The 144179-nt window shown below is 38.9% G+C and overlaps 1 protein-coding gene across 1 annotated transcript; it reads right to left on the bottom strand.

The window, feature by feature from the left end:
- Positions 1-38887: 38887 nt before the first annotated feature.
- Positions 38888-134459, bottom strand: hectd2 (HECT domain containing 2). Its single transcript, XM_051959947.1, has 22 exons — positions 133504-134459; positions 124770-124902; positions 115163-115301; positions 114945-115047; positions 114760-114849; positions 110725-110789; positions 109547-109592; positions 105349-105458; positions 102136-102284; positions 100604-100727; positions 96406-96502; positions 96184-96291; positions 94357-94489; positions 84238-84326; positions 75146-75210; positions 74864-74957; positions 71088-71162; positions 63245-63332; positions 60369-60475; positions 48951-49066; positions 45206-45349; positions 38888-42301 (listed from the first exon to the last, which is right to left on the bottom strand). The coding sequence occupies exons 1-22, from the start codon at positions 133585-133587 to the stop codon at positions 42181-42183; spliced, it is 2280 nt and encodes a 759-aa protein (XP_051815907.1). The 5' UTR covers positions 133588-134459; the 3' UTR covers positions 38888-42180.
- Between the last annotated feature and the right edge of the window lie 9720 nt (positions 134460-144179).

Here is a 144179-nt window from a genome sequence, read left to right as displayed (position 1 = left end):
TGGAGGACATTTGGGCTTCAAAATGGTTGAAAAATAAACCTTCTCTTTTACAGTGATTGACACAGTAGCTCAATAAGGAGCAGAGGCTCAATAATAATAAACTATCAAAGGCTTGATTGGTTCAGCTTACACATCAATGGTAGCATTTTATTCCATGTTTTCTGTGTTGTTTGCTAACCCTGCTCTAATCACAGGCTGTGTCTGAAATGGCATACTAACGTACTACATACTACATACTCAATGAGTATGTACTGTATACTACGCACTATAAGTATGATTAGAATGCCGACCGTTCACACTGTAGTATACTACTACGTTTCCCATAATGCATTTCAAACCTCCAACGACAAAAACCGGAAGTACGGCTATCAAATATCTCGGCTGAATGCCAGCTTCAAGTCGATTTTACGCTAACAAACAGTCACATAATTAATGTGACAATTTCAAGCCGGTACTCCTCATGCAGTTATTAGCCAGATTATGAGAATTGTTTCAATTGTAGCTGCAGGCTACTGGAGGTAGCTGCTACTTGTTCTGTATGCTAAGCGAGCTGCTGCAACTAGCTGCTAGCATTCAGTAGCACGTTGTGAGGCGTCTGACAAATTTAAAACGTTGGTCAGAAAACGCCTATTTCTCAAATCTGTGGGGTGATTAGGATGACTACTTAACCACATAAAATAAAATAAAAATCACCCCAGTCCGGCCACAGATCCCGCGGAGGCTTCAATTTCGGTGGGTAGCTCGCAAAGCATTATGGGGCGGTTGAGTATGACTAGTGTGGTCACCGCGCATACTTAAAAATTTTCCGGATATAGTATACATCCGGGTATTTCTCGCGTACTCAATCTTTTCATACTATCTAATGTGAACGCACTACATACTTATTTTGACGTCACACTTGGTATGAGTAGTACGTTAGTATGCGATTTCGGACACAGCCACAGTAACAGGGTTGCTAATCCATGCTAATGTGATCTTTTTCTCAGCAGTAGAAGCTAGATATTTAGCTAGCTGTTAATGCTGACCAAGAGGACAAACTGACTGATGGAAAACATTAAGAAAAAAGTCAAAAGAATTTGTCTTATCCAGACAATATGCAAAACAGGGTTGGGTGCATGTTGTGGGGTACACATTCCACCTACAATAATTATTATTTAAAATATTATGTTGGTTCAAAAGATGTTAACACAATTAAAAGAGACGTCAATTAAAAAAACGGAGATTTAAATTTCATTTTAACTGTTTTATTTGAGATTCAGTTTGGTCATCAGGGGGGTGGGACAAGAGAAAAATGGTATTTTAGAGGGAACTTCAGACTTATTTGGTATTTTAAAAATATTTTCAAACACTCTCTTCTCCTAGTTTTTTTTTTTTTTTAGATTTGTTCTCAGGACAAGAACATTTACACAACAACTGCATGTTTTAGTGTTTTTTATTTGTATTTCTGGAATGACTCTTAAAGTTATTTAAAAATGGGCATTTTCTGCAGTTTCAACCACTCAAGTTTTTGTTATAAATATTATTCCTCATCACAAAGCGCTGATGAGAATGTAAGTACCACACTGGGATCAAAAACTGCCAGAAATGAAGCCATTACTATACAGAAACCACCAGTCGTATCTGTGGGAGTTTTTTTTAGTTGTGTTGCTAACAGACAGACATACAAATGTACGCCGATCATAACATAAGTATGAGTAACTACCCCTACTTTACTTCAGAAATTACAAACCCTCCTGCACCTTTAACACTTCTGTTACTGTCACAGCATCCTGTTTCCCCTGTAAATACCAGCATCAGGGTAGAAAGGAGAAACTTCTGATGAATTGTGACGCATCAAACTCGTCCGACTGAACTGATTCACATCAGTTTATTAGGACAAGACGCGGCCTGCTGTGATGCATTCAGCCCCTCCCTGGTTTCATAACACAAACACTCACACATTCCCAGCTGGCCACTCAGGGTGAGGAACTATGAGAGTGATTCCTCTTGACTCAAATCACAGTGACCTGATGATGAAACAGTCAGTTGCAGAGGATTAGTGGAGGAATAAAAACCCGCTACAGCAGTCAGCACACTGACCTACTTCCAGCCATCCCTGTGCTTTTAATTGACCAGCATGTAAATACTTTAATGCATCGTCTGTTTTCATTAAGTTCAAGGGAAAAGACTGAAACCTGAATCACACCTCCATGTCTCTTTGCTCGTGAGTGTCACTAAACCAGGGGTGTCAAACGTGACTCGTCGGCCAAAACCGGCCCTCCAGAGGATCCGATCCGGCCCATGGGATGACTTTGGAAAGTGTAAAAATTACAGAGAAGACATTAAATGCAAATTGTAAATTAGTAAAACTATAAATTTAAAATCATTTCTAGACCATGACAAGTTGTTTTGATCAAAGTAAAATACTAGATTGTTCATTGTTGTTTTGTGTCTCATTTTTGGAATATTATGTCTGACTTGTTTTTCTCATGTTTTGGTCCTTTTGTTTCTCATTTATGTTATTTTTGTTTCATTTGTTGTTTTGTGTGTCATTTGTGTTTTGTTTTTGTCTTGCTTGTTTTGTTTGTCTACTTTTTTGTAGCTTTGTTTCCCGCTTTTGTCATTTTTGGTTTCATCCGTGTCATTTTTTCTCTGTTTGCTTTGTGTAGTTTGTCTCATTTTTGTAATTTTGTCTTGCTTTGTCTTTTGTCTGATTTGTCATTTATCTCATGTCTGTCAGTTTGTGTCAAGTTTTTGTCATTTTGTGTTTCCTTTTTTGTCTTGCTTGTGTTTGTCTTATTTTTGTAATTTTGTATATTCGTTGTTCTGTGTATCATCTGTGTCATTTTGTGTTTGTTTTTTACTCACTTGTGTTTGTCTGTTTCTTTGTTGTTTTGTTTTTCATTTCTGTCATTTTTGGTAAGCTGAGCCAGTCAAGCATTTGATAGTTTATTGCCTATTACTGATGAAAATGTAGCAGATAATTATATAAAAAAAGATCTATATAAAAAATTTTGAATCCCAAATGTCCTCTAATTCTGGAATGACCCACACGTTTCCATCTAACATGAGGCTCATAACTCTTGAAAATTCCAAGAACAACCTCAAGTGTGGAATTATCAATTCTGCAGTTGCATTTAACCTTTAAATACAATACTGTGCATGAAAATATGTTGAGGTAAACAGTTACTCTTTTATCTGTCTCAATGGAGAAACAAACTTTAGAAAGGAAACAACAATTTACAGTATAATTAAAAAGCAGTATTAAAGAGTAAAATTAAAATGTGATATGTGTCCATAGGGGCCTCAGGATGAGTTTACTTGCATGGAACATTTCCAACCAAGAAAACTAAAATGTTGAAATCAACACATCACATCAGTGTGTGTTTCCTACAAATAGAGACACTTGAAACTATCTCAAAGTGAACAAATTTGACTGAACTGATAGTTAAGAAACTGTATTGAGCACTAAACCCTAAAATGGTGTAAAACTAGTGTAAGAACATTGTTCAAGAAAAAGATCCTGGAACAAAAAAAATCATCTACAGTGCTGTGAGAATGTATGTGCCCCCCTCCCTTTTAGAATTCTTAAAAATATATATATATATATATATATATATATATATATATATATATATATATATATATATATATATATATATTTGACAGTTGAACAGTTGACAAATAAGCAATGGAATTGGGTTACAAAGTCATTTCTAAAGCTTTAGGATTCCAGAAAACTACGTGAGAGACATTATTCACAAATGGAGAAAAAAAAATGGAACAGTGGTGAACCGTCCCAGGAGTGGACCAACAACCAAGAGCAGGACTACGATCCAAAACACACCAGTAAGTCAACTTCTGAATCGCTTAAATAAAAACAAATGAAGGTTTTGGAAGGGCCTAGTCAAAGTCTGGACTTGAGTCCGATTGAAATGCTGTGGCATGACCTTAAAAAGGTTGTTCATGCTTGAAAACCCTCTAGTGTTGCTGAATTAAAACAATTCTGCAAAGAGGAGTGGACCAAAATATCTCCACAGAGATGTCAAAGACTCATGGTGAGTTCTAGAAAATGCTTGATTTCAGTTGTTGCTGCTGAGGATGACCCAACCAGTTACTAGGTTTAGGGGGCAATTACTTTTTCACACAGGGCCAAGTAGCTTTGAATAGTTTTTTCCCTTTAATAAATCAGTCATTTTACTTGGGTTAACTTTGTCTGATGATCTCAAACACTGAAAGTGGGGAAAATATGCAAAAAAAAGAAGAATTTGAGAGGGGGCAAATATTTTTTCATGCCATTGTAGTTGTGGTCAGATCTGATCATTACTTGAGTAATAACAGCAAACCTAATGAGAACCTAATTGGTAACGAATTCTGTTATGTTCTTAGATTTGTAGCATCAGTATGTTAAAGTAGCAGCAAGAAATGACGGCCAATTCTTGCACACATCCTGCTATTAAACTGCATTTTAATACCAGGATAGAGTAAAGAGACAGTAGTACCGTCAGCTGTTTCTCTGGTGTTGTGGAGGTTGTTGTGTCAATGTTTTCCTTTTGTCTCACCTGATCCATCCAGTCACGTCCTGTTTTTGTATAAAGCATAAGTTACACAAGTCTGCATGTTGCAACGGTGCACTGTTGGTGAGAAGTGGGTGGTGACACCAGGTGTTGCACACATCAGAAGGGCACGTACACAGTTTGTGTGGGTTTTTTTGATTTTGCAATTACAAAGTAGACTTTGTATTGGTGAAATTCAAGATGCAACCAAAAGAGGAAACAAAACCACGGTAACCATCAGTGAAGTAATGTCAAGGTTAATGGTTGTCTTTTGCTTGTGTGGTGACTGTGACAAAATAACAAAATGACTACAAACAACTCAAGTGTGATAGATTTGCAGAATAAGACAGACCTCGAGTTTGTGACTTTAAACACACCATGACTTTCACCTGCTGCATCATCACATCCATTGCTCAAAACTCAAACGACCTCAAATCTTCTCCCAGCTAAGACTGAAAACTGGTGAAACAGGAAAAGATGCATCTACTTTTGTGGTAAAATTTGCTTTTATTTTACACATTTGTAGGTCAGGGTCAGAAGTTTGTTCAAGTGGTCTAATCTGTAGGCTGTTACAGTGCATCACCAAAAAGCAGTACTTGGGGTATGAATCCAAAAACGGAATGGATTGCACATTACTTTTTCAAAAAGTAATTCAACATTTTTCTCATTTACTTTCTTGAGAAAGTAATTTGTTACAACCTTTGCATTACTGCACATCGTCACTTTTATGAGTCAGAATGTCACGTGACATTGCTCTATTACCAGCAGAACCTGTGTTACACATGCTTTGTGATCACTGGTAGGCTTACCAGGAGTATCTATTGGAGAGTATAACATAAATATCATATGTTATGCAGATGACACAGTGCTGATAGCCAACAGTGAAGAAAAAGTGCAAACTATACCCTCTACAAATAATACAGAGAGGCAAAAACTTGGTCTGTCTTTAAACAAAAAGAAAACAGAAATAATGGTACTTTCAAAGAAAAATATCATTCCAAACTGTAACATAGAATTAGACCAAGAAGTACTGAAGCAGGTTCATGCTTTGAAATATCTTGGTTCATGGATGTCATCAGATGGGAGGTTTGAAACAGCTATCAGATGTAGAGTAGTGTAGTATCTGATCTGAGACATGCATTACTTAATAAGTTAGTAAAATGGAATCTGTTTTGCCTGTTCTAGTATCTGAAATTACTAGCTTATCATATTTGGTACCTGAAGACGTGTAACTCTTTTCAGTTACTCATTTCATTGGAATGTGTTTTGCAGCTTCAGAAACCCAATGCAATGTTTCGATAGGGGCTCCCACTCCAGGAGCTTCATGGATAGGAGTCTTGGTAGGCTGGTTGAAGATGGGCCCTGCTTCCTTATATGGTATGGCACAAAGTCAAGGAGTTTGAACATCCAGGTTGGGGGTCTTTGAGATCCACAGAGCCTGTGGGCTGATCGAAGGGGGTATCCTGCTTTCCACCAAAGTCTAACAGGAACCAGATGTAGTGACCTTAGACGTCACTGAAGGGTATAAATATGACCCGACTTCTTTGTTCTGTGTCAGATTCGTATTGGCTTTTGACTCCTCCATCATGGTGCCTATTCAGACAATGTCTTTTTATATAGTAAAATATCATAAAAAGCAACAGTGTCACCAGACGTTTTATTCAATATCTGCACAACCTTGAGGTCTAAGAGAAATCACGACAGTAGCACTGAATGCAAGAACAGCATCTATGAAAATAAAAATATACTGACAAATAGGAAAATAGCGATTAGCATCCATCCAGCCAACATTTTTTGGACACATAAGGAAAGAGACGCTGGAATATATTGTCACAAGTGGAAAAATGAATGGAAAGAGAGGACGAGGCAGACAGAGAATGAAAACGATGGACGGACTGACATCATGGCTGCACATGGAACAGGCAACAGTCAATTCAGAAAGCAAAAGATCGGATTAGATGGAGAGAAATGATCACCTACACTGAACAGCATGCAGCTTGATTGACTGATTGGTAGGTGCACATTTGTTATTTCTCCATGGATCTCAAACTGGTCAGTCAGCTGGTCTCCAGTTACCATCCAGAGAAGAAACAGCAGCTTCCAAAACCTGACAATGCAGCAACTATGTTTCTTGGCCACAATAAGAAAATCGCCGTCTCCACTCGCCCTACGCTTCAGGTTTGGCTGACACTACAATTGCAGCAGTGTGTATTTCAAGCAACTGAGTTCAAACACAGAATATGTAGATGTCAAATTACTGCACACATATTGAACCCTTTAAAGACTTCAAGTGAGCTCCAAAATGGAACAACTACTGCAGCTTCGCATGTGCACATCTACAAGTGAGTATAAACCAAGACAGAAATGAAGAATTACCCCAAAACCAATAGCAAAGCTGGTGAAAGGCGACACAAAGAGCACTTCACAGAATCAGAGTGGCAATAGTAGCGGGCTAGATGAACTGTAGCTGTGTGTAATGTGAAGCCCGAATGAACGAACAGAAGTTTGTTACCTCCAACACTGCTATTAAGTGGTAAATGTCAGTCACAGGGTCGTATTTCAGGGCAACTGCTTCAGCGCAAGGACTGAGAAGCAAAAGAGTTGAGGACCAGAGAGGTAAAGACGCTGGTTTACAAGTCTTTCATAAACCAGCTGAGCTGCTTTGATCTCCACCTTTTCAGTATCTTCAAACACAAATGTCTACTTCTGTCATTAAGATTTTCATAGAATGCTTGTTTTCCAGTGGTTGTCGTCAGCAATCGTCAACGTTGTGACCTAATTACAGTAAAGACCAACCATATAAACACTGCAACTAATTAAATAACATTAAACATCACTTTTAAATCCATAGATTATCCATATAGATTATGGATACTTATGATTACGGTGATCAGCTGGCACAAAATCCCCCCATCCTCCTCCATGCATGTCACCACCACAAATCACATCTAACATGCTCCTAATCACAAACATGTTCTGTTACCGTAATTAGAGACCGTATACATTCGATGCCATGGGTATGTGAGAGTACGGCGGGTTATTTTAGCATGTCTCAGAAGCGGTCTAAAAAAGGCAGAGGTCGTCAGATCAGGAGACCGATCGATATTGGCTGTCATGGAGCGGCGTGACTTGATAAGTTTTGGTAGCCAATATTGGTTTGTGGAGCATTTTGAAGCCTCGAGTTTGGAATTTTGTCGTACACATCTTGGTCTTCTAATAGCAGATGAAAGGAGTGAAGGTGGATCTGACATATTACTTGTCAGTCACAAAGTAGCCACTGTAGTGTGTTGAAACTCTGACTAAACATCGAGTTAAACTGAAGCAAATGAAGACAGAATCGTAAGATTAACCATTTACCCTCACATTTCCTCATTAACATGTCGGTGAAACTACAAATAAAACAATATAAATTGTCAGTATCCATGTTTTAACTTAATATTGCGCTAAGTTCGTGACTTCAAACATGAAACTCCATCACTTTATGCACTTTGGATAACAGTCACACTGGCCACTAATGTGTTTTTACAGTTTGTAAGTTAATGTCAACAAACTCCATTTCTAAACATCTTATCCAATATCATTTTTAACAAAGTATCACTATTTATATTTTTCTCTTTCTCAACATCACATATGAACTCATGGGATTGCCACTATGAAGAGTTTTAGCAGATGGCAGCAGATTACATTCAGAACATGCTCAATATGTTTGCCTTGCATTCTGAAGAGCCAGGAAGAGAAAGTTAACAGGAAGTGATCCAACAGGATGTGATGTCATCAGATGAACCAGTATCAAAAGAAAAATTTCTTTAACAAACTATTTTAACTTTTAGCAGCTATTAACACATTCTTTAACTGAAATTAGTAACAGTTAATTTAAAGGACATAGTCTATGAAAAATTAAACAACGCCTTAGTGGTAGCACAGCCACGCCATACTGCTTTATTGCTCATTTTTCTCCGAATCGGACAAAGCAAACAACATACTGTATTTAACGAGACTGTAAAGTAGTGATTGTAACTATGAACTCATTAGAAAAATCCTACCAGTAAAATAGTTAAGACTATTTGCTAACTAGTAAATTAGTGAAGAAGTTGGGCCATTTCCTCATAGACTTCTATATGATCTGACTTCTTTTACAATCAGAGGAGTCAGCCCCTGCTGGTTCTTAGAAGGAAAGGCAGTCTAAAGCACTTCTGCAATGCCTTTAAAGCCTGGAGGCCACTCCCATCTTTAACATACAGTTTCATACACATGGCTAAGTCTCAAGTAATTAATAACACAGCATCCAGGCATTTAAAGGTGGCAGGAGCAAACACAACCACAAACCAGTGTTGACAGTATAGTGGACTGTACAATGTTTCTATCTGCTTCCTAAGAAGCAAGACGCTCTGTTGTGGTATTAGACTTCAATCTTTAATTTTTGAGAAGGATGCTGTACGTGGAGGACAATTTGCTGTCTACTTAAATTCCCAGGTATTGAGGCATAAAGCATGACCGTGTAAATAGGAGCACTAAATAGAGGGCTTATAGGGAGCATAATACATTAAGGCAGTGTGATGGATGCAAGCTGCCTTTTGCCCCATTTCAGCGTCCCCTACACAATAAAGTAAATAGAGCAAATGCATTCAGGGACAATTAGTCTCTTTGGAATTTAGCCGAAATAAGCCTTGAACTAACCAGATTGGTGTGTAATTGAAAGTAACAAATACGGGAAACACCCGCTTGGTACAGTTTCTGCATGCCATCATTACAAGACATCTCAGGAAATGGAGAGAATGTGCAATGTTTTGTTTCTCTGAAGTGACATGGGAAAGTCTAGCAAAAGGAAGTGACGCAACTTTAAAGGGTTGTGGCGTGTCTGTAAACATTGTAGCACCAGCTCAAAGCAAAAGATAAGAAATAACTCATTCTTGATGACTGCTGCTTCACCCATCAGACAGGGAAGTTACTGGTAGTTTGAGTTCTCCTGTCAGACTGATGATTGTTCCATGGTTACATATGTGCATAATAATGTGCTTTAAAAGAGTCATTACATACATAAACAAGTGCCAAAGAGCCTTGTAGACCTTCACTGTGCCCTGCTATTTAACATTTAACACTTTATTCAGTTGAAAGTAAAAATAAACACAAGCGTTCCAGTGATGAACACAGCGTGCCTGTGGAGGAACACCAAGTTTCTGTTTGATCTGTTCGAAGCGACCGACCCTGTAAAAGTACACCAGTTACAGAGTGGAAGCTGCTTTTTAAAGGGGTCGTTGATTGGATTTATGACTTTGTTGTTTTTCTCTCCCCCGATCGCAACATACGGTGACATAATTTGAAGTGCCAACCTAATTCTGTCATACTTGGGTTGACACCGATCTCCTTCTACCCAGGAACATCCCACGGTTTTCTTTCTACTGATGTCACAGCCCAGTCCTTTTTTAAATCTAAAATTCAGGTGATAACTTTTTCTTATCTATGTGTCATTCATGGAGGAAATTACATCAGTGGGCAAGAAAACATGATTAGCTTTAGCAGCGATAGTGCCACCATGTGGAACTCTATAGTTGCACCAAAAATGAAAGTAGAAATTTGCCAAACAGCTAATTTTCACCTTGTACTCCAATGTTATTCTACATCACAAAATCATGTCTGCAACTTTAAAGGCTTACTAATACTGCATCATATTGTCAATATCCAAAATGTGGATGCTTTCCAACTCATTTTGACCTATATGTATACACACTACCATTCAAAAGTTTATGCTCACTTACAAATGTCCTTATTTTTTTTAAAGAAAAGCATTTTTTTCAATGAAGATAGCATTAAATGAATCAGAAATGCAGTCTAGTCATTGTTAATGTGGTAAATGACTATTCTAGCTGTAAACAACTGATTTTTAATGGAATATCTCCATAGGGGTACAGAGGAACATTTCCAGCAACCATCACTCCTGTGTTCTAATGCTACATTTTGTTAGCTAATGGTGTTGAAAGGCTCATGGATGATTAGAAAACCCTTGTGCAGTTATGTTAGCACATGAATAAAAGTGTGATTTTCATGGATAACATGAAAATGTTTGGGTGATCCCAAACTTTTGAACAGTAGTCTATATGTATATGCACCATATTTCCCCACCTAGTTGCAGAAAAGATCAAGTCAACCAAACTTTTCAAACCAAACTGTCGACCTTTAGGCTTACAGGAGTTGTCTGCCTGCCACTGTTGAATTGGACGGATGAAGATGGTTACTTTTAAAACCTTTATTCGCCATTTTCAACATCAATGTGCATCCCCAATTTACGTTGAATCACTTTGACAAATAGAGTTCCTACATGAGAAATATTTCAATGTTAGGACCAAGAGAAAAATGAAAACAAAAAGAACTTATTGCTTCATAGAGTCCTCCAAATAAAATGAACAAATATTTACAGCATAAGGCTTGATAAGTCTTCATGCTAAGTTCAGACATGCCTGTAATAATGCTCTTAATACATTTACAGTTTAATATTGTCATGTCAGTTGTCCATATGAGCTGTTTGTGCACAGCTATCCATATCTATGTTTGACCTGAGGATCCCTTCTTGGGTTTCTTCCATTTTTTTGAGGGGGAGTTTTTCCTCTTCTGAGTTGTGGGTCTAAGGATAGAAGATGTTGTATACTGTATAGATCTCACATTGAAATTTGCAATATTAAACTGTGCACATAAAATTTACTTACTGACAAGAGAGCGTTGTAAATACAGGAGAAGCTGTTAGACTGAAGATATTTGAGGTGTAAAGCTGAAAGACTACCTTTAGCACAACACATTGAGTTTCATGATATGCAAGAAAAATTACACTTCTTCTTGTTTCTGTGCTCATAACATACTCAAATCACAAAACTTCTTTTAGAAAGTGTAACAGTAGGCGCTGAAAACAAACCTCTTGAGTCATGTTTCCTTTCTAAACAGATGAAGGAAATACTAAATGAGTGATTACATGAGCATAGAGGACAGAAACAATGCCAATGACCTTTATTCTGCCTTCAGAGATCCTTGTTTCCGTTATTTTCAGTGGACGCCCCTGCAGATCAAGTTATGTCTACTGTTGGATGTCTGCCATATTCCCCATGTTGTTTACATGGAGGGAAGGGGGTCAGATGACTTTCCTGTGGTATGACACATTGAAAATACTGGATTTCCACTTGAGGACAGAGAGCAGGATCAGAAATTTCTGGAATTTGACCAACAATTTTGTGAAACCATGGATGTCATTTCAAACAGGCCGTTATTTCTTTGTGAAGCAAAAATTTTTTTAATGGCACTGACAAAGAGAAAGTGGGTCAGCAGAGATTCATAAAGGAAGACTGACGACTGGAGTCATTTCTAGCATGAGTTATGAGCTGGACAAGGTTTTGCTGCTACCTGTCAGGCTTTCTCAGGTTTTGTGTCTTTTTTAGAGCTGCTACATGCGTCATGCTCATAAATCACTGCTTGAATCATGTGACTAATACTGAGAGTGACGGCGGTAAAAATGTGGAGCTGGGTCAGACTTTCGAGGTAAAGAGAGACGATGCCGATGGACAAAATCCATGTTTATCTTGTTAAAGATGATGAGAGAATGCAAAAGGGCTACAACGACATTGAACAGTCAATATAATGCAACACATACAGTTTGTGTAAAGCAGGGCTAACTGGGATTTTGGTTGTTCCAGAATTACTAGCTTGCTGAGCTTGCTTCTTACAGGTTTGAGAAATATAAAGAGGCATTGTCCAGGCTCAAACTGGCAGTGAAGACACTAAGTGGAGATATAGGGACAAAGTGGAATTGCAGTTCCAACAGCGTGATCCCTGGAGCTTGTGGCAAGGACTGCAGACCATCACCAACTTCAGGGGAAGATCCAGAGCGGCGGTGGGGCTGCCGCTCTGGCTGACGACCTGAACGTCTTTTGACTGTAACAGTGTCTTTACAAGTCTGACTGCAAAGCCCATACAACAATCACAACTGATCCAGAACGCTGCTGCTGCAGTCCTCACCAAGACTAAAAAAGTGAATCACATCACTCCAGTTTTGAGGTCTTTGTGCTGGCTTCCAGTTTCTCAGAGGATAGACTTGTAAATACTTTTTTTTTAGTTTATAAAGCTCTGAATGGTTTAGAAGCCAAGTTTATCAGTGACCTCCCTTTACTATATGAACCATCCAGATTGCTCAGGTCCTCTATAGGACTGGACCCAAATATCTGAATTTTGGGCTGTTGTGGGGTATCCAATTCTTCATTTTGTGATCCGAATACTCGGATCTCAAAATGTCCCCCCACCCTTGGGCTGCTGGTTGTTGTTTCCCTGTCATGAAGCATTGGTATAGCTCAGTCTTTTAGACTGCAGTGACATCTGGGTCAGCATTACTTTTGATTGGACAGTTGGCTGGCTGTATCACACGAACCTACCAACTCTGACGTCACGCTTCACTTCGCCCGTGTTTGTAAACAAAAAACAAAATGCTGAAGACGGAGATATCCATGCTAATGCTAATGCTGTCAGACTGTGATGAACACCCTGAGGAGTCAGATCAAACTGCCAAGTCAGAGATAAAGCAGCATTTAATGGACTCCACTAGAATCCAGTCTGGACCGTTTGGATGGTGGAAACAAAACTGTGACCGCTATCCTAAACTGGCATTATCAGCCAAATACTGCCCGTGTACCACTTACACCCTGTTAAAGCGCATTTTCTAGAATGCTGGCTATATTGAACAAAACCAGGAGTTCACTCATGCCTGAAAATGTAGAGATGCTCATCTTCCTGGCACATAACATGAATAGGATGTAGTGTACTGAGATGTCCGTTCTTCTAAATATATGCCACTGTTTTGCATTGTCTGTCTGTCTGTCCATATATGAATATTGTTACTATAATTCATTAACATTATTATGACGACTTTTTACTCTGGAGCAGTGGAGGCTGTACTGGCTGGAAACATCACCCACTGGTACGAAACGGCACTGTCCTGCAGTCCTGCAGAGGGTGCTGAGGTCAGTAGAGGTACAACTCTCCCCTCCCTTCAGGATATCCATACCAGGAGGAGCGTGGCCAGGGCCAACAGGATCATGAAGGATCCTCAACACCCTCACAACAAACTGTTTGAGTGGCTGTGCTCCACCTTCACCTCATCAAGGCGACAACGGAGTGTCCAGCAAGCACCTCACAAACAAGGACTGCAAACACATAACTAAATATTGAAACTTTGCACATCACAGACTGTACATTCTCCGTGTGAATGCACATCCTCACTTTTGCACATCCGCTACATTTTGCACTATGTACATTCCATAAATGTCAGTTTTGCCAGTTTGTATTTCTTGTACAGGGTGGGCCATTAGTTTTCATACACAGGAAAATGTATAATGTATATATTTTTTGTTTCAGATACCCTAGAAGATGCATTTGATGCCATCTTTGGGGGCACTTGAAGGCCATGGTGTATCAGGTGAAGATACGAGACAAATCATCTTAAGGAACGTATCACCAATGCTATTACAGACATAACTTCAACTGTGCCAAAGCAAATTCATCAGCAGTGGAAAACACGTATAAATATGTGTTTTTGAAACAATGGTAATCATCTAGAGCACGTTATATAAATAAAAACAGTTTACCAACATAAAACATTTATTTTTCCTATGTATATAAACTTATGGCCCACCCTGTATCTTATAGTTTTACTTGTATATATTATTTGTATTTCAGATTTTTACCTATTTAAACATTTTGTATCTATAAAGCCTGGTGGACAGTCACTGCATTTCACTTTATGTGGATGTGACAAATAAGAAAAATGTAATCAAAACATTTGCTTTATCTCGAGTTCCTGCAGTGAAAAGGCACCTTATGAGACACATGAAGGACTTTCACTGTGCCATACAAGTCCTAACAAATGTCAAAATGCCAATGTCAGGAACCGATGAGGCTCAACCCAGCGTGTAAAGGTGTTCTGTAGAGGCAAAACATACATAATTACTTTATTTGGCACCTCTGCACGCTGTAGTCTTTTGGAAACCATTGTTTTCCCACTCCAAACTAAGAGATGTGGTTATGGAAAAGTGGAGAACGCTGCAGGTTTTTGCAGGACTCTCCCCTTCAGTGTGCAGAGGAGGCCGAGACAAAGCTAAATAGCTGCTTGTATAACTGTTCTCACTCTCTGCCAAGGCTTGTTTTCCCTCCACCAGAGTGGTAATGTCTGTAAAATCTGTCGAGTCAAAGCCTGAAACTCCTCCAAACCGCGGATGGGTCGAGACTTTGCTGCACATAGAGGGAGTTTCTGCAATCTGGAGCAGAGACGAGACCTTGTAGGGTTTGTGGGCGTGTTTGATTTGATGTGAGGGAGGGAAAAGGATTGTGGGAACAAACACAGAGGAATTTTTTTTGAGGTGTGACATTCCTGTTTGTAAAATAGAAGAAAAATGTGAAGGAAACATCACATCAAGGCCAAAACTGCTCTTAGCATTGTGGAAAAGTAGCTGGATTTAAAGCTTTATGAATAAGAAATGACAACATTGCATTTCATAGATTCAAAAAGCTTGATTAATAGTTTATCCTCCAACTATGACGGAGTTTAACAATGCATAAACACACAATGAGGCTCATTTTTTGACATTTTTCTTTTACTTTGTATTGATTAAAATATATTTTCTTCCAAACAATCTCAGTCTTTTAAAAAATAACATCAGGTTTTAATCTTGATATTCAAGTCTTTTTCCATATGAATATTTCAACTTTTCCTCCTACTTGTCCATTTTTTGTATACTCTTCCAATCAGCAATTTAAATAAGCTCTCAAATTGTGTGGTTTTGAGCATTTACAATTATAATACATGTGCACAGTTTGTATGTGCATGCTTAATTGAATTTTTGCATAGTAAATGTCAGTTTAAGTGTCTGCAGATGGCTGACAGTCTGTATTCAGGCACCTATTTATGAAGCCAAGGCTTAGGATAGCAACGTCAGAGGTCAGCTGAGGTCAGCAGTCAGGAGGAGGATTTAACCACAGAGAATTCACAGTCGCATCAGAGAGGATCAGCAGCATGTGTTGATGAATTTGGCCTCAGGTATTAGCAGCGCTTCATTTTCAGATCAACTGACTCAACTTTCTGCAAACCCACAGCTTTTGTGTGATGCTGATGTATGATATCTTCAATTTGAAGGATATCGACAGAAGAATGGGAAAGCTATTTATATGCAGTACTAACACTAAAGTCCCAATTAAGATAACCTGGTCGCTGATAATCAGTGGAGAAGTCATGACCAAAAATAAAACCGTGGCATATGCATGGGCTTTCCTGAGTCAGAAAAAGTTTGAAGATCTCAATTCTGTCATTTGGCTTAGAAAAGGCTTAAATTCAACCGTCTGTGTGCAAAAACATTGAGCTGTTCAACCAGGGAGGAATTCTAAACCACTGAGTTAAATAGCAAGCTGGTCAGGTGTGGCTTTAAAGGACAATGATGAGAAAGTGGAACCAGACCAGACACTGCTGTGACCCGTAACTACAAAAGGCCACCTTAACATCTCAGCAGCGTCAGTAGAAACCAGCTGGACTTCTTTTAGGTTCTTGAAGATGTTTCACCTTTTATGCAAGAGGCTTCTTCAGTTCTGTCTGATGGTTGTGAAACCAGGTGGACCAACAGCAGCAGAATCCCAAGAGCGTGCAAAGCAGTAATCAAAGCAAAGGGTGGCTATTTTGAAGAATCTAAAATACAAAACATGTTGGGACTTATTTCACACTTGTGTTTACTACATAATTCCATATTTACCAAATGAAATGAATAGGATAGCAGATTTAAAAACTTCTGCAGCAAAAGTTAAGTACTGGCTGAAAGAAAAACAAGAATGTACCCACCTATGACATGTATAAGGTCCGACTGACTGTGGATTGTGTGTGTTTGTGAGTGTGTTTATTGGTGTTGTTGGTCCTCTGACTACTTTTACCAAAAAGCCCAACCACGGATGGGAGTTGAAAATTAACTTAATACTATTGCACTATATGTAGTACGTCAGATGTGTTCTATTCTAAGTGCATGGTGGTCCCTGATCAAATAAATAAATAATTAAATAAATAAGTGCTCATTCATCGTTTTGATGCCTTCAGTGAGAATCCACAATGTAAACAAAATGAGAAGGTGTGTCCAAGCTTTTGACTGCTAGTGTATCTGAACTATCTTGGAGTTGTTCCCTTCAAATAGCTCAGTGTTCAGTTTTCCACTTTCCCTCATGTAGAGGTTGGTAACAATGGTGATGGTCCATTGTGCTTCTGTTTGTATAAACATACCTGAAGTACGTGGTGTTGGTCAGAATCTGTACATGTTATCATAAGTGAAAAACTGGTAAAGGAAGTTAAAACCAGCTGGCTGCAGTCTGAAAACTCAAACATTTATTATGCTTTGTCCTGATGTTCTGTCTTGTCCTGGTGGTATTGCAGCTAATAGAACAGAGATCAGAAAATGTATCGTTCTGTTGGTAATTATCACAGACACTATTTAATCAGTAACATTTTCATGTCGATTTTGCACGGAACTAGTGATTTCCAAGTCTCCTTCATTATGGGACAGTGTCAGACCTAATTCACTTGTTTAGTATCATGTATTATGAAGCTTTTTAAAAAAAAAAATATATATATATATAATGGTGTTTTCATCTGCTGTTTTGTTGTCTTTGTGAAGCACTTTGAATCGCCTTGTTGTTGAAGTGTACTATATAAATAAATGTGCCTTGCATTAAGAGTTCTTATGTGCAGAAGTGAGTGGGAAGACATGTTAACTTACAAGATGAGACGCTTTCTATCAGCATTCCTCTCTTGCGTCATTTGCAGTAGCAGCATTTTTAGCTGCATTATGTTTGCATACTCTTCACAACTCTCCATAATCTGTTCCTGACTGAGGTAGACGACACACCTTCAATTGTCCACTTTTAACTGAGCACATTCAGATTCTGAAGAAGAAAACTTGGATAGCAAAGTCACTGGATAACCACTGTAGTGACATGCTTCATCTCTGACTGAGGTTTTAGGTTTTATTGAGCTGGCTAACACAATGGAAGGCTAAAAATGTCCAAACATGTCCTTTGCAGTACAAACATAAGGAGAGCAGTCATGAAGTGTTTCCACGTCCGTCTGTAGATTTAACACTTCTCCTCATTCAGGCTCACATTAGCTTCACAGGAACCAATGAATCACTGAATATCTGAGATTCTTTGACCGTAGAGTTTCAGACTGAATCACATCTGTGACAGGAAATTCAACAACGTAGTATTTGAGTCATCAGTTGTCCGTCCACCTGCCCTGCCTGGTTTAAACACCTGACTGAGGAATCGTTTCTGCTTTATTTGGTTTGGCTGTGTGTCAGGTATGAGGTGTGCTGTACAGGTTAATAACAGGTGTTGCCAGGAGCTCCAACAATAAGACTTATAAACGCCAGCCTTCCTGTTTGGTTTGAATGCTGCCAATCAAGACAAAACATTCAGAAAAAGAGCTACATGAAGTTGGTGTTTGCAGACCGAAAACTGTGCCAGTGTTCTGAATTAAACATCAGGAAACAAGTCAGTCTGAATGTTAGCCTTGATCTAGTTTGTTATGTAACACCAAAAGTAGACATTGCCAAAAAGTACCAGATTCTTTGTGTTAAAAAATGAAAAGCCTTAGACTTTTACTTCTTACTGTAACCAAATCTATAAAAAGGTCAACAACAAATATCACAAAATAGTATAAATAATCAGTCCAAACCAACTGGCCTTCTTTTAGGTTCTCTCCCACTTTAGAGCCATTTCTAAACTCCTTTTGTATCTCTCTAAGTCTTGGTGAGAGCTGTTTTTTTTAAACCAATTGCTAACATTTTTACATGATTTTAGTATCTATGAAAAGTTTCCGTCTGGTTTTAAGCCCCATCACACGACTGAAACAGCTCCTTCAAGAGTTTTTGAATGATTTTCTCTTACTGTTGATTCAGGACCTTCAGCTGTTTAAATGCTTTAGATTGGACTGCTGCCTTTGATACAGTTAACCACCCTGTTCTGCTATCCCGTCTTGAACAGTGTGTGGGCGTTAAGGACATAGCTCTCAAGTGGATCAAGTCGTATCTGACAGACAAGCTTTTCCATTCAGCTTGGTGGTTACTCCTCAAAACCCCCTCTTTCCTGTGTGGTCCCTCAGGGGTCTATTTTAGGCCCTTTACTATTTTCTTTGTGCATGCTACCCCTGGGGTCCATTTTTAAGAAACTTAACGTTTCCTTTCACTGTTTGCAGATGATATCCAGATTTATTTACCAATGTAGACACAAAACTGCAAATTCATTGCAGCCGTTCCTAAACTGCCGAGAGGATCTAAAATAATGATTGAACATTCATTTGCTTTGTCTCAATGAAACCAGAACAGAGATGATTTTTACCAGTCCAGATAAATTAGTTGAATAGAAATGTATAATCGACCCTCTTCAAAAAAAATTTGGGTGCAATTTTTGACAGTATTTCTAAATTTGACAACAAATCAGTTCTGTTGTCAATACCGGATTCTTTCAGTTGAGGATGTTGGCCAAAGTAAAGCCCCACCTCTCCCACAACTTTGAGAGAATCATACATGCCTTTATGACATCTAAGCTAGACTATTGTAACTCTCTGTATGTGGGTCTTGATTAGATGTCTTGTCGGCTCCTGCTGGATGCTGCTGTCTGGCTTCGAATGGAACAAAAACGGGAGCACATCTCTTGTTTTGAAAGGTGTTAAATGGGTTGGCACCTTGTTATTTATCTGAGCTTTTACATGTCCATGCTTCAGTTTTATTGTTGAGATTGGCCAACCGGATGGTCCTGAAAGTTCCCAGATCCACACTCAGAAACAGACGCAACCGGGCCTTTTCTGTGGCTGCACCCAGTCTGTGGAACCACTTGCCTGTTGAAATTAGAACCACTCGGTGTCTTGATACCTTGAAGACACATATGTACCTTCTGGCTTTTAATTGTAGTTAAGCATTGACATAAATAAAGTTGGCTTGACTTGAAGATGTCTCCTTTTTAATCCAAGAGGCTTCTTCACTTCTAACTGACTGATGGAGATGCTTAGTTGTGAATGGTTGTGAAACCAGGTGGTCCAACAGCAACAACATTAATAATTGTTGTAAAGCTGCTAGTTTACACAAAAGATGTGAATCTGATATGTCGGCTTAAATGCTGCTGATCGGTGCAGAACATTCAGAAAATTTACATAAAGCTTGCTGTTTGCAGACCGAACACTGTGCCAGTGTTCCGAAAAAGACGTCAGGAAACAAGTCGATCCGAATGTTGAATCTTGACACACTTTATTATGTAACACGAAAAGACATTGCCAAAAAGTACCACATTCTCTGTGTTAAAAAAAAAAACAAGAAAAAAATAGTTTACTTCATACTGACTGTAACCAAATCTATAAAAAAGATTAAAATAATAAATATTAAATTGTATAAATAATGCTAATTTAAATAAATGATACATTTAACAATTTAATCTGATGCAACTGGTTATATAATTTCATCAGCTGAGCTGGAGACAAACCAAAGCTAATAATCCATGAACTTTATCACACTCACATTCTGAATGTTTGCCCAGAGGGATGGTGGGAGACTTTGGGTTTATTAGTGGACTGGATTTGTTATTAAAAGATTTTAAATGAGGTCAAAGATGAAAAAAAACAAACAAATCTAAACATCACAACATAAACTGACGTCACAGATTCAAACTGATTTTTCCACCAAAGATGACCTTTTATAGTTGAACTGAGGCTGCTGTTTGTCTATGTAGAGTTTAAACCTGCTGCATCCAATGAAAACAGGTTTTAAACAAGATTTTTAGAGCAGTAAAATCTGTATTTTTTTTACTAACTGATGGCACAAAATAATGAGAATATACTCAGAAGTTGGTCTTGGTGGATCTGTGGGTGCTTCAGTTGATAGGTTTGGCATCAATGAGTCTATTTCTAGGATTTTTCATCACCACTCTTGAATTTGCTCTTTTATGTATAAAAGGCACAACTTGAAGTTTAACTGTTTTATCATTTTTCAAGTTACAGGCAGCTTAAAGAGCATTTACTCTTTGTCACACATGGACTGATGATTCAGCTGTTGGGAATCAGTTGTCATTAAATCTGAAGCAGATTTTTTTGTGTGACGTCAAACTAGTAAAGAGAATCACTCAGTTTGTTTGCCAGTTTTTCATTTGATTGTGATTTTTGCTCATGTTTAGGCCTGTAGTGAATCTCTGTACCCAGGATCAGGAGAAAACCTGTCACCACATGAACAGCTTCGCCTCTCTGTAGATTTCAGTTCAAAATTCAATCTCACTTGATTGTGATTTTTTCTCATGTTGAGACCTGTACTTTGGTTTCTGGGCACCTACAGCACCAAGATCATGCTGTCTGCAACATGTCAACTGACAGGTTGGTGGAAATGAAAGGAGAATCTGGAGAAGCCAGTCTTTAAAACCTGCAGGCTGCAGCCAATCAGAAATCCTGAACGCAAATTCACAGTCAAACCAGCTCACCTGAGGCTGATCTTGCAGATTCATACTGGATTCACAGAGATTTAAACAACATATGAACCAAATCACTGCAGCTACAATCAAATTCTTACTTTATTTTAGTCGGCAAAATGTGCTTGATTAAGTTCCAAACTGCACATTTTTTTGTTTTCTTTCAGTACTGCTGACCTCAAAAGTACATGTTTTTTCAAGCAGTATGTACACTACCATACAAAAGTTTGGGGTCACTTATTTTTGAAAGAAAAGCAGTTTTTTTTCTTCAAATGAAGATAACATTAGATGAATCTGAAATCCAGTCTAGACATTGTTAATATGGTAAATGACTATTCTAGCAGCAAACGGCTGATTTTTAATGGAATATCTCCATAGGGGTACAGAGGAACATTTCCAGCAACCATCACTCCTGTGTTCTAATGCTACATTGTGTTAGCTAATGGTGTTGAAAGTCTCATTGATGATTAGAAAACCCTTGTGCAGTTCTGTTAGCACATGGATAAAAGTGTGAGTTTTCATGGAAAGCATGAAATTGTCTTGGTGACCCCAAACTTTTGAACTGTAGTGTATGTAAAAAGGCAGAATGCCAGAAATACCAGGATGTTGTACTGTATTCAGTTGGATTTTGCAGAATTCAAGCCAGCATGTTTTACTGGTCATTCTGATCCACAGTCCTCTGCAGTCACAGTGTGTCCCATGAGAACAAACAAACTTGAATAGACAGATCGTTTCACACAACAAACTGTGACAGTTAAAGTTTAAGGTGTAACACTATTAAAAAGTAATATATCTCAATTATATGCATACTGCATGAAAGAACATGCACTTTCATGTATTATATAAAGGGCAGATGTAGTACGTACTGAACGTAAAAAGAAAAATATGCAATTTGGAACTCAGTCATCACATTTTGCCAATTAAAGACACGGAAGCTGTCAAACACACCTGACACTGCAGCAGGTTGTTCGAACCAATGCTGCAGGAAAACCACAAGTGGAAGTGATTTGGTTCAATTAGTCAACCAGCACGTGTCATAGCAGGACCCCACCTAGAAGTCTAACTTAATGTTATCAATTAAACCTGAGCTTTTAATGGTGCGACATTTCTTGAAGAGCACAAATGTAATTGTGCAAAACACTTTGAACTTGTCTTGTTACAGCTTGGCTCAAACCTACAACAAACAGGGAGACAATGCCCATGTGGAGACTCCAAATAGGTTTATTTTAACACAAAACAACCAGAGCATCAGCAACCCCAAACAGAAACCCAAAAACCATGCTGCTGGTGCTCCTGGAGGAAGCAGCTTCTGTCAGAGAGAGACGAGAAGCGAGGGAGGTTTTGTGCCATTGAACTTCGAGGTCCCGGGTGTGTCTCAATCAGCTGATCATCCTCACTCACCTCTGAAAGGAAATGACAGGTGGAGGGTCGTCACAGTCCTCCAAAGATTAATGTACAGGATTTCACCTTGAAGCACCATCTTCAATAAAAACAACCTCGTACTGAATACTTGAAGTGAAAGCTGAAGTTCACCAATAAGCACCAATTTAGTCACTTCCAGGACAAAAGCGTCCATATTTTTGAGTGGTCAGAGTTTTTAATCAAACTCACAGAGGTTTGCTTTCTTCACAGGAGATGGACAACAAAGTAGAGATTCTTTAAAGGAAACATTCTGACTGTAGCTGCAGTGCTTTGGTTCATATGTTGTTTAAATCTCTGTGAATCCTGCATGAATCTGCAAAACCAGCCTCAAATGAGCTGGTTTGATTGTGAATTAGTGTTCAGGTTTTCTGATTGGCTGCAGCCTGCAGTCACAGGTTTTAAAGGCTGGCTTTTCCAGTTTCTCCTTTCATTTCCACCAACCTGTTAGTTGACATGTTGTAGATAATAGCTTGGGGTACATGTGGGATTGTGCAGAGATGCAGGTTGGAGCCACTTAGTTTTAGCTTACTCTGTCCTCTGTTCTGGAGTTTAAAAAAAATTGTACAGATTTGCAACTTAAATTTTCAGTGAGTGGGAGCAGGTTTCCCTTTTTCTTGCTGCAGGTGCTCAGAAGCCAAAGTGTCCCTTCTATGAAAAGAAACCAAGACTAAATTCTTGAACTGGAATCTACAGAGAGGTGAATCTCTTCATATGGTGTCAGGTTTTCAGCTTGTTCTGGGTAAAGAGAACTAATACAGGCCTAAACATGAGCAAAAATCACAATCAAATGAAAAACTGGCAAACAAACTGAGTGATTCTCTTCACTAGTTTGATGTCAAACAAAAACCTGCTTCAGATTTAATGACAACTGATTCCCAGCAGCTGAATGATCAGTTCATAGTGAGACATTCAAACCGAACACAGGCTCTTCCAACACGACAAACAGTAAATGCTCTTTAAGCCGTTTATAATTTGAAAAGTCCTCTTTTAATATAATGGTTAAACTTCAAGTTGTGCGATTTTTTTTTTTATTTATTTATTTTTTTTTTAAAGGTTCAAATTCAAGAGTGGTGATGAAAAATCAGAAATAGACTCATTGATGCCAAACCTATCAACTGAAGCACCCACAGATCCACCAAGACCAACTTCTGAGTATATTCTCATTATTTTGTGCCATCAGTTAGTAAAAAATACAGATTTTACTGCTCTAAAAGCCTTGTTTAAAACCTGTTTTCATTGAATGCAGCAGGTTTATACTCTACATAGACAAACAGCAGCCTCAGTTCAACGATAAAAGGTCATCTTTGGTGGAAAAATCAGTTTGAATCTGTGACGTCAGTTTATGTTGTGATGTTTAGATTTGGGTTTTTTTTCATCTTTGACCTCATTTAAAATCTTTTAATAACAAATCCAGTCCACTAATAAACCCAAAGTCTCCCACCATCCCTCTGGGCAAACATTCAGAATGTGAGTGTGATAAAGTTCATGGATTATTAGCTTTGGTTTGTCTCCAGCTCAGCTGATGGAATTATATAACCAGTTGCATCAGATTCCATTGTCTTATGTATAGTTTATTCAAATCAGCATTTTTATACTATTTTGTGACATTCTTTTTTTTATAGATTTGACCACAGTCAATACAAAGTAAATGTAAAAGGTGGTGTTCATTTATTTTATTTTAGCACAAATATGGTACTATTTGACAAATTATCCACTTCACTCCCACTCTGTTTTAGAGCATGTGGGTCTAATTAAAGCTCATTGCACAAGTGCATCTTTCTGATACTATCATAATCTCAATAGATTTTATATTTGTAAGCCAAGTGAAAGTTAGAAATAATATAAAAGTCTGTCTTGTAAGTGTAGAAACCTGAGCTAGTCCATGAGCCAGATAGGTTGGTCGGTACCACTCAGGGGGGCAAATTGCCACCTATACCATTTTATTGTGCTACCCATGCATATGTTAATTTGGTATGATAGACCTCTCAAAATGGCAGCTTAATGTATTTTATGCAAGTCGCAAGTTTTCGCTGACTGTGTCCCATTAGAACTAAAGGGCTAGCCATTTACCAGCCTATCCCTTACTGTAGTTTGGGAAGAATGTCTTGAACATCTCCACAAATGCTCCAGAGTACATTTTGGAATGGCCCTTTGTGTTCAAAACAGAACTTGATGCTATCTAAACTTAAAAAAAATTACATAATTCTAATATTTTTATTGTTTTCATGCGCCTGTAATAAGCTGTTTTCCCTAATGCATGAACTGGCTGAGTATATACTGTTGCTATGACTGTGGGCACGCTGTGTGCTTTCCTAGGTGCTAACATTACAAATAGACCAGACAGATACTGGTACCATCTCAGGTGACCAAACCTTAAACATTAAGATGGGACAGCTTTTCCACACTGACAGCTTTATCACTTATTTATGATTTTTCGCCATAACTGTGGTTTTGCTCATACCCTTTAACCTTCTGAGGCCCACAGTTGGAAAACTGCAACATTTTTAAGGCCATCTAGCTGTACCTCTTTCTTCCTGAATGCAGACAAACACTACATATCCCAGCACCCCACACTCTGAACTGCAAAACCGCAACATGTCTGGCAGGAAAATATTAATACTGTAAGATATACCACATTCCAAGTTCAAACAACGTCTTCCACTGACCCCTCAGCTCTCTCTTTTGGAACAATTTCAACAATTTTCCAAGTAAGTATTTGGACATGTGGTATTTTCTTTTCTTCATCCTAAAGATGTTTACTGATGGACAACTCAAATATTTTTTTTAAAGTACAATACATGTGATTTTTAAGGATTTCTTTCAATGGTTCAAAAATGCAACATTGGGTCCAAATGGGTGCTACTTGTTTACACAGAAAGCCCCATCACAGGTCATGAGTAAATTCATCAATTGTGCCATCTATACAGTGTCTATACTGTATACATACAGTCATGGAACAAATAATCAGACCACCCTTTTTTTCTTCAATTTTCTTCTGGCTCAATCTACCAGAAGGATAATGACAAAAATAGTGTTAAACGCTCTGCTTTAATTTAAAATTCTCAGTTCAAATTTGTAGATAAAAACATTCCTTTAAGTTCTTTGTGTCACAGCATATCAATAAGAAACTCATTATAGTTTTCAATGATTCTGAATGTCTTTTATGAGTATAGTTAGTATTTAAGTCAATGTATATGCTTGCATTTACCATATCGGAGACTAGAAAATTGTATTGACGTACCTATTAAAAACCCATGGATATCTCACATAAAGCTGCCACTTGTGCATGTCTATCATACAGGAATAATTACTCGGGATATTGCCCTTTACAAAAATGCATATGAGAATTTGCCCCCCAAAGTGGTCCCGATGACCCCAATTTTAGCCACTTGGCTCATGGACGAAGCCTCTTTGTTCACACCCAAAGACATGAGATTCCTTGTCACAACTCTAAGGTCCTCAAGAATTAAACGATAAAACTCAAAAAGCACCAAAAAAAATGTCTAAAACCACAGCAGATGATGTTTAACAGTGAGCTGCTGTCCTTCAGCTGCTGAGAACTATTGTCTGTTTGTGATGCAGAACTATCAGAATTTACAACTAGATTCTCCATTATTCAAGTCAGCCTGCTTTAGTGGTCGCACAAGAACAACAAGCTTAGGCAGACGGATTGTTTCACACAACACACTGCGACAGTAAAGTTTCAGGTGTAATGACAGCAGTATGTCCCAGTTATATACACTACTGTTCAAAAGTTTGGGTTTTCATGAAAATATGAAATTTTCTGTGAAAACTCACACTTTTATCCATGTGCTAACATAACTGCACAAGGGTTTTCTAATCATCAATGAGCCTTTCAACAAATTAGCTAACACAATGTAGCATTAGAACACAGGAGTGATGGTTGCTGGAAATGTTCTGTACCTTTATGGAGATATTCCATTAAAAATCAGCTGTTTCCAGCTAGAATAGTCATTTACCACATTAACAATGTCCAGACTGGACTTATGATTCCTTTAATGTTATCTTCATTGAAGAAATGGTTTTCTTTTAAAAATAAGAACATTTCTAAGTGACCTCATATTTTTGAATGGTCGTGTACATGAATTAGTTCCTCTACATTAGCTAAAGTTGCTCTAAAATGAGTTAAAGCTGCTCTACATTACAGTTGCTCTATGTTTAAAGTTGCTTTATAACTTAGGTTACTCTCCCTGGTGTAGTTTTTCCTTTTTTTCATCATTACAAGAAAACCAAACCTTCTTGCTTGAAGTTTCAGCACTTAAAAGGCAGACTTTTCCATTTCTCGCTTTCTTGCAGCTTTCACTTGGTTTTCAGACATTTAATATGTTGAGATGTAATCTTATCAGGAAGGTTCACTTGAGCAATGAGCTGTGGTTGGATCCACATTCTAGATTATTGTACAACTGAGTGGGTCACTGGCCGAGAGATTACAAATGCAGGTCAGGGTTTTTTGGAGTAAGGTGGATGATTTTCACTTTCCCCTGATTTTGTGCGTGTGATTGGATGATGAAGAGGTTGTCTGTGTTGTATTCGCTTTGTTAGCTGTGTGGCAAAGTTTCAGGGATCAAAACGTTTGATGTGCCAAAGGTAAAAAACCTCAGTGATGATCCTGAAGGTCCTCGTGCAGCCAAGTTTCGCTTTAAAGGCTGTTTTAGTGGCATCACCGTGACTCTGTCTGTCTAAATAGCTGATGCTAAAGTTATTCTGTACATAAACAATAAGTGAGGATCTGCTACTAGACTGGAATCCTCCTTCCTCCTGTTTTTGAGAGCAATTTTGTTACTTTGTTTTCTTTGTTTCTGGTTGCTTGAGAGCAGGTTTTCCTCTTTTGGCTATAGGTACCCAGAAACAAAAGTGTCAAAGATTAAAAAGGTAAATTGAAATCTGTAGAGAGGAGAATAGAGTTAGGGTTAGGTTAGGGGACCTAAGCATGTCTCAGACATACTGTTTAAATGGCACAAGTCTTCACCGTGTAACTTTAGGGTTAGGGTGTTTTGGGTTGGGAGTATGGAAAGGGACGGGGAAGTTAGGGTTAGGAAACAAAAGTGGGTGAGGGGTTGGCGTTGGGGTTAGTGGTTCAGGTTTGAAGTTAATTAGCACTGTCCTACTGGAATGCGGAGAGACCAAGGTGAAGTCCCGAGGCAGAGGTTGTTGGTTATAGTCAAACATCATTAAGACCTTCCGACGTGGTGGTCTCGAGTCTACGAGACTACCACGCCTTCCTCCTCTGTTCCAGAGACCAATGGTCATTATGTTCCAGGCCTGTAATTGAGGTGGGTGTTGGGAGATGTGAGCGGAAACGTGAGACCAGTGGGCTACAAAGACGAACTTCCCCGATGTTCTACAGGTGTTGTGATAAACGGGCGTGTATGGAGTGTTTGGTCTCTCCTATGCAGTGCATCTGGCAGAGTGTACAAATGATGATATAGATGGCATTTGTGGTGGTGGTGGAGAAAGAGGCTAGAGGTTTAACTGCTCCAAATAGGTAACTGTGAAAGATCTGATAAATACATTTGAGTTCTTTTGTTCAGACATAAGGTGAAGAGATAGATGTTAATTTCATAGAGCTTTCACCGAGACTGTCAAGAAAGGTAATTAACATTCTATCTCTTCACCTTATGTCTGCACGAAAGAACTCAAAACTAATGTATTAACAAGAAGACACGATGAACGTTTTTGATCTAGATCTGAGAAATCCAGAAAAATACCCCTGTTGACATAATGCCATGAAGAGGATTCTAGTTGCTGCCTCTACATCCTCCTTGATGGTGCAAATTCTATGAAATCTAATTAATTGCGATTTGATTAAGAGTTTAAAGGTGTGCCTGGGATGATAGCATGTCTTATACAGCAAAGCACGCCTATCTGTGTCCTTGAAGTACAGTTTTGTTGCCAGACTCTTAATATCCTCAGAAAAGCTGGAGAAACACATGCACGTAACCAAAAATTTGACCAGAGGGGTTTGTAAATTCGCTTTTGAATGAATCGTTGAATGATGACTATTTAAGGTACTTAAAAAATAATTGAAATTCTTCCCAGTATGGGACCATAAGCCAAAGATGTCATCTAGATATCTCAAGTACAGGGTTGGTTTTTTGGGACATTTCCTCAAAATAGGATTCCCAATCGACCAGGTAAATATCTGTATATGCAGGGGAGTACTTGCATCCTGTTACACAACCAGAGATTTATAAGTAGTACTTATTACATTGAAAGTCATTTTTTGGTGAGTGTGATCTCCAACAGATCCAAGATAATCTGGTCTAGCTGCTTGTTATCCGGATGTTTCAAGAATGCTCTCCTCACAGCCTGAAGGCCCAGGTCAGTGTCTATGTTCATATATAATGATTCTACATCGATAGAGAACAGGAAGGTATTGCTTGCAACACGTGTCTTTTCATTCTTTTTTTTTTACAAAATCACAGGTGTCTTTGATGTAGCTACTACGTTTGTTTGATATTGAATTAAGGAAGTAGTCTATAAATTCTGCCTCCTGATAGGACTCCGATCCACAGTCACTAATAATGGGATGACCACTGGGTAGTTTATGAGGAACTGGACAGGATGCCGGTGCCTTATGAATTTTAGGGAGCAAATAAGAGCCTGGCACGAGGAGAATCCGAACCTAACAGGTGAGTTAATTGTTTTTTATCTATGTTTTTCTGTTCATACAGTTCATTTGCTCTTTGTCTAATGATTATCTGTGTCTCAGTCTGTAAAGGAAAGGGTAAAGTCTTTGTTGACAAAGACTTAAATGGCAATCTTTCATGTTTGTTTGTTTAAATTTAGTTTCCGATTAGGTCCAAGTTTGATTTGATGGAAAACCAGGACATCTTGCTCCATAAGTGTTTTTTGTTTGGTTTGTTTTTTTGTGGGAGTGGAGGTGAAATCAATATTAGGTTCCCACTGGGATGAGCCAATGAAACGAATGTGTTCTCGTTTTTTATTATAAGCAGAGTATTCTAAAAGTTTAAGATGACGATGATAGAAATGAATGCTGTGTCTCAGGTCAGTTCTATCCGGTTGTTTAGGAAGGTTTTTATTGCATCTAAAGGAGGTAATCATTTTGCAGTTTTTCTAGTTCTGGAACTTGGTCCTGTGCTTGGAAATTATTTTTAAGAGTTGAAAGGTAAAAGCTGAGATGAATAGGTGATGTAAGAACTGTGAATCGTGTACTGGTGGCCATTTCAATATTCTGTTTAAAAGTGCAGATTCTATGAAAGCATGTACGTTGGGCTTTTATTATTCCTTTAAAAGTATGATGGGGATGATAGCTTGATTTGTGCAATAATGTGTGTCTATCAGTCTTCTTAAAGTAAACCCTGGTGGCAAGTTTTTTGGAAATTCTGTTGACATTGAAAAGGAAAACCTGTTTATCTAGAAACTCAACTTAAAGTGGCTGCAGGTTTGGTTTTAAGTGGATTTTAGGATTATTGAGCGTGTGGACGAATTGCTGAAAATCTTTTTCTGAATGAGGCTGAATATATCATCTAGGTACCTGAAGTAGAAAGATGTTTTTTTTTTTTTGGGGGGGGGGGGGTTGACATGTTAAGAGTGGGGCTGCTCAGTGGAGTAGTGGTTAGCACTTTCACCTTGCAGCAAGAAGATCCCCGGTTCAAATTCTGGCCTGGGATCTTTCTGCATGGAGTTTGCATGTTCTCCCTGTGCAGCCCGATCTCACGAGGATTCGTGAAACTGTCACGTAAATTTTTGTTTCGGTTTCGTGCGCACCAACACGATTTCGTCATGTTTTTCGTGCCGCTCACCACGAAATGCACACCAATGTATTTTAAACGGCGGACTTTTCGTGCCACTCAGAACGTATTTCAAAAGAATGTGTATATTATATTTTTAAAGTAAAACCGCGGCGAATCCAACGCTATATTTTGCATGACATCGTCCCTAAACATAACCCTAACCATAACCTAACCATAACCTAACCATAAGCCGGTGGTACACTTACCAATTTGCATAGGAATTTCAAGAATGTCCGGCGGCCGGCAGCCGCAAACGCGATCACACAAGCAGTATACGCCGATGGACAGCTTAGATCGTCATGAATCCGCCGGTATAAACCACTTTCAGATGTGATTACCACAGCGAAAAACATTTCGTGGTGAGCGGCACGAAAAACATGACGAAATTGTGTTGGTGCGCACGAAACCGAAACTAAAACTTACGTGACAGTTTCACGAATCCCCGTGAGACTGGGTTGGGACAGGTCACCAGTCTGTCACAGGGCTACATATACAGACAAACAATCACATTCACATTCACACCTACGGGCAATTTAGAGTAACCAATTAACCTCAGTATATTTTTGGACTGTAGGAGGAAGCCGGAGTACCCGGAGAAAACCCACGCATGCACAGGCCGCCGGACATTCTTGAAATTCCTATGCAAATTGGTAAGTGTACCACCGGCTTATGGTTAGGTTATGGTTAGGTTATGGTTAGGATTATGGTTAGGGTTATGTTTAGGGACGATGTCATGCAAAATATAGCGTTGGATTCGCCGCGGTTTTACTTTAAAAATATAATATACACATTCTTTTGAAATACGTTCTGAGTGGCACGAAAAGTCCGCCGTTTAAAATACATTGGTGCGCATTTCGTGGTGAGCGGCACGAAAAACATGACGAAATCGTGTTGGTGCGCACGAAGCCGAAACAAAAATTTACGTGACAGTTTCACGAATCCTCGTGAGATCGGGCTGCCTGTCCAGGGTGTCCCCTGCCTTCACCCGAGTCATCTGGGATAGACTCCAGCACCCCCCACAACCCTAGTGAGGATAAAGAGATGGATGGATGGATGGATGGATGGATGGATGGATGGATGTTAAGAGTGTGGAGACTTCCTAGTCAGCTAAGTGAATCTCTAAATCCCAAAGATGTCATTTAAAAACCAGAGGTAGGTTGATGGTTTGAGTGGACATTTGTCTAAGGCTTCTCGCTCCCACTCATGTATACAGCCATGGCCATAAGTTTGGACACAGCATGACTTACTATGTCTGTTTTGATGTCTATTACAGAACATAACTAATATTTTTTGACAGCACCAGTTTAATAAGTCAACAAATCAACAAGGGATATAATATTATCAATAAATTCCAACAATTGGAACAACTTTGTTCCCAAAACATAATATCAGAAGAAAATAACAAAAAAATGCAGTACTTTCACAACCGAATTTGGTAAGAATAACAAAATGACACCAAACTCTTTTGATGTTTTTTTTAAACATGAAACTTAATATAGTTCTCAGGAGTTGTGTACTGTATTGTAAGTGACAATTTTGTGGTATTTTCTAAGATTCACAAGCGTCACGGTACTTGTGTCCAAACTTATGGCCGTGGCTGTAGATTGGTATAGGAAGGGGCAAATCTTTGACCCATGGCTGTCCCGTGGAGATAGATTTGGTTATTGAAGAAGCAAAGTTCAGTTAATTGCAGGAGGTGTTGGTGAGGTCTGCTAGGGTCCAGATTTCAATGGAATATGGATTACAATACTTGTAGGCCTAGCGGAGTGCTGATGTTTGTGTGTAGGCTGTCTATATCTATTGTAAAAACAAACAAACAAACAAAAAAACAATGTGCATGGTTGGGGACAGCCATGGGGTCTGAGGTCCATGAAAGGTTGTGATGTTGGGTGAAGAGGGGGCCCAGGAAGTGGTCGATGTCCTATAAAATGTGGTGGCACTGCTGCGCTCTGAAACGATGGGTCTTCCAGGAGGAACTTCAATAGGGTTGTTTTTTTCAAAAAAATAAACCAAAAACAAAAACTAAAGATGTTTTCCAAAAATAGGAAAGGATAAACTATAAAATAGACCTGTTTTGGCAAATAAAATTAAAGTATCAGTAAATATAATGAACCACTAAAACGATGTTTCAGCCTGTTGTAGATCCTCTGAGGTTGAGGCACATTGAACAACTAGCTTTACTAGCTATCCTGGCTGGCTGTCCTAAAATGCTCTCTTTGATGGTCAGCTGCAGAATGAGTCGCCTTCTGCTAGTTTTCCATTCATTTTTTTCCGGTTGTTTTTCTAAATTCGTTTTTTTACCATTTGCCTTTTATGTATAAATTAGAGTCCAACTTCATTTTAATTCTATGTAACTCATTTTATATGAATTTCTGCTTTATTTTAACCCTATGTAACCCATTTTAAACAGATTTGTCCACGTACTATGAATTAGTAAATTTAGGTATCTGTGTCATTTTTTAACCCCACCCATAGCCATTTAAATTAGAATTAGAGTTTCTTGGAAATAGAGTTTAAGGGGGGTGGGGTTAAGGTTAGGGCTGTGGGTTAGGTTTGGGGACTAAAATGTGTCTTTAAGAGAGATGCTACAGCTGGTTCAGGTCCCTGTTATTTTGTTTTGCTTAGGTTTTTTTTTTTTGGTGTGTTAGAGAGAACTGCTAACATAAAGGACAGAAAACAGTGACAACAGAAAAGCAAGGCGAAAATATTAATTAAAAAAAATTCAAATACAAAATGTTTATAATGAATGAACAGGTTATAACTGAGTAACCACTCCTGTACAGATTATGCTGTAAGTGTTTAAAGCATATTAGGGTTACTATTGTATTGTAAAAACCTGCTTTAATCTCCTTTTCAGAAACATTTTGTCATGATTCTTGCTCCAGCCCCTGTTCTTCTCCTTCCTTCTGACTCTTCTTCCTTCTTTTACCCTCCTTATCCCTCTTCATGTGTCTCTTTTGGTCTGATTGCAGTGATGTGCATCAGCTGCAGTAATTACTTCACTCAACGGCACTTATTTGCATCATACTGGTCACTTTGCTCCATATTTCATTATTATAATTATTATTATTTAACTATTTTTAATTTAAAGTATCTATTATTTTTGAGACGGTTATTTTCCATTATACAGTCATCTTTATGGCTGCTACGCTTTCTTTAAACAAACAAATTTATGAAAAATCACAGAACCAACACATTTTTCTTTAGCTGTCACCAATTACAGTTCAAATGAGTTAAAAGCTGCAGATCAGAAACAAATGTCCCGTACAGAGGACAGAAATGAATGGGTCGGGTCTCAGGAGGATATCGATGGAAGCTAACTGGAGGAAACAACCAGAGATCCTCCCTTTGTGGAAAATTCCAAAACAAAAACAGAAAAGAGGCACTGACTTTAAAAACGAGTTTGTGTCAATAAGAAGCCACCAATGGGTGCAGCTCCACCCGTCTCCTCCCATCTGGAGGTAGATGTACAGCAACAGATCAATACGAGGACGAATGCTTCAGGTTTAATGGAGCGACTGTGAAGGCTGCTGTGTAGAACCGAACTGCAAAAACAGCAGCAACAATTAAAGAAGGACCGACTTCAGGTCATGGTCCGAACACTTGGCAGCTATTGTGTTATTATTTTAGTAAATGAATGGAGTGAAATGTGCAGACTCAGTCAGTCTGGACTCCTAATAAAGAGGAGAATGGCGGCCTGTTGGCGGGTTACTGAGGGACAGCGCTGCCGGCCATGGCCTACATACTTCTGTTTGTCTAATAAATGATAAGAGGAGTCGGTCCCGGCATTAAAGTAGGGCACGGCGCCACAACACACAGGCAGAGGAGTAGGCATGTGGAAAAGCATTGTTGAGCTTTAATTGGTGTATAAAAGTAAATTTGTGTTTGACAGTCGTGAAGCTCAAGTTCAACAGTTCACCGCTTACCTGTTTGTCTCTTTTTATAAAAGTTTACTGAACTCACAACGGCAAATAAATCATTCCTGCTGTCACGGTAATCCAACAGCTCTATTTTTGGTAGATTTTCATGGATATTTATACTCAGTTGTGTCACATAAAGGTCAAGGTGTAACATTTACATTAGCATAGGCCCCATATCTCTGCAACATTAAACAGAATCAGAACCAGTATAAACTTTATTCATCCCTGAGGGGCTATTAGGAGGACAAAGGGCTGTTGAAAGCAGCAGATGATGGCCTGCTGCCAGCAACAGTATGAGTGGTTGCTGCAGAGGTAGTAAAGGCAGTAGTTTCCATTTAAGTGTCAGAGTGAGGAGATCACAGAGGTCACTGTTCATCTGGACTTGCTAGGTTCTGTCCAAGATCCAGAGTATGAGCTGACTGCAACCAGACGTCCTCGCAGAGAGGCTCCACCAGAACTTCAACATGTGCAAAGTGTTGAAGGTGGAGGAGAAGTCTGCAAACAGGAGCCTGGCAGATGTATTGGGAAGCTCCAGGTGTTTATGGATGGTGTTGGCATCATCGACACCTCATCGCCAGTCTGTCACAGGGCCACATCAAAGGTTCTTTATCAAAAGGTCAAATGTGAAAGGCGACAGTGCTAACCACCACTCCACTGCACAGCCCTCCCCACATATCCTCCAAGCTTAAGGTTAGGTGAAAAACATCCATTTTTTTGAGTGGTTTATGCGTTATAGATTCTCTGAAAAAGCTGGAAAACAAAGCAGGCGTCCTTTAAAGGAAGCATTTTGACTGCAGTCGTAGTGATTTGGTTCATTTATTGTTTAAATCTCCATGAATGTAGCATGAATCTGTAAAACTGGCTTCAGGTGAGCAGCTTTGATTGACAGCAAATGAGTGTTCAGGTTTAGTTTGATGCTCCCTTTCCCCCTAATTTTGAGTTTAAAGCATTTTTCATTTTGTTACCTTCATTTTTGATTCAGTGAGAGCAGGTTTCAATTTTTTTTCTGTGTTTGCCCAGAATCCAAAATGTCCCTTCAATAAAAGAAACTTTAAATCATTTAAAGACTGACATCCACAGAGAGTAGAAACTTGTGATGAAATCTTTCAGCTGCTGCACCCACAGATCTAATAAAACCAACTATTCTGATTATTTTGTCCCCTAAAACAGTTAAAACACAGATTTTACCACTAAGATGTTTTCAAACAGGTTTTCATTAAAAAAAAAGCAGCAGAAATTAGCTGACATAAAAGGAGTAATCAGGTTTGGCAATATTGAAATACCACTAAAAATGTAACTGGAATAAAATGCCGTCATCGGAAAGCAAGTTAGCATGAAAGCAGTTAACGCACATTTAATGTCTATTAAATTAGAGCCAGTTAGAGGGAAACAAGCTGTTCTTTGATAGACTGACTTATTGCTTATCACAAGAACCAAATCAGAAAATCCTTTCTGCTCAGAGCAATAATTCTTTAGAACTTTGCACCCGTTTCTGAGAAAACTGTTGTAGTTTTATTTTTGAACCCATCTCTGCTCTTTATTATATTTATTTTGTTATTCATCATGTGCAGCTGTCTAATTTTGTATACTGAGCTAGTTTGTGAGCCATGTTAAGGAATAATCTGGTGTATGTTGTGTTTTATTATAAACTTGAACTCATTTGAATTTTCTCCTTAATATTTGCTTCAAATTCTGGCAATTCAAAATCTGTAAAGATCACATTATATGCTAAAGCTGCCATCCAAACCGCACTCCGTTATCCAAATTTATATTGAAAAAAAATCTGTTTTTTCTTAAATTTGCTCATGCATGACTTCTATTTGCAGAACACAGCCTCAAACTGAAACTCTTGAAGAAATCTATTCAGTGTCTGGGTCATCCCAGAATTAGAGGACATTTGGGCTTCAACATTTTTGAAAGATAAACCTTCACTTTTACAGTTTTCTGCTCCATATTCATCAATAATAGGCAATAAACTATCTAAGGCTTGATCAGCTCAGCTTACACATCAATGGTTTTATTCCCTGTTTTATGTGTTGTTGCTAACCCTACTCTAATCCATGCTAATGTGATCTTTTTCTCAGCAGTAGAAGCTAGATATTTAGCTAGCTGTTACTGCTGACCAAGAGGACAAACTGACTGATGGAAAACAGTCCAAAGAATGAGTCTGATCCTGGTAATATGAGGTAGAGAGAGACATTCAATCAAGGCTGACAATGTGATGAAAAGATGGAAAATAGAAGAGAGAACATAGCTTTGCTCCACCCATTCTTTTACAAAACTGATGGATGATGTAAACAACAGAAACAAGACACAAAATAACAAAATGAAGACACAAAAATGACAGAAACGAGACTGAAAATGACAAAAACAAAACACAAAATGACAAAAACAAGACACAAAATACATGACAACAGGGTTGGGTGCAGGTTGTGTCACATACATTCCATTCATTACAATTATTATTAAAAATATTATGCGTATTAGAAAATGTTCTCACAATTACAAGAGACATCAATGAAGAACATACACACGTGGACAAAATTGTTGGTACCCCTCAGTTAAAGAAGGAAAAACCCACAATTCTCACTGAAATCACTTGAAACTCACAAAAGTAACAATAAATAAAAATTTATTGAAAATTAAATAATCAAAAACAGCCATTACTTTTGAATTGTTGATTAACATAATTATTTAAAAAAACAAACTAATGAAACAGGCCTGGACAAAAATGATGGTACCTCTATAAAAGATTGAAAACTATTTGACCAGAGTGACATGATTAACTCAGGTGTGTCATTTAATTGACATCACAGGTGTTTCCAAACTCATAATCAGTCAGTCTGCCTATTTAAAGGGAGACAAGTAGTCACCCTGCTGTTTGGTGAAAAGGTGTGTACCACACTGAACATGGACAACAGAAAGCGAAGGAGAGAATTGTCCCAGGACATCCGAAAAAAAATTATAGACAAACATCTTAAAGGTAAAGGCTATAAGACCATCTCTAAACAGCTTGAAGTTCCTGTGACAACAGTGGCTCATATTATTCAGAAGTTCAAGACCCACGGGACAGTAGCCAACCTCCCTGGACGTGGCCGCAAGAGGAAAATTGATGACAAATTGAAGAGACGGATCGTTGAAATTGTATCCAAAGAGCCCAGAGCAACCTCCAAAGAAATTAAAGGTGAACTCCAAGGCCAAGGTACATCAGTGTCAGATCGCACCATTCGTCGTTGTTTGAGCCAAAGTGGACTTCATGGGAGACGACCAAGGAGGACACCACTGCTGAAAAAAACTCATAAAAAAGCCAGACTGGAATTTGCAAAAATGCATGTTGACAAGCCACAAAGCTTCTGGGAGAATGTCCTTTGGACAGATGAGACCAAACTGGAGCTTTTTGGTAAGGCACATCAACTCTATGTTCATAGACTCAAAAACCAAGCATACGAAGAAAAGAACACTGTCCCTACGGTGAAACATGGAGGAGGCTCAGTAATGTTTTGGGGCTGCTTTGCTGCATCTGGCACAGGGTGTCTTGAAAGTGTGCAAGGTACGATGAAATCTGAAGACTATCAAGGCATTCTGGAGAGAAATGTGCTGCCTAGTGTCAGAAAGCTTGGTCTCAGTCGCAGGTCATGGGTCTTCCAACAGGACAACGATCCAAAACACACAGCCAAAAACACCCAAGAATGGCTGAGAGAAAAGCGTTGGACTATTCTAAAGTGGCCTTCTATGAGCCCAGATCTGAATCCCATTGAACATATGTGGAAGGAGCTGAAACATGCCATTTGGAGAAGACACCCATCAAACCTGAGACAACTGGAGCTGTTTGCTCATGAGGAGTGGGCCAAAATACCTGTTGACAGCTGCAGAACGCTCATTGACAAATACAGAAATCGTTTAATTGCAGTGATTGCCTCAAAAGGTTGTGCAACAAAATATTAAGTTAAGGGTACCATCATATTTGTCCAGCCCTATTTCATTAGTTTGTTTTTTTTAAATAATTATGTTAATCAACAATTCAGAAGTGATGGCTGATTTTGATTATTTAATTTTCAATAAATTTTTATTTATTGTTACTTTTGTGAGTTTCAAGTGATTTCAGTGAGAATTGTGGGTTTTTCCTTCTTTAACTGAGGGGTACCAACAATTTTGTCCACGTGTGTAATACCAAAAAAGGAGATTTAAATTTTATTTTAACTGTTTTACTTGAGATTCAATGTGATTATTAGGGGGGTGGGACGAGGAAAAAAGCATTTTAGATAGAACTGCAGACTTACTTGGAATTTTCAAACATCCTTTTTTTTTTTTTTTTAGATTTGGCCTCAGGACAAGAACATTTACACAACTGCACGTTTTAGCATTTTGTACATGGATTATTTGAAATTTGATGAACGGGATGCAAAATGTCCTCAGTTCTAGAACGACTTGTGCCAAAACTGCCTTCTAAACTGCACTCAGCTGTCAAAACGTACAGAAAACATAATGTGCATCAGGTCTATCTTCTTCAGTTTGCTCATGCAGAACAGCCTCTAACTAAAACTACTGAATGACATTTACTTTTTTAAGCATTAAGTGTGTTCATTGTGCTTGATTCTGCGTTTCTGTGCTGGTTTGATGTGCGGGGCCTTTACGAACAGCTTCACCCCAGTTAAAATCCACATTCTTGTGTGTTGATGTGTATGTATTCAAAACAAAGTGTATTTATAAAGAAAACAGAGTCAGCAGATATTTCTCTGGAGGGGATTGACCCCTCGTCATTGTTTACTGTAGATACTTGTGGAATCACCGCGGCACACACAGCACATTATATAAGACTCGGACAGGCTTGGAAAGTGGGTCATTTATGATCAACTCACTGATGAACCTGAAACTGTTAAACATTTAAAAAAAACATGAGAAATACATGACTTTTCTCTTCAGTTAATCCAAACCCCTGGAAATAATTACATCTCGACAAATCCTCTGAGTCCGTTTGAACTATTTTCAAACAGAAGGTCTTTGCTCTACCGTCCCACTGTATAACCTGACACAGTTTGGTCCTACTCACGTCCGAAAAACACTTTCCTGACATTACATAATCCTAATAACAATCACCCAAACATGTTTCTTATTTCTACTCCATCACATGTAAAATGTGGCCTTTTGTTTTGGATTTTCGGACATTTTTCTCCCAGTAAGCAGCCTGGTTTCCTACACGAACACCAACGTGATGAGAATGTGGCCTTCATCAAACAGAAAAACAACAGCTTCTGGCTCCTACTGCTGATCCTGGCTGGTCATAAAGTGACAGAAAAGCTCCTTTGTTGTGTAAGAGTGTTATTTCAGACCATATAGACGAGACCGAGTGAATGAGTGACCCAGATTACACCAAGCCAAGTTTGTAGGCCGCAGCCATTCAAGTTGCTGGACGGTTGCTTGGTTACTTGGGTCTGTCATTAGGATTTCAGACATTCTGCCAAAGCAGCCTTACATAAGCCGAGGGTTTAATCGGCAGCACTCAGATGTGGACTGGCCAAAACAGTTACTGAACGTTACGACAGAGGCGTTAAGTTTGGATGCAACCACATTTGTTTAAATAATGGCTGACTGATGCTTGGTAATCACCTTCTAAACCTTCTAGAACCCTAAAAAAAAAAAAAAAATCATTTTTCACTTCTTCCCTGACAGTTCAGCAAAATACACTTCCAAAATCAGTTCAGTGGTTTGATGGAAAACTGGTTATATTGGATTTATCTGAATAACATGGACACTTAAACCCATGAAAATGCAATTAGTAAAAGCTAGAATCTCCCATTTCTGCTCATAAAATCACAAAGTAACTACATCTTGAAAGAGAGCACTCACGTCAAGCAAGAGAACTTTTCTTTTGAAGGCATTTGGTATAAAAGCTATTGCACAAAGTCTTTGTCACTTGTTAGAGTTCTGCTTTGCTATCCCTGGTTGCCAGATGTCACATTTTTACAAAATTATCAAAGCTGTTTTCCCTTTTATTACTATTGAGTTATATTATGATTGGCGTTGATTTGTCTGTCTGCAAGAGTTTTCTAACCATCAATGAGCCTTTCAACACCATTAGCTAACACAATGTAGCATTAGAACACAGGAGTGATGGTTGCTGGAAATGTTCCTCTTTACCCCTATGGAGATATTCCGTTTGCAGCTAGAATAGTCATTTACCACATTAACAATGTCTACATTGAATTTATGACTCATTTCATGTTATCTTTGTTATTGAAAAATAAATGCCTTTCTTTCAAAAATAAGGACATTTCTAAGTGACCCCAAACTTTTGACTGGTAGTGTATTTCTAGCCCTGGATGCAATGATTGTGCCAAAGCAAAATGGTGGTGGTGGGGGTGGGAGTAACTGGTTCTGGATGAGCGCTATCATCAAAACAACCAAGCATATTCGCATTATTGCATGATCCAAACCCTTAAAACTTGCAATTCTCAGCATGCAGATTGGTCTTCTGAGGTTTCTGTAGCGAATGTGATTTTGATCTACATCTGAAGTCTACATTCGGTGAGTCAGACTAAGCTTTTATTAATGCTAGGAGATGGATTTAAAATAAACACTTCAAAAATATAGTTTCATTTAGACTTCTAACCTCCAGAGCATCAAAGCAGAACTCTAGTTGCTAAATAAGGAAGAAATTTTAGGTTTCAAGATTGGTCAAATGAGAAAATCGGAGCGTTTGCAGGCCAGACGTCGGTGTTGAACTCAAGTTTGCCTCCAGGTTAAAAAAAAAAAAAGAAAGAAAGATGTAATCTGTATTCAAGGCACAATTCTCAAACATGTCAATATTCAACTATCCACTCTGACTAGTTAGCATCAAAACATCCTGCACCACCTTCCGTTTGGCTAACCGCTAACATCGACTTCTAGAACCAAAATCAACGACGGCTCTGGTTTGACTGTCGTAACATCCCAACATTTAAAACAAAACATTTCTGCTGCAGCCTTCGTTCAATAAAAAACAGGCGGCAATGTCAAAAAAACAAACAAACACAAAACTATTCATGAAACAATCTACATCTCACGGTACACAAGAGCATCGTTCTCCCAGCAAAGCTTAACATCCTGACAGTGTGCTGCAAACAAAGCAAAATAAAACACATTTCATCGTTAAAATATGTTCAAAAAGTGACTGAAGTCAGGATTGAAAAAATGGAAATATTAACGTCATACATCTCAAAACTTGCGCACCATTTAGAACTTTATATTTCACCGACATTTACCTTCACTTTCTATTTAAGTTTCACACAGACTGAATTCTGAAGGATGTAATGCTGATTATTCAATCTTTTCTGTTCAACTCTGTGGACCAAACAACAGGATCATAGAAGAAGTAAATGGGTAAACACCTGGTCATGTGTTCCAACAAGAGGAATATTGATTATCATAATTACCTGAGTAAACCAGTAACCGTTTATGGCGACTTAAAGAACCCACATGATTGGTTTTTAACTGTACAAGAACAGAAATATTTGAAATTTGATTGATGAAACCAGGATATCTTCAGAGTTGTCTTGTTTCGGTGACGTCTACAGTACTGTGCAAAAGTTTTATGCACTAAAAGCAAAGTGAGGAGACTTTAGGAAAGACTGCTGCAAGTATTTTTGTCGGAAAAACCAGTTCTTCAGAAATGAGACGGACTCCATTCGGCTGAGATCAGGACTCCTCGTTCTTCTACTGAGGGTCTTTAGGATTCTGGCTAAATATTTATGCTTTGTTTCATGTGGCACAATAAACTTCAGCTCAAACCTTCCTCATTGCAATGGAGAAGAATCTAAACCTCTAAAGTGCTTGAAACCTTTGCACAGTACCAAACTTCTAAACGAGAACTTCTTCATTAACACCAGTTCATGTGCAAACAAAAAGGATTCCTAGAGATTCTCCAAAGCGCCCGACTTTTCTGCTGCAGATTTGAAAAGCAGGAACTCATTTTCTCGAGATCTGTAAAGCGTGTTAGCATACAGGTAGCTAATGTCGCTAACAGTCATTGTGTGAGCAGACGGGTCACTCCAGGCCAAAGCCCTCGGCGTTGGAGATGGCGATGGTCAGCTTGTGTTTCAGCTCCTTCCTGGTTCGATATGGAGGCAAACAGATCTGGTTGAAGCAGGTGTGAGAGATCGGCAACCTGCAGAGGAAAGAGCAGACGCAAACAGAAGGAAATAAATAAGCTTTTAGGATAACAACCACTAGGATGTTACAACTAGCACACTGAAACAAATTACTGTTGAAAAATAACAGACTAACTGATTTGGATCAAATTTTCAAGGAACCTGTGCAACCTGTTGAACTACTCAGGTGTACTGCACAAGGGTTTTCTAACCATCAATGAGCCTTTCAACACCATTAGCTAACACAATGTAGCATTAGAACACAGGAGTGACGGTTGCTGGAAATGTTCCTCTGTACCCCTATGGAGATATTCCATTAAAAATCAGCTGTTTCCAGCTAGAATAGTCATTTACCACATTAACGATGTGTAGACTAAATTTAAGATTCATTTAATGCTATCTTCACTGAAAAAAAAATGCTTTTCTTTCAAAAATAAGGACATTTCGAAGTGACCCCAAACTTTTGAATGGTAGTTATAACATCAATTTTTTTGTAATGTAAATGATTTATTGGATGAAGATGATAAATCAAACGTATTCAGGAATTTGTGGAAGAAATTGAAATTCTTTGGTTTTAACTTACAATCACTTATGTAGTATTACTGAGCTTGTATAAAATATGTTGGTAGTTGGGGAGTTGGGGGAAAAAAAAGAATCCTCACGAGAGTTCAGGGAGTTCAGAGGAGCGATTCTTATTTACGTACTGACACTGATTTGGTCGAAGTCCAACCGAGTGCTGGGGCCCCTCATCTGGCCCCTCATTCTCTTTTCAAACACACTTGAATAGAAAACTGTTTATCAACAGGAAGCTTCCTCTTGAGCTTTAATCCTTCAGGGTTGTTCGGGACACATTTTTATTAATTCTCGGCAGGTTGTGAGTCATTTTTGACACATGTTCAGTGATTGTGGACAATTTTGTGTCACGTTGTACAAATTCTGGGTCACTTTCAACAATTTTTGAGGAGTTTTGGTCAAACTCTCGAGATTCAGATATTTTCTCTCCCATTCACAAATGTGTTTGAAAAGAGATTGAAGGGCCCCAGCACTCGGTTGTACGTCAGCCAAATTAATGTCATTATGGAAATGAGAATCACTCCCCTAAACTCCCTGAACTCTAATGAGAATTCTTTTCCCACCCTCCTACAAACGTATTTTATACAAGGGTTTTCACAAGGTATTTATCTTGTTGGCTTCAATATCTCCTCCCTCCAATATATTGTTATTAGGGCTGGCATTTAACGCATTAATTTCAAATAATTAATTACAGAAAAAATAACATGCAAAAAAAAATTTCACTTAGTCACCGCTTTCTCAGTTCCCTAATTTCTGGCCCACCGGTAACACTGATGCATATGCCAGCCCAGTAGGTGGCAGTAATGAACCTAAAGTCTGTTTTCCAGCCATGAAGAAGATACACAGACATGACGTCAGCGCACAAGAAAGTTTGGTGAACAGTGAAAGAAGACAAGACCGCTTTGAGCTTGTTGGGCGAAAGTATTCTTTTATTCTTCCTGATAGCAGTTTGGATAAAAGCCTGGTTGTGTACAAATTATTCAGCAGAGTTTTGTTATCACCTCAATGTAAAACATGCTACTGCTAGCACCAGAGCTAACGTTAGCTACGACAGTCCTGGTGCCGGCTAACGGTGGAGCCATCCCATAATAGACCGCTTTTCAAGACAGTGCTTGAGTTTACAAAAAGTCTTAAAATGTTGAATATAATCACTGTAACTGCACTTTGAGTTTGCAGTAATCTGTGCATGTAGTAAACAGGTGAAAAATGCAGATAAATAGAAATGAAACAAACATTTTTAAGTTTTTATTCTGCCAAGGAGTTGGAGCCTCGGCAGAGTTATGTGACGATCGGTGTTGGTTTGTCTGTCTTTTTATAATTGAATTATGAACTTTTAGTTTCTAAAAAAAACGATTCTTTCTCAAAAATAAACAAAATCCAAATGAAAGAACCATTAAATCATCATGACACCATTTATCAGAGCCAGAAACTACAAAAACAGAATGACTCTGGATTTTAAACTTTTGGAAGGGCCTTGAACTACTGATGTTCATGTTGTGTGCTGCATAGTGGAAAAACCAGTCTAAATTCAGGCTCTAAATCATCAAAGTCACCTGTTTTTTTATGTCACATTTTAGAATTTTATAAATTTTAAATTATAAACATGTATATGTCTATTCACTGATTCATCTGTCAACCAAAATCCATTTGAATTGAAAAACTTCACTTATTGTGTCAAATATTGCTATTTGGAAAAAAGATGTGATTAATCGTGATTAATTAATCACAAAACCTATTATTAATTAGATTAATTTTAACCCTTCAATGCACAAAATGGATCAAAAGTGACCAAAATCTAATGGAAAAGTGGTATCTCCTGACCCCCGCTGCACATCAAAGGGTTACATCGCGTCCCACCTCTAGTTGTAATCTTTTATTTAGAGAAAAAAAAAGGAGAAAAAGGAAAAAACTTCAAGCCTGACAAATTAAAAAAGTGTTCACAAAATGGATTCTGTGTGAGACTGTGTGGGAGACCAGCAGTGGGGCGTCTGCTCTGTTTGTTCTCTGACCCACATTCAGGGGTTGTTGAAGTTCAACAGCGCTGCTTATCCAAACACTGAAATCTGTGAATCCAGTGGTTTCAGTGTTAATACTTCATCTATTAGTCAGCAAACTCAGACATTCAAATCAGGAAAGAAGGAAACAGCTGATGGTGGTGTGATGACTCTCAGCCAGTGGATGCGAGTCTCGGTGAAATGTTGTCAACTGTTGCAAGAACTTTGCAAAATATGAAACTTCCCCGTGGATATTTTAATTATCTGAGGCAAAAGCGTTCCATTTAATACACTTTAACACCGTCACTGGCAACCCAGAGTTCTGATCTTCCTTTGATTATTTTTTAAACCTACCAGTCAGTTGGAACTTCTATCTTTGAGATTTTGAAGTTGAGATCGGCCATTCCTCCGACTGGAACTCGGTCACTTCCTGTGGCAAAGTGGAGAAGCTTCTTCTGTAGCTCCAGAGGAAACGCCAACACCACGTCCCAGAAACACCTGTTAACAGATCACCAATCAGAAGGTCGGGAGTGGGTCTAGTGACAGGAAACATTAATTAAAAAAAACCTCCTTAAACACTTAAAGGTATCCTGAACAGTTTAACACTCAACCCCAAAGCCTGCAGGCAGGTTTGAAAGGCATGTCTATGGAAATACACACCACCGTTCAAAAGTTTAGTGGTTGTGTACATGAATTAAATGTGCTCTGAATTAGCTAAAGCTGCTCTATATAACTTAAAGTTGCTCTATATTAACAAAAGTTGCACTATATTGGCTAAAGTTGATGTTATAAGTTAAAGTTGATCAAAAATGAGTTAAAGGTGCTCTAAGTGAGACAGAGTTAGTCTATGTTATTTAACGTTGCTCTAAAGGAGTTAAAGTTGCTGGATAATGAGTTAAAGGTGCTCTATTTTAGTCCTATATTGACCCCAAACTGTTGAACGGTAGTGTATATACACATATCACCAAAACTGCACCACTTATTAGAGCAAGAAATTGTAGAAATTGTTGGATTTATCAAAGATGTGTCACTCTTTAACAAACACAGCCAAAGCTGGGCTTAAAGTGGTCATATTTCATCCAAGTCGCTTTATTCTAAGTGTTGTATCTTAAAACTTTTTCACAAATAAACCACTTGGTGCAGATTCTGTGAAAACAAACAAACAAACAAACAAACAAACAAACAAAAAACCCAACTAAACATTCTATGCTTCTTGACTCAATCAGGAAACAATCAGAGGGCTATTTAAAAAAAATGTTTTCACTCTTTTCTCCTACTTTTTTTTTTAATATTTGGTCTCAGGACAAGTACATTTACACAACTAGTGCATGTTTTAGTATTTTGTACGTGGATTATTTAACATTTGATGGGTGGGACGTAAAATGTCCTCCAGTTATGGAATGATCTATAGAGTGGTCGATGAACACACAGAGGTCCACAGCTCGACCACACTACAGGCCACCAACTCCACAAGCACTTGATTTTATCTCCTCATAACATGGAACATAAAGTTCTACTTTAAATGGCCTCTGGAGTCTTTATTAAACACAGTGAAGACAGATGGAGATGTGGGCAGGAGAGCAGACGAGTGACATGCAGTAAAGTTCTGAGCCAGCTGAGACTGAACCAGAGGCTTCTTTATGATCATGTTCACTCCTCGGCTAATGGGTCGGCCCAGCTGAGATCTTCTATTTTTGTCTTTAGTCCACACTAATGAGCCTTTTTAAACACAGCTGGTAGACTGGATGAAAGTCAAAGTGTTGTGAAAACGACAGGTCGAGCTGAGAGGCCGACAGACGGTTCTGAAGTTGTGTAACAGGCCTGCAGCTGCTTGTTGTCAGCTGTCCGCAACATGCTGAGAGGCATTATCCGTGATGACAAGCGTCGGCTCGTTTTCCTGTCTGCTAACAAAAGGAAGGACTGTGAGAGAGTTTGTGTGAGAGAGAAAGTGATTTCCGCCCTGTTTAAATAAAGAAAAGCCCTTTCAGACTTATTTCTGTTAATCTGATGGCAATTCAACGGGTATGAGTTTCTGTAAATGCTGCAGCAGTGATCATACAAGGTCAGTCCTACTGACGCTTCTCTGTTACTTTCAACACAGCAGAAGCCTGAATTGCATCCAGTCACATTAAGCAGAAATACTTGAAAATCTGTGAAGCCTTTTTCCACATTTTAGCACCAATATTTGTCTGAAAGTACTACAGAGAGTCTTTCATCTGAGTTTATTAAAAACCATCAGCAGGTTCCACATGGAGCAACACTGATAATAATTTAATTAATTACGTATAATATCAGAGACATGGAGACATTATCAGCCTGTCAGGATCTATCAGCATCCCACTGTGTGCTTTAGTTGCTTCCTGCTGTTTGTCAAAGTGTTTCTTTGGAGTTTATTAAATGGATCATTCCAGAACTGAAGGACATTTTAAATCTCACCCATCAAATTTCAAATATTTCATGTACAAAATACTAAAGCATGCAGTTGTTGTGTAAATGTACTAGTCCTGAGACCAAATCCCAAAAAAAACTAGGAGAAAAGAATGTTTGAAAGCATTTTTAAAATAATAAATAAATCTGTATTTGCCCCTGAAATGCCATGTTCTCTTGTCCCACCACCTGATGATCAAATGGAAGCTAAAGCAAACATTGAAAATTAAATTAAAATCTATTTTTTTTTGGTATTATTTTTTCATTGTCTTTTGTAATTGTGGGAAAAATATTTTTGATCAACATGATACTTTAAATAATTATTATTATGCATGGAACGTGTGTCCCACGACGTGTCAGCACAACCTGTTAACGACGTTTTTTTCTTTTGTGTCTCGCTTTTGTCATTTTTTTGTCTTGTTTGTGTCGTTTTGTGTCTTCTTTTTGTCATTTATATCATCAAACAGTTCTCCAAAAGAATGCGTAGAGCAAAGCTATGTTCTCTCTTCTATTTTTCATCTTTTCATCACATTGTCAGCCTTGACTGAATGTCTCTCTCTACCTCATATTACCATGATCAGACTCATTCTTTGGACTGTTTTCCATCAGTCAGTTTGTCCTCTTGGTCAGCAGTAACAGCTAGCTAAATATCTAGCTTCTATTGCTGAGAAAAAGATCACATTAGCATGGATTAGCAACCCTGTTACTGTGATTAGAGTAGGGTTAGCATACAACACAAAAAACAGGGAATAAAAATCCTACCATTGATGTGTAAGTTGAGCCAATCAAGCCTTTGATAGTTTATTACTTATTATTGATCGATATGGAGCAGAAAATTGTAAAACAGACACTATATTTTTCAAAAATATTGAAGGCCAAATGTCCTCCATTTCTGGAATGACCTTTAATTTGCTGCTTCCAGCTGCTTTTAGGAGTTTTTCCTCTGAGTTTATTAAATACTTGCAACATCAGACAACACTAGGATACATGTTAGCATCTCCAAAGCAATAGTTGTGTGTATGTATGCACAGAGCAACAACAGTAACTTCAATATTTTGTAGAATTATTAGGTCACACAGCTGTTTTACTTGTAAAGTCGATTATCATCACACAGAGTTTTCAGTGTTACACAAATCATGACTAAAGTAGTCTGCTAGCTATTTGGACACTTTGACAAACTGCTTTTGGTTTAGTTTTAGTCTATTGTTTCTTGGTGCATTATTATGCTTCTATATCATTTGGTATATCGTCTAATCTCTCAAAAACTACAAAATATTGTGAGGATACCACAAACCTCCTTGAATGAAGCTGTGAGGAAACCAGCAATGTTAAATATCATGTCTGAAAAGGGCTAAAGTAAAAATTGTGCAAGAATTTTTAGCTTAACCATGCTGACCAGAGAGGAGATAGTTGGGTCATAATTGTGTTTTACAGTCTGAAGCAACAATATTCATCTTCATAGGAATGTTAATTAGCATACAGGCCATCTGTTCCAAAATCTAAAACACCTTGGATTTAACTTCTACCACGCAATGGGTCAAGAAACAGCAGATAAAAGTTGCATGGAGTCAGACTATTAGAAGGAAAGCAGTTCAGTGTGTTAGCGGTGGGTTGGCAGTGTGTGTGGACTTCCTGTTTGGGTTTCAGTCAACAGGAAGTGGAGGCGTCTTACCGTACGGTGCTGTCTGTTTTGCTGTATCCTTCGTACTGAGCAGCTTTCTGCAGAGCGCTCATGTCGAGCTCTGGACTCCCGCAAACCAACATCTCCACCTCCTCTGGTCGCAGCAGCTGGTAAAACAGTCACATGTTAGGTGTAGGGGAAAAAAAACAAACAGGGTCAGCTGTCATGTTTTTGCACATGTTCACATATTTCTATACATCAAAGCAACAAAGAGCAGCTCTACTGTACACTGAATCACATGAGAAAATGGCAAAGACTGATCGATTTGATAAAAGATTATTCAAACCGAGGGGAAAAATGTTGAAATTCGCTGTTTTCAGCTTCTTAAGTTGAGTATTCTCTGGTTCATTTCCTCCTCTTTAACACTAAAATGAACGTTTGCATCGAGCACGAAACAAGATATATGAAGACGCCATCTTGGATGCTGATGACATTTTCAACCACTTGCTGACATTTGATATACAGTGAACCCTCGCTAAAACGCGGTTCACCTTTCGCGGCTTCGCTGTTTGACGGATTTTTTTAGTGCAGTTTTTTATGCTTTTTTTAAACAGTTCATTGTGTTCTGCATCCTGATTGGCTAAGGGACTGACCAACGTGAACAGTCTGCGCCTCGTCTCCTCTGCCATACAGGCCAGCGCTGCCTGCTGTGGAGCGCTGGATCATTTCTCTCCTTGGTCTCCATGTTGCGAGACACCCTGAAAGACGGAGCCGACGGAGCAGCCTTATTCTTATTCTTATTCAACCGGACAGTGGACGTGGTCCCCAGCCATCTCTGGCCACCGCAGCCGCGCTCCCCAGGAGAAGAGCGCAGGCGCGAGCCTTCCCCACCCCCAACTGCTCCAATTGATTCAGCCGGCCCGCTATCTGAGGCAAGAGTACCGCCGCGGCGTCCACCTGGCTGCAGCTGCAGCGCTCCCCAAGTGCAGTATTGTATAATAACTGTAAAAAATAAAGCTGACTACTTCACGGATTTCGCCTATCGCGGGTTCTTTTTGGAACGTAACCCCCGCGATAAACGAGGGTTCACTGTACACAACAACTATCTGTTTAATCAAGAAAACAACTGGCAATAGAAAAATATCGTTAGTAATTACTAATATAAAGCAATGCATCGTGTCCTGTTTCCTGTCACTGTCAAGAAGCATTTTCTGAAGGTCACCAGTAGTCGACAGCTGATAACAGAAAATGTGTCAAAATGATCAAAACAGTCCTGACTTTTCACTGGATTTAAATTTAAAAAAAGAAAGAAATATGCCAAAAAACCTGAAATTCACTGACTGTAAAAATAAGAAACTTTTCCCTGTATCTGAATAATATAAAAGGAAATCTGCAAAAAATAAATTGAAATTCACTGACTGTAAAAACAAGCAATGTTTCACTGCATTTAAATAAAAAGGGGAAAAAATGTGAAATTCACTGTAAAAATAAACTTCTCTCCGCATGTAAATAATAAAAAAGAAAAAAGTGAAATTCCTCGTTTGACTAAAAACAAACAACTTTTCACTGTATTTAAATTATATTTAAAAAATCTGCAAAAAATCCTGTAAAATGAATTGTTTGACTGTAAAAATAAGCAACTTCTCATTGTATTTAAATAATAAAGTAAAAAATGTGAAATTCACAGTTTGACTAAAAATATACAATTTATCACTGTATTTAAATTATAAAAAAGAAATCTGCAAAAAACCTGAAATTCACAGTAGCATAAAACAGCACAAAGCAGCGTCTCTTTAAAAACATTAAACAATATGACCAACAAAACTTCAAAATTATGATTCTGCATAATTTTCTGTAAACCCTTTTTGTGTAGGGAGGCAGTTTGAGCCCAGTGGAAGAAAACTGGCCAATCTGGCTAACCATGAGTGGCCTTTAAGGGGACTACTCTCTTGTAAATCTGAATAACTTCAACCTTAAACCAGATGCGTTTTATTAGCAGGAACTGGAGCTGTAACCCAGTAACAGTCACCATTAAAAAGCATTTTCTGTAACAGCTGGATGGATGTAATATCAGTCTTTCTGGAGAATTTTGGCTAATTTCCGCTGCTTCAGATGACGCAGTCCAACCACAACCAGCAAATGAGGAGAAATGGGGAAGTCCTGATTCACTGGAGGTGACAGCTGATAACACACAATGTGTCACACTGTCAACTTCACGGTGGACATATCTCATTTAAAATCACAAAGAAATGCAGTTGCACATAATTTACAGCCTCGTTTCCAAGAGTCTGTCAGGTGCACTGAGGTCAAACTTATCATCTAAACAGAGTGAGACTGAAACCACAGCAGTCACAGGCCTCATCACATCCTCACACGTCAGAGCTGGCGTACGTGACTGAAGGTACGACAGCAAACGGAAGAGACTGAATCATGCAGACTAAAAACAGAAAGCGATGCAAATCCACCAGCAGAAGTGTGTCAAACGCGCCGAACTCTAACCTGACCTACAGCAACAGGAGGTTAAAATTTATGAGAAATGATCTTAAATGGTTGTGCTCCTGCTTTTCCTGCTTCATTACTGGGAATAAATAAGTTAAAAGTAATACTTTAAACTTTTTCTTATTATTTTACAGACTTTTACTGTTTGGTTAAATCACAGATAACATCAAGAACAACAACAAGAAATTATTAATTAATGTGGTATATTAGAATTATTTTTATAAACTGTAACTGCAGTAGTTCTGTAACACTGACTGACTAAAAATACACAATTTTTCACTGCATCTAAATCATAAAAAAAGAAAAAAAATATGAAATTCATTGTTTCACTTTAAAAATAAACAACCACTTACTGTATATAAATTACAAAAAAATAAATCTGCCAAAAATATGAAATCCACATTTTAACTGTAAAAATAAACAACTTTTCACTGTGTCCAAAAAAAATTTGCAACAAAAAAATAAATGTGAAATTCACTGTCTCACTTCATCACTTTAGTTTTTTCCAAATAAAAGTGAAATTAGTTTTCTGTGATAAACACCACTAGACTGGTGAGTTTTCTAACCTGGGTTCTATTAGCTGCAGCACCAGCAGTGTAAGAAAGACTGAGCAGCAAATCAGGACCAAACGAAAAACATTTCTGCATTTCCTGCTCGGTGTCATTATGAAATTTTCATTTAGAGGAATCACTAACGTGCAGCTCAGCAGGTTAACTTCAGATGGGAGTCTTTTGAAGAGATCATGATCAGGAGAAGAATTGGTCAAAGGGAGATGCTTCTTATGATTGAAATCCCACATTGTGAACAGAACCTCCTCCACTCTAGCAGTTAAAAGAAAACTACAACATTCTTGCGAACACAAGAGAAAGTTTTCAGCTCCTCCAAACATGAGATACATCTTTGCAGAGGATGCCACACTCTGACGACAAATAATCAGATTTCCTGCAGCACCACCCACAGGCTAAATGTCCAGATTCTGTACACAACATTTAGACAGAAAGACATCACTTAATTCAGCATGTTTCAAGGCTTCTACCTTTTTCTCCTCATTTTAAAAACCAATACTTCTTCAGATTCAAATGTCTAGATATTTTAAATCCAAGCCCACTAAACATATGAATGTTTATGTAAAAAAAAAAAAAAACATCCAACCGTTAACATGGACGTCACGTTATATTATTCCATCTGGACTTTATTTCACGTCTGTTAACTAGACGCATACATATATACTACCAGTCAAAAGGCTGGTCACCTTCTCATTCAATGGTTTTTCTGTATTTTAACTACTTCCTACATTGTAGATTAACACTGAAGACATCAAAACTATGAATGAACACATATGGAATTATGTAGAAAACAAATAATTGTGAAATACCTCTAAACATGTTTTATATTTTAGATTCTTCAAAGTAGCCACCCTTTGCTTTGATTACTGCTTTGAACACTCTTGGCATTCTCTCCATGAGCTTCATGAGGTAGAACCTGAAATGGTTTTTACTCCATAGGTGTTCCTTTTCAAGGTTCATTTGTGGAAGTTCTTTCTTTCTTAATGGGGTTGGGACCATCAGTTGTGTTGTGCAGAAGTCAGGTTGGTCCTCAGTTGGCAGCCCTATTTGACAACTGTTAGAATCCATATTATGGCAAGAACCAATCAGCTGAGTAAAGAGAAACGACAGTCCATCATTACTTTAAGAACTGAAGGTCATCAGTCTGGAAAATTGCAAAAACTCTGAATGTATCCCCAAATGCAGTCACAGAAACCATCAAGCGCTACGACCAAACTGTCTCCATGAGGACCGCCCAGGAAAGGAAGACCGAGAGTCTCCTCTGCTGCTGAGAAGTTCATCAGAGTCTCCAGCCTCAGAAATGGAAAGTTAACAGCAGCTCAGATCAGAGTCCAGATAAATGCCACACAGAGTTCTAGTAGCAGACACATCTCTACATCAACTGTTCAGAGGAGACTGAACCAATCAGGACTTTATGGTCCAACAGCTGCTAAGAAACCACTACTGAGGAAAAACAACAAGCAGAAGAGATTAGTTTGGACCAAGAAACACCAGAAATGGACATTAGACCAGTGGAGATCTGTGCTTTGGTCTGATCAGTCCAAATCTTACATCTTTGGTTCCACCATGTCTTTGTGAGACCAGAAAAGGTGATGGATGGTCTCTACATGCATGGTTCCACCGTGAAGCATGGAGGAGGAGGTGTGATGGTGTGGGGGTGCTTTGCTGGTGACACTGTTGGAGATTTATTCCAAACTAAAGACACACTGAACCAGCATGGCTACCAGCATCCTGCAGTGACATGACATCCCATCAGGTTCAGTTGGAGCATCATTTATTCTTCAACAGCACAATGACCCCAAACACACCTCCAGGCTGTGGAAGGACTATCTGACCAAGAAGGAGATGATGGAGATGACCTGGCCTCCACAGTCACCTGACCTAAACCCAATCCAGATGGTTTGGGATGAGATGGACCGCAGAGTGAAGACAAAAGGACCAACAAGTGCTCAGCATCTCTGGGAACTCCTTCAAGACTGTTGGAAACCATTTCAGGTTCTACCTCATGAAGCTCATCCAGAGAGTCTGTGAAGCAGTAATCAAAGCAAAGGGTGGCTACTTTGAATTCCATCTGTGTTCATTCATAGTTTTGATGTCTTCAATGAGAATCTACAATGTAAACAGTCATATAAAAAAAGATTAAATAGGAAGGTGTGTCCAAATTCTTGGCTGGTTTGAAGGTTGTGACTCTTCTCGACCGATAAACTTCAATAAACATTTCTTCAAGTCACAACAAAGAACATTCCTATCTCTTCCCAAACAGTCCCTGTGACTAATATTATTTCCTATTGACATATTGAATAAATGATTTTTATAAAAGTAATTGAATTTTCGTGATGTTGTGCAGCCTTCTTTATGGACTGCATCCATGGAAACAATGCTTCTCGTACGGAGAAAAGACGATCTGCTGACATGTTTGCTAATCTGTGACATTTAATTGCATTTTGAGTTCTCTTTTTTTTTCCAGCTAATTTGGTGACACATGGCAGGACTTGTTGCACAACTGCAAGCAGCACTACAATGTGCTACAGTGTAAATGATAATGATGATAATAATAATAATGAAAAATCTGTAATAAATCAGTGGAAAACCTGCAGAAAAGGTACCAGAAAAAACATGTTGGAAAAATGGAATACTCAGACACTAAAAATGATGAAAATAATGGCAAATATCTGTGAAATGATTCTATTTTTAGTGAATTTCAATACAAGAAAACTGTAATTTTATAGTCGGGCATTGTACAAGAACAATTCGTCAAAATGCAGATTTCTGTTTCTATGCAGACATTATCTAGTTGTTCTTTTTTTTTCCATTTTTAACAGTGTATTTGTATTTGTATTTATTCTGAACTCCATTAGCTGCAACATTTGCAACTACTCTTCCTGGAGTCAGTAGTGAACTTATGAAATTTATGAAATTATAGTAGTGAAATTATTCTGTATGATTTTACAACATATCAAAATAAAAAATGAACAAAACAAGAAAAATCTATATATTAAAAAGAAAAATAAATGACCTATCATTTTACCTAATATACATAATTTAAAAAAAACATAAATATCTGTAACCTAATTGTTTTGTTGTTGCTTTTTGCTGATTTTAATAGAGTAAAAAAAGGGAACTTGTACAATAAAACACTTTAAAACTGAGTTATCATTTGTAATTTTTCTTTTTAAGTCTCGGTCTGCTTTTTTAGGGCAGTAAATTTATATTATTTTCAGGGATTTTACAGGAGGACATCTGTAAAACAACAAATTGTTACAAAAAATGAAATTGAATAACACACATTTATTTTCTTAATTGAATCTTTTCCATTCGCTCTTATATTTTTTCCATAATTTTCTAGACCTGGAAATGACTTCACCATAGCACACAAACTTTTTTGGGTTGGTTTTGATTTTAAGGCTCCAAGATCAGATAAACGGGTTTGTAAATGTTTTGTTGAATTAATCTACTTCTAGACAATTCAGTCCACTGGGAAAGTTAATTTAATATAAGGTTGATTTTTAGAATTTTCAGATTTGGAGGTGCGTTGGATGTCAGATTTGAAACTCAAAGCTGATTAGGAATCAGAGGCCAGAGGAGATGAACCCGTCCTGATGTTTCTTTCTCGTTGTGTCCTCTGGCTGACCCACATTCAGGCTCCCAGCTGATAAACCTTCTCATCTCCAGACAGAGTTTCCAGCTCTCTATGAAGCAGACATGCTTAAAAAAAACTAAGAGAGCTCCTACAACAAAACTACATCTTCACTTTCTCTCTTATTAGCCGTGACAGTGAAGGAGGTTTTTAACATCTTCTTCTATTAAAACATGTTCAGTTTCATGATATGCCATTTTTATAATTAGATAGCATTCATTTTAACCCTGTAAAACCTGACCCATCAAAAACAGACAGAAAATTCTAACAAAATCCCTCCCTCACCCCCCGACCCAAAAAAGTCGATATATTTTTTTGCATCAAATTTGATCCATCGGGCGTTTCTGGGAACTTTTTGCTCACAACAATCTGAAGTAAAACTCCATTTGCTCCAGTCTACTAATGAGCATTGACTGAGCTCACACACTCTAGAACAAAAAAAACCAAAAACAATAAATACAATTTTAAAAAGAACCAAACAACAAACTGCAGGGAGCTACAGTCGGCTCTCACACTGAACATCTGGACTGATCCCTCTAAACCTGCTCTTTCTCCTCCTCCTCCTCATCTTCTGCTCACTGTGAGACCATCCAGCATCTCGCTGATGACGTTTTCAGTGTCATTTCTTTTTATCACTTCCTCTAGTTTTTTTGACATCTAAAAATTGGCCCATATAGTACAGCTATTATGATTTCAGAGGAACCGTTATTTTAACATTAAACTATTGAAAATGCGTTTGAAGATGGCATTTCATTCATCAATTAAGGTAATTCATCTAAATAGTGTAGTAATGTAGTAATGAAAAAAGCAGGTTAAAATCCTGGAGTACAAATTTGACAGACATTTAAACATGAGCTCACTGAAATAAACAATTCCTGAGGAAATGTGCATTCTTTCAATGTAGAAAATACTTATTTTTATGTTATTTTTACCGTTACTTCTTGAAAATTAGCCGATTTTCCTGAAAAAAAGCGTGTGGATGATTTAATGAGAGTAGCCAATTTGAAAAGGAGCAAAATACGACTTCAGCTGCAGCAGAATGATGATCCACAAGGGTTTATGATACAAACGGTTTTATAGGGTTAAAGTGAAACACACGGAATTTATGTGTTATTCTAAGATACTGTGAGCAGAAGAAGCCATCTCTGCTGTGTTCCAGCTCCTCCTCCTCTTCTTCAGAGTTCCTGAAGTTCAACAAACAACAACACGATCAGATCTGAGTCAGCAGCTCTTTATCAGCGAGAGCTAACATTTGACTTCAAACAGAATCGACTGCTTGAGGCCCAGTGTTGGCAAAAAAAAAGAAAAATCTCCCTCAGTGGTTCAGAAGAAGAAGATTTGAGAGTTCAGTCTCCAAATGGATTCAACACAATCTGTGGAGGTTTTCAGTCCACTTATGCTGCACAGAAACTGATAAATTCGACGCTATTTCCATTCAGTTTATGCTGAAACAACCTCAATCAGCCTCTTAAAGCTGGGCTGAACTCGACTGAATTCCTTCAGCAGCTGTGTTTTATTTCAGTGCAGAAAAAGCTGCAAATATCTGGTCAGTTGATTCTGATTTCCTATTTTTTTTCTTCCAAAACACGCTTGTGATGACGCACATGTTCATCTTCAAAAGTCTCCTTATCAAACAGAATCACAGATCAATAATTAAATTTTCTATGACATTTTAATACCAAATGATGACACTGAGGTGTTTTTTGATGTCTTTTTGTTATTGAATTAGCTCTTTAACTCCATTTAAGTCTTTAGTGGATGCGACATTTTGCAACATGATGCATTTCATTGGCTAAGTAGCTTAAAAGAACATTGAAAAAATTGGATTAAACTGAAAAACCCGCATCTGAGTGATGTTTTTGTGCTCTTGTCTTATTTTCACTGACTGTGGGTTAATTTTTCACTGCAGCATAAACTCCTGCAGCTCTATGGAAACAGAACAAGCACGAAGGAGGAGAATTTCTTTGATTATTTTACAAAAATTATCAACATTTTTCCAAGTGTCCACAGGTGTTACTGTTTGAGCACCTCCATATGTAATTTCTTCTTATACTTGTGTCCTCAATATTCTATGGGGATGGCTAGTGTGACGTCACGGACCACTTCCGTGTCCAAGCCGCGGCGTACCGAATGAAAACACAATGGCAGTAGCGAAAGAACCGGTCACCTTTTTCACTGTGACATCTTATTTTGCGGATTTTCCGAAGTCGGTAAAGCGAGGTCTTAACTCTTACAACTCAAACAGAGTTGTAAGAGTTAGTGTGCTGGCAGGTGGTTTTAAAGGGAAAGTGCAGGCGTCAATGAAAAGGAAAACGTACAGTGTTGAGGTGAGTAGCTAAGTAGTGTAAGCTAACAAATACAGGATGTCAGAAATAAAGCTAGCTTTATCATCTGTGTGAGGTTAAATGTCGTTTACTTGGCTTTGTTAGAGTTGTTATGTTAGATTTGAAAAGTATACTCTAAAGATTCCCAGCAGCACACTCCAGCGCTAACTTCTGCCGGGAGCACATGGCTAATTTGCATATGTAAATAACTACGCATCTCTTTACACTAATCATGAATCCATAACAGTTAAAACAATCTTAGTCAAACATTTTTAGCAAGTCAGTCCAAGTATTGGACTCAATTAAATCCAAGTCACATAGACCCATATCCTAGTCAAGTCGAGTATTTTGGGCAGATTGGTCAAGCAAGTCCAAGTCTCCAAAACTGGGACAAAAGTCTCCCTCGGCAGACTTTATTCTTATAAATTAAAAGTATAAACTTATTATCAGAGACTTTAATCTCGACCACTTTTAGTTTCTTTTGTAATGTGGCCCAAACACTCCTCATAACACAAAAAGATAACATGATTCAAGCGGCTAATACTAGCTAGCGCACGTTAGCTCCCGGCGCTAAATGTATTTTCTAAGATTAGAAATCCGACTTACCTTATCAGTGTCAGCCATCTTCTCTTCTCCTTTTCGTCCAGAGGAAAGTGGTTGAAAGATATCGTTTTATTTACATCATTTCTATTGTTGCAACACAGGACACAACACAGCACCATTATATCGTTGGTTTGGTAGGACACGGAAGTGACGTTTTTGGACACGATGACGTAGTTACTAGCCATCCCCATAAAAACCCGCCTGCAGTTCAGCTGAAAAATACCTGAAATTTTTTAACATTGGTTACAGCCGAGTCACTTAAGCAGGGGTGTCGAACACGCGGCCTGTGGGCCAGAACCCTCCAGAGGCTCCAATCCGGCCCACGGGACGACTTTGTAAAGAGCTAAAATTACAGAGCAGACATTAACTGTAGATTGTAAATTAGTAAAACTATAAATTTAAAATAAATTCCAGATCATGACAAGTTGTTTTGATCATAAAGTAAAATACGAGATTGCTCTTTGTTCTTTTGTCATTTTGTGTCTTGTTTTCGTGCTTTTTGTCTGACTTTTGTCATTTGTCTAACGTTTTTGTCGTTTAGTTTGTTTGTTTCGTTTTGTGTGTTTTTTGACCCTCTTGTGACTTTTTTGTCATTTTGTTTCTCGCTTTTGTCATTTTTGGTCTCATTGGTGTCATTTGTGTAAGATCTTTTGTCTCGTATTTGTCGTTTGTTCATTTTTTTGTTGCTTTGTAACTTTTTGGCTCTTTTTTTGTTGTTTTGTTTCGTGTCATTTGTCTCACTTTTTGTCATTTTGCGTCTCATTTTGTGTCATATTTTGTCTTCTTTTTGTTGTTTTTTGTCCTTTTTTTGTCTGATTTTTGTTGTTTGGATCAAAGTAAAAAACTATGTTTTGTGCCTTAGCAGAAATTCTGTGATCTGGAAGTTGTAATGTGTAAATGATAAACTGAGGCATAATATTGTTGAAATTGAACTTTAGAGGGACAACAGCTTAAACTGTGGGGTTGAGTTTCATGGATTTTCTTTTCTTATAATAATGTTGAATTGTCTTCACTTTAACTTGTAATTGGCCTAAAGTTTGGGTCCATGTTTAAACAAAAATGAACTCGGGGCAGCTACAGTCGGTCATCGTGTGGAGAAAAAATAAAAGGCAAAGGAAAAAACAGAAAACATATAACATAAAAATATAAAAATTATAGGTAATTCTCAGATGATGGTTACTGAGGCTCAACTATTCAGACACTCAGAGCCGCTGATGATCGATACTGAACCTGTGTGGAAACACCAGCCGCAAAACAAACAGTCCAGCAGCTCACACCGGTTAAATATTTAATCCTGTAGCCTTCACTATGGAGGTGCAATTAACACTTTGAGGATAAAGACACAATCATGTCTTTTAACGCATATATTTGTGATGTTTTTGAAGCATCTTCTGCAAGTAGAAGTAAATTTCAAAGGTATAAAATGCAGCACAGAGTTTGCAGTAGAATATGAGCAGATCAGTCTGAGCTGCTCTTATTACCCCCGTCCTGCCCTGGTTCTGCCACGTTACTGTGAGATGTCCTGGACTGAGGACGCTGCTGAAGTGAAGCCACTGAATTTGCTTAATGGATATGACACAAAGGCAGCGAGTGCAAACCGCTGACAAGTATTCAGCCTCTAAACTTGCAAAAGGCTCGAGGCTGCAGGCACAAAACTCAAAATAAAGGAAATTATTCAATTTAAACTAGTTATTTTTAAAACCTGAACACATTTTATCACACAGAAATGGATGCAACCTTTAGTGCAATTAGTCTGGAAAGTCCCAGTAATGTAGTTTTTGCAGAAATCCAAAGCATTGGGGCTGATTTAATGAAACATGTTGTGACACAGTGGACTCACCATGAGAGCATCAGAGGCACACACGCTGTGGAAGCCGTGGTAGAAGGCAGCAAACTGCTTGTAAATGGATTTATTCAGCAGAAAGTCGATGTAGAGCTGGACGTACTCTGTGGAAACAACAGCAGTGTGATTCTCATTACTCCATTATTAAGTTCTGTCCAGTCGAACGCGCTGACGTGGAAAACTGGACCGAGATGCAACAACAGCAGCAGCTGGATGGAAGATTAGGTTTAACAGGAGAAACAAAGCCGATGCTCTCAGCTGGACGTCATCATCTGAGGATAAAGAAAGAAGCTGTTGAGCTCAGCCAGGTTTCTGCATCACTGCTTACATGTCATCAAACAGCAGAAGGAGCTTCTGAAGGTGGACTAATCCAATACGCTTCATATTAAACTCAATGAACATCTCCTCAGGAAAAAACAGGCCAGCAGGAGCAACAGGGATGCTCCATCTGATCACAAGTCAAAAGTTTAGAACACATTTTGGTTTCAGAACTGATTTATTTAAAACTCCATCTATTTGTTCTAGGTTTTCATTTTAGAGTACAGATGTCCGAGTTCTGTTCCTACAGACACACGTCAGTCGATTTTTTTCAGAACTCAGGCAAAAATGTAAACAAAGCCGTTACGTGCATCACGATATCTATCAGTTCTTCGGTAAAGCCATGAATATCAACGACTTTAATCATTTTATAAGAAGATAACACAATATTGTAAGACCTAATGATCTCAATGTTTACTGTTCAGTTTCAGATTTACCTAATGTCAGTGAACGTGTCATGTATAGTTAGCTCACCTCTGTTTGGCTCAGAGTCAGCAGTACTCTCTGTGTGTGTGTGTGTGTGTGTGTGTGTGTGTGTGTGTGTGTGTGTGTGTGTGTGTGTGTGTGTGTGTGTGTGTGTGTGTCGAGCTAGAGAGAGCTCTGAACACCGGCTAATTCTGGAGATAAGCTATGAGGTTTTTGTAGTTATTCTGGCATTGGCTATGGCCCACAGTGAAGACCCACCTCTTTTCTTTTATATATGAATCTTAAATTGTTTGTTTAACTGATGTCTTTTTTATTGTTCCATTTTTATTTCTGTCTGTTTCTATCTGTTTTTATTATTTCTGTGTACAGCCCCTTGGTCAGAAAGCGCTTTATAAATAAATTTATTATTATTATTATTATTATTATTATAGTGCTGCGTGACGATGTATTCATCCGCTCTGCTCGGCAACTAGTTCCATGTAACCCATTCTGGCGTAACGATGAAACGTTGTAGGTTGAGGACGTTGTAATCTGAGGACCCCCTGCACAATGAGAGATTAACATGCATAATTTCAAATAAACAACTGGGAAAATTGTCGGGTTGTTTTAAAACTTTCGATCGGTAGCTGGCAGTCATCCTCAGAGCTTCTTTAAAAAGCTACTGGACTTAACTTTAAGGTGGAGAAACAAAGAAGCCTCATAGATGACGATGAAACGTCTTGAAGAACTTTTCACTGAAGCTCCTATGACTAAAATGCACAATACTGCAATATAATGTACAATACTGCTACTTATTATACTATTCTAGTCTTATTTTAGCTTACTCAGTTTTATTTTTACTCTGCCAAGGAACATGGCAGAGTTATGTGATGATCGGCATACGTTTGTCTGTCTGACTGTCTGTTAGCAACATTACTTAAAAAGGGGCTATCGGATTTGGGCGAAATTTTCAGGGAAGGTCAGAAATGACACAAGGACCAAGTGATTAGATTTTGACAGTGAACTGGCTTATAGTCTGGATCCATGGATGTGTTAAAGATTTCTGTGTCATTGCCAGATAGCGGCACGGCGTCACTGTAACCATGACAACAAGTGAACACTACATCAGCTGCCTGCTGACGATCACATGATTGTGATCCTACTACAAATCCACCGCAGAGGACTTATCAGGACTTATCAGGACTTATTCATTGGAAATGACACAAGGAACAATTTTGAGTCCAATCAATTCCCGCCACCTGCTACATATTTAGGTCGCATGATTTGGTATCCGTACATAACGTACACATACATAACACGCCTGTGAAGTCTTTTTGTTTGTGAGTATGAAATGGCCACATGCTGTGTTGCCGTGATTTCTAATCATCAAGAACAAATAAACAGATGCTGCATTTATATAAAAAATACTGCATTTCTGATGATGCCAGATGGAGGAAAGCCTTGGTGAGTGAGTACTGTGCTCTCTGATTGCTTTTCTAGTTACTTCTGTCGTGCACCATACCTGTATTTTGCTGCTTTCCTATTAGGAACTCCATTTATTCTCCTGCTTCTTTTCTGAACAATATCTGGCACAAGAATTTTCTTCTGGATAATAAAAGTTCTATTGTATCTTGATGCGCTGCATTAAAAGTCAGTGAATCTTTTAAAAGTGTCTGCAGAGTTTCACAGTAATCCAAAACTCTGCACCTATCCAGGGAGGCATTAGGTGTAAACTGGCTGCACTGGTGCAAAGCCTGGCAGCAGAATAAATGACTTCCAGATGTTGTGCCGAAACAGTTTGCTGTGTGACCACGGCAACGAGAGAAAACCACAATGAAAAATCCGGTAAGAGGTGATTTGTACACCTCATCAGCACCAGTGGATAAACACACTGCATCATTTAATCTGCACTGGTTAGTGTTTATTAACCTGGCTCGGCTGTGATGTAAGAGGCGGATGGCAGCGACTTGGAGGATATGGTAGAGTCTGCTGGTGGGAGTCTGTGTTGTTGTGCTTTATACCTTGAATGAGCAGTTTCTGAGCAGTTTATACTCTGGTAGAGTCTGATCACACAGCAGAGAGCAGGTTTGCAGAGCATTTCTTAGACTCTGAAGCTGTTTTCTATAAGGAAGCTCCCACTGTGGACTCACCCTTCCTGTTCTGCTTGGTGACGGGGATCTTGTCTCCTCCGGGCTTCAGGTTGTACGATCTGACCACGCCCATCTCCTCCTGAAACACCTGAACACACAAAAAGAACATGCATCTGTACATCTGACCCGATCTGAACATCTAAACCTTTTATTTGAACAAAAAAAACTATGCAACACTTAATTTATATAGTTCCAAAACCCTCTATGAATGCTGGTGCTTCTTATCGTTCAGATCAAATCTGTTTTACACGATGAAATAAGTTGGATTCCATCAGCACAACCCCAGAGTCGCATCCCACTCACCAGTTGGTTCTCTAAGCCTTTTTTCCCCTTCCTTTACACTGTCTTTAATTTCTTTCAATCTAGTCTAATCTAATCTTTAACTCTGTGTTGGCTTTATAAACCTTATTGTGCTTTAATCTGCCTTTGAAATTCTGAAGACTTTATGACTCGTCTGCTTTGTTTTGCTGCTCAGTGAAGCACTTTTTAACCTGGTTTCTATTCTATTTAAATTGAATTTGATATGTCGCTGTTTAATGTGCTTCACAGATGATACTTTACATCAGGGGTGTCAAACATACGGCTCGGGACGACTTTGTAAAGTGTAAAAATGATAGTGAAGACATGAACTGCAAATTGTTAATTTGTAAAACTATAAATTTAAATTCATTTCTGGACCATGACAAGTTGTTCTGATCAAAAAGTAAAATACTAGATTGTTCATTTGTCATTTTGTGTCTCATTCTCGTAATATTTTGTCGTTTATTGTCTTTTTTGACTGACTTGTCGTTTTTCTCATGTTTTTGTCATTTTGTTTCTACTTTTTGTCGTTTTGTGTTTCCTTTTTGTCTCGCTTGTGTTTTCTGTCTTATTTTTGTCATTTTGTGTTTAGTTTTTTCATTGTTTTGTGTATTGTTTTTGTCATTTTGCATTTTTTGTCTCGCTTGTGTTGTCCTTTTTTGTTATTTTGTTTCTCGCTTTGGCCATTTTTTGTCTCATTTGTGTAATTTTTCGTCTCGTTTTTGTCGTCTGGTGTCTTTTTTTGTCACTTTGTAACTTTTTTGTCTCTTCTTTTTGTCTTGTTTTGTGTCGTTTGTTTAATTTTGCTTCTCCTTTTTATAATTTTGCATCTCATTTTGTGAAGTTTTGTCATGTTTTTGTTGTTGTTTTGATCATAGAGTAAAATACTGTATCTGTCAGTTCCAGATAGCTGTGACTAAATGTTGTGTTCCGTTGTAGAAACTCTGTGGTCTGGAAGTTGTAATGTGTAAATGATAAACTGAGGCTGAATGTTGTTGAACTTGAACTTATATTTTTTTTTAAATTTCAGGTTGTTCATGTTTTGTAAAAAAAAAAAAAATTACTTAAATGTGCTCTGCGGGTTTAAAAATGTCTACACCCGTAACTCCACCACGTCCAAAGAAGCAAAAACGTTTGAGTGGGAAGACTGGAACCCCTGACAATGGGTACAAGAAAAACTGTGTTTTCTGTTGCTCATGGACTGGCTGAAGTAAGGCAGCATCAGGAGACCAACATGTAAGAAACATGAGAACAGAGAGAACCCGACCAGCAGGTCACAGTTTATCATCATCTAATCATCTCCTGAAGTCCATATGGTTAGGGACATCATGATGAGATCAGCTGGATTTCCTGCAGTATATGTTTTGTTAATTTACCAGATTATGCTATAATCATGCTGATGTGGCCGTAGACTCTACAGTATTTTAGTGACTCAATAAACTCCTAAGTTTTATTTAAATGCTTTTTAGTTTTCAATAAGCATTTATTTAATAGCCTATATGTAATCAATAAATGGTCTTTGCCTATCTAAAGAAAAACTCACTCAGAACTCTGATATGTTAACGGTACGAAATACAGAAATAAATAAATACGTGCATACACACATAAATGAGTTAATACTTTAACTGTGTTAAGATAAGATTTAGATATAGATGAAAAAACATCTGTAGATAATTTCTTTGTCCAGTATTCTGCATTCAGTTGTTTATGTTTTTGCAGAATCCAGTATTGCACACTGGTTGGTCATTACATTTTATTAGTTTGGTTTCACTGTTTAAAATGATGCCACTTCTTTTCAGACATAAACTGTTATAAACAATACAAAATTCTTAGTTTTGTGTTAATAAAGCACTTAAAGCTTTAAGTATGACTAAATGCTTTTTGCAAAAATTAAATAAACCACTCCTTGGGTTGTTGTGGCCCCACGTTTGGTAAAGTTGGAAAGATACTCACAGATTCAGACTTCCAGCATCAATAACTCATTAGATATAGGTTATCAAAAACATAAACGATGCCTCTTTCCCATCGCTGTAAGGCACACAATGTGCTACAAACCCAGTTTTATCAAACGTAGCTGTCTTTCAAGCTGCAGAAATAACACTGGTGTCTATGGAGTGAACAGGGACCGTCTGCAACAGCAAAGAGACAAAAATATTTAATAACTTTACTCTTATACATTGTAGTGTCACCAAAATCACTGCAGCCTTCAACTGGCTCCTGCTGACAACGTGTTTTAACAGAAATGTAAATGCTGTAATTTGGTTCTTTTAACAGACCGTGTAACTTGGACGGATGCGATGCTGGCATGACCACAGTGCACACGTCTGATGTTGTTCACAGGGGTCCAAGGGACCGCTCAGGGAGTTTGTGTGTTTGCTCAGACTCATGAAAAATTAGAGGGAACATTGCTTACAAGGCCATGTTTCTGGAGAAGTACATATACCAAAACATATACTAAAACCACCTAATCCATAAAAATATCGATCAAGTCTTGCGAGGTCACATTGTCGTAGACGTTCGCCATACTGTATTTCGGCCGGTACGCGGCCCCGATAAGAGCTTCGTAATTGTGGCTTTGTTATAACGGCTCATACGGCGTTATTTGAAATAAGCAAATTTGGGGCCAATGTTTATATCTTACCAAACAGACGGGTGTGTGCACGTTTTATGTTAACTAGCGATCATAAACAGGTCACACGTGTTGAGCCCAGAATGTTCAGTTTCAGCTGTGTGTACGAGTAAGCGTGAACCGAGTAAACTCAGTCCCGGCATTTAAAGAGTTAAATGCAGTCAGAGGGATGCATAGAAACATATAGCAGTGAGTCAGAGGCCCAGTGTCAGCGGGTTCATCTGCTCCATGGTGGTGTGACTGAGGCCGGCCTATAGCCCACAGCCAGCTCACACTGTGGGTTAAAACAACACCTCCACTCAGACCTTCACATAATCTCCTTTCCCACATACGTCCCAGCTTCATATATAACTACACGGTGAATTTTCCATTGTATCTGTTTACTAGTCACGGGAGCTTGACCCGCCGGTCAGAAACGTGCTGATGTGACGGAAAACTTAGCATGAACAACCTGCTCGTGTTTTTGATCATTACTGCACATGAGGCAGTATTTTAGACCTGCAATGCAATATTTATTTAGTCTTTAAGGTGAAATTCTTCACAATTATTTGCTAAAATATTAACTTCTGTGCATTCAACACCCAGATAAAAAGATTCTTCATTTATTTTATTCTTTTTAGTGTCATTTTATTCTATTTCTCAATTATATATTTTGTCTTTTCATCCCTTTTCAATCTCATTTTTGTTCTATCATCTCACCAGTCATCTGTGAAGCACTTCAAAAGGTGTCACATAAATAAAGCTTGATTGATTAAAATGTTATCTTCTGCATCTGTGAACAGTGTTAGTACCACATGATAAGCAGTGCAGATATCTAACCAGGAAGGTCATCGTTTCTGAGGGACTTTTTCCTGCAGCACTTCTTTACAGGAAATGCATCATTTCCATCAAGCAAAATTTAGTTTAAGATTCAGCTTATGTAAAAGAATAAGGACGATTTAACTCAATTTATTACACACCTGCAACAGGAGAAGGAAGGTGTCCTTTCCAAGAAGGCCTGAATAATCATTATTTAAAGGATTTAATTTAAAGCACACTATTGTATCGACATGTTAAACAAACTTTGCTCGAAAGTTGAAGGAAAAATGCAGGAAATGTGAACATTTTTAATTTTTTTTCATTTAGCAGAAGAAGCTAGAGATACCAAATGTTAAATGTTGTCTCGGCTCAAACAGCTAAAGAAAGTCTGATCTACTACAAAGTGAATTAATCTGACTTTAGCTTTCAGTATTTGATCTGAAACAAAAGTCTGGAATCCTTTCAAATTTCCCTTAAATTTAGCTGGTGAATTAAACAGTTTTTGAAATGGGCTGACACTGGTTTTCAACTGATTTTAGGCTGGTTTTGGGCCAGTTTTGGACTAGTTTCAAGCCATTTTTAGACTGGCTCTAAACTGCTTTTAGACTTTTTTTTTTAACTTTTTTTTTCTCCCCTCTGGTTTGAAGGGGGTTTTAAACAGTTTTTTTTTTTTTTAAACTAAGTCTAAGCTGGCTTGACACTGCTGTTACACTGTTTATTCTTATCTGGTTTTAGACTGGTTTTGGACTAGTTTCAGACCTTTTTTGGACTCATTCTAAGCTGATTTTAGTCTGGTACGGGACGGGTTTTTGACTGGTTTTAGACCATTTTTACCTGACTTTTTTTAGGCTGGTTTTAGACAGTTTTTTTAAAAAATTAAGTCTAAGTTGGTTGTAGGCTGGTCTTTGTTTTTTCTTATCCACTGGTATCAGTGGACAAGAAAAAGAAAAGTGGTGGTTTTTGTGCTACTTCTTAACCCGCTACAGGTGGGTCTTGGACTGAGTTTTGAGCTGGATGTTAGACTTGTTTCAAGCGTTTTGTTGGACTCGTCTCACACTGGTTTTTGGGCTCGTCTTTGTTTGGTTGATTTAAATATTTGTTTACACATTTGAAGAATCTGCTGTACAGTGTGATACCAGTGGATGTGATCCAGCTCACCCGGTGTTCTGATATTAACTTCATTGAAATCACACAGTGGTGACAGCACTCACAGCCGTCTGTCAGCGCAGTCACTCTCTAGCTGGGTTTCCATTACAGTTTTTCGCAAAATAAAAGCAATATTTCTAAAATTTCGACAAAGTATATTTGCGCTTTGAACGTGTTTCCATTGAAGGTTGTTCTGGGCAGAAGCATCGTAACTCTCGTAAAATACCATCCCGCGAGATTTCAATGTCGAACCCTTTCTCCCTCATTTCCGCTTCTATCTCCTTATCCCTTTAAGCTGCAGTCAATTCCAGCCATTTTCAGTACAAAAAAATCGCTAATATTCTATTTGTAAATAAAAATATGACGAGAAATACAGTGAATATTGGACGCGCATCGTGAGGTGCATTTCCTTGAAAACGACCGATTCGTGGATTTTATACCGACTTCAAGACATGTTTTGGACAAAATAGTTTACTGGCTTGTTTCGTCTGGATGTAAAAGGTTGGATTATGGCCGTTTTTGTGGAATATTTTCATCTGTGTGTAATAATGAACCCGGAAATGTGAGTCGCGCTGTGTGCGTTAAAGCCGTGTATAGAGAACGGATGGATGGATATTCGTTGTTTGTCGGACAAATGTGTTTATATTACCCGCTGTGGTAATCACATCTGAAAGTGGTTTATACCGGCGGATTCATGAGAATCTAAGCTTTCCATCGGCGTATAGTGTTTGTATAATCATGTTTGCAGTTTCAGACATTTAGCAAATTGCTTATGCAGATCTCAAAGTGTACCGCGGGCGGAACACTGAAGCGCAACTGAAGCGCAACGGGTTAAAACACTCTGCATTCCTCTGCTGTTTGCTGTCTAGTATGGCAGTGATGTTTTTCTCAAGAATAATGGCAAGAAAAGTCTCGGTCTCCTCTTCTGTCCACACGTACCGCGCCATGTTTACTCCGAGAGAACTGGTAATGTGACCAGGTACGTCACATCCAATGACGTATAACTGCGGAAAAAGTGTTTCCATTGCGCTTTTGCGATATTTTTCAATATCAAAACATCTGAAAAACCACCTCATGAGAGCGTAAAAACTTTTTAGCGATATTTTAGTCCTTTTTCGAAATTCAGATGTTTCCATTACTAGTTTTTTATCGCGCTATTTACATTTTGCGCATAGCTTAGGGTAATGGAAATGCAGCTTCTGACCACGACGCCTGCAGTGTGACACATGTCTAACATTAGCTGTCTGCACAGTTTTACATACATTCAGGTTTTCTCACATCATTAACAACCGTGATCAATGAACTCTGGACAAGCCAGAAATGATCTCCAGTTAACAGCGGAAGTGAATCTATCAAGAGATGAGACTAAAGAAAATTCCTGATTAGCTTCTGTATATTAGCTTGAAATGTTCACACTTTAAAAACAGAAGTGAAAATGTGTGCCGGGTTTCTGCAGGTTTCAACAAGACTTTTAAAGAGAATTTTATGTTCATCGTCTGCAAAGAAACACACAAAAAATAGATTTATTGTTTCCTACATTGTTTGACAAGTGCAAAGAGCTTATTATCTTCACTGCTTCTGACTTTTGAGAAATACTGGATGAGTCTAATTTGTTTTTACTGACTTCCAATGCAACTCTAATGCTTTTATACCCAGAGTTTCTCATTTTCTTGCACAAGGTACATCAGGCTTCACATTTGTTGTTTTGAACAGGTTTCATTCCAGCACGTGACGCACCGTTCCTGAACCAGACCAGGTTGAACTTGTACTTTGGCATAATAAGTGAATGTAATGTTCACAGATGCTATTTTAATTTCCAGAAGCAGCTACTTTTAATTAATACCTGCACACCACATTTTGCCACACTAGCTGTCCAGTTTGCATGGTCAGCTATTGGTTCCATGCTGGTTTTTGTTCTGTAGCTTTCTTGCAGCGTAATTAATACGTTTTCCCAAAAACACCAAGTGAGACTGAAGTTAATGCAACTTTAGAATTTTTAGTCTGTGTCAAAGTTGTACTGAGAAATTTTATGAAAACTAAGTTCTAAAACTAAGTTTTTTGTATTTTAAACTTTTTTAAAGATAATTTCTTTTGCTTTTATTGAGGAGAGAGTATGAAATATGGGAACAGAACAGTAAATTGTGAGGTTTTTAATGGGTTGCCACCACCTTATTTATCAGAACGCTGATATTTTTCAACCCCAGAGCACTGAGGTCGATGCTCTTGGATGTTCCAACTTTTATTTTTCTCTGGCATTCAGTCCCAGCAGAGTTTGATACATTGACTTCATCTTTCATGATGTTGTGTTTGTTTATTTAGCTTTATTCTATTGTGTTTTCTTTCAGATTTGTCTTTAGGGACTGTGCTTACGTCTTATGTGGTTGGCAATTCTAATTTTACAGCATTTTGGGCCAACTTCTCTGGTGCGTTATGAATAAATCTGACTCGACTTAGCTAAAGGACCGAGCCAGTCGAGATATGAGCAGGGGAGTTACTGCAGGAAGCATCTGAGCCCCCAGATTTTAGGCTTTTTAAAGGAATCAAGTCCCCAGTTAAAATGAACCTCCTATATTCTATAATTCTACAGTTTCATTTAGCAGATGCTTTTATCGAAAGAGACGTAGATTTGAGACTAGATACAACACAAGCAAGGATCTAGTTAGGACAAAATAAGCTGGATAAGAACCAGAAAACAAGTTCAAGTACACTACTGTTGGGGGTCACCCAGGCAATTCCATGTTTCCATGAAAACTCACACTTTTATTCATGTGCTAAGATAACAGCACAAGGGTTTTCTAATCATCAGTGAGCCTTTCAACACCATTAGCTAACACAATGTAGCATTAGAACACAGGAGTGATGGTTGCTGGAAATGTTCCTCTGTACCCCTATGGAGATATTCCATTAAAAACTTTCCAGCTAGAATAGTCATTTAGCACATTAATATGAACCTTAATGGACTGTAGTTACCTGGAAGGTGAGGTAGAAGTCCTCTTCCACGTTCCCCTCGTAGCTCAGCAGCTCTCCGAAACCATGAGCCAGCTCCTGCAGATACAAGAGATCACAATCAGGAAAAACAAGACATTACAGTGAACGAAATGTTCCACTTAGGGGTATCTTTCATCGCTTTACATTCATTCACGGGTGGGAAACTCCATGACTTCAGGTTGGGATGACACAGCTTTTCTATCACCTTCCCTCGAGACAGAACACCAAACAAAGACGATAAGTGACAAAATGTGCAGCTTCACCTGAGGTCTGAGCTCCAATGAGTTATGTCAGAAAACCCTCTAGCAGCCTGCCCTTAGCTGAAGGCCCCAGGTCTGGAGTGAAGCTGTGAATGTGAGAACACGGCTGAAGTGGCCTGGAAGCTCATGTTCTCCAAATAAGCAACACATTGTGGGATGTTTGGACGAATCAAAAAACAGATCAAGCTGGTTCAGACAAGTGAACCAGTGTTTGTTCTATATTTGCTGAATAAAGTCGGTTCGTGCCGAGTCACCAGACTCTTTTTTTTTTTTTTTTTTCCCACCAGACTCACGGTGCTGACAGCGACTGCAGTAAGGATGTCTTATATTCTGCTGGCATGTAACCACAGGGCTGGTTATAGCTCCCATAGTGGGTCTGTGTGAGTAGGTTTGTGTGTTTCTGTGTCTGTGTGTTCAGAAAGGAGCAGAGTTTATGACCTTCTGATGAAGGTTTTGGATGTGGAGGATCAAGTGACTCTAAATGAGCTCAGGATCTTTCTCTCAGATCTGTCACAGTGAGGCACCAGAGACTTTACTTAAAAAGGTGGCTGTAATGTTTAGTATGTGTGGTATCTATTCAGTGATTTACTCGTCATGTGTTGAATCAATGAATTGTATAAAAGGAAACCAGGAACAGCTTCAGATGGAGGCGTGATGGTTGAAAACATTTGTGGATTAAAGCTGCCAGCAGCTGTGTGAGTTTATTTTTGACTGAGCAGCTGCATCCACAACACTGCTGTCTGTCATGAAAGGTCATCACTCAGGCCTTTGCACATTTGGCAGCTTTGTCCTGCTGCAGATTGAAAGAAAACCTCCAGTTGCTTCGGTTGACTTTCCTTTTTTCTGTACTGCAATTATAGGATTTTTAAAGAGGATATTATCATGTTCATATCATGCAGAAAGTTGTTCACCTGGTAAGAACTGCTTTGCTGTCAGATCACTGTTAGCTCCCTCCCAGAGATCAGTGGAGGACGTGATGTGAGAAGAGCATGTACAGCTGGGGATGTATACATTGGCAAGTGTAACAGAAAGCATGTGTACATGTGCACGAGCCCAGAATTCCAAGTGGGTGTGAGTCAGACAGAGGCAGAGAGAGAAGCTGCAGAGGCAGAATGAGCTGCACATCTGGAAACACTCAACAATAGAAACCGGAGTTTTCTGACTGTTTGTTGCATCAACAGTGTGTTTTATGCAAATTTTACCAAAACAAACACTTTGTGGATCAAAATCTAACACTTTTATGACGAGTTTAGCTCAATTTTGGCAGCTAGCATGCTCAGAGGGAATGTAAAAACTGAGAATATGAGCATGCAAGGCTGAAGGGAAGTGCATTCATCGTCAAATCATTTTTTTAAAAAAACATAGTTTGCATATGATGTCCTGTGCATAGATGAATATTTGTATAACAATGCAATTAACCCAATAAGTGGTAAAGGTTGCAGCAGATGCATGCAAGGCGTTTTGATCAAAGCTACCAAAGCTGAGTCAGTTATCTGGTGGAAAACTTCTCTTCAGTCTGACAGCAGCACATGAGGGTAAATTTAGACTCTTCAAGGAGGAGGATTAGAGGAATTTAGAGGCTGAAAGTGAACAGAAGGAGTTTAAAAGTTAGACTCTGGCATCCTCTCCTGGCAAACTTGAGAACTGCAAGTGTGAAAATGACCTTGGAAGATTTTCAGTTTAGCAGCAGAGATGGAACATGTTGCTGCAGAAACTAATCATTTACTGTGGAAAGTTGAAGCTCCAAACAGTTTTCTCTAAATTTGGGGTTTCTTTTCCTCCATTGCTATTTGGATCCATCCATACATACATACAGACTAGATTAGCATTTGATGGTCTCAGATGTTATAATTTTGTCCTTATTCCAGCCTGTAATATGGATATTCCTCTTGAATTGGCCCATGATGGCTGATTTTTCGTTTTCTTGTTCAGCTTTTTCTTTTAGTGTTCCTGTGAGTCGTCCTGCTGTCTCTTTGTCACGTTCTGTCTGGTGTTCCTTTTGTCTTGTACTGAATGATCTTCCTGTTTCTCCTATGACTGTTTTCTGGCATCATCTACACGATATTTCCTATATGGCGTTGCACTGGTTGGTCTTTGGGGTGTACTAGTAGCTGTCAGAGTTTGGTGTGTGGTTTCACTGCTGTGTTGATGCGTTTTTCATTGTCCACTGCATGGGTTCTGTTATCTCTCAGATGTATGGAATGGTGATTGCGTATCGTCTGGTTTTTGTGTGTGTTTTGTTTTCCTTTCTTTTTCTTGCTTCTCTTTGTTCCTGACTTCTTGTTTTAATTTGGCAGCAAGGTAAAAAATTCACCCTTACTAACTTGTCAGCAAATAAAAGAAATGCTAATCTAATGTAAGAAAACGACAAAATGAACATCTATCCATTATCCATACACCATTTAATCCTCATTAGGGTCGTGGGGTGCTGGAGCCTATCCCAGCTGACTCGGGTGAAGGCAGGAGACACCCTGGACAGGTCACCAGTCTGTCACAGGGCTACATATACAGACACACAATCACACTCACATTCACACCTGCACCATGCATAGGGAAAACATGCAAACTCCATGCAGAGAGATTCTGGGAAGGTCAGGATGCAAACTGTGCATCTTCCAGCTCCAAAGCCAAAGTGCTAACCACCAAGCCACTGTGCATGCCCTATTTGCATCCTATCAAGCAAAATCCTCTGAACCCAATATGTGCAGAAATCCAGCAGCAGAGATAAGAAAGAAAAAGAATTCAATCCCGTAAACATGGACCTAAATGCAGCTTTGCAAAAAAAATGTGACATGTATGAAAGATTATATACTTTTTTGTTTATTTTAAACCTCTGAACTCTGAGCAGTTTACATTCTTCTGTCAGGATTTTCCTCACTGTGGGCTCATTTTTACTACAATCTGAAGTCCTGCACTTCCATGGAAACAGAACAAACTGTAAAGGTACTGAGAATTCAAAAATGCCTTCTGTGTAGCATGGCAAAGTGAAAGTAGCATAAACCGCTAAAATGTATTCTGCTAAAATGCTAAAAACCTGGATTAAACATATATGACGTGATTGTGCCCATTAGGTGTTGCCAATATAAAAATGGTGGCTCCACTTTTGGTCGCAGTTGATTCACAAACATCTTCACGACTGTGCCACTAAACACCAAATTTTGTGTTTACTACAGAATCAGGTTAGAGCTAAAGTTTAATTTTTAAATGAGACACAGAATAAAGTGATTTTGATGAAATATCGTGATTGTAAGTTTCCTGAAAGAACTACAGATGACTGGTTCAAGCACCTTCTGGAGGCTGGAAATTGGACAATTCTTCCTGTTATTACAGTTTCTGGCTGCTAAATGATGTCATTTTAGTGATATTTTTAAAAAGACAACATGCCTTTTAAACCCATCCGAGTGTTTTTGGTGTTCAGAGGATTAAAATTATGCCTCATTAGGTCAAAAAAGACAGTTTGTAAAAACTGCTTTTACAGTCTGGGACTTGAAAACCCACCGGCATGATCTGCTGCAGGTCATCCAGGGTGGCAGTTGCCATGCCAACAAGGGCATTTTGGTCACATGGTGCAGTAGGTGGAGTGAGGAGCTTCCTGTGAAGATAAAATTACAGCTTGTGTTCTACATCTTCACAACATTCCTCCTGAGGCTGGAGCAGCATCACAGAACCATAAAAGAAAGATTCATACAGCAGCTACTGTGTGTGCTGCTCACAGAGAAATGAAGTGGGATTTTTGAACAAGAGACACTGCTAATGTGAAACAAATAAAAACACACCTACCTGTAACAGTAGAGAGGGAAGTGGATGTCCAGAGCGATGCTGTTGTAAACGGCTAAGCCCATCAGCTGACAACACATCAGGTCAAGGAGGAAACTCACAGCCTTTCAGTGTGACACTAATGTGTTAAATCTGTGCTTTATTAAGGTTTTCTACATTTTAAAAAAGGCTCTACGATATATATTTTCTACACATAGAACAATCTGTGTGATATCTGTGTTTATATTATCACTATAATAACTTCCGTTATTCTAGGCACAGAATATTTCTATTTCTACATATAGAAGAATTTGTACAATATCAACAGTGTTTATGTGTATTTCTTGTTCATTTTTATGCTGATGTTCCCTACACATTCATACTACCCCATTTTCTTGCTGTGGTATTGACAGGACAAATATAGGCATAATGTATCATTTCTTATACGCACTTATCAAATAAATAGTCTATGAAACTCCAACTTAAAAATCTGTACTTCCAAACTTCACAGTGAATATACAATTTCTAGAAGCAAACAGAATTTTGATTAATTTCAAAGTGTTAGTGTTAATATTGCAAATAAAACCACCACTGGTGCGACTTTAACACTAGAAGCATTCACCAATAGTAGCAGGAATGCTGATGATTGATCAATTTTAATACCTGAATAATTTAACCAATTAAAAAAATAAACCAATGAGGCAGAAGTTGAAGAACATGTCAGAAAACGTACTGTTGATTAGCTGCAGTATTTCTTACTGTTTTATACTCCTAGTTGGCACATCATGTTGGCAAGCAGAGAGCACTGCATTGGTTTAAGCTAGCAACGGGCACCATGACAGAGACTTCTGTGGTGGTTAATGGTTTCTGGCTGGAGCTCACGATGCGAGACACAATCTAAAAGGGAAGTTTACTAGCATCCAATGTGTTGATGCAACCTCAAATGTCATGCGTCTGTGTTAAAAAAATAAGAGAAGAATTCATCAGCATGTGAAAATGTGTCAGTTCCGTCCAAACAAAACAGCAGATCTCGCACTGTATACCTGCAAGCTTTTAGCACCTCACTTCCAAATTTTCTTGAGTCCAACAGAGTTACATGAGCCCGTTTTTATAAAGGGCACCAACATCTCCGGATCTGAACCTTGGTGGAACATTTAGAAGGTTCAACTTTAGTTTGGCAACCCAGAACGGAACCAGTTCTAAGTTGGAGGAAATGCCCTTCAACAAACTGGAGCACTCGGCCCCATAAACCACGTTTCATGAGCTCAGTTTTCACTTTAAGATCTAGGTTTGGCAAATAATGACCATGTTAGATATGAACGGAGACAAAAACCTGAGTCATTAAAACATCTTAAACTCATGTAAATGGCTTATAAATACCTGGTTTTGCCACCAAGATTTGTTTAAGGGAACATTAACAATCTGGTTTTTGTAATACTATTCAGAGCAGTAGATGGTCATTAATCTTAGAATATTAACAGAAAACTTGTGGAAAAAAATACTTCAGTGAAAGCAAACAGAAAAAGAAAGCTGATGACAAAACAGAAGTTAGCTCTGGTTCCTTAAACCCTCATCATACCGACTGACAGATTGCAATGAGATGAAGTTCAAAGTCAGAAATACAACACTTTACTTTATCCTAAAATGTTCGATGGAAATCAGACTAAATGTTTATGCTCTATTGCACTGGACACCAGTAGAATAGTGTGTTATGCATGTGACTGAAATGGACTGGAAGCTGCAGAAGACGGTGGCAATAAAGAGGTGCATGTAAAAATAATCACTTTTTTCCTCCGTTTCTTAGATTTACAAGATATATTTGGCTACAATCCGAACCCAAAATACATTCCTGATCAAAATCTTAAGACCAGGTGAAAAGTTGCAAGAAATTGAAAAACAAAAAGAACAAATGGGAGTGAGAGGAAAAAAAATGGAGCGAGCCATTTATCATTCATCGCAATAAGAAACTGTAAAATCAGTAAGAACTGTCAAATTTCCAACTTTCTAATTGTTCTCGAACTATTCGTCTGTGAAAATGGAACAAATCTAATCATAAAATCTTGCTATTTCAGCAAATTCACTTTATTCTACAAACATTATTGAAAAACTTACCAAAAATAAACCAGATTCTGTAAAAAAAAAAGGCAAAAAATCATTTGGACAAAAAGTTGTATATGGTGATTTTCTTTTTTAATGATTTATGGCACTCTAACTTTGTCAGACTGCACACAACACATTTCTGAGTCCTTTCTACTTCCAGTCGTGGTTGTGCTGTTTCCAGAAGTTCAGAACTTTATATTGCAGTGAAAATGAATAATGTGATATTAAGAAAACATTAAAAAAACAGATATCCAAAAAACTACTTGGAGCTCAGAGGGTTAAACTAGAAAACATCAGACAGAGAGCTGCTCGACTGAAGACACATTTTCTTCTCTTCTTCAGTGTAAAATCTGCCGTCATGGTTGATTTGCAAACACACGTAATCAAAAAGCGCTGGTGATTTCTTACACGTTCATTAAACAATAAAACTAATGAATCAACAATTAGATGGAACAACCCAAACAAGAATGAAACTATTCTATTAACAAGTATCATCTGTTATTGCTACGCCTAATTTAGAGTCTCAGAGCTCCAATGAAAAACATTCATTACAGAAAAATGTGGGCGTTGGAGGGCTTATGTAAAAACAGGCTCTCTGACTAACAACGGCGATCACCTTAACCGTCTCCGGAGAGTTACACAACCTCACACACACTGTTCTACTCACACTTGTTGGTCACAAACTCTCAAATTTGGACTAAAGTTCTTTGACAAATTTACATTTTGTACGACACGTATATACACGGTTCTTGAGCTGCAGACTAAATGATGTCAGGGAGTAACTTCAGTGTGTAGTCTGTGTTTGGGTTTGAAGGTGATGCTGAGTTCAAGTAGTGAACGTCACAAACACCTGCAATTTCTTTTTCAGTTTTTATGTCTGAGGGGCGGCGGCTCAACACACACACACACACACACACACACACACACACACACACACACACACACACACACACACACACACACACACACACACACAGAGTGTTCACAGCTGCCACATGTGGCGACCATATGTGCTGTAATTGTGTGTAGGCAGAGTGTGTGTGTGTGTGTGTGTGTGTGTGTGTGTGTGTGTGAAGTGAACACAACTGATTACAGGTAGGTGACACACACACACAAGAACAAATAAATGCCCCTCTGTGCACCATACATGTACACGGCATGAAAATAAACATACAGTGTACTTTTACTGCAACCACTGAGGTCATTAGGAACACACACACACACACACACACACACACACACACACACACACACACACACACACACACACACACAGATATCAAAGAGAGGGTAACTCAAAGCATTTAGAGGCCCTCGTTCATATATTCTCACTTTATGGGACAGCCGTGAATAAAGCCGTCTCTCTCTCTCTCTCTCTTTTCTTTTTATGTCTTTATCCACCTCTCTCTCTCTCTCTCTTTCCGATGCCAGCTCTGTTTCACATTATCTCTCGATGTCTGCCCACTTCCCTGGATTGTCTACGCTGCCTGTCAAACAAAAACCGCATGAAAATGCGAACAGAAAGACTGCAAAAATGTTATCATGACAAAATATCTGATTCAAAACATTCAAAACATTTAATATTTTGTATCTGCTGATGCCTGATTACATTTCTGTATTGTAGATCAGCTGTAGTACCTGGTTGTGCCACCAGGTGGAGCCTCTTACTGTTTAATGCTGTAGAGACCAGAGGAAACTTCAGTGCTGGCAAGCAGAGAGCACTGAGGCAGTTTAGCTAGCAAAGGGGCACCATGACAAAGACTACTGTGAGACTTAATGACAAGCTGCCATTGCAAATATATCACATCTGGATGGGATCAACCTGATCTCACTCCTATACTTCAGTGACATTCATAATAAACGTAACATCTGAAATATGTCTGATACCATGCCAGCAAATTAGATAAATAAATAGATATTTTATTGATTTATTTTTTGAATAATAATACCACTTGGTACCATTTCCATCTAGCAAGTTAGCTGTAGTACTGTGGTGACGAGAGGAAACCAGAGGTTTAGCCTACAAAGGAGCACCCTGACAAAGCCTTTCATGAGGCTTAATGACATCTATTTATTCAAAAGTGTGACTGCAGATGCAACTGAAGGATCGGGCTTAAATTCTTGCCAATACTGACAAGTTCAAAACTGCGTTGATAAATGAATAATACCAATGAAGAAAGCCAATCTTGGAATCTTGTTCACTGATGGTGCATCCTGTGTCCGTTTGGATCGTTAGTTGTGGTTGTGCCACCATTTCAAAGTCAATCAAATACTAATCTCACTGAGTGTTGCCATGCTTGCTGTAAATCCGGTCTGACTTCTTTACTGTGCCATTTGTTAGTATCTTTTTAAAAGGATTCAAATGGCAAAATTTCTGTTGTGCAACTGACAGTAATAATGCAAAATGACAATGGTTAGTGTCTGAAATCTTAGGTTACATTTCACTAAAAGGGGGTCAGTAGTAAGTAGTAAATAAGCTATATTCTGTTGCAGAAACTTGTGGGCCATTCTAGGGCATCCTGAAACTTTCCAATCACAAGAACTACCACAGCAGAAGCTTGTTCAGGGCCTTTTCTGGGGAGAATAAAAGCACCTATGCCACTAGTGCCGATTGGTTAAACTCAGACATCAACAAACACCACTGTTTCTCTGCCCTCTTGATGTCCTGACTGAGATCTCTATACATATACAATTTCTTTATAAAACGGAAAAGTCACCACATGGGCTTAATCTGTATTGTTGAATTTCCTGTTTGCTCATAAAACTGGAGTTATCATCTGTTGATTCAATGTCGCAGTTAAAATGAACCAATTGAATAAACAAAGGGGTGATTTTGGACAGTCTCATCATAGTCCAGCCTTAGTGGTCTCTAACACAATCCCTGGATATCACACAGGATCCATGACAGGTCTTATCAAGCAAACCTTCAATTAAATTAGCAGAAACTAGCTAACACCAAGAGAAGCTGAAGTATTCAGGCCCACTTTGCATGCATGGTGGTGTCCTCATATGGTGCTGTAAAGAGTTTCAATCTGCACATTACTGGAGAAAAACAGCAGCTGTGTGGTTGGTCAGGACAGTGACGGTGTAAATATACGGCTGAACATTCAGTTCTTCCAATGCCAAACTGCTGATCTGAAAGATAAATAAAAACGCCGCCTTAAGACCTTCACACTTCAGTTTATGCATCTGGCAGCTTGAACAAACGATGACCTCAACCAAACATGACCTCATTTGCTCTTCATCTACTTCATGTTAAATGCTGGATTATCAAATTAGCGTGTTGGCACCTCATTGAGTATTTCAGTGAAATCCTTCAGAAACAAGGCAGCTGCAGCTCGTCTTTGTCATGTCTCCATCTCATCCCGTTAAATCTTTGTCTCTCTCTTTCACATCACTGCTTGCTCCGGTTTGTTTACGTCTGTTTGTACTCCATCATTCCACTTTACACTCCCGTCACACCACTTTTCTTTCTGCTTTTCATTTATCTCTATTACTTTCACTCTCCCTCTCTGTTGTACATTTTCCCTCTGCTGCCATGACGACTAAACGGGAATTAGGGGAGAAAAATTAGCTCTTAGTACATGTGCCGCCCGCGTGGAACACCCAGGAGCAAACACACACGTATTAACTCACATTCTTTCGCTCTTCTGCTCACTTTATTAAACTTCTTCCTCTTTGCACAGTCGTTGGTTCTGCCTTAAACCAAACACAAACACACTGACTAATTTCCTGAAGACGCACCCAAACCTAAACCCAACTAAACCCCAAGTCCAAAGTCCTTATCCTCAAAATGGGTGATTTATGCTATTTTGTCCTCAAAGGAAAGCTGAATTGCCACAGTGTGTCTGCGAGAACACAATTATGTCGCCAAACGTGGGTAATTCAAGTCCTCACACACGCACTTATCTGGCGAAGAACAGGCAGCTATTAGGTTATATAACCTTTTGACAGTTCCCAGCTGGCTAGTAACTGAGCCTGAAGTGCTGGATCTACTCGCACACATGCTAACCACACATGTGCGGCAAAGACATACACAGAGACTCTGACACACAGTGCTGGAAGTGCATTTTACAACCAGCAGAAACAACAGCAGAGCGACTTTGCATGGGTGGAAAACTGCTGAAGCTCGTGTACGAATGACTTGCAGAAAGTTTCCATCAGTTGCAGTTTGGTCACAGTTGTTACATAACACACCTGATTGCAATTATTAAAGCTGACTGTGCACAACTGTTAGAAACATTCACCTGAATGAAAGCTGCATGAAACCAACAGAAGTGTTTCAATCATTTTTTCCATGTTGTGTTCCACCGTTTACACTGAAACCATTTACATTAGTGTTCAAAAGTTTGGGGTCACTTAGAAATGTCCTTATTTTTTAAGGAAAGCAGTTTTTTTCAATGAAGATAACATTAATCAGAAATACAATCATGTTGAAAGGCTCATTGATGATTAGAAAACCTTTGTGCAGTTATGTTAGCACATGGATAAAAATGTGAGTTTTCATGAAAAACATGGAGTTGTCTGAGTGACCCCAAACTTTTGGAAGGTAGTGTATCTCAATGTTATCTGTCGGTGAGCATCTTTTGGGACAGTAACACCAAGGATTTAGTTGCAAATCCAAACACCATGGCAAAAAGGAGAACCCAGCAACTTGGAGGAATGGATTTGCAGCATTAAAATAAGCTAAACTCACAAATCGACAACTAAGAAAGACAGAAAATGAACAGAAGAAGATGATAAAATCAGTAATTGTAATTATTTGTATGGCGATGATGAGATATCAAGACCAAGCAGGATGGTGAAGTGGATGCAAAGACCATTTTAGAAGCTGAATAAAGTCAGGGTCATTTTAGGCGAGGTCAAAACATTCCATGCATTACAGCTTTACAGCCATTACTGAGTGTTTGTTAGAGTTCTGTCCACCTGACTACCATTACCTATTACTGGGCAGAGCAGCTATCTAATGAATGTAGGTGTGGCTGTTGTAATAGGTCCATTTGCGACTTAAACAAGGTCCAAGAGGAGAAAAATGTGCAGCTGTTTGAGGTAAAATATGTGGTCTCTGTGGACACAATCTTGTCTGCAAGAACTTACATATATTAATAACTTTTAAAACAGTTATTCCCTACAATTTTCACTATAGTGAAACAGCATCCAGTAGAAGCAACCAGAGCATTAATAATCACATCTGGTAGTGATGTTTATTTACTCAACCATCCGGGGAAAATGAGAAAAAATACTGTTTTGGTTTAACTGCTGACAAAAACGTGATAAGCTGCATTTACTGTACTGAGATGTAACTAAAAACATAAAGTTTCCCAAAGTGTTTCTGATGCCTCAGCTTCTGCTCCAAACGTCCACCCCAGACACCTTATTAAAACAGAAAATATGATGCTTCTGAACTAAACTTCAATCAGTCTCATGAAACCACTGAAGTGGCAGAGCAAATGAGGGATTTCTAAAAGAAAAGGTTTCTGGTTAAAAATATCGATTGTCCATTAATGATCTGTGCAAAGAATCAAACAACTTTTGATCGTTCTGCATTATTTTTGTGGGAAAACGGAAAATATGCGCCTTCAAATTAACAGTCTGTGTGGGCGATTCCCTACTTTAACTGCTGAATATGCATGCAGGACGCTGGCATAGATTACTGGTGTTTTTATTATCAGTTCAAGAAGCTCTCAAGCTGCAGGGCTCTACTTCAAAGAATAAAGAAAAGACAGAAAAACAAAACAATCAGCTGAACTTCTGGTAAAAATTTTGTCTCGATTCAAGCTGATGCACACAGATAAACACAGAATCAGTGAGCTTGCGTTGTTTAAATGCAACTTAAAAGACAATGCAGTGTTTATTATCCTTAAAAGGATTACAAAGGTCTTGAACAGTATTGAAAATACATGTTTTATATGTATTTGTTCTGCAGCACTTGAGTGTAAAACCACTGAGGCTGCTGTTTTTTGGAGAAATGATTCAGTTTCACACTACGTCTATTAAATTATACATTCTGGGCTGAGATGTGTTTGTTACGTGAGCAGGTTCGCAGCCTAAAAACACATATTTTAGTATCTTTTACTCCTCTGTGGTTTGAAATGGAGGAGTATTAAAGCGAAAGTTGGGAGGGGGAGCGAATGAGGAATAAAATGTGTGTATTTGTGCATATTTTGAAGTCCAACCATCCAACAAAACGCTCTGAAGCTTTGTCTGCAGGAGACAAATACCTAAAAACAGCTGCTGTGGAACCACTGAAGCTCCAAATGAAAGAGCTTTAAAATGCTAATGTGGTCGATGTGTGCAGGTGCTAATCAAACTACTCTGGTACATGTGGAAGGAAACAACACGGAAAACAAAGCACACTTTCCTTTTCACTGAAATTCAATATCCCACCTGACAATGTGTATTAAGAGTGAATGAAACACGTCCGCATGTGTTAACAGCCAACAACTAAAGGGATGAAAATATGATCAGCAGGACCTCTAAAGATGATGCATTATTTCAACAATAGCAGTAAATGGGAAAATAAATCCAAACTATCCTTTTCCATCCAATCATTTCCTATTTTGGAGCAAAAAATTACCGAAATGACACCCAAAATAAAATAAGATAGCTTCTGGACCAGTCAGTGAGCAAGAATTTATTATTTTTGTCAGTCTAAAACAAAAAAAATCTAAAACTGTGTAACTTTTACTATCAAAATGCTGCAAAACCTGGATTATAGTGATCATTGCAAATTTGGTCAATATACATTTGGGCTGCTCTTGCACAAAATACTTATGAAATGATGGAAAATTTACAACTTTTGCAAAGACAGAGAATTCCTGGATCCTCAGATACCAAATATGTTCATGTTTTTGATGTGCTTCGTGCACAAATTGACAGAATAAAAGTGGAAGGAATTTATAGTTTAGCAAGGCTACAGATACCAGCACAAAGTCCTTTAAGAATGCTTTAGTTGTGATAAACCCTTTTAAAAAGCGTGTAATACCCTGATCTCTTCATTTTTGATGAAAGGATACAGTCCCAACCAACTGGAACTCAGAATAGTTGTCACACTTCCAACTGCTGAACCAATGGCAGCGCGAGTCCTTCATGTAGGTGAACATTCCTGAAAGAAAACACAAAAAAATGTAAATATCTGAGTAAATTAGAGACACATGGATTTACAGGTAAAGCAGCTGGAAGGAGAGAAGATGCAGGCAGTGATGGAAAAGCAGAGGTTGGAAAAAAAGAAGCAAAAGATGAAAAGACGGAAGTAGACAGAAATGAGAATAGAGAAGAGGTTGCTTGAACAACTTTCAATGACTCCGAAGAAGCTCTGGAGTTCTGGCATTAAAATATAAATCTCTTTCAAACAATATTAAAGATATTAATGGAAGTTGTAGAGACTGATTTTGTATTTTTAAGCAAATTAGGATATTGTTGGACTTTGTGATGACATATTTGTGTGCAAATGACGAGACAAGGTCCCTGCTTGCCTAAACTGGAAAAGCACTCAGAGAGCACGGTACTCCTCCAAGGCTGTTCATTCCCCCATATGGCATTATCAGAAACGCATTTTTTTTTCAGAAATGCAGCATTTATTTATTAATTATTGATAATAAGAAATCACAACACAATAGAATGTGGCCATTTAATATAAATGTACCCACAAACAAAATGACCTTGCGCTGAGCACAGGCGTGTGCGTCATGTACGGATACTGAATCACGTGACCTAAATATGTAGTAGGTGGCGGGAATTGATGGGACTCAGAAACACCCCTATGATTTAATCAGTTGCTCCTTGTTTCATTTCCCACGGACAAGTCCCGTTAAGTCCACAGCAGTGGATTTGTAGTAGGATCACAATCATGTGATCATCAGCAGGCAGCTGTTTTCACTTGTTGTCATGGTTACAGTGACGCCATTGGCAATGGTACAGAAATCTTGAACAAATCCATGGATCCAGAGTGTAGGCTGCAAAAATCTAATCACATGGTCCTTGTGTCATTTCGGACCTTCCCTGAAGATTTTATCCAAATCCGTTTTTGAGTGACAGACAAACCAAAGACAGAACTCTGCTGCATTCCTTGGCAGAGTAATAAATGCAATATATAAAATATGTCTGCAACCACGCCAGCAAATTCGACAAGTAGATACTTAATAATTATTACCAGTGTCTGCTGATACTTAAAGCTGCTGTCTGGAGTTTCCGTTTGTTTTCAATTTATGTATCATTTTTTAACAAAGCTTAAATGTGTTAGTCTAGTTCGATACTATAATATAAAGTTAGTATAACGCGATATGAAAATTTATTCCTGAGCTCCGCCTTCCTCTCATAGACCCCCATGTTATCCCAAAAAGCGCCGGTCGCTGCCGACCAATCAAGTTCGAGCTTCAGCTTTGTCATGCTGTCAATCAACGGTTACGCGCACAGCAAGCAAGCCCATGCAGAGGTGGGCGAGCTACGCACTACGCAACCGCGCGCACATTTGTTTTGCTTGTGGAGGAGAGAGCATCAGGGATCAGCAACTTCCAGAAAAGTTACCAATCCCACGGCTTGTCAGGCCAAGAGACTGCAGGACGTTTTTTGGCTCGGGGTGCTCGCGTCGCTCCCCGACCACGGCCTCCATAGCCCGCCTGACGGCTTCGTTTAGATGCCCGACCTCTGGAGGAAGATGTTGGGGCGTCTGGGACATACTCTTCGTCAGAGGAGTCATGCAATTCTGAACTCTAGATAGAAATAAATAAACAATGTAACACATATACACGCGTAAATGCACTAAGTTTGATAAACAACGTCATCCAGAGGGATACACGAGTGTAATCACATATTGAAACTTTACTCGTTAGTCCTAGCAGATTCATGTTATTTTGGTATTAGGACAAGTTAGACTCAATACAGCATTCTAACGTAATTCCTTTATTATTTACTAAATGTACTAAATGTAGAAGAGGGGAAAACAGCAAAACAGGCAAGATGCTGCAGCACTCCGGGCACTCCTGTCAGGTACTGCGCGCGTGCACAAATAAAGGGGTGAAATCAGAGGGAGGGACCAACAGTGTTTTGGGAGACGCTGCGATTCAAACTCCGGACAGCAGCTTTAATGCCATTTCTGTATTGTAGATCAGCTGTAGTACCTAGTTGTGCCACCAGGTGGAGCCTCATACTCTGTAATACTGCAGCAACCAAAGGAAACTTTTGTATTGGCAACTAGAGAGCATTGTGGAAGTTTAGCTAGCAAAGCAGCACCATGTCAAGGTCTTCTGTGTTGCTTGAAGACACCAGGGCATTGGACACAAATTATATGTAATTGGAATCAACCTGGCAATTGCTTGTATATCTCAGTGCCATATGTAATAGCGTCAAATGTGAAAAATGTCTGCGATGCTGGCCGGGTCCAATCACGAGTAATGTTGCGAACAGACAGCCAAACAGACAGACAGACAAACCAACGCTAATCGTCACATAACTCCGCTCCATTTCTTGGCAGAGTAATAAAATAAAGTGCTTTCCATTTATTTAGGAACATCTACATTACTCGTTTAAGAGTACTATTTTTTTCTTATGTTTTGGTGTAAGTAAAACAGGGACTCCAAAATGGACTTGTTGAGGAATCCCTCCTCAAGAAACCGCTGATGCAAAGGTTTCTAAACAAACCAAAAAGGTTCCTTCTCAGTGTCGAGGGTGAGGAACCCCACAAAGTTCTTTACTCTTGTTTTATGAAGTCCGCAAGTTGTTTTCCACTGCAAGAACTTATGGGTTGTCTAAGGGCAGTTGAGCCACAGTAAGTGCCCTGTAAAAAGCATCTACTCCAGGGTAGGTACTTTGGAACGGCCCTGAAAAACTCTTGTACAGAGTTTGATCCTGATTGGTTAAATTCCAAGAAGACCCCCACCACTTTGAGGTCCCTGATGAGTTGTGGTGTTCTCTCAAATATTCACTTTAACACTCTTTAAAAGTCATCACAAAGGCTAAGACAGCATAAATAACCCTCTGATGTTCCATCTCCTACAAGCTCATACAAAGAGTTACGTTCAGCAAATACTATTTGTTCCCATTTTACCACAATCAGAGTTAACATTGCAGTGGAAACTGTTTAATCCAGTTGAAACTGAAAGACCCAACACATCTATTACAGATCACTTCCTGTAAACCTTTCCTCTATCTCGTGCTTTGTCCTGAGTTCCTACAGTTGAAAGCCACTTTTTTATTTGCTGGCTTGGGTCACTTAACTTCAAAGACAGACAGAATCGTGAGAATGTGCAGCAGAAATGTGGGCAGAGATTAAATTATCACAAAGCAAACCCAGTCAGTCCTTGTTCACAAAGCTCAGGTTGCTCCCATCTGGTTCATCACATATAATCTGCCAAGACGGAGTGTTTATTGGTAATTATGATGATTACATTTACCGCTGACTGCTCAAACTGCCCCTCTGGGGTAAATATAGATTACCCTGAACTCATATAACAACGGCAAATTATGAACAAATTGAGTGGTGGAAGGAAAAAGACAGATGGAAGTCAAGTTTCTTAAGAAAAGTAGAAGATAATTAATTTGACAGGGTGAAAATTAAAGAAGGAACAAAACGGAGAAAGAATAATGGAATGAAAAATAAAGAACTACCGATATAACAAAGTAACACACAATTGTGATGATCAAAATTTTGAAAATCTTAATAAAATTGAATAAATTAATTCAACTTATTAATATTAATATATAATATTAATATTCTGATAATTCTGTGACATGCCTATTTGATTTCACTTCTTCATGCAACCTGTTTTTTTGGAAAAAGTTCTCTATAAATAAAGATTATTACAGTTAATAGTGCTGAAAAACAAGCTGCAGTAGATAAGGTGAATGTGAATACAGCTCACAAAAGCTTAACATAAAACTTAGAAAAATAAGAACTGAGACAAAGCCAGTTTGAGTGATTTCAGAGCAGGTCCTTTGAGCTGACTCCTCCTTCAACACATAAGATCGAAGCAAAATCACTCACAGTGCTACGTCGCTAATGCATTAATGTCAAGATGGAAGAAATAACAGTATTGTTTGGCGTACATTACATGCACAGCATTGTATTTGTGAAAATGTGCAAGTAATGGGATACCCCCATACTGGTCCACAACAAAACTGCCAAATTAAGAAAATTCAAAGCCACTCTAATAAAACAGAAGTGCACCTTAAGCATTGAATTGTAGATGATTCTTCATTAATTTGTTATGAAACTCAAAGTGAACCGAGTCTGTAATCAACCAGATCAGTTCTTATCTGACTGTGTCTGTTTTCTCCACATCACTTGTCAACACCTTGTCGACATTCACAGTGTGATGTTGTCGATGTTTTCAGCAAGAGACACAACAACTTCCATCCGTTATTTATACACCGCTTAATCTTCATTAGGGCTGTGGGGAGCTGGAGTCTATCTGAGCTGACTTAAGCCTGGTCTATGCTTTCCACATGTGATAGATTGAATCTGCATGAGAGAATGCGTGTAGATTTTATACTCCATGCAGCATCTGCTTCCAAACCGCAGGGGGCAGTGTATGCAAAAACATGTCGACTGCAGTACTAAACTAGAGTAGAAGAAGTTTGCCATCGTTCCCAGCACTACAACGTGGCATTTTACTGAATAGTTGCATTTCAGCAGTTAGTTTTAAATTCATCCCATGAATTGTTCATAACCTGGTTATTACGGTGATCTCTGTGTGATGAATCACATAAATGTCTATCTTTCTGAACTTCTGCTGCCAGGAGCTCCTGTTCTTCTGCCATGTTTCCTCCATGTCTCTGTTTACATTGTTGGAAAAATTTGAAGGTGTGTGATGTGGAAATTTTCCTCTTGATAAGGACCACGCAAGGTTTTGTGGCTGCTAAAATTCTGTAATTCGTCCATGCAGAGCCACTCAGACATTGTGGACACGTCAAGCATAAAACAAGCTGACTTAGGGTGAAGACAATGGGCACTCTGGACAGGTCACCAGTCTATCGTAGGGCTACATATAAAGACAAACAATCACACTTGCATTCACATCTACAGACAATTGTGGGAGGAAGCCAGAGAATCCGTAAAAAAAATCCATGCATGCACAGGGAGAACATGCAAACTCCATGCAGAAAGATCCCAGGAAGGCCAGGAAGTGAACCTGGGATCTTCTAGCTGCAAGGCGAAAGCACTAACCACCAATCCACTGTGCAGCCCCAGAGCGATTTTAAAAATAAAATAAAAAAGGGATAATGAGCAGGTTGTGAAGCAGAATAAACTGGAAGCTTTTCCAGCTCCGACTGAGAGAAACAGCAGCAGTCTGTTCTGAGCGGAGACACACATCTGGACCGCTCACATCTCCCAACACCAGAAACCGACACCGAGCCATGAAAGAGCCTGTGTGTGTGTGTATGTGTGTGTGTGTGTGTGCCTGTGTGTGTGTGTGTGTGTACACCTGCCTGTGTGTGTGTGTGTTTGTGCGTCGGAGTCGGGGTTTTCCCTGCGCTGCTGCTGCTAATGAGGGGAACACAGCTTTCATTGAGCGTGTTGCTTTGGGCCGACGTCCTCTGGCACCGAAAACACAGACGACCGCGGAAAGATGGAACGACGATGGAAAGAACAACTAAGAGCGAGACGTCGAAGACGCAGATGCAAAGACAGACGCTCGCTGGTTTCCATTCAAGAATTTTCTATGCAAATTCCAACTCAGTGAAAGGCTAAACAGTTAATCTTATATCAATGAAGTGGACAGCAGCAGCAGCAGTAATGGAAATAGAAAATGCAGAAAGTGAAGCAATTTGGACTTAAATAATGCCTCTCTGGTCATCTATGAAAAGTGTGGCTCCACACAGTATTTTTTTTAAAGTTTCGATTTGAGAACACACTGGTTATATAACGTGGTGTTTGTGACGTTGACGGTCGGTTGCGAAATAAGATTAAAGGATTTTTTACTGTCGGTAAAACCCATGAAAAGTCCCAGACCAGCAAACTTTATTAATCCCAGTGACAGCTGCTCAAGATTGCCGAAGTTGTGAAATGTGCAAGAATGCAAGAAGTACAAGACGATGCAGAAAATACAAGAAAGCACAAAGGTGTAACAAGTCGTTGGAAGATATACAAACAGGATGTGAACGTATATTACATCATAACAGTATTGTCTTTATATCCACAGTAGACCTCCATTGTTGACCAAAAACTGTTTCAAATGCACCATTTTTTCTTCAATACCATGACAATAAACCCTATTTTAAGGTGGTCCTAAGCCTTTGTGCATGTTAGGATCGCAGAAACTTCCCATGTTCAACTTCCTGCAGCAGAGAGAAGAGTACCAACTTCAGGGTAGGTACTGAAAAAGTTCCTATGCAGAGTTTGATACCGATTGGTTAAACCTGGAAAGGACCAATGTCATACTTTCTGCCCTCTCGATGTCCTTGTTGAGTTGTGGTCTTCTTCATAAAGGCCAGCAGCAAACTTCCATTGTTCTATTTCCTACCTGCATCCAGTAGCAACTGTTTTGCTGTGATTTTTGACGTACTCTGAGTTTGTGTTGTGGTTTGAGCTGTTAAATCCTACAACAGAATGGAAACAGAACAGCTGAAAGTGGCTTTTTTCGTGAACGTTGAAGCCACATCGCACCTGCCATGAGTTTCTGTAGTAGAAAGCTGCCCATACACTGCCAAAAACACTCACTTTATCATCAAAAGTGTAATAATCCACCTCTGTAAACAGTCATCGACAAATGTGCTGTTTTTCTAAAATTTGATTTATGTCTGTTAAAACCCGTTAAGGTTCAGCGGCCCCTCAGGCGGGCCGTTTTGATATCTGCATAAGCGTTTTTCAAAATAGAACGACACTGCCAACTCGATGATAGAAACATTATACACCGTTGGAAAGCTTAGATTCTCATGAATCCGCCGGTATAAACCACTTTCGGATGTGATTACCACAGCGGGTAATATAAACACATTTGTCCGACAAAAACGAATATCCATCCATCCGTTCTCTATACACGGCTTCAACGTACACAGCGCGACTCACATTTGCGGGTTCATTATTACACACAGATGAAAATATTCCACAAAAAACGGCCATAATCCAACCTTTTACATCCAGACGAAACAAGCCAGTAAACTATTTTGTCCAAAACATGTCTTGAAGTCGGTATATGATCCACGAATCGGTCGTTTTCAAGGAAATGCACCTCGCGATGCACGTCCAATATTCCCTGTATTTCTCGTTATATTTTTATTTACAAATGAAATATTAGCGATTTTTTGTACTGAAAATGGCTGGAATTGACTGTACCTTATAGCCTAGATTCCCAACCTGGGGCCAGAGAGCTCAGGGGGGTCGCAAGGCTTTGACTTCTTTGAGGGTGTCAAAATTAGATTTGCTTATAGACATAAAAACAATGATGAGAACACTATGGCATCATAGCCGGCTGAAGGAAAATGCGCCGCGGTGCGTAATTTTTCACTGCATGCTGTATCGCCAAGCATTAGCCAGCAAAAAACTTTCCGAGGACCTAAATAACACATTAACAACTGTAATTAAAGTTGTAAACTTTATAAAGGCTCGCCCCACAAACAAGAGACTTTTTGCCCAGCTGTGCGAGGATGAAGCGCACCATACGCTATTACTGCACACAGAGGTGCGCTGGCTGTCCTGTGGAAAAGTGCTTGTGCGTTTTATAGAGCTGCAAGAAAAAATAAAGGAGTTTGAGCAAGATCACAACCCACAGCTGCGCGAGCAACTTACTGATGCGTTTTGCATCAAAACAGCATATCTGGGGGACACATTTACTCTGTACAACGAGACAAACAAGCGGATGCAGGGACCGGAATCAAACATTGTGCATTGTAAAGACGCACTGAATGCTTTTGTGCGTAAACTGGAGTACAGATCAGGAAAAATGTCAAAAGGAGACTTGCAACAGTTTCCGCTGCTGATGAAACAGTCCGGGGGCACTGTGCGTGCGTCTTTACGCGCGGAGTTTACGCGGCACATGAACCTGCTGCAGGAAGAAATGAAGTCCCGCTTTGCTGATGTTGATGAGTACTTATCAAAGGAAGCGTGGGTGGTCGATCCCTACACCTCCAGCCTTCAGGTCGTGGAATACATCGGTTGTGAAGATGAGCTTGCCGACCTCCAAGCTGATACGGTGTCAAGGAAATATTTTCAGGAGAATGGATACAAAAAGTTTTGGATAGTGAAAGGACACGCTGTTGCACCCAAGCTGGCCATGCATGCAATACGGAGGGTTATTCTTCCGTTCAGCACCACATACCTGTCTGAGACGGCCTTCAGTGCCCTTGTTATAATAAAAACAAAAGCCCATAACAGGCTCGATGCCCACCAGGATTTCAGGCTTGCAGTCACAAACGTAACACCTGACATTCCTCCTCTCGTCAGAGATATGCAAACCCAAGGAGGTCATTAGATTATGAACAAGATGACAACGTCAAAAAAAAGGGCACCGTTTTTTTTAAAAACACATTTCTTACAAAGAATACATTTTGTGAGTGTGTCTCATTGCCTTTTGAGCCACTTATCAAAAGTTCTACTCTGGTGCAAACAAGTTTTAAACAGATGATATTATTATTAATGTTCTTATTTTCAAGTAAACGTGGATGTGTTTAAATAGCATAATTCTGTTTCTGAATGACAAGAGAACTGGTTATTGATAACGAATTTATTTAGCCAGTTATTGTTTTTATTTTCTTTTGTTGTACTGATGTCTTCAGAGATTCACTTGGAGTTTTAAGGAAGAAAGTTTACTTTTACTAAAAGTGGTACATTTTCCATGTTAAAATTTCTCATGCAGATATTAAAGTTCAAGTTAATTTCTGAAAACATTTTTTCCACATGCGATTCCAGGGGGGGCTCGGGCTTATTTGGATGTAAGTAGGGGGGGCTCTGAGGAAAAAGGTTGGGAACCACTGCCTTATAGGGCTACAATCTAGTGTGCCCAGCTGTAATTTGTGATTGTGAGATGACAGCTGTAGATTTACTTATCCTCAGTAAGAACCAATGGGCCTGAAAGTGAGAGTTATAAACCGAGTTTCCATCACAGGTCCTCCTTCCAGGCAGAAACTTTGCAAGAAACTCGAGGTTACTTCAAAAGTATTTTTCAGTTTATTAGAAAAGTCATTTAAAATCACCACATTTTGAGATGCGTGGTTTTCACTGAACAGAAAGGGTATGAAAAATTGTAATTTGAAAAGTAACTACAGCTGCCAGACTGATGCAATGGAGTTAAAAGAGCACAATTAAAAGTTGAAAGAAGTGTCAAGACTGCAGAAAAACACAAGTACCTTAAATGTACTTAAGTCCACTACCTGTGTTGATGTATTTAGTAACATTTCACTACAGAGTCTGACATGAATCAAGCTTTTTCTTTTCACAAATTTGCAACACTGGAATAGTTGTGGACGTGTGCAGCTGAATCAATGCTAAACTATTTATCTGCATTCTGGCAAATCCGCATCGCGTTTAGTCCTGCTGCTGTTTGTGTTTGTTCTGCACAGACAGATTTAAAAGCACCCTTCAACGTGATGTATGGAGACCAGAGATCCCGACATCGCTGCAAAGAGTGAATTTATGTGCCTGTTTAGGACTGACTGAGAAGAAATTTGTGCTACATTTGTGTCAATCAGGGTAAAGGATTTAGAAAGATGAGAGGCTAACAAACAAAGAGGAGACACAAACAAAGCAACAGCAAAAGACTGATATAATTACAGTGAGGAGACGAGACAGAGAAGAGAAACAAACCAAGAGAAGAAGACGGTCTGAATGAAAACTGCCTGAAATGAGAGCTAATTGCCGAGTTTCCAAAACCAACAGTGAGTGCTTCTCTCAGTCATCTGACACTTATTGCTGCTGCAGCTTCTCTGACCTGAAAACTCCCAGGGCACATCCACCGAGGCCTCCAGCTCATAAAAATGTACTTTCCACTTTTATCCAATAAAAATATGATTTGCTTTCCGCTTGTTCTCAATAAACTGCGGCTTCACTTTCCACTCACTGTGTATCAGGGAGGATTTACCTTCCAGATTCTCAACCTTATCTGTTACTCACAGCTGCTCCCTGAGGAACTATTGGAGCAGCAGGTTTCCAAATTCCTTGATGAAGGCTGGTTCAGACAAATCGCACATTTAATGAATCTCACCGTAGTCTGTGTGGAAGATCTGTCGCACCAGCAGCAGGAACCACTCCTTCGTCAGGCCGCCCATGTCCAGACCGGCCTCCCCGACAAAAGTCACCCGCAGCTTCTTCTTCAGGTCGCACCGCTTCCTCGTCAGCTGCAGAAATAACACCAAAAAAAAAATGTCTTGTTTTCCTGCAGAAATGATTAGTCTTGTGTGAAAACAATCTGGAAATCATTTTCACCCTTCACTGTCACATCATTTACAAAGCTGCTTCCTCCAGACTTCAAATGCAAATATGAAATCGCTGTGATCGTGTAAACTTCTGCGGATGAAAAATTAAAGACAATTAGTCTGAACCTCACTGCGTGAATCTGGGTTTTCGGGTTCGCGTCAGATTTACGGTCGGGTTTAGACGAAGTGTTTGAGGTCGACATATGAATGCAGAACATTAAAGGCATACTTGCTAATCCTCAGCCGCCTCTCCCAGTGTTCCCACACCACAAAATTTGCTCATTTTCTTCCTCACAAAGAACTCATTTCAAAAAGTCTATTTGTCACTTGTTATCACACCCTCGGTCTTAAAAATTCCACTTTCCACCCGAGACATTCGTCTGCGTCTGAGAGCTGAATTCCTTCCTCTTCTGTGGAGAATGCATGTAAACATTTTTTTTTGCCCTAGTTAATTAACTGTGATTTAAATGCACATAAAAAAACGGACTGTTGGACGTGTCCGTTAAAATTGCACTAGGAAACCTGAAATACATTAAAGTGAGTCATTACAGGCAAAAACATGTTTTTATCCACTGATTAATTTTGAGATTTTGCTTTATTTTGCTTCCTTCTTACAGAATATTGAAAATAAACAGTCCAAATACAACTTTTTTAGTTTATTTTACTGCATGTTGTGTATTTTCTTGTGTAGATTTCGGTTAAAATACACTATTTTGGAGGCTTTTTCCTCAAAATTAGTGTTTTTTCCTCCTACTCCAAGTCAGAAATTTCCACTTCAGTAGCACTTACATACAGTAAATGTCCTGGTTTTATTCCTGCCTGTGTTTTAGAGGATTGTACAGCAGGGTTTGTTCATATATGATTCACATCCTGATTTATGGAGCATTTTGTTCCTAAAAACGTGAGGTAAATTGAGGTTTTTCTGACTGTTGTTCATTATATTTTCTGATTTCCAGAGTGTTTAAAAAAACTCCTCTACAAAATGATTTGACTTTAACATGTCAACAAAACAAACTAAATAAAAATTCTGAACCTAACTTCATCAGATTTCTGATCTGGAATTAAATGTAAATTGGTACATTATTAGATAAATGATGCCTCATATGCATATTTATCCATGAAATTTCAGAAAACTGAATTAAAAAAAATCTGCACATTTTAAGTCGTCAATTGGGGAATTTTCATTTGATATCAATAAGTTGATTTTTTTTTGCACTGTTCACCTTTAATTAAAAAAAAACATACACCTCAGCAGTCATATGTGTTTTGCAGATGGAATTGTGTCATAGATTTTATTTTAAATGGACACAAATGCTATGTTTCCATCAACCTACACAAAACCGATCTTTCGTCTGATTTATTACAATAAAACACCTCAATCTCTGTTGCTAAATACCAAACCAAACATTCATAGTAAAAAAACAAAAGTCATGTGACTCGAGAGAAATAACCTGATTGGTCGTTTCAGCTTTCTATTTGGAGGCAAGGTTAAAAAAGGAAAAGAAGAAAAATATGTCTTACATTTATTTCCTTGCTCATTTTATTCTCATATGTTTTTATGTATTTTTGCTTTTCGAATCAACATGCGGTAAACGTGAGGGTGTGATCGTTCTCACCTCATCCAGTGAGTCGCTGAGGAGTTGTGCTCGTCGTACTTTAATGTTGAGGAACAGAAGGTTCATATCGACTCTCTGCCTGCGAGAAACTTTACTGACCAGACTTTGCTGTGAGACACAAACACACATGATTAAAGTCTACACCATCTATCTGTGGCCCACAGAGATTCCTGAAGAGTTCAGGTTAGATATAGATGTAGTTTGAGCTTATTTGTGTCTCACCCTGGCCTGACTGATCATCTGCTGCTCCGAGTCTTTCTGGATGATGGCTTTCTTCACCACCGTCGACAGGATGAAGGGAAACTGGCAGAAAGAAAACCTGAGAGAAGAGAAGAAATGCAAACTTAACAGTACTGAAAAGGTGTTTCTTAAACAGTTCTGCTCCTATCCGTCATTAAAATATAGATTTCTTTGAAGGAAACAAAGCAAATTAAAGTGCTTGGTAGAGTTCTGTCCACCTGACTACCATTACCTATTACTGGGCAGAGCAGCTATCTAATGAATGTAGGTGTGGTTGTTGTAAGTGTAGCGCAAAATAGGTCCATTTGCGACTTAAACAAGGTCCAAGAGGAGAAAAATGTGCAGCTGTTTGAGGTAAAATATGTGGTCTCTGTGGACACAATCTTGTCTGCAAGAACTTACATATATTAATAACTTTTAAAACAGTTATTCCCTACAATTTTCACTATAGTGAAACAGCATCCAGTGGAAGCAACCAGAGCATTAATAATCACATCTGGTAGTGATGTTTATTTACTCAACCATCCGGGGAAAATGAGAAAAAATACTGTTCTGGTTGAAATGCTAACAAAAACGTGATAAGTAGCATTCACTGTACTGAGATTTAACTAAAACCGAAGACTTTCCCCAAAGTGTTTCTGATGCCTCAGCTTCTGCTCCAAACGTCCACCCCAGACACCTTATTAAAATGGAAAATATGATGCTTCTGAACCAAAATCCAATCAGTAATTAAAGCTGCAAGCAACGTTGGTCAGGTCCTCGCATCCTTGCTGGTCAGTGAATCCAAGCATGTCCACCAGGTGGCGCTGCAACTGAGAATGCATTTCAGGCTATGGCCCTTTTGATGGCAATCTATCAGAACTGTCCACCAGGTGGCGCTATCACTGTAAATGTATATCGGCCTGGGTATGTTATCAGAGCTGGACTCTGATCACACATGTAAAGTTTGAGGCCGACTGGAGCATGTACGAGCCAGTTACTAGTTGTGTCATGGTGAATTGTTGAAATTACACCAACCGCCATTTCCATGCTCTCAGACTTTTGAGGAGCATTTTGATAACTTTTAATCACCGGTGCCTGGTAGACATCCTGTTCAAAATTCTGTTGGAGTTACCCTGTTTGAGTTAAAAGCTTTTGAAAATGTTTTTAAAATTGTTCCAAAATGATCCAAAATACGACACATAATTTAAAATGGCCGACTTCCTGTTGTGTTTTGGGTATGGCTGTCTATTACATTTTTGTTCGTCGTGATGAGATACTGGGCTGCACAGTGGAGTAAGTGGTTAGCACTTTCGCCTTGCAGCAAGAAGATCCCGGTTCGAATCCCTGGGATCTTTCTGCATGGAGTTTGCATGTTCTCCCTGTGCATGCATGGGTTTTCTCCGGGTACTCTGGCTTCCTCCCACAGTCCAAAAATATGCTGAGGTTAATTGATTACTCTAAATTGCCCGTAGGTGTGGATTTGAGTGTGATTGTGTGTCTGTATATGTAGCCCTGTGACAGACTGGCGACCTGTCCAGGGTGTCCCCTGCCTTCACCCGAGTCAGCTGGGATAGACTCCAGCACCCCCCATGATCCTAGTGAGGATAAAGCGGTTTATAGAGAATGGATGATGAGATACTTATGCCTACCATATTTCATATCTGTAGGTGACGCATCATGGTCATAGAATCTGTTTGAAATTTTACAGGTGGCACTATTGAGCTATTTTGGCTCAAAGCTATGCAAGTTCCATAAAATATCAAATCTTTCACCGTCCTTGATGTGTGTGCAAATTTTCACGTTTTCAAGTATTTTTAGGCCTCCAAAACTGCGGTTCAAAAAACTGTGACAAGAAAATAAAAAGAAGAAACCCATGGATTTCATGATGACTCAGAACTGACCCAAACAAACAGCATTAAACTGGAACCCTCAGAACCACATGGGCCGAGTCTCCAGAGCAGCAGCCGGGGACTTTCAGAGACGATCATCTGAACTGTAAACTCTGGATCCATTTGCTATATCGGACTCTAACAAGACGTGACGCAGCGTGAAACTGACTTCATGGCTTGTGTGAGTGTTTTCACGGTTCTGGATAAAGTGCAGCTGTGGGAACGCTACTTCACATCTACTCAGGAGGACAAACTCAAAGCGACTCAGGAATCTTCAAAAGCAGCTAACAGGGCTCTCAGTCATGGCTAGCACTCAGTGAAACTGATGGGCTGTCACATGGTGAGTGTTTCTGGTCCAGATTAGCAGGCCAGACCAAAGACTCTTCCTTATAAACACTCACTACCCCGCTGTCGGTCCCACTCTTCCATCATTTGGTAGCTATTCACAGTAGTGCAGCTTCTTGTTCTCCTTATTTGATGAGTTGTTTAACATGAGAAACCCATGGTATCTTTAAACAACACCAGATGACACCAATTATCATAGCTACAAACGTTAAAAACAGAAAAAACTCGACAACAGTTCTCTATTGTCCATGACGGCCATTAAGTTGGAAAAGTTACATAACTTAAAGCAATATTTCATCACCTAATGCCATGTCATATTTTTAAAAATTGCCAAAAATAAGGCATTTGAACGAACCGCATTCTGTGAAAAATAAAAAGTCAGAAGTGACTCGGCTCCAAGCAACAGTCCCATGACAAAAATTGAAGGACTTGTCAGCGTAACTCAGCTTAACTGCAGGCTGTGTTTACATATGTCAAGTATGGTAATATCTGAGGAAACATTATTGACATTCATCATTGAAACTTGCTCTGTAAAGGTAACACCCTTTACCCCAAATCGCTCTGGCATCTCCATTAAAAAAACATGTATACAGCGAGGTTTCCATTTATGTCGGAATTCTGTTCCTACAGTGTGATGTAATGCAATTTTAGTCATTAGTTGAAACTTGCATATGTACACAAGTACCTGTGTCACTCAGCTATGTTAAGACTTTCCAAAAAAACAACACAAATGAAAAAAAGTGAATGTAGCTCAATCCAGTGTGGTGTACAACCGGCAAATGGAAACAAAGCCATCTTTCTCATACAGCAGTACGTGACAATGTATCTGTCCGCTCTGCTCACCAACTAGTTTCCACGTAAAATTTGTTTTAATGTCGCAAACGCCGTACGTTGGAATGAAGGAACAAGACTTTCTTAATAAATTCAAGGGAGATGGCGATGTAACCACGAAACACCTTCGGTTGAGGACATCGTAAACCGAGGACCTGCTGTAACCCCCAAATTCATACCATTTATCAGGGTTAGTAATTAAAAAAGCAAAAAGATTTTTCCAATTTTCCTTGAGCTACTCATCAGAGACCTGCCAGTCTCTCTCAAAACATAACCAAACCTAAGCCAAAAATCATGATATTTCATCAAAACTACATTACTCCAAGTGTCTCTTTTCAAAATTTGCCAAAAATAAAGCATTCACAACAGAAAAAAACAAAAAAATGTTGCAATTTGGTGCATCGTGTCCACAGGATCTGCCATTTTCTCGCAACTAGACTGGACTTCTGCTTTGTGCAAATTCGGAGCGGCAAGAGGAGTCCGACGCATCGCGAAACTTTCGATAAACATCTAACCTAGCTGTCGTTGAACTAAAACGAGGACAGATTCAGCAGCTGTATATGTCATTTCTCACTTCTTATGCTTTCAGAAATACTTTTTCGCTGAACTGTTTTCATAATATAAGAGAAAGTTTGCTCAAGCGCCGTCATGTGAAAATGTTTCATGTTTCTTGATGTCGTGAGAAAAATGGATCATGTGGACACCATCAGACTTTCTGGTTGAACTGCAGGCTGTGTTTACGCAGTGGAGATAGAAAACAAGTATGGAAAAAATTTTTAAATAAGTCGTAACGTATCTATAGTATGTAAAGTCCTAATTTATCTATTTTATGTTGGTAACCCCTTTTGGCACTTTTAAAATGTTGTACATTTTGACTCCAGGTTTTTAAAGTTTTTGTAAAATCGAAAAAATTCAACTTCTGTTTTCACGGTTCATGGCATTCTAACATTATACTGCACAAAAGATATTTATGAGTTCTCTGCACTTCTAGCCGTGGTTGTGCTGTTTCCATAGAGGAGCAGGACTTTCTACTGCAGTGAAAAATGGTCCCACAGTGGCTAAAAATGTGCCAGGAATTGCTCAGAAATCAGAGGATTAAAGCAGACAGACAAGGAGAGGGATAAACATCTGACCTGTTTGAGTTGCCGTAGTTCTGCCAGGTCCTGTACTCCTCCATGAAATCTATGTGCTCCAGAGTGATGTTGTAGAAGTCGGTGAAAGGCATGATGGGAGGGGAGGAGACGCTGTTGGCTGCATCTGGGCAGAAGAAATTAGAAAGAGAGTCAGATGTGAGTAAATAATAAGTGCCATGCAGTCAAAACTAGTTTATTCAGGGGGTGTCAAACTCATTTTAGTTCAGGGGCCACATTCAGCCTAATATGATCTCAAGCTGACCAGACCAGTAAAATCACAGCATAATAACCTCGAAATAACCTATTTTTTCCTTTGGTTTAGTGCAAAAAAAAGTGCATTGTGAAAATGTTCACAATGATGGAATGATCTTTTCACAAAACAATATGAACAACCTGAAATGTCTGAAGAAAAATAAGTTCAATTTCAGCAACATTCAGCATCAGTTTATCATTTACACATTACAACTTACAGATCACAGAGTTTCTACAAAGGAACAAAACATTTAGTCACAGCTATCTGGAACTGAATGATTTAGTATTTTACTTTATGATTAAAACGACAAAAGTCAGACAAAAAAGACAAAAACAACAAAAACAAGACTAAATATTACAAAATAAAACACAAAATGACAAAAAAATGAGACAAATGACATGAGACAAAACAAAAAAGAGACAAAAATTAGGCAAATGAACCAAACAAGACCAAAAAAGCCAAAAGTGGGAAACAAAACGACAAAAAAGTAGACAAACAACACAAGGGAGACCAAAAAAACTCCACAAAATGACACAAATGATATACAAAACAATGAATAAAGCAAAACACAAAATTACAGAAATAAGACAAAAACCACAAGTGAGGCAAAGAGACACAAAACAACAAAAACCACAAACAAAACAATAAAAACATGGCAAACGACAAAAGTCGAACAAAAAACAACAAAACGAGACAAAATATTAGAAAAATGAGACACAAAATGACAAAAGCAAGAAACAAAATGACAAAAAATGAAAAAAGTTTCAAAACAAAACAAAAAAGAGAAAAAAGGGACAAAGTGACAAAAAATGGACAAATGACAAAAACTACACAAAATTACACAAATGGCACGAATGAGACTAAAAATGACAAAACGTGAAACAAAACAACAAAACACTAAACAAAACAACAAATAAAGCTAAACACAAAGTGACAAAAATGAGACAAAAAAACACAAGCGAGACAAAAAGGAAACACAAAACGACAAAAGCATGAGACCAAAAACAACAAAAACAAGACAAAATATTACAAAAATGAGACAGAAAATAACAAAAGAACAATGAACAATCTAGTATTTTACTTTATGGTCAAGACAACTTGTCATGGTCTAGAAATTATTTAAAGTTTATAGTTTTACTAATTTACAGTCTTCAGTTAATGTCTTCTCTGGAAGTTTTACACTTTACAAAGTTGCCCCACAGGCCGGATTGGACCCTCTGGAGGACCGGTTTTGGCCCCCTGGCCGCATGTTTGACACCTCTGGGTTAAAGAGACTCACTGAACAGGCTGAGCACTTTGGTTGCAGAGGGGATCCACCAGGAGCATTTGGTCAGAGGAGGAAGTTCGTCCGGTTCGGCAGGAAACAGTCTGGTGGAGATGAACTGCAGGAGGCGCTCTACCAGCTGCCTGAACCGCCTCGCTGACAGCCTGACATGGACACACAAAGTGAAGTAAGTGGTGGCTTGGCAGAGGCAAATCCACACATACCCTGAAACATACATACGCACAAAAATAGACGCTTAAGGGAGTAAAAGAAGAAAAAAATAGAGGCGCTGGATGGAGAAACTGGGTTTCTGGATCGGACTGGGACTAAACAGAACTTGTAATTTGAAGCAGCTTGCTAGTAAATCACCACCACAAACAGCACGGATCCAAATGCTCCTCATTCAGCCAGACAGTCACACAGAAGCTGGCCTACATTTGTACTTAGAGGCAGCGAGTTGAGCCTAAAAGCTTTGACTGGACGAGGTTCATGTGTCAGAAAGTTAATGAACAACGTAATAAATTAACACGCAGACATTTGTAGAGCAACAAAAATGTTTTCGTCTGACTGGACAGCAGCTTAGAATTTACACATCCGTGTCTCTGGCAGTTACTGTGTGGACTCTGTTAGCATTTGATGTTCCATTAAGGCAATATGAGCATCATGACACAAATATGAATAGCCAGGTGTTCATCATCTCACTAATAAATTCAAGAGTCTGTGTATTTGTGTGCGCTTATGTCTGTTCTTCATGTTTTTTGCTAACGGTTTGTTCGATCTACTTCACACTTTGCGGGTGTTTTGCTGAGGACATGAGGAAGTGCAGTGTTCAATGTGCAGTTATTTGGATGACCAGTTCTGAGAAACTCACAAAAAAAGTTCTAGGACTGGTTTTGGTGCATTTAGAACATGTGTGAGCTATCACGAGTCAGGAGGCCGTGTTGTGTTATCAAATCAGATATTTGGCCAAAGAACAATGTTGCGGTGGTTGTCTCATCAATCATTGTTGACATCATATCAAGAGCAGCGGGGAGTCTGAGGCACTCAGCTGCTGTTTGTGGTTTCTTGCACTTGGTGATTCTGTATGACGCTATTTGTCCTTCACTGTTCACTGATGCAGCTTTTACCATCCGATGTTCCTGCTTACGGTATTCATCAAGTTTCCTCTGAAAGAAGTCAAGTGGCTTCTTGACATGACTGGGGTGTAATATCTCTATGTGTCTTTTCTTAATTTGTTTGGCTTCATTCTGTTCGCTGCAACAGTTTTCTGACATAAAACACACAGAGATCTGTCCTCACCTCCTACCACATTCACTGTGAAGCCAAGAGCAAGATAAGCCTCGTCATGTTTTCTTGAATTTTTTCAGGAGGTTGTATCTTGTTTGTCTCCTGCTCTATTTTCCTTTTTGTCCTGGTAAAATATTTAACCATTCTCTGCAACTGCTGACAGTTAATCCCCATGGGAGGCGCAGAATGAACTGGGGACGGTTACCGCGACAGCGCAGTTTGAGTATTGCTGTGGGCCGCGGAAAACAGGCCGACGTTAAAATAATAGTTCAGCTCATTATTTCCACGTAGACGGACCTTTTCCTCCTCGTCGTTTGCGGCCACCTACCACATAAAGAAACACAGAAACACTGGTCTGTAGCAACCATCAAGGGAAGAAAGACCAACTTCCAAACTCGTACAAGACGGATCAGTTCAGGATCACCAGCAGCATGCCTTTTGTTTTCTTCAACACTAGCGAATTTGTACATCATGAATTAATTCCCCAGGGTCGGAATGTAGATCTCTACTGTAACGTCAGCAGAAACGTAATCATCGCTCCCAACTGCTCAACTCACCAGTTTTGGGACTTTATGACTTCTTCCGTTTTTCCAAAATCTAATTCAAGTCGAGGTGTCACCGTTGTTTTTCTTTCAACATTTACACAACAGAACTTTAAAGGAGCATTACAAGCGTCGCAGAAGCACTGGAAGAAGAGTATGACTGCACGAGGAGTCTACGGAGTTGACGGCTAAATTTAAATCTGGCACAGACTCAGAACTTTTCGACTGCACGTCATAACAAGAGAAACATTAAACGACAGTTGGTGACGACGTTAGGACCAAGACCCCGTTACCGGATACCACAATGACGCATCATAACGACGGCTGCTCCCAATCAAAATGTGGATTCCCGCGGAGAACCTCCATGGAGGAAGTTTGCACGAGCGTCTAATAACAGTCAAAAAGTCATTGTATCATCTGCAACCTCCACTGTGGAAGTCTGGCTTTTTTTTCCACTAAACACAACTGTACCAAAGCCTATCACCACCTGATGTGAACGTGTTTTGTACGCTATTTTTTAGTATCTATCAGCTGTATCACATTCTTCTGTTTTGTCACTGCATTGTTCTGAGGAGGCACATTTTCAACATCCATGTGCCAAAAAAATGAATTTCATTTTGGTGCAGGTTGTCTGTAGGAAGTTGTATAAAATGAACTAAATTTCAATCCAAAATTCATAAAAACTCAGAAATTAGACTAGGACAGCTTTTGCTGCGTGACTTTTCAACACTCAGGTCGGCATTCAGGAAGTATTGACATCTGATACCCCAATAGTAATTATTTTAATCTTCTGCATTCAGAGCTGTAGTTTACATCAGAGCAAAGACATGCTCGAGGCTTCGACACTTTCAATTCCAGGCTGGGAAGAGTTGGCGCGAAGCACAACTGTGTGGCCAGATTAGAGGAGGGAAAACAAAGATGAAAAACAAGTCGGTTGCTCACAAGAATGTAACTGCTGCGTTTTGTCAGAGGCCGGGGTCTGCACCAAATGACAAGAGGGATTCATCAAGCCCTACACTGTGGGTAAGATGTGCATGAAAGGCGCGAGCCAGAGCCAGAGAGAGCTTCCTGTCAGAGATGGAAACACTTCAAATTTACGTTCCCGTCTCACAATCAATCAACCTGCTAACCCCGCTGCACGCATCCAAGAGTTATTTAAAGGGCTCCAAATCACTAATTCTCCACAGAGGGCTTTACGATCTGTGGAACATGTGACAGCTGCTCTCCTCTGACCCAGTCTGGAGTCAAGAAAAACAACACAAACGCTTTGAATCAGCTGTAAAATAGCCTAATTCACTCTTTGACGTTTTACAGTTTAAAGGTTTAGCTAATACCTGCTGCTTTGAGGTGCAAACTGACACCAACATGATGAACACACATGCATAAAAAAAACACTTACTTCTTGAGCCAGTGAACCAGGAAGTGGTGGTCGGCCTCAGACAGAGCTGCAATCTGCCTTAGCAGGTGAGCGTAGATCACGTAGGTGCTGGTGCTGGAGTACTGCGGGTTCTACACACGAAACATAGCAGAATAATACTGTAATAAAGCTAACTTATTCCATATTTGAAGAGTTCATTTGCAAAAACAGGTAACTCCATTTTCAGACAACTCATTTTTATTATTGTTTACTTGAGATAAAAATAATAATAATAACACTAATAATTTATTTTTTCTTCTATTTTGTCATGTATTTTCTACTGAGTCAAATCCACTCAACTTCAGTTTGATTGATATGATCTCAAGTAAACAATGAAAAAAAAAGTTTCTGTAAATTTATCCAAACAGAGTTATCTGTTTTTGCAAATGAACTCTTCATTTGGTCTAGAAAATGACTTCAGAAGTTTCAAAGGCTGAACTGAAACACATTCAGGTGAAAAAATGGTCACCACATGGAAACTTCTGGGGCTTAAAGTATGCCAGGTTGGTATAATTTTAAGAAATCTATTTTTTTTGGACTTTGCTCCAATGCTCATAGGTTTGTGCATCTTATCTGTTGTTATTTTCAACAGATCTCTGTCCAGTATACTTGCAACTTTGTTTTTGTTTTTTGTGTAATTTTTGCAGTGTTTCCATTTCTTTGTCGTTTTGTAACTTTTTTGTGCGACCGTTTCTCTTTTTTGTTTTCTTTCATGTCGTTTGTCTAATTTTTTGGTCATTATGCGTCTCATTTTCGTACTATTTTGTCTTGTTTTTGTTGGGGTTGTTTATGTCTTTTTTGTCTGACTTTTGTACTTTTGATCGCAAAGTAAAAAATTCTATCATTCAATTCCAGATACTTGTGACTAAATGTTTTGTTCTTTTGTAGAAGCATTTGGACATTTGGAGTTGTGGTTATTTACAGGTTATCATGCTGTGATTTTACTGATCCGGTGAAAAGAAACTTGCTTCACCTCGGTTCAAACAACCGAGGTGAAGCAAGTTTGCTAATGATTGACAGAAATCTTATTGCAAATGATTACAGTGAACTAACAGAAAGTAAGACGAAGTGAACAGGTGGCTACGTGGGGAAGGAAAAACCACCAGACCAGCCAGGGTGCAGCATTGTGGAAACAGCTGAATGACTATCAGTTACCAAGCATGGTTGTTTTTGTCATTTTACTGGGTGAGATGATGCGTTAAAAGCACTCCAACCCTCACTGCCATTTTATTTTTAAGAGTCTATTTGTCACAACCATGACAGCAGCATGCCTCGGTACCCAAAAACAGAAGATAAGGTGAGAAAAGATGAGAAAATTTGGGCATAAAAAGTGATATTTTTAAGCAAGCATCACTTTGATATATTTTGCCGAAACATCAGTAAATCTAAGAATTGCATCTGACTCTTCCTGCCTCTGTGTCTTATTTAAATTTTGAGCTAAGTTCAGTTTGTTTTCAGACAATAATTCGGTTTTTGCATCTCAAATCACTAGAATCATAAACTATAGATATTTAAAATGGCACCAGTGAAATGTAAGATTGATATATCTTACTTTCTGATTTTTTTTTAATTGCCTGTCGACACACTTTCAGCACAGTTTTTTTTTGCACACTTAAATTTGAGTTTGTTTTTGAATAGCCAGGAACAGTAACTATTGAAGATTCTTAATCAGAAACATGATGAGAAATAACAGTGAAACATTCAGGCTTTTGTCATAAATCATTACAGCAAGAAAGTTATGACATTAAGCTACAAATGTCTTCATAAATATGTAATTTTCTGCTATAAAAATTTCTCGCAAATCACAGTATGTTGTGCAGAAATTGTTCCATAAATTTGCTGATTTGTTTTGCCCCGACATTTGCTCGAAAACATCCACCCGAACCACTTTCTCCATCATTTCTACCGTTATTAATAACGATTTAAGCAGCAAAGGAATCCGTCTGGTCTGGGAACATTTCTAAAAAGAGGGTTCATGGGTCACAACAGCAAACTACTTAGCAAATTTATTTGGACAAGAGAATGAAAACAGAGGGTAAAGTTTGCTTTGGCGGACGTTCTGATATCTTATTAAAGAACTCAGCCAGAAGAGTGTTGGAACAAAAAGAAACGAAGGTCTGAGAAGATGTGAAGATGTTACAGTAAACCAGAAGTTTACAGAAGGTTTCAACAGAATTAAGACATCACCAATCCTTAAAAAGTGAAGAGAGGACATTTTAACTCGGAGTCGTTGGAAGGTTTGAACACAGCTGGAGAAAGAAGGAAAGCGAAGAAGCAGAAACCATAAAGTCCATAAAGGAGGAGAGTCGTCATCAGACGGGAAACCAGCAGCTCTCAACTCCAACATGACCTCACCCAGCATGTGCAGAACCACAGTGAACTACTGTAGATCCCTGCCTTTATCTGATTCTAATTCCCTGAAACCATATATGGGAATTAGACTGGAGGGAGAACGAGGGAAAAGAGTGGCAAAAAATAGAACCAAACCGGACCAAGAAGGATCGGAGAACTGAGCCTGTCAACAGAAATAAACAGGAATGAAGGACGGAAAGAGAAACAGAAATACTAGAGAAAGTGAAGATCAGAAAGGAAAAAAGGAGCTCAAAAGTGAAAGAAACACTCATAAAAGTTGTTGTTTGGTCAAGTTCCAGTGCACTGAAAGAACAGATGTCCTTGCTGACCTCATGTTTAATAGTTTAGGATCAGCGTCGGTGTTGCAAACCGATCATGTTTTTCTTCATAACACTGTGAGATCATCTGCTGACAGCATGGAGATCTAAAGAACCACAGCTGCACATATACAGCAGTTGTAATAAACTCGTAATACTGATTCACGACACTTTATGATGATTTAAGACCCAACTGTTGCTTTCAGCGAATTTTGTGGAAGACGCGAAAACTCCCAAACCCATCTGCATCTGTCTGAGGACATTTGTGCACAAACCACTTTGTCCATCATTTCTATCATTGTTACTCCACCAATGAACATAGCAGAGTAATAAGGCAAAGTTATGTGATGATCGGTGTCTGTCTGTCTGTCTGTCTGTCTGTCTGTCTGTCTGTATCTGTCTGTCTGTCTGTCTGTCTGTCTGTCTGTCTCTGTCTGTCTCTGTCTGTCTCTGTCTGTCTCTGTCTGTCTCTGTCTGTCTCTGTCTGTCTGTCTGTCTCTGTCTGTCTCTGTCTGTCTGTCTGTCTCTGTCTGTCTCTGTCTGTCTGTCTGTCTGTCTGTCTCTGTCTGTCTGTCTCTGTCTGTCTCTGTCTGTCTGTCTCTCTGTCTGTCTGTCTCTGTCTGTCTCTGTCTGTCTCTGTCTGTCTCTGTCTGTCTCTGTCTGTCAGCAACATTACTCAAAAACAGACTAAGGGATTTGGATGACATTTTCAGGGAAGGTCAGAACTGACTCAGCATAAGAAAATATTTGAAATGCATGTTGTCTTAAAAATACTATTATCAAAATTACACCATTTTTAGAGGCAGAAACTGCAAAACTGAGACAAAATTGTTTAATTTTCAACTTTCTAATGACCCTTGAACGTGGCGTCTGGTCAGGAAACGGCACCAAATCTAAACTTCAAAGTAACATTTCATTTAAATTGTTGTATTCTATATGTGCCACTTAAGAATTAGCAAAAAACAAAAACAAAAAAAACAAAGCAGTAACTACAGTTTGCAAAAAACAAAAAATTATCTTCTGTTTGGGGTAACCAGGAAGCTACTAGTGACTCAGCTGTGACCAACAATCACGTGATAAAATTCTGGTTTCTGGTTGAACTGCAGGTCGTGTTTACAGGGAACAGAAAGGAGATAAGCATTGAAATATAGAACCAATCTGCATAGTAACATATTTATAATATATAGAGTCATTTTTTTCTCCAGCATTGCTGTGTGTTGCAAGTACTGATTTTTTTTTTTATGACATGTGGCATTATAACTGTGTCAGACTGCACAAACATTCGCAGACATTCTTTCTACTTCCAGTCACAGTTGTTCTGTTTCCTTAGAGATGCAGGACTATATATTGCAGTAAAAAATGAGCCCACAGTGATTAAATACGCCCAGAAACTGCTTTAAAATCAGAGGGTTACTCTAAAAACACATGCATCGGGTTCAAACTCCAAGACACAGTGTGATTTTTGATGCATATCATGACAGTTTACAGCTTTTTGGGATTTTTATTCTCACCTGAACAAGAATGAAGTAAGCTCGTAGGTCATCTTTTGTTCGAGGCCTGAAAATAAAAACAGAAAAAAAAGAAAGTAAATGCGAGATACTGCAAAAACAACACAACAAAGCAACCTGCATGTCTGTGCAACCTGGATGCTCATTACATGGGAACAAAACATTTAGTCACAAGTATCTGGAACCGAATGGTATATTTTATTTTATAATCAATACCACAAAAATCCGACAAAAAATACAAAAAAAATATTACAAAAATAAGATGCAAAAAGACAAAAACGAGACGCAAAGCAAAAAAAAATGACAAAAAACATTAAACAAAACAAAAAAAAGAGATAAAAAAATAGACAAAAAGTTACAAAGCAACAAAAAATGGACAAACAACACAAGCAAGACAAAAAAAACACAAAATGACAAAAACGAAACAAAAAAATAAAGAAAAAAACACTGAATGACAAAAATACAACAAAAAATACAAGCGGGAGAAAAAAGAAACACAAAATGACAAAAATGAGAAACAAAACGACAAAAACGTGACAAATGACAAAAGTCAGACAAAAACAGGACAAAATATTACAAAAATGAGACAGAAAATGACAATAGCAAGAAACAAAATGACAACAAATGAGGCAAATGACACAAAACAAGAAAGAAGAGACAAAAGAGACAAAAAATGACAGAAATGATACAAACGAAACCAAAAATGACAAAAGTGAGAAATGAAACGACAAAAATGAGAAACAAAACGACAAAAACATGAGATCAACGACAAAGACAGACAAAAAACAACAAAAAAGACAAAGTATTCCAAAAATGAGACACAAAATGACAAAAGAACAATCTAGTATTTTACTTTATGATCAAAACAACTTGTCATGGTCTGGAAATTATTTTAAATTTATAGTTTTACTAATTTACAATTTGCAGTTAATGTAATCTCTGTCATTTTTAACTTTACAAAGTCATCCAGCATGCTGGATTGGCCCAGCTGGAGGGCCGCATGTTTGACACCTATGCTATGGGGAAACAGGGAAATTTGCTTCTATAGCATCTACAGCTTTGACAATCATATCTGCATCACTATCAGTGACACTTGAATAATCTCATCTGAGTTTGCTGGCTTTTGTACCAAAGCTGATAAATAAAGATTTCTGAGTTCTGTGTCGCAGGAGTTGCCTCACCCCTTCCACTCCCTCAGCAGGCTGTTGATGATCCCTTTCAACACCGACTTCTGGATGTCCTGAGGCTAAAACACACAACAGAAACATGCTCAGTGTCCAAAACAGAAGCTTGGATCAGCATCCCTCAATGTCAGTGACCCACAAAGAGAAATGAAAACGGCGGGCGCCACATTTATCTAACCTTTACTTAACCAGGGAGGTCACTTAATGACACACGAGTGTTTGCGAGGACAGCGTGAGGTGTTTGGAGAGATCCTCTGCTGTTTTAACATTCGCAGACTTAACCCTTTGAGCTCTAAAAACTGTCGGGAAGACAAAGAATTGTTGCTCTTTTTTAACTTTCTGATGCGATTTTCTGTCACACACCAAAAGCTTTACGTTTTGAAATTTCGACGAAATCACAAAAAATAAATCAGCTTCTGTTATGTTATCTTTAGAAAACTGCCAAAATCAGACTATTTAACAAAGCTATTATTTATTATTAAACAAATTTTCAGCATGTTTTCCATGCTATTATCATTCTTTGAGCTTCATTTGGACCTTTTTATTTATGTCATCTTTTTTTCTGGGAGTGATTGAAGATTTAGCTTCATCAGTTGTTTATCTTGATGCAATTATGAATGGAAATCCACAGTATTTTGAATGTTTTTTTTTGCTGATTGTCTCAAATTTAATCACATTTTTGCTAAAATTGACCACAGACTAATCGTGTCAACATGGCATGAACAAACTACCCACTGATGGACTATGTGCACATGAATGAGACAACAAAACCTACTGCATCTCCACGACGATTAAAGAGACACATGTACAGTACAGATATCGTATATACTTTAAAATCATAAAGACTACTCAGATTTTTAACTTTCCAATAGTTCTTTACTGTCTGCTTTGTGCCTTTCAGTCAGAAAAACAAATTAAACCTAAGCCTGAATTTGCAATTTTTCCACTGAAACCACTGTATGCTCCGTGTCTCGTTTAAAAAAAAAATCACCATAAATGAACCAACTGCTCTAATCAGATTCTGTAAAAATCTAAAAATTCTACAATTTTCTGTTCAACTGAAAAGCCACTCATGATCAAGCTGTCATTGAAAGTCACATTATAAAAAATCTGGGAACTTTTGGCTAAACTGCAGGCAGAACTGAGAAAAAACGGAGACTAGACAAGTATGGAAAGAAACTCAAAACATACACTACTGGTCAAAAGTCTGGGGTCACCCAGGCAATTTCATGTTTTCCATGAAAAAACACACTTTTATCCATGTGCTAACATAATGGCACAAGGGTTTTCTAACCATCAATGAGCCTTTCAACAGCATTAGCTAACACAATGTAGCATTAGAACACAGGAGTGATGGTTGCTGGAAATGTTCCTCTGTATCCCTATGGAGATATTCCATTTCTAAAATAAGTCTGGAGTTCCCCCTAAAATGCCATTTTTCCATTGTTCCAACCCCTGATGACCAAACTGAATCTCAAATAAAACAGTTACATGAAATTTAAATCTCCTTTTGCAGTATTTTTTTTTTTCATTGATGTCTCTTGTAATTGTGGGGAAGTTTTTTTATCAACATAATATTATAAATAATAATTATTATGCATGGAACGTGTGTCCCACAACAATCCTGTTAGCATAACCTTTTAAGCTGGTAGAAGAAGAAAACAGTGGTTCACATGATACGCTGGAATTAACGTCATCAACCAGTTTTCCTAAAGAATGGGTAGAGCAAAGCTATGTCTATTTTTCATATTATCATCACATTGTCAGCCTTGATTAAATGTCTCACTCTACCTCATACTATCAGGATCAGACTCATTCTTTGGACTGTTTTCCATCAGTCAGTTTGTCCTCTTGGTCAGCAGTAACAGCTAGCTAAATACACACGTGGACAAAATTGTTGGTACCCCTCAGTTAAAGAAGGAAAAACCCACAATTCTCACTGAAATCACTTGAAACTCACAAAAGTAACAATAAATAAAAATTTATTGAAAATTAAATAATCAAAAACAGCCATTACTTTTGAATTGTTGATTAACATAATTATTTAAAAAAACAAACTAACGAAATAGGGCTGGACAAAAATGATGGTACCTCTATAAAAGATTGAAAACTATTTGACCAGAGTGACATGATTAACTCAGGTGTGTCATTTAATTGACATCACAGGTGTTTCCAAACTCATAATCAGTCAGTCTGCCTATTTAAAGGGAGACAAGTAGTCACCCTGCTGTTTGGTGAAAAGGTGTGTACCACACTGAACATGGACAACAGAAAGCGAAGGAGAGAATTGTCCCAGGACATCCGAAAAAAAATGATAGACAAACATCTTAAAGGTAAAGGCTATAAGACCATCTCTAAACAGCTTGAAGTTCCTGTGACAACAGTGGCTCATATTATTCAGAAGTTCAAGACCCACGGGACAGTAGCCAACCTCCCTGGACGTGGCCGCAAGAGGAAAATTGATGACAAATTGAAGAGACGGATCGTTGGAATTGTATCCAAAGAGCCCAGAGCAACCTCCAAAGAAATTAAAGGTGAACTCCAAGGCCAAGGTACATCAGTGTCAGATCGCACCATTCGTCGTTGTTTGAGCCAAAGTGGACTTCATGGGAGACGACCAAGGAGGACACCACTGCTGAAAAAAACTCATAAAAAAGCCAGACTGGAATTTGCAAAAATGCATGTTGACAAGCCACAAAGCTTCTGGGAGAATGTCCTTTGGACAGATGAGACCAAACTGGAGCTTTTTGGTAAGGCACATCAACTCTATGTTCATAGACTCAAAAACCAAGCATACGAAGAAAAGAACACTGTCCCTACGGTGAAACATGGAGGAGGCTCAGCAATGTTTTGGGGCTGCTTTGCTGCATCTGGCACAGGGTGTCTTGAAAGTGGGCAAGGTACGATGAAATCTGAAGACTATCAAGGCATTCTGGAGAGAAATGTGCTGCCTAGTGTCAGACAGCTTGGTCTCAGTCGCAGGTCATGGGTCTTCCAACAGGACAACGATCCAAAACACACAGCCAAAAACACCCAAGAATGGCTGAGAGAAAAGCGTTGGACTATTCTAAAGTGGCCTTCTATGAGCCCAGATCTGAATCCCATTGAACATATGTGGAAGGAGCTGAAACATGCCATTTGGAGAAGACACCCATCAAACCTGAGACAACTGGAGCTGTTTGCTCATGAGGAGTGGGCCAAAATACCTGTTGACAGCTGCAGAACGCTCATTGACAAATACAGAAATCGTTTAATTGCAGTGATTGCCTCAAAAGGTTGTGCAACAAAATATTAAGTTATGGGTACCATCATTTTTGTCCAGCCCTATTTCATTAGTTTGTTTTTTTAAATAATTATGTTAATCAACAATTCAAAAGTGATGGCTGATTTTGATTATTTAATTTTCAATAAATTTTTATTTATTGTTACTTTTGTGAGTTTCAAGTGATTTCAGTGAGAATTGTGGGTTTTTCCTTCTTTAACTGAGGGGTACCAACAATTTTGTCCACGTGTGTATCTAGCTTCTACTAATAAAAATGTTATCACTGATGTGTAAGCTGAGCCAATCAAGTCTTTGATAGTTTATTACCTATTATTGATGAATATGGAGCAGAAAATTGTATCAGAGAAGGTCCATTTTTTAAAAATTTTGAAGCCCAAATGTCCTCCAATTCTGGAATGAACTCATATCTGTGTCAAACAGCACGGAAGGCATTTTAGGTTATCTTTACATCTAGTTTGCGCCGTTTCCAGCAGGACATCATATTGCACTAAGAAACTGAGTGAAGTTCAGGGTTAACTGAAAGAAATGGATCCTGGGAGAACATTTGAATTAATGTCACAGTAATATACTTGTGGTTGAGGCTCAAATCTCCAAACTGGTGCATTGAAATAGCATTTTTAGCATGTAAGTAGCATTTCAAAAGTCCAAACATCCTCATCCTGATATTTCCACACAGCTAACAGGAGCAGCTTGATTTTTACAATGTTCTTACTCCAAAGTTTGCATAAATAAGAGTGTGTATAACTCACTGTGCTGAGCAGAGCGTCGTAAACAGCGTTGACAAACTTGGCGTTGACTCCTGAGTCCTCTATCGTGTTAAACAAACCGTTCGCCTCTCGCTGGGAAAGGAGGAAAACATGAAAACAGCGTCTGGTGACAGTTTAATGCCATTTCGTGTAAAGAAAAAAGAGCTAAAAACAGCAGCAAAAGTTACCTTGAAGGCAGCGTTGATTTCTATGAAGGAGTCGAAGGTGGTCAGGTAAAACTCCCGGACCTCCCTCCAGTCGCCTGATTGGACGGCACGCTCCACGTCGTCCCTAGCAACACAAAGACACAACACATCAAAATAACAAAGTCCTGCTATTTATTTTTATGTTTTGAGCATTAATGTTTGCTTTTGTGGTGCTGACATGACGATAAAAGGAGACTCACTGGAACTCCTTGGTGGTTTTGGTCCTCAGAGGGATGACGGGGTCGCAGGGAAACGGAGCTTTGACCTCCGGAGGCAAAGTGTCGATGGAGAGTCGCTGCTTCTGACGGACATTTCTGCAGATTGGAGGCAGCTCTCTCCCTGCAGGACAGAGAAGAAATCACCATCATTTACCTAAAGAAAAAACAAGTCTGAGCTGCTCAAGCTGCAGCAATAAAAACAGTCAGTCAACTGAATCCGACGGAATCAGTGACATGATAAAGTTCTTCCTCCAGCTCCCTCTGTCCAACATTGCAATCAAAAGTTCTTTGCCTTCCAGACCAGTGTCTTCTTCTCCTTCCTTCATGTTGTGCACGGCCTGCCAGCCCGTCTGAGACTATCAGGTTTCCACAACAATGACCAGCTTCTTTGCGGTGTCTCACCACGTTCAGCCAGGGCTGGTCTAGTTGCCTAATGATGGTTGACCAGCGTGGATGTGAGCCATACAGCGACTCGTTGGTGAGATGTGATTTCCAGGAGATGATTTGAAGCATTCGTAACATTCTGGTATAAGTGGTGTAAGTGACTTCGTCAGTGACAAAGAGTCGGAACCACAAAGCCAGATGATTCCACTGACACCTTGAACACTCTCATTTTGGTTGCCGTTTCAGTTGGAGATCCTATATTTTTGACATTTTTGAGTGCAATGCTCTCCAAGCTTTACCATTTTTTCTTTCTATATTATTGAAACTCAGATCCCTCGCTGTATTATGTGGACCTACCAACTCTGTCGTCACACTTGAGTTTGCCTGTGGTTGTAAACAGAAGACAAAATGAAGACAAAGACTGAGAAATCCATGCTACTGCTGTCAGACTCTGACAATGAACGCCCTGAGGAGCAAGACCAAAGTGCCTAGCAAGAGACAGAGCAGTATTTGGTGGACTCTACTCGAGTCCAGTCTGACCCACTTGGATGGTGGAAACAAAACTGTGACCTAAACTGGCAGTAGCCAAATGCTGCCAGTGCATTCCGGCAAGTTCCACTTCCTCCTCCTTTCCTTCCTCCTTGACCGATGAGCCGAATACTCGTCATTAATTGGGCCCAAATATCCGGGGCCCAAACGTTGCTATTCAAACCAGCCTTACTCTCTAAAACATTTGACCTGCCAAACACTCACTTTTTTAGATACCTACAAGTCAGGTATTTTCTACGGGTTCAGCTACCAAGCTTCCCTGGGGCTCCTGACCAGAATGCCACTGATGTACTTCTGAGTCTGCACCCATCACGAAAAATTTAATATTCATTATATACGACAGGCTGGCCAATACAGGTCTCACTTGACAAAATTAAAACCTCCTGGGAGCAGGACTTGAACTTGTCAATTTCGAGTCACACATGGGATTCCATCTTCAAGTGGGATAGACTCCACCCCCCCACAACCCTAATGAGGATTAAGCGATGGATGGATGGATGGATGGAAGGATGGATGTTCACCTCGGACCACTTTTGATAGACCCTGACCACTGCACACCGGGAACACCCCACAGAAGCCACAGTTCTGGAAACGTTCTGACCATGTCGTTTAGACATCACAGTCTGGTCCTCGTCAAACTCGCTCTAATTCTTACGCTTGCCCACTTTTCCTGCTTTTGACACATCAACTTTGAGGAAAAAATGTTCACTTGCTGCCAAACATATCCAACCCACTTACAGAGGCCATGATTAAAGATAATCAGTGTTACTACCTTCACCTGTCACTGGTCAGAATGTTAGATCTGATCGGTGTATATATATATATATATATATATAATGTCATTTAAACCTGATGGCAGATTTGAGGTACACAGGGTTGAAGGAACATTTATACAAGATTAAAAACAAAAATCTGCTTCTTATGAAGGAAATTCTTGTAAGCAGATGGAAACCAGCAGATGGAAGAGACTCAAAGGACACAATTAAAAGCAGAAATGTTTACTAGTTAGGAGTTCAAGGAGGAAGAGAATCACAGTAATTTTCCTCCATCAATACGGTGCTATTTACAGAAGTCACCTTCTCAGCCAAGGTTGTTCTGTCATTAGAACCCTGTGGCCCTGAATGCTGCGGCAGATAAACATGTTGTCCTCGTCTACGTGACTTGTTTGCAGTGTTTAGCAACACAGCCTCTTACATAAAACCGTCAATAGAGTCACAGTGACCCTGTGGACCTCTGACCAGAACAGCGGAGGCAGAAATAAATCCATCTACAGTTATCAGTTTATCAACAAATCAATCAAATGAGCTTCCACTTTACAAAAACATCAAACTGCTGTTAACCCCCAGCAGCAGATCTGCAAGTTAAAAGAATTTAAATATTAAATGGAGGGAAAATAGAACAACTGATATCAAAAGAGAGGCAGGAAGTGTTTTTACTGTTCCTAAAATCACAGAAAAACAGCATTCATTTACGTTTACAACTGGAGAAAACGTTCACATCAAAAACCATGTTTTAATAAATGGTGGACCATAAAATTGCACTGTTTGGGCTGCTGTTTAAATGAGCAACAATAGAACTATTTTACAGATAATTGCAATTATTTGAAAAAAAAGTGTAAATTCAGAATTGAACATTTAAAGTGTATAAAGTCTTATTATACAGTTTATTCTTGTTTTGTTAAAATACAGATAATAGCGAGTGAAAAGTGAGGAAATAATGTATGAATTCACATTTAATTGTTAACGTCTACATCAAAACTTTTGCTTTTCTTTATATTTGACCATGGAATTACACTATTTTTTACTGTATTTAAATCAGCAAGAATATCCTTATTTTTACAGGTGTTTGCCTTGATTTAAAAGAACAAAAATGTATATTAAATGGAAAAAATGTAAAATATTAAAAATCAAAATTGTTAAAATCAAAATTGTTACTGATTTTTAAATCAGTAAATTTTTAAATTTACTGATTTTTTTCCATTTTTAAAAACTAGCATTTTGTTCTTTTACAACTTTGATCATACAAAATGATTCTACTAATCATTACTAATTTTACAGGGAGGGGAAAAAGTATGTTAAGAATTTTAAATTGTCATTTCACAGATTTTTGTTACCGTTTGGTTGAATTAAATATTATTATTTTACAGATATTGTCATTAATTGAAAGACAAATTATGCACATTCAGGTTTGAAAAATAGTGCATCATTTTTAAAATACTGTTTTATAGATTTTTTCCCAGCTTTGTTTAATGAAATTACAACTTTACAAATATTTGTCCTTTTTTTGAAAGAAAAAAAATTATATTAAGAATTTTAAACTTTCATTTTACAGATTTTTGTTCCAGGTTCTGCTAAATTAAATATTATTATTTTACAAATACTGTCATTATTTGAAAGACAAATTATGCACATAGAGGTTTGAAAAAGAGTACAGAATTTTTTTTGTTATTTTATAGATTTTTCCCTGCTTTCATAAATTATATATGATTATTTTACAGATATTTGTCCTTAATCATGAAATAAAAATAAATATGGATATTAAGAATTTTTTAAAAAAATAGTTTAAAATAAATAATGTACATTAAGGTTTAAAAAATAGTAAATCTTTTTAAAATACAATTTTACAGATTTTTTCCTGTTTTAAATAAAATATTATTTCACAGATATCCATCTTTTTTTAAAAGAAAAAATGTGTATTAAGAAGTGAAAAACAGTACGACTACTACTACGAATAATAATAATAATTATGATGATAATCATAACATGTTACTTTACAGATCTCCTGTTTTGTGAAATTACATATAAAAATCACTGAAAAAAGTATAAATGTACATGGCTGTATGTGGCTGTAAAAAAAAAAGAAACTTTCTCCTTTCCTTTTAGAAAACATGGAAACTTATGGGAATAGGTGTGGGGAATGTTAAATTACAGACAATAACTGGTAAAAGGGAAGAGAATATGCGTCACAATAAAGCAACAAAAAGGACAGAAACTGAAAAAGAAAAGCTACCGATGCCGTTTTTCCACACAAACAGCAGCTATTAACCCCAATCAGCGTGTAATCACAGAGACCAGGCTGCTCTACATGGATTCAGACACACATCCTCTCACGTCTCCGACCATCCATCCTTTCTCTTTATAAATAGCCTCCTATTGTCTCCGTCTCCCCAGTAACAATAGTCAGAAGCAGCTGGGTCCAGGTGCATTGTGGGAGCTCGTCCTGTAGGTGTGGACGGCAGGAGATAAAAGACAGACGACACTGAACAGGTGTTTTATCACAGGAATCCAAGCAGCTAAACACGTAAGGTTTGTCCTGCAGGTGGGTTGTTAAATTAAAGGAAAACGTCATTCTAATTTTGTATAAACACAGAAATATTAGTCTAATATATATTGTAATATTAACAGTATGATATTAGAGGCTGCCACACCTCCAACAAGCTTGAATAGACATAAAAAATAATAATATTTAGGGATAACATGATAATAAAGAGGAGTTATTACCAACTACATGTGGTAGTAATGCAAGTACATGAATAAAATCACAGTTGTGACGATTAAAAGGAATATACAATGATGTTAACACTATTCTGTACATCAATACTGACATAAATCCACTATAGGAAGTTAAAAAACTATTATATACGCCTGTCATTTAAAGCAGCCACCGTTTCAAGTTCAGAGGTTTAAACTTTAAAACGGTTTAATTAGGTGAGTTGCAAAAGAATTCTCCACTCTACAGTCATCAGGAACATGGAGTTGAACTAAAGAGACCAGAAATGTTTACGAACCAGGTTATAAATCTGTTTATTTCTGCTGTAAGACCGGACATTTAAACATGGAGGTCTATGGAGACTGACTAGCTTCTAAATCAGCCTCAAGTGGACCTTTGAGGAACTGCAGCTGGACTCATGGTTTAGTCAGGCTGCTGCTTCATCAGGCTGTGTCTGATGTTGGCTTTACAAGAAAACGCAGAAGGTTGTGGTTCATCCTCTGGGGATCATGAATATCCAACATGTTCTGCCTGTGACGCATATTAATTACTCCATCAAGGAACACAGTGGAGTTATGTAACGATCGGTGGTTGTCTGTCTGCCCGTCTGTAACATTACTCAAAAACGGACCAAAGTGAACAAACAAGTGAACACTACGTCAGCACATGATTGTGATCCTACTACAAATCCACCGCTGCAGATTTATCAGTACTTATTTATCAGAATTGATGCAGAAAACAACCGATTAAATTGTGGGGCTGTTTCTGATTCACAACAATTCCCACCGTCCGCTACACATTTAGGTCACGTGATTCAGTATCTGTACATATTCCTAAGATAAGATAAGATAGACTTTATTGATCTCACAAAGGGGAAATTTACCGTTACAGAGCTCTTGGGAACAAACAGAGGGGTGCAAAAAGTCACGAAAGGTGCAAGTACAAGATAACTCTTATATACATTGTTATAAGATAGAAAACTTTTCTTATATACATTGTTATAAAATAAGATATTGCACATAATAACAACTACACAGTAGTGTTATACAGTCTGATGGCAGTGGGGATGAAGGACCTGCGGTAGCGCACATTGACTGTGAGGTCATTTTGTTTGTGGGTACATCTATATTAAATGGCCACATTCTATGTTACTGTGATTTCTGTTCATCAGTAACTATTGAACGAATGCTGCGTTTCTGACAATGCCATATGGGGGAATGAACAGCCTTGGAGGAGTACTGTGCTCTCTGAGTGCTTTTCTTGTTCTATAATAGAATCATTGAAACGTGTCTTCATCACAAGAACCAATCAAGAATTTTGGTTCTCTCGTAGACTTAGATCATCTGGAAATTTGATAAAAATCTGCTTCAAGCTGGTTTTTAACCCCGTTTTGACATTTGACAGCAGCAAAAAAATACCCTAAACGTCATTCTTTTAGCCTGAAATCTGGTGATTTTCCCCAAAGTGACCCAAAATGCTTTTACTTTTAATTCTAAAATGTTATACTTTTGTACAGGTGCTAACGCGTATCTATTGAGATTGGATATTGCATTTCTGACAATGCCATATGGGGGAATGAGCAGCATTGTTGTACTGCACTATCTGAGTGTGTTTCTCGTTATTTAATGGAACCAGATGGGAAATTAACATCGTCCACTGGGGATGAACACAGCTGATCAGCGATGCACCCGGGAGAAGAAAACACTCTTGAAACTCATCCTTCCCTCTTCAAGGCTTCCTAATTATCGCCTCTTTGTCAGCTGGAGCGTCGTGACAGCAACAGGCCTCGGTCGCCATGGCGCCCTTTAATCAGGAGAGTCACCTTCAAGGACGACGTCTTTTCGTCCTCATCTGTTTTTAACCAGAGTTTACCTCAACAAAGCTTTGATGTCTTCTGAAGAGGACGAATCGTGCCATCTTCCTCAAGTGTTATTGAGTGTAGGGCTGCAGCTGTTGATCATTTTAGTAATCGGGTATTCTATCGATTAATCCAGTTATTGATCCAGTAATCAGACTTTGTGCTTAGCATTACAGCATAAAAAGTGAAAGTGATTTTTCAATCCTTAAAATGTATAATTTGTCTTTAAAACAACAGTAGCTAACTACACAAATATGATTTTTATAGACAGCTGCTGTTATTTTAAAGACAAGTGATGAATTTTAAGGACAAAAAAAATCCTTAAATAATCTTTATAGCTGTCATTTTACAGATTTTTCCTTTTTTGTTAGAGATAACTATAGATAGTAAAATGTAGTAAAATTACTCAAAAATGGTAATAATTTAGTTATTGACTGAAGAAACAAAACAGAACAAAACAAAACCACTGTATCTGGACCACTGTGTCTGTAATAAAGTTTATATATATACAAGCAAACCAGCCTTAGCTGTAAATAATCTTCAAATTTTAAAAAAAAAAACTGTTTTTACAAAAAATCTATGATTTAACTGTATTTAAATCGAATAAAAATCTCATATTTATAAAGATTTGCTGTTATTTTAAAGGCAAATTGTGAGTTTTAAGGATTGAAAAGTCCTTAAATAATGTTTTAAACTGTAATTTTATTGCTACACAATTATTCTTTTTTTTTAAAAAAAAAAGAAGAAGAATTTATTCGTGGACAGAAAAAACAAAACAAAAATAGCCCAAAATTGTAAATAATCTTCACATCAAAAATCTGTATTTTAGTAAATATATAATCATTATTTGACAATGTCTCTGAAATTCTACAATTTAATTGTGTCTAAAGCAGCTAAAAAATAGATAATTTTAAAAGATATTTCCCGTTAAGTTTTTACAGCTGTTAAAAGTTACAGTACTGCATAATTTTTATCAGATGTTTTGCCAGATTTTCACAATTTTCAACATATTTTTTTTCTATTTTTCCAAGTGTAGATAAATTTCTAATGTGATGAAAACTTGTTCGGAACAAAAACATGTGATGTTTACAAAACTATTTGAGCTGTTTTCTGAATAATTACGTCCAGCTACAGGCTCCCTGCTGAGATCCACAAAGTTTCAAATCTGATTCAGAAACACTTTGACTCCAGTGTTTCTGAAAGTGGTGCCGTGTTTTCTGATCCGCAAATGAAACTCAGACGGATCTGTGCTCAGCCTCGACACACCAAACCATATTTGACAATATTAAAGAGGAAATATAAACATCCCGTAATGCTTTACAGATGAAACAGCAAATTGTGGTGATTATCCAGCAGGTCGGAGGAATGCTGCAGTATCTGTGTGTCGAGTATTTTCACTTTCATATGATTTTCATTTGGGGCGGAGGTTTGCATAATTATTCTGGCATCGGTAGCCGTGGTGACAAAGCGGGCTGGTGAACGCTCGGCGGGTCTGCGTTCTCACGGCAGTCAGAAATAACCTCGCCTTTAACAGGAAGCAGCATCCCTTTAATGTCAAAACGCTGAGGAAGAGTAAACAGCCCATTTGTCAGCTCCAGAACTGGTGTTTTTGATTTTATTTCCTGCTATAATAATCATTTTCTGAGCACTACAGTCAATAAATGTGCATTTTGGTGTTTTTTGCTCGCAGGGAGAATATCTGACCATATTTCAACAAAGGGTCTGAAAATTTAATCATATAGCAAGAAACAGAGCTCAAACTATGAGTCAGCTCCCAGAAAACCAGCTGCTAATTAGAGGTGTGATTGTAGGAGTTTCTGCGCGCCGCGAGATGTTAAAATCCAGCTTTTTCTCGTCTTCTCAAAAACCTTCTTTTTTCTTCAGACGCGAGTCGCAGCTCGGCATAAACAGACTGAGTGCATACATCAGGCGCACTGTAAACAGAGGAAGTAACACATCATTACATCCTCGACGAGACGGAGATCAGCGAGAACAAAGACAGACTGAACACTTTCAAACTGTAGTTTAGGAACACTGAGCCGCTCTGCTGCCAACATCTGCTGTGAAATCCGTTAATATGGATTCTGATATGGATCAGAGGCAGTCGGAGTGAAGTCTGATGCACAAAACCACAGTTCTTGGTCAACCCAGGGGTCTCCTCCCAGGCGGACATGTTCAGAAAATCTCCAAAGGAAGCCTCCCTGCAGGCATCAGAATCAGATGTCCCAACCACCTCAACTGGCTCCTTTCAATGCAAAGGAGCAGTGGTTCTACTCCGAGCTCCTCACCCTATCTCTAAGACTGCGCCCAGTCACCCTGTGGAGGAAGCTCATTTCAGCTGCTTGTATCCGCGATCTTGTTCTTTCAGTCACTACCCAGAGCTCATGACCATAGGTGAAGGTTGGAACATGGATGGATGGTAAAATGAGAGCTTTGCCTTATGGCTCAGCTTCCTCTTCACCACGACGGTTCTGTACAACGCCTGCATTACTGCTCATGCTGCACCAATCCACCTGCCCATCTCACGCTCCATTTTCACTCATGAACAAGATCCTGAAATACTTGAACTTCTTCGCTTGAGGAAGCAACTCCCCCCCAACCCAGAGAGAGCGGTCCACCGGTTTCCGTCAGAGAACCACGGCCTCGGAATTAGAGGTGCTGATCCAAGGTTCTGAAGCTTGATTTTTCAAATTTAGTAATTTTTTTAAAAGAAAAATGGTCAAAATTCTCTAATTCTGGCTTCTTAAACATGACTATTTCCTGGTTTCTTTTTCATTGTTTATGACAGTAAAATAAATATGTTTGAGTTGTGGAAAAAATAAGATATTCAAGGTTTTGGTCAACATTTTTCACAATTTTCTGACTTTTTATGAAGAAAATAACAGTTAGGCACAGCCCTACTGCATGTACAGAAGAGGACATTTTTAGCCAGAGTATACAACAGAGACTGCACAACATTAATCTGAGCCCATTACTGGAGAAAAATAGAAATACTCCAGTCTAATATTTTCCTTGCCAGTGAGGAGTGTTTTCTATTTGTGTGTCTTTAACAATAGTTGTGCTGTTTTAAGGCTTTTCGGTCGAGTCTAGAGTCATTTCCTTGAAGCGAAAGCGATGATCTGTTCTTGGGACTGAACACGGTGATCTCAGCCTGCTGGCACAAAAAAACACCCAGAGAGCTGAACGTAGGAGCAGCACGGCATTACTGTGAGTTTTCATAGAAGGTGCCCTCTCTGTGACCAAAAGTGAAGTCAGAACAGGTCGAAGCGGCTCATTTTTGACGGTCTAGATTCCTGCAGGTGAACTCACCGTGTCGGATGCTGGTCAGGGTGCCGGTGATGCCGCCAGCGAAGCCCCGCCCCCCGGCATCCCTCCTCTGGCTCAGTGTGGAGATGAAGGTGCCCAAAGATGGAAACGGCTGCTTGGCTCCTCGACCCAAACCCTGCCAGGACAGAAAGATCGCCGTGAGGAACAGGAGAAGGATTTCTGATTCCAGATCTTATGTTCTGCAGACTTCATGTATCCAGCCCTGAACACAAGTTTCCATCCACTTTGAAAGACCTTAAGTATCATGTCTTGGGTTTCCAGTGCTTCCTATACGTCTGACATTTACTCCACCAAGAAACACGGCAGAGTTATGTGGCAATTGGCGTCGGTTTGTCTATCAGTCTGTACTCAACACTGCTCAAAAACAGACAAACGGATTTGGATGAAATTTTCAGGGAAGGTCAGAAATGACACGACGACCAAATGATTAGATTTTGGCAGTGATGTGGTTTATACTCTGGATCTACAGATTTGTTAAATATTTTTGTATCGTTGTGAAATAGCAGCATGGCGTCACTGTAACCATGACAACAAGTGAACACTACATCAGCTGCTTGCTGACGACTACATGATTGTCATTCTACCACAAATCCACTGCTGCGGACTTATCGGGACTTAGCCGTGGGAAATGAGACCAGGAACAACTGCAGTTTTCCTCTACATTCATTTCGGTGAGGCGGGCCTTATTCCTAGCAGCCGCTCCTTCAATTTTTTTTCTTTTTTAAATTTTTATCTTTTACTGTCGTAAATACACCCCTGCACAGCTGAGTGATGCAGTGTGTCGGGTACTCGCGAGTACCAAAGAAAACTACAGATAACTATCTTACTCAGTATGTACTGTTTGATCCATCAGGTTAATACATAGACTGGGTTAATACGACGTCAATTACTCGCAAGAGCGTGGTCTTGAAAGTGACTTCAAGTCAAGCATCCAGGCACCAGGTCAGAGTAAGAGGAGTGTCGTCTTGGAAAATAGGACCGCGATTTACTGGAGGAAAGCTATTAGCTTAAAATAACTCATGATGGATTTTACAAGTCAAATAGACATTTGCAAAATATTGATGTCCAGCTAACGTTTCGTAACATACTGGTAGCTTAAGTTAATTGAGCCCAGTGCCAACTCAGTGTCGCTAACGTGAGTAAACTAATTGATAGCATTAAGCTAATATCTACATGCCATGATGTAACTGCTGACTGCATTTTCAGATGAGCTTGTTCAAATTTTTATTTTTTTTTTCATTCAGCCTGTGAAAAGCTATTTCCAACTGGCCATTCAATATATAGGTTGTACAAGTAAACTCTGCAGTCAAGTGCCATTTGTTTATGTTGCCACAGCTCCCAGAGATGCTGAAAAAAGTCTGAGAGGAAACACTGAACTGATTAATTGTGGGGATGTTTCCGAGTACATCAATTTCTGCCAACCGCCACATATATAGGTCATGTGATTCAGTATCCGTACATAACATACACATGCATAGCACATGCCTGCGCTCAGCGTAAGATCATTTCGTTTGTGGGTACATCTATATTAAATGGACACATTCTATGTTGCTGTGATTTCTGATCAGTAATGAATAAACCAATGCTGCATTTCAACAAAAACCAAATGCTGCACTCTCAGACTACTGCACTCTGCTTCACTTGTTCTAGAATAGAATCAGTGAAAAATGTGGGTCTTCATCACAAGAAAAAATCAGGAATTTTGGTTCTTATAGATTTATTCAAGATCATCTGGAAATATGATCAAATCTGCTTCAACCTTGTTTGTCATCCTGTTGTGACAGCTGACACTCTAAACGTCGTTCTTTTAGCCTGAAATCTGGTGACTTTTCCCGAAGTGACCAAAAATACTTTTGCTTTTAATTCTAAAATGTTATACTTCTGTACAGGTGCTACAACATTTTGTACACTGAGGCTGTTTCGGGTCAAATCTGACTCGTATCTATTGAGTTGGATTTTAGATCGACCAGTGATTCTAGACCCTCTGATGAAGACGGTTGGTTCCACACTAAATTTCACACAATTAAAGTTTGCCCTTTTTGAACTAGATATATACAGAAATATCATGACTTCAAATTTAGATTTGGTTATTTTTCAGATGGAATCCACTTGATGCATTGCTGAACCATCTAAAAGTTAAATATTATGTAATTTGTCCATTTTTACAGCTTCTGGCTTTGATAAATGGTGTCATTTAGGTGATTTTTAAAAAAGAGAACAGGTCTTTCAAACCTGCTAGAGGTTGAAAGGGTTAATACGCCACAACTGCTTTTAACTTATCTTAAAAAAATACTGTATTTATACCAGCGTATCTGTAACATGTCTAATAAAAACACCTATAATTTCCCAAACCGTAGCTCAGAATGAGTAACATCAAAACTAACTTAAATAAACCCCAAGTAGCTTCCATCTCCCGGCTGCATAGTTTGCTAATAAAATCACCAAACCCACTCTGTGCATTCTCCAGTGTTGAGGTTTCTCACCAGAATGGCAACTTGTTAAACAAATCCAGAGTTTCAGTCGCATGAACAGACAGTGACAACATCAAGCCAGAGCTGAACGGATCAACAGAACATTTACCAAACGTTCTCCGTGATTAATCGCCTTCTTGTCCTTTCAGAAGAGTCAGGAAATTAGAAGAGAAGGAGAAGAGATGAAGTAAGGTGAGGCAGGAGAGAAGGGAGAAGAAAGTGAAAACTAAGAGAGTGAAGAGCAGGAAAAGGGATAAAAGAGGGAAAGTAATGGAGATAGGATGAAGAATGAAAAAAGGGAAAACTGAAGGAGGATTTGAGCAGGATGACAAGAAGTGGAGGAAGAAATGGAAATGAAAGAAAAGACGGAGGGATGAGAGGAGGTGCAGAGAGCAGCAGATGTATAGCAGCCGCTCCTGACAGCAAAAACACACACATATACACATATATACACACTAAAAGACACACACTGGCGGCAGCAGGGTTGCATTTCGGGACCGCGGAACAGAAGGAGCACGGAGATGGTTAATCTGCCGTTCAAAATGAATCAGCTTCCAAAGAAATGACACCCAGAGGGAAAGTCTGAACGAAATCTTAGTCTTGGCATCGACTCACACACACTTAAACACACACCTGCTTTTCTACTGTTTAAATATCATGATAGAGTACCGTAAAAACATTTTTGCACCCGTCTGAATCTTTGGAAAATTTCCCCCACTTTAGTGTTTAAGACTATGAAATAAATCTAAATATTAGACAAAGATAACCAAAGTAAACACAGAATGCAGGTTTTAAATGATGATTGAATGTTGTAAAGGAAAAAAGCTATCCAAACCTACCTGGACCTGTGTCAATAAGAAATTGCCCCCGTTGTTAACTCACGAATTCACTGTGGTTAATCACATTTTATGGAAAGCGAGTTCAATTTCACCGACCACACCCAAGCCTGATTACCTCCAGACCTGTTCAATCAAGAAATAAATAAAACTTTTTTGACAAAATGAAGTCGGCCAAAAGATCTCTAAAAGCTGCAAAATGATCCAAAGAAATTCAAGAACAGATGAGAAATAACATAACTGACATCTATCAGAATGCGCTGAGCACAGGCGTGTGTTCTGCATGTGTACGTTATGATGGACTGAATCACATGACCTAAATATGTGGCGGGAAGCGGAAATTGATGGGACTCAGAAACACCCCCACAATTTAATCAGTTGTTCCTTGTGTCATTTCCGCCGGATAAGTCCTGATAAGTCCTCAGTGCTGGATTTGTACTGGGATCACAATCATGTGATCATCAGCAGGCAGCTGATGTAGTGTTCACTGGTTGTCATGGTTACAGTGATGCTGTGCTGCTATCTCGCAATGATACAGAAATCTTTACCAAATCCATGGATCCACACTATCAGCTGCATCACTGCCAAAATCTAATCACTTGGTTCTTGTCTCATTTCTGACCTTCCCTGAAAATTTCTTTAAAATACGTTTGTCTGTTTTTGAGTAATGTTGCTAACAGACAGACAGACAAACGTACACTGGTTGTCACATAACTCCAACACGTTCCTTAGCAACGCCAGTAATAACAAATAGAAAAATATGCAACTTTTTCAAGACGTTCTAATTTTTGAAGATGCACTAGTACGTTGATCGTGTAACGTTTAGACCATTTCCATCTTTAGATTGTGAATTATTTTACACATTATGTTGAAACTAAACCTCTTTCAGGTCCTCTCTGACAACATTTCATCTTTCATACGCCATATGGTTTCTTCAAACACAATAAAAGCTTTAGCATTGTAACACACCTCCTCTAATATGCTCTGCCTCTTTTGTTTTAACTTTTTCCTTGACCCGCTGCATTTATAAGGAAATTGACTTTTCGTTGCCGCACTGTTTCCACTTGTTGAAGAGAAAAGGCATCTGTATCCATAAAGTAGACGTGGCATTCAAAAGCCCTTCACTGCTGCAAATTAAAATGACACGTATTTCTTTACGCCGTGGCATTCAAGAGGAGTCAAAGAAAACAAAAATGCAAGTTTTTTCTGTTGGCAGAGAACAGCATAAGAAATCTTTTTTATTTTCTGGACACTCTGGCCTTCCGAAATTACCTTTACGTTTGAACGTCTTCCTGTCATGACGGATTTTAGTCTACAAAGTGAACGGTAGAAATAAACAATCACAAAGACAAACAGGAGGGAAGGTAAGGCTTGGTGGGTGTCTTGGCGCGTATACAACAAGCTAAAAATTTCATCGAAATCCGTTTTTTAAAAATGTTTTTGAGTGTTTTTGAGTAATGTTGCTAACAGACAGGCAGATGGACAAACGTATGCCGATCATCACATAACTCCAGCAAAAATGAAACAGTCCAAAAACATTTCAGCTGTAGCTTATGTTTAATTAGCGTGCTAACATGCCAATCTAAATAAACGTCAACGCGTTGCCATGCTGGCGTGTAGCTCGCTGTGCCAGACTGAAGCCTGCAGCGTGGCCGCCGTTCTTCCACCTCCTCTATAACCGACGTGTCTATAATTACACTTCTTTCTGAGCGAAGCCACAGCAGCCACATCACTCTCCGCTGCGTCTCACTCTTTCATTATCTCCCTCTGAGACCCGCCCACAGCGGCTGACTGACAGGTGAGCTCTGAGAAACGTCCAGCGTAAACAGCGCAAACACACACCGCTGTCAACAAACATCTCTTTGTGCTGCTTTTCCTCGACGACTACATCCTGGTTCACATCTGACAGCAATTAGCAGATGGAGCTGCAGCCTTTAACTCGGTTCTGTCCAGCTCTGCTCAGTCATTCGGTCTGAGAGGAAATGCTGTCATCCAGAGAGAAACCACACCAAGAAGAACATCGGATGTTCTCACAAACACTTCGCCTTCTCTCAGCTGTTAATCTCTAATCAGATCTGGTAGATCATTGTGAGACGGAAACTTTTCTCTTAATAAGCAACTTTATTGTCTTTTTCAGTCCAGCTTTTTAGTGATTCTGACCTGACACGACCTAATTTCAGTTTTTTTCTACTTAACACGTCAAACATTTTAACTCAGGGCTCTTTAAACAATCAGTGTGTTAAATCCAGAGACACTTTCCCTCATCCAGTCTGGGTAAATACGGCTGAGCTTTGCCACATTCGGCTGAGTTGTGGCACCAGAGAACCAGATGTGAGTCGACTCTCGCTGCCAGAGTTCGTGTCGGCAGATTTCGGTTGATTCAGGCAGAAAAATCAGCCTCAGCTAGCAGGTTTTGGTCTGAAACGTCTCATAAAATCCAGTTTAAGAAGCTGGTTCTGGTGCATGATTCACCACAAGTCTGGCGGCGAGTCGTGACAGATTCAGGCCAACATTTGGTTCATTTGAATGTCTGGACGATGAGATGCTCAGAACCAGAAAAAACAGAAGAATCAGACTGAAATCAAGACAGAAAACAATATCCATTATGACGGAATCTGACATGTAGTGTTTCTACAAAGACGTGAAAAAATGAGACATTGTCCGAACTGGAAGTATCTCAGCCCGAGTGACACATTCAAATCTGCAGGATTAATGAGATGAAAAGTGAAGAGAGAGAACTCAGGCTTCTGTTGAGCTTTATCTGATGCCGACACAGACACGGCTGGTCTGGACCGACAGCAAACATTCACATGTTTGACCTGAATCTACGAGGCAAATTTGCACAAAAGACACTTTCTGTCCGAGTTACTTTCTATTCAGCTCTACAGAGTTTAATCTCACTGGCTACTGATTTCATTTGTACTTGGATGAATGGGATTTGTCATGTGACGATCATAAACAAGTGTGGACACAGCTGTGAATCAGAGCACATGAATGTGTTTTCTACTAGTGACCAGCATCAAGCGCCGAGGTCTGATAACACCGAGACGAGTTGTCTTCATGAGAAAGCTGTGTAAAGGACAGATGCTGTTCCAAGTCTGCACCTGACGTTGGAATCTTCTTCAGACTTCCGAACATGAGCCTGGTGTCCAGATTTTTCTTCTCTCTTACTCCGCCAAGGAACATGGTGGAGTTATGTATTGATTGGCGCTGGTTTGTCTGTCTGTCTGTTAGAAACATTATTCAATAATGGAATAATGGATTTGGAAGAAATTTTCAGGGAAGATCAGAAATGACACAAGGACCAAGTGATTTCATTTGAGCAGTGATGCAGCTTTTAGTCTGGATCCATGGAAATCAGACCTAAACAAATGTATGTGTTCCATGTATATTTAAGATGTGCAAACAGAAGTCTGATTCGAGGCATTTCCGCCTCCAGTCTGAAAGAATCTTTACGTCTTCTCTTTCAGGTGTGGATTTAGCCCACGTGTTCGGGGAATTCAACTTAAAATGACTCACGTGTGTTGTGGAAAATCTGGATGAGCCGTAACAAAAACAGTCAAGGTCCAACAGTGTTTACCTTTGTAATTTGTTAAAGAATTAAAGAAGCAACAATGAACTACAAGAAAAGCACTCAGAGCGCAGTACTCCGTCAAGGCTGCTCATTCCCCCATATAGCATTGTCAGAAATGTAGCTTTTTTTTTTCTGTCCCAGCTGACTGAGAGTGAAGACAGGGGACACCTGGACAGGTAATAGTCTATCACAGGACTACACATGGAGACAAACAGTCACACTCACATTCACACCTACGGGCAATTTAGAGTTACCAATTAACCTCAGCATATTTTTGGACTGTGGGAGGAAGCCGGAGAACCTGGAGAAAACCCACACATGCACAGGGAGAACATGCAAAGAGATCCCAGGAAGGCCAGGAGGTGAACTGGGGATCTAATAGCTGCAAGGAAAAAGTGCTAACCAGAAAGTCTCATTAAGAAAACTAGGATAAATGTTGCTCTGATAGCCTCAGGCCGCTTCCAGAAAGCAGCATCTCTGGCTGGTTTTCTGCTCAGGTACAAAAGAAAAAGAAGCTTCTCGCTGTCTGCAAATCTTCCAATTTTATCGGTTCTCTAATACGACAGCCCCCTGCCTCCGAGAGCATTTTTTACACAACTTTTCCAAGAAGATTTCAGCAGAAGAAGAAGAATCAGAGGTTCCAGAGAAACACGCTGCAGGGAGAAAACGCTTGCAGCCTCTTTATGGCATTTCCAGACAAGCGAAGTGGATCTGAGCAATGACAGACTGTTTATTGGTCAGAACCGTCCGATCTGCACATTCCTGCTCCCTGACACAATGGAGATGACATCAACCCAAGCGGCCGGTCCGCTCTGAAGCGACACCGACAACCAAAAACGCTTCGAACACAAACTCAGAGCAGCCACTTTCCTGCTCTGCATTTAAAAACACAGCGATTACATCATCGGACAGTGGTGGAGCCGAAGTCAGGAGTCATTATGTAAGACGGGGGCATCACTTTTTCCAAACAGCCAGAAACCACGCTTTTTATTTTACTGTCACTCAGCTGCAGGTTACTTTACACTGTTTTATGCATCTTATGTTCAAATCAGCAGATAAATTTATCCTTTAAAGTTAAAAATAAACAATTTAAAACAGCAGAAATATTAATAAATATATCAATTATGGAAGAATTTAGGATCAAAATTAGAGAAGAAGCAGATACTCATATAACACTGTCCTATAGTCTCCAATTATGTCAAATTATGTGTTCAATTTGTCTCGCATAATCACAAATAATTCTGTAGAAATGCAAATCACACCAATAAAAACAATAAATTAAACAAAAAAGTTCCAGAAGCCTTCAACAAAAGTTTGAAAAACACCACAGGGAGAGAAAAGCAAGACTTTGTTAAAGCAAAATCAACATAACACTAATTAGTATTTATTAATATTCACTGTTTGGATAATCTGGACAATATAACTTGTTCTAATACATGTATGTTTGTTTGTTTGTTTGTTTGTTTGTTTGTTTGTTTTTAAAAAAAAACAAGTGATTTTAAATTAACTGTCAATTAATTTGTTGTTTTTTTTCATTTTTTGAGCAGCATCACACAACATGAATGCATCTTTTCATTTCACTGCATTAATATGAATGAATCCAGTTTCTGTATTAGTAATTACATTGTGCTCCATTAAATTGCTTTTCAGCATTTAGACGGATACTGATTCATGTTTGACTTTAAAAGTTGCTTATTCAGGAACATATCTCACTTCAGCATCAGCACTTGATGCCTCATGAAAGACATTTTCTAAACAACAAACAGTCAGTGAGGGAAAAGTCATTCTGTTTGTGTTTTTGCTAATTAACTAACGAGAAAAGGCGGTTTTCTTACAGCAGGAGGGGAGCTGTTGTAAATTGGTGGAAGCTTCTCTCGTTCCCTCTCAACTCCTGACAGCGCAGAATGTTCTCCATCCATCCTCTCGGTGTGGACGAGTGGAAAAGTTGTTTTTTTTTTTCCCCTGGAAAGACTCACTCCTCTACGGCGTCTCCGTTGCTGCTCCTCAGAGGGCTGCACATGTTTCTACCAGAGCCAGATCTGACCCCGAGCTACCCGACTGTCTGCTCGCTCTGCTCCGTTATCTCACATAAATCAGGGAGATTCACATCCTAGAGAGAACGGAGTGAAATCTACCTTCGTCGGACAGGTGAGCTCTCCGTTACGCGCACAGCTTGACGCGTAAACGTCTCCAAAAGCCGCGCGTAAAGTCTCCACTGGACGCCGTAAGGAGCCCTGAGGTCGAGTTAGTTTTAAAAGAGTTTTTAAAACACGTTCGGGGCGAGTTTCTACCCGCTTGTTCTTCTCCTCTTCCTCTCCCTCTCTGCGTCGTCTGTCGGGGAGGCAGCACAGCTGCGGGCCGGCGCCATGTTTGGAGAAGGAGGAGGAGGCGCCAACGGAGGAGCTTGGAGACGGCAGCGTCACACACGAACACGAGCACACGCACGGAAAGACAGAGGGGGAACGAACGGGAAACAGGAGTTTTGGATTCACAATAAAAGGGTAAAGAAAGAAGGAAATACCTGTTGGAAGATCTGTGCTGAACTGATGGAAACCAAACAAAACACAACAAAAATAAAATAAAGATGACACAGATTTATAAAACAGTGTATGAAACCCCATATATGTAATGGAAAGAATTAAATAAACAATATTATGGGGAAGCTGATCATCTTAATATTGTGAGAAAGACAATTAAACTTGATTATCTTATATTTTTCAATTCACAGTGTCAAAAGTTTTACATTCAACATAATAATAGTAGCTTGAATTTTTTGTGAACTCATCTTTTTGATTCATTTTTATTCGGGGATTGGAAAATAAGTTTAAATAACTAAATGGGATAAAAAAAACATGTATATTTACATCAATTTAACTGGAAAAAAGCTGTTCATGTTATTCATTGTTCGTGTCTTTGTGGTGTTTAATTCATCATTAAATGTGGTACATATGTACATGGAGAGCCGGGTTCTGCTCGAGGCTTCTTCCCTGTTAAAAGGGTGTTTTTCCTTGCCACTGTCGCCTTTGGGCTTGCTCTGGGGGTCAGGCATATGGGTTCTGTAAAGCCTCTTGAGACGATTTGACTGTAATTGACGCTATATAAATAAAATTGAATTGAATTGAATGTGTATTTACATGTTAAGTCATAATGTGAACTGCAAATAAGTTCAATTCACTACAAATGAGCAAAAATCATATATCTGCATTAACCAAACTAGAAAATATGAGTTAATATGAGCTTATATCTTTGTGGTGTTCAATGTTTAACTCATTAAATGCCTTAGGTAAGAAATTATGTTTTTAAAGGGATAGTTCGGGATTTTTGACATGAATCTGTATGGCATCCCCGTCAGCAGTGTTGTGCATTCACAGAGACTTACCCCCGACAGCATCCGGTGAGCAGAGATCCGGTCCGGTTTTGGTCCAGACGAAGGTAGTCCGGCAAGTTTGCTGGGGTCACGAAAATAAAGCGTTTTCTTCTCAAACCAATATGTGTTCGAAAGAGTGATATATTTGCATTACAAAACCGTTGTCCACGAAAAAGTCAGACCTCGTAAACGCTTGGCACTATTTTCTCTCCATTCATATCACTCCGCGCTGCCTCCAGCTGGCAGCCGCACAGGTTTCACTTTGTTTACTGCTCGTAAAGTAAACAACAACAACATGTCTGACTATGACAGCGACGATGAATATATTGACTTCAGCATTCAGCCAAGGGGATATCTTTATGAACCCGAATATACTGAAGCCGAAATTCACCAGATGGAGTTAGAACGGGCAGAGAGAGAGAGAGGGTGGACAGAGAAGTGGAACAAGTTGAAGTTGGAGCCACAGCTGGAGCCGTGAGACACCGGGTGACTGATAAATGGTGGTGTACTTGTTTCAAGTGCGAAATAATGTCGACAGAGGTGGAGTCCTATGGCTGCCACGAATGGGATCTCATCACGCCACAGATGCAAGACCTTTCAATTGATGAGGAGGCCAGCTTGCCAGCTCCTGTCTGAATCACACATCATAATGACTTCCCTGCACTCCTGAATGAGGGTGTGTTGCAGACCTTTTTCCACATTCCTAAAATAAACTGGAAGAAGCGTCCCAGGCCAGCTGGACCCGACGGTCAGTTGTCTTTTGAGTAAGTGTTGCCTCCTCAGTTTTTTGGTTGAATTTTATAACTTTATACTGTAAAAGTGAACCACTTCTCTGTCCACCCTCTCTCTCTCTCTGCCCATTCTAACTCCATCTGGTGAATTTCGGCTTCAGTATATTCGGGTTCATAAAGATATCCCCTTGGCTGAATGCTGAAGTCAATACATTCATCGTCGCTGTCGTAGTCAGACATGTTGTTGTTTACTTTACGAGCAGTAAACAAAGTGAAACCTGTGCGGCTGCCAGCTGGAGGCAGCGCGGAGTGATATGAAGGGAGAGAAAATAGTGCCAAGCGTTTACGAGGTCTGACTTTTTCGTGGACAACGGTTTTGTAATGCAAATATATCACTCTTTCGAACACATATTGGTTTGAGAAGAAAACGCTTTATTTTCGTGACCCCAGCATTTCGTGACCCTGTATAGTGTTTGTATATTCGCGTTTGCAGCCTTCGGATATTCTTTAAATTCCTATGCAAATTAGTAAGTGTACCGCCGGCGGTACACTGAAGTTTAACGGGTTAAACCATCCTGAAATGTCTCAAGTTATAGGAAATCATGTTTTTAAGTAATAATGTGGTCTGAAATGAAGTTAAACTGACTAGAAAATTAGAAAAAAAACTCATATATTTGCATTAACTAAACTTGAAATGATGAGTTCAGGTCACTACATCTGGTGGTGGAGGTTCCTCAACAGTTCAAGTACATCTGATAAATATGTGCAATAAGAGTTTTATAAACCAGAACAAGGAAGTTAAAGTCGGTCCTAAAGCAGACGAACATCCAGAGCAGAGCCTTCTTTTTAATTCTCAGCACTGTTCCTTCCTCTGTTTCGGGCCTTTTCTTCTGGCAGCTGATGCAGGAACGAGGAGCTGTGATTGGTTCTGAGTTGACTTCTCTGCTTCAGACTCTGCGTCACCGCTGCAATTTAACTTCTGTCCATAATTAGTGAGAAACAGGATCCGGGCTGCAGGCCAACTCTCACTGAACGTAAAAAAACGAGCTGAGCGGCTCCTGATGTCGCTCAGCGTGTGTGTGTGTGTGTGTGTGTGTGTGTGTGTGTGTGTGTATGTGCTTGTGTGTGTGTGTGTGTGCTTGTGTGTGCGTGGTTTCTCGGTAGCATTGAGATCGTCTGAACCCTCTGCCTGGTTTCCAAAAAAACAGCAGCTCCACCAGCGTTTCTGCAGGTCCTGGAGAAACCTTGAACATTTTTAGATTTCAGCTCTGACTCCTTAAATCTGTTTCAGTCTCGTTCACTTTAATTTCAAGGCCGATAAGACGTTAAACAACTGGAAAGAAGCGGTTGGTGGCTACAGACTTACGTTCCATTTTTAGTGACAACACAGGAGACACGACTGGATTTAGAGGTTTTATGCTCATTCAGTTATGATTATTCAAGTTTACATCCAGTTTTGTTTAAACTAATACACTCTAACAAAAAAACTTGATACTTTTGAGTTTTATCGTATTATATTTAAAGGGGTTTCTAAAAACTAATATGAGAGTAATATACGACAAGAATAAATGAGGGTATCTGTAGATATACAAGTGTAAGTGGGGTAATGGAACACATGTATATTTATATCAAAATACATATGTAAATTGGTTACCTGTGGATGATTATATAAATAATTACACTATGAATAACTTCTAAAAACACGTGACTGTCTTAAATAAACTAAACCAGTCAAAAGTTTGGACATAGCCTTTCATTTAATCTTTATTTTCATGATTGTTTATTCTGACAGTCAATAGAAACTTTGAGGTAGAAATGTATGCAGAATTCTACTTGTAGGGGGGTTGTAATTATTCATTGTGGATTTACTGATGATCTAGTGCCCTGGTAGTTGAGATAATGATGAGTTGTCATTTTGTCATGATTCATTGCACATGGGTTGGTCACTTTGCTAAAGTGAACCAAATACACACTAAGCAATACTCAGTGAGTATCTGCACAATGTGAGAATGGGTTTGAAGGCCTATATAAAGGCCCAAAAAAGGCCACCATTGTTAGTCCAGTGAACAGCATCATGCCGCGTCTATCACATGAACAACGTCTCCGGGCACTGGGTATGGTGGAGGCCGCTTTGAGCTACAGTGATGTAGTCAGGCGTATGGGCTGTTCCCAACCCACAATCAGAAGCCTGGTCCAAAGCATGCGCCGACGGATTGCTGCCTGCATCCAAGCAAATGGAGGCCATACTCGGTATTGACTGTTGTGACTTTGTGTTTGGCAGGTGCTGTTTTCTTTTGTGAAATTTTTTATTTTGAAATCATTCTTGAAAATTTAGATTTTTGTTTCTGTATGCCAATATGCTAAACAAATGATTCATATGAAGAAAATGCAGTTTGGGGCTTCAAAATAAAAATTATGTTGAAAAATATGAATATAATGACTGTCAGTGTACATTGTAGATTCTCACTGAAGACAGCAAAACTATGAATGAACACATATGGAAAACAAAAGTAGTAAACAAAAAAGTGTGAAATAACTCAAAACATGTTTTATATTTTAGATTCTTCAAAGTAGCCACCCTTTGCTTTGATTACTGCTTTGAACACTCTTGGCATTCTCTCCATGAGCTTCATGAGGTAGAACCTGAAATGGTTTTTACTCCATAGGTGTTCATTGTCAAGGTTCATTCATGGAATTTCTTCCCTTCTTAATGGGGTTGGGACCATCAGCTGTGATGTGCAGAAGTCAGGTTGGTCCTCAGTTGGCAGCCCTATTTGACAACTGTTAGAATCCAGGAAGACCAAGAGTCTCCTCCGCTGCTGAGAAGTTCATCAGAGTCTCCAGCCTCAGAAATGGAAAGTTAACAGCAGCTCAGATCAGAGTCCAGATAAATGCCACACAGCGTTCTAGTAGCAGACACATCTCTACATCAACTGTTCAGAGGAGACTGAACCAATCAGGACTTTATGGTCAAACAGCTGCTAAGAAACCACTACTGAGGAAAAGCAACAAGCAGAAGAGATTAGTTTGGACCAAGAAACACCAGGAATGGACATTAGACCAGTGGAGATCTGTGCTTTGGTCTGATGAGTCCAAATTTGAGATCTTTGGTTCCACCTGCTGTGTTTTTGGCACGACACAGAAAAGGTGAACTATTGATCTGTACATGAATGGTTTCCACTCTGAACAGTGCACAGTGGTGGTTTGCTCTGTTGCCTTGCAGCCAGAAGATCCTCGGTTCACGCTTTCCTGGGATCTTTCTGCATGGAGTTTGCATGTTCTCCCTGTGCATGCGTGGGTTTTCTCCGGGTTCTCCGGCTTCCTCCCACAGTCCAAAAACATGGTGAGGTTAACTGGTGATTCTAAATCGTCCATAGGTGTGAATGTGAGTGTGATTGTTTGTCTCTATAGACTGGTGACCTGTCCAGGTGTCCCCTGCCTTCACCCTAAGTCAGCTGGGATAGACTCCAGTCCCCTGTGACCCTAATGAGGATTAAGCGGTGAATAGATGATGGATGGATGTTTTATTAGAGATTCAGTTTGGTCATCGGGGGGTGGGACAAGAGAAAAATGGCATTTTACGGGGAGCTCCAGACTTATTTGGTCTTTTAAAAGCATTTTCAAGCATTCTTCTCTCCTAGTCTCAGTTAATTTACAGGTACATTTACACGACAACTGCATGTTTTAGTATTTTGTACGTGGATTATTTGAAATTTGATGGGTGGGGTGTAAAATGTCTTTCAATTCTGGAATGAGCCCTAAGGTGAATTTATCACATTCTATCACAGAGTTTGTTTGTCAGAAGTTACGTAACAACTGACTTTTTCTTTTTCTGTGGTGAAAGCTTTGCTTCATTCACTCTCTCCTGAGCGTTTTTTAAGCATCAGCTTTTCTAAAAGCGGTCCGGTCCGGCCGCCAGCTCGAGCTCTGTTTGTTTTCAGAGCTCCATCTCTGCTCAGACCCTGCAGACGTGTTTTATGGCTTCTGGGCCTCCAGCTTCTCTGCACCTGACGTAGAGAAACGCTGAATCTTCTGGGAGTTTTCATGTGAATCCTTCAGAGCAGGACCACATCAGCAGCAAACACACTTGTTGTGTCTGGTGACGGCTCACGTTTGCTGGGATTCGAACCTGCGCTGCGTTCTGGAAGCGTTACATAAGAGCAGATGGGCTGTGGCTGACTCATGGATTTATGGGCCTTGTGGGCTTCTTCTGCAAACACGTCCAGGACATGATGAGAGGGCTGGAGAGTGAACACATGAGTGAGGAGGTGAATAAATAAATCAGTGTGTGAATGAATGAAGCTAAAAAGTGACTGAGAGGCCAGATGAAGGGCTGTTTGTTCAATTTCCTGCAGAGACACATGGGTGTGACCCAGCTGACAGACTGGAAGGTTGCTGCTGTCTTCTAAAGTAGCCGTTGAGCAAAGTGACAAACCTCCACAAACCCTCCAGGACACAGTGGCTGGTCTCTACGAAGGAGCTCCAATGGGTCTCTGGGTTTAAATTTAGGGTTTAAACTGCTTCCTTAAGAAGGCAAAGCACTCATACAAAGTGATTTGGAAATGATTGAGTTTCCAAGGCTCTGCAGTGGTGACACGTTCAGGCACTCCTTGTTCATTTACAGCAGCATTTCAGTTCAACGGCCACATTCAGCCCAATTTGATCTCCAGTGGGCCAGATGAGTAAAATCACAGCATAATAACCTATAAATAAATAACCATAACTCCACCTTTTTACGTTGTTTTAGTGCAAGATGATACATTCTGATAATGTTTAATTTAAAGAACTATCTTATTATAAAACATGAACAATCTGAAATTTATTAAGAAAAATAAATTCGATTTTAGCAACATTCAGCCTCAGTTTATCATTTACACGTTACAACTTACAGATCACAGTGTGTCTACAAAGGAACACAACATTTAGTCACAGCTATCGGGAACTGAATGATGTATTTTTTATGATCAAAACACCAAAAGTCAGACAAAAAAGACCATAAACAACAAAAACAAGACAAAATATTATATTAACGAGACACAAAACGACAAAAACTGACACAAATGACACAAAACAAAACAAAAAAAGAAGAGAAAATTAGACGCAACAGTTACAAAGTGGCAAAAATAGAGACAAAAGCAAGACAAAACATTACAAAAATGACACAAATAAAACCAAGAAAGACAAAAGTGAGAAACAAAACGACAAAAAAGGAGACAAACGACACGAACCAAAATGAAAGATAGAAAAAATAAGACAAAAAAGTTTCGAAGCGACAAAAAAAATGGACAAACGAGACAAGTGACACAAATGAGACAAAAAAATGACAAGTGTGAAACAAAACAACAAAAACAATACACAAAACAATGAATGAAACAAAACACAAAATGACAAAAATAAGACAAAAAACACAAGCAAGATGTAAAGGAAACACAAAATAACAATGACATGAGACAAACGACAAAAGTCTGACAATGAACAACAAAATTAAGACAAGGTATGACAAAAACAAGACACAAAACGACAAAAGAATGATGAACAATCTACTGTTTTACTTTATGATCTAAACAACTTGTTATGGTCTAGAAATTATTTAAAATTTGTAGTTTTACAAATTTACAATTTGCAGTTCATGTCTTCTCTTTAATTTTTACACTTTACAAAGTGGGCTGGACTGGACCCTCTGAAGGGCCGGTTTTGGCCCACTTGCCGCATGTTTGACACTCCTGGTTTAGATGCTGAAATGAAACCATCTTTGTGGTGTTTTGATGATTTAAAAGACACGTTCTGGGGATGTGTGAGACTTTTATGAAGGAATTAATAATAATCTGGAACCTTTGACATTAGAGGACTGTGGTTTATTTTGTTTTATGAAGTGTTCACTGTCAGAAATTCAAAGAGCTGACAAACATTATGGAATATTGATGCTGTGGCTTTAAACATGATGAACAGCTGGCAAAGAAAAACATAAAAATTCAAAAGTTTGGAATTTCTATTGAAGTCAAAATGTCCCTTTTTCAGAAAGTTTGATTCAAGTATTTGGACTGAAATGACTGAAAGCATTCTTGTCTTTAAAAGAACAAACTAAATGTCGGTTGAGCAGTTATATAAAGCAGAAATGCAGAGAAATAAGCGACTGATCCGGCTCCACTCTCTGGTTGTTTCTGTGGAGACGTCTGAGCAGCTATAGAGCCGGTTAGCAGAGAGGAAACCCAGCAGTATTTTTAACCCGCATAAGCATCAAAGCTGCTGACCTACACAACTTTTCAAAGCCCGGGCACTTCTGGAGAAAATTACCAACAAAAAAAAGAGAAAACTTTCCTCCCTGATCCTAAAGAAGGTCCTGCACAAGAAAAGAGTAAAAGTGCTGCTTTAATAGATCTTAAATTAATTAAATTCTGTACATTCAGTCAAAATGTTCTTTTTAAAGCAAAAGTATAAAATAGACTTTATGAAATAAAGATTAAACTGAGTCTCCTGTGGCTGCCGACAGGTGGCAGCAGGTAGTTTTACTCAAGAAGTTTCTAAAAATTCCACCAAGGAATGCGACAGAGTTATGTGATGATCGGCGTCTGTCTGTCTGTCTGTCTGTCTGTCTGTCTGTCTGTCTGTCTGTCTGTCTGTCTGTCTGTCTGTCTGTCTGTCTGTCTGTCTGTCTGTCTGTCTGTCTGTCTGTCTGTCTGTCTGTCTGTCTGTCTGTCTGTCGGCAGCATTACTCAAAAACGGACTAGCAAATTTGGATGAAATTTTCAGGGAAGGTCAGAAATGACAGCAAGACCAAGTGATTAGATTTTGGCAGTGGTGCAGCTTATAGTTCACAGATTTCTGTATCACTGCAAGATAGCGGCGGCATCACTGTAACCATGACAACAAGTGAACACTACACAATTTTTTCTGCATCTAATTCACAAAAAAAAACTATGGTTTGAACATTATGTTTTATTGTGACTATTATTAGGATTATTATTATCATTATCATTGTTATCATTATTATTATTATTATTATTATTAATAATAATAAATGTAACTCTGGTTTCTGCAGAATGTGTAGAGATGTTTCAGGTTTAAAAAGAGTCAAGAAGCTTCTTGTTGCATAAGAAGAAGAGCAGCTTACTGGAACAAAAAGGTTTGGACAACTTTTTGGTCATATCTTCACCATTTTGGACATTTTTTGTTAATGTTGGACCAGTTTCAGGTCATCCTGGATGAATATTTATTATTTTTTTAGTCATTATCAGCAAATTTTGACTCATTCTTGACACATTTTTTTATTAATTCTTGCAGGTTGTGAGTCATTTTTCACACATGTTCAGTGATTATGGACGATTTAATGTCATTTTGTACAAATTCTAGGTCACTTTCAACAATTTTTGACTAACTTAAATCAAACTCTTCAGAGTCAGTTGTTGTCTCTCCCAGTCTTCTGCACATTGAAGATACTGTGAATTAGTTCTCTTCAGAAAATACAGGAAAAGAAAAGTTTTACAGCTCGTCTGAATAAAACCCAGTCAGCCTGATCAACACTTCCTCAGCTCGTATGTGTGAACGGATGACAGGTCGGCCCGATGTGAGAACACAGAGGAGCCGAGAGGGAGGAGAAGCATCTGTTGTCAGGAGGAATATTTGGTTTGATTCATAGCAACGCCTCAAAACTGGAGCAGGGAGAACATCTGGGAGAGCGAGAGCAGCAGAATCCTCTCTTTCAGACCTTCTGGCAGCAACACACGCCTTTCCTCAAAAACCAGAGCAGAGAGGCAGCAGGGTTACTTTAGTTCAACAGACAGAGGAGGAGGAGGAGGAGGGTGGACGAAGGCTGCACACGTTTCCTGCACATGACGCTCAGTTTCTGCAGCAACACTTTAATACACAAGAAGGTGTGACTGAAAGGCTGAGCATAAAACTTTAGATTTTTAGATTCTTACCAACAATCCCAAACTTCCAGAGTCAGAAAAACATCACATGAGAACTTTAAGTCCTTCAACAGATGGTCACAGGAGCAGAGTCTCAGAATCTGGAGTCCATCTGGAGTTACATGAAGAGACTCTGAAGACACAGAAACAAGCTGAACAACGTTTCTGCCAAGTAGCTGGAAAAAAAACTGTACACAGACCTAAAAGTGCTGCTTTACTCAATTTATTTACACCTATTTTAAAGAGGTTATTTTATTTTTTGTTAAATTGCAGATAATAAATCACAGAAAAGTATTAAAAGGGATTAATTTATAAATAATAATAATGAACAAACAGTCAACTAAGTAAATACGAAACTAAATAAATGTTAAATGAGAAACAATTATATTTATTTTTGCTTATTTCTGTACACACACACACACACACACACACACACACACACACACACACACACACACACACACACACACACACACACATATATATATATCTTTATTTTATATTTT

The sequence above is a fragment of the Acanthochromis polyacanthus genome, chromosome 15 (assembly GCF_021347895.1).
Source record: "Acanthochromis polyacanthus isolate Apoly-LR-REF ecotype Palm Island chromosome 15, KAUST_Apoly_ChrSc, whole genome shotgun sequence".
NCBI classification, from domain to species: Eukaryota; Metazoa; Chordata; class Actinopteri; family Pomacentridae; genus Acanthochromis; species Acanthochromis polyacanthus.
Note: the sequence above shows the minus strand (reverse complement) of the source record. Positions and strands in the feature narration are given on the sequence as shown.

Coding starts and splice junctions, on each gene's coding strand:
- hectd2 (XM_051959947.1), bottom strand. CDS start 133,587: ATGGATGGAGAACATTCTGCGCTGTCAGGAGTTGAGAGGGAACGAGAG. Junction 109,593..110,724: donor CTGCTGAGGGAGTGGAAGGG/GTGAGGCAACTC, acceptor TTTTATTTTCAG/GCCTCGAACAAAAGATGACC. Junction 42,302..45,205: donor ATAGAAGTTCCAACTGACTG/GTAGGTTTAAAA, acceptor TTTCCTCTGCAG/GTTGCCGATCTCTCACACCT.